Raw genomic sequence first — 144,179 nt, 5'->3', positions numbered from 1 at the left:
ATAAAAAATATCACAAAATTCTTCTAAGTCCCTCGGGAAGGGTGAAAGACGCGCACGTTCATTTTCAGAGCTCCTAGACCTTCCTATAAGAAGTTAGCCAAAAAGTAGCTTCGAAAAACGCTTAGGTTAAGTTTCAGAGTTGCTTCTAATGTACCAAAGCTGGACTTAGACATAATTTCACTCTCACAACATTATGGCTGGTTGGAGACAGTCCGAACCACAAGTACCGGGTCCATGGTTCTGGCCGTATACTGGGGGGACGGGGACGACTCCCATTAACCCCTGACTATACCGGGGATACGCTTATCACAATGCCTTTCTGGTCTGTGCTGAAGCAGGGCATTCTGGCAGCCAAGTGGCTTGACCTTTATTAGTGAGCCTGGTTACCCCCTCTCGGAACCACAGACTTAGAAATCGCCAGCTCATATACAGTGCATAAAATATATTTATATATATACCCTTATACACCATTTTAATAAAAAATATCACAAAATTCTTCTAAGTCCCTCGGGAAGAGTGAAAGACGCGCACGTTCATTTTCAGAGCTCCTAGACCTTCCTATAAGAAGTTAGCCAAAAAGTAGCTTCGAAAAACGCTTAGGTTTAGTTTCAGAGTTGCTTCTAATGTACCAAAGCTGGACTTAGACATAATTTCACTCTCACAACATTATGGCTGGTTGGAGAGAGTCCGAACCACAAGTACCGGGTCCATGGTTCTGGCCGTATACTGGGGGGACGGGGACGACTCCCATTAACCCCTGACTATACCGGGGATACGCTTATCACAATGCCTTTCTGGTCTGTGCTGAAGCAGGGCATTCTGGCAGCCAAGTGGCTTGACCTTTATTAGTGAGCCTGGTTACCCCCTCTCGGAACCACAGACTTAGAAATCGCCAGCTCATATACAGTGCATAAAATATATTTATATATATACCCTTATACACCATTTTAATAAAAAATATCACAAAATTCTTCTAAGTCCCTCGGGAAGAGTGAAAGACGCGCACGTTCATTTTCAGAGCTCCTAGACCTTCCTATAAGAAGTTAGCCAAAAAGTAGCTTCGAAAAACGCTTAGGTTAAGTTTCAGAGTTGCTTCTAATGTACCAAAGCTGGACTTAGACATAATTTCACTCTCACAACATTATAGCTGGTTGGAGAGAGTCCGAACCACAAGTACCGGGTCCATGGTTCTGGCCGTATACTGGGGGGACGGGGACGACTCCCATTAACCCCTGACTATACCGGGGATACGCTTATCACAATGCCTTTCTGGTCTGTGCTGAAGCAGGGCATTCTGGCAGCCAAGTGGCTTGACCTTTATTAGTGAGCCTGGTTACCCCCTCTCGGAACCACAGACTTAGAAATCGCCAGCTCATATACAGTGCATAAAATATATTTATATATATACCCTTATACACCATTTTAATAAAAAATATCACAAAATTCTTCTAAGTCCCTCGGGAAGAGTGAAAGACGCGCACGTTCATTTTCAGAGCTCCTAGACCTTCCTATAAGAAGTTAGCCAAAAAGTAGCTTCGAAAAACGCTTAGGTTAAGTTTCAGAGTTGCTTCTAATGTACCAAAGCTGGACTTAGACATAATTTCACTCTCACAACATTATGGCTGGTTGGAGACAGTCCGAACCACAAGTACCGGGTCCATGGTTCTGGCCGTATACTGGGGGGACGGGGACGACTCCCATTAACCCCTGACTATACCGGGGATACGCTTATCACAATGCCTTTCTGGTCTGTGCTGAAGCAGGGCATTCTGGCAGCCAAGTGGCTTGACCTTTATTAGTGAGCCTGGTTACCCCCTCTCGGAACCACAGACTTAGAAATCGCCAGCTCATATACAGTGCATAAAATATATTTATATATATACCCTTATACACCATTTAATAAAAAATATCACAAAATTCTTCTAAGTCCCTCGGGAAGAGTGAAAGACGCGCACGTTCATTTTCAGAGCTCCTAGACCTTCCTATAAGAAGTTAGCCAAAAAGTAGCTTCGAAAAACGCTTAGGTTAAGTTTCAGAGTTGCTTCTAATGTACCAAAGCTGGACTTAGACATAATTTCACTCTCACAACATTATGGCTGGTTGGAGAGAGTCCGAACCACAAGTACCGGGTCCATGGTTCTGGCCGTATACTGGGGGGACGGGGACGACTCCCATTAACCCCTGACTATACCGGGGATACGCTTATCACAATGCCTTTCTGGTCTGTGCTGAAGCAGGGCATTCTGGCAGCCAAGTGGCTTGACCTTTATTAGTGAGCCTGGTTACCCCCTCTCGGAACCACAGACTTAGAAATCGCCAGCTCATATACAGTGCATAAAATATATTTATATATATACCCTTATACACCATTTTAATAAAAAATATCACAAAATTCTTCTAAGTCCCTCGGGAAGAGTGAAAGACGCGCACGTACATTTTCAGAGCTCCTAGACCTTCCTATAAGAAGTTAGCCAAAAAGTAGCTTCGAAAAACGCTTAGGTTAAGTTTCAGAGTTGCTTCTAATGTACCAAAGCTGGACTTAGACATAATTTCACTCTCACAACATTATGGCTGGTTGGAGACAGTCCGAACCACAAGTACCGGGTCCATGGTTCTGGCCGTATACTGGGGGGACGGGGACGACTCCCATTAACCCCTGACTATACCGGGGATACACTTATCACAATGCCTTTCTGGTCTGTGCTGAAGCAGGGCATTCTGGCAGCCAAGTGGCTTGACCTTTATTAGTGAGCCTGGTTACCCCCTCTCGGAACCACAGACTTAGAAATCGCCAGCTCATATACAGTGCATAAAATATATTTATATATATACCCTTATACACCATTTAATAAAAAATATCACAAAATTCTTCTAAGTCCCTCGGGAAGGGTGAAAGACGCGCACGTTCATTTTCAGAGCTCCTAGACCTTCCTATAAGAAGTTAGCCAAAAAGTAGCTTCGAAAAACGCTTAGGTTAAGTTTCAGAGTTGCTTCTAATGTACCAAAGCTGGACTTAGACATAATTTCACTCTCACAACATTATGGCTGGTTGGAGACAGTCCGAACCACAAGTACCGGGTCCATGGTTCTGGCCGTATACTGGGGGGACGGGGACGACTCCCATTAACCCCTGACTATACCGGGGATACACTTATCACAATGCCTTTCTGGTCTGTGCTGAAGCAGGGCATTCTGGCAGCCAAGTGGCTTGACCTTTATTAGTGAGCCTGGTTACCCCCTCTCGGAACCACAGACTTAGAAATCGCCAGCTCATATACAGTGCATAAAATATATTTATATATATACCCTTATACACCATTTAATAAAAAATATCACAAAATTCTTCTAAGTCCCTCGGGAAGGGTGAAAGACGCGCACGTTCATTTTCAGAGCTCCTAGACCTTCCTATAAGAAGTTAGCCAAAAAGTAGCTTCGAAAAACGCTTAGGTTAAGTTTCAGAGTTGCTTCTAATGTACCAAAGCTGGACTTAGACATAATTTCACTCTCACAACATTATGGCTGGTTGGAGACAGTCCGAACCACAAGTACCGGGTCCATGGTTCTGGCCGTATACTGGGGGGACGGGGACGACTCCCATTAACCCCTGACTATACCGGGGATACGCTTATCACAATGCCTTTCTGGTCTGTGCTGAAGCAGGGCATTCTGGCAGCCAAGTGGCTTGACCTTTATTAGTGAGCCTGGTTACCCCCTCTCGGAACCACAGACTTAGAAATCGCCAGCTCATATACAGTGCATAAAATATATTTATATATATACCCTTATACACCATTTTAATAAAAAATATCACAAAATTCTTCTAAGTCCCTCGGGAAGAGTGAAAGACGCGCACGTTCATTTTCAGAGCTCCTAGACCTTCCTATAAGAAGTTAGCCAAAAAGTAGCTTCGAAAAACGCTTAGGTTTAGTTTCAGAGTTGCTTCTAATGTACCAAAGCTGGACTTAGACATAATTTCACTCTCACAACATTATGGCTGGTTGGAGAGAGTCCGAACCACAAGTACCGGGTCCATGGTTCTGGCCGTATACTGGGGGGACGGGGACGACTCCCATTAACCCCTGACTATACCGGGGATACGCTTATCACAATGCCTTTCTGGTCTGTGCTGAAGCAGGGCATTCTGGCAGCCAAGTGGCTTGACCTTTATTAGTGAGCCTGGTTACCCCCTCTCGGAACCACAGACTTAGAAATCGCCAGCTCATATACAGTGCATAAAATATATTTATATATATACCCTTATACACCATTTTAATAAAAAATATCACAAAATTCTTCTAAGTCCCTCGGGAAGAGTGAAAGACGCGCACGTTCATTTTCAGAGCTCCTAGACCTTCCTATAAGAAGTTAGCCAAAAAGTAGCTTCGAAAAACGCTTAGGTTAAGTTTCAGAGTTGCTTCTAATGTACCAAAGCTGGACTTAGACATAATTTCACTCTCACAACATTATAGCTGGTTGGAGAGAGTCCGAACCACAAGTACCGGGTCCATGGTTCTGGCCGTATACTGGGGGGACGGGGACGACTCCCATTAACCCCTGACTATACCGGGGATACGCTTATCACAATGCCTTTCTGGTCTGTGCTGAAGCAGGGCATTCTGGCAGCCAAGTGGCTTGACCTTTATTAGTGAGCCTGGTTACCCCCTCTCGGAACCACAGACTTAGAAATCGCCAGCTCATATACAGTGCATAAAATATATTTATATATATACCCTTATACACCATTTTAATAAAAAATATCACAAAATTCTTCTAAGTCCCTCGGGAAGAGTGAAAGACGCGCACGTTCATTTTCAGAGCTCCTAGACCTTCCTATAAGAAGTTAGCCAAAAAGTAGCTTCGAAAAACGCTTAGGTTAAGTTTCAGAGTTGCTTCTAATGTACCAAAGCTGGACTTAGACATAATTTCACTCTCACAACATTATGGCTGGTTGGAGACAGTCCGAACCACAAGTACCGGGTCCATGGTTCTGGCCGTATACTGGGGGGACGGGGACGACTCCCATTAACCCCTGACTATACCGGGGATACGCTTATCACAATGCCTTTCTGGTCTGTGCTGAAGCAGGGCATTCTGGCAGCCAAGTGGCTTGACCTTTATTAGTGAGCCTGGTTACCCCCTCTCGGAACCACAGACTTAGAAATCGCCAGCTCATATACAGTGCATAAAATATATTTATATATATACCCTTATACACCATTTAATAAAAAATATCACAAAATTCTTCTAAGTCCCTCGGGAAGAGTGAAAGACGCGCACGTTCATTTTCAGAGCTCCTAGACCTTCCTATAAGAAGTTAGCCAAAAAGTAGCTTCGAAAAACGCTTAGGTTAAGTTTCAGAGTTGCTTCTAATGTACCAAAGCTGGACTTAGACATAATTTCACTCTCACAACATTATGGCTGGTTGGAGACAGTCCGAACCACAAGTACCGGGTCCATGGTTCTGGCCGTATACTGGGGGGACGGGGACGACTCCCATTAACCCCTGACTATACCGGGGATACGCTTATCACAATGCCTTTCTGGTCTGTGCTGAAGCAGGGCATTCTGGCAGCCAAGTGGCTTGACCTTTATTAGTGAGCCTGGTTACCCCCTCTCGGAACCACAGACTTAGAAATCGCCAGCTCATATACAGTGCATAAAATATATTTATATATATACCCTTATACACCATTTAATAAAAAATATCACAAAATTCTTCTAAGTCCCTCGGGAAGAGTGAAAGACGCGCACGTTCATTTTCAGAGCTCCTAGACCTTCCTATAAGAAGTTAGCCAAAAAGTAGCTTCGAAAAACGCTTAGGTTAAGTTTCAGAGTTGCTTCTAATGTACCAAAGCTGGACTTAGACATAATTTCACTCTCACAACATTATGGCTTGTTGGAGACAGTCCGAACCACAAGTACCGGGTCCATGGTTCTGGCCGTATACTGGGGGGGACGGGGACGACTCCCATTAACCCCTGACTATACCGGGGATACGCTAATCACAATGCCTTTCTGGTCTGTGCTGAAGCACGGCATTCTGGCAGCCAAGTGGCTTGACCTTTATTAGTGAGCCTGGTTACCCCCTCTCGGAACCACAGACTTAGAAATCGCCAGCTCATATACAGTGCATAAAATATATTTATATATATACCCTTATACACCATTTAATAAAAAATATCACAAAATTCTTCTAAGTCACTCGGGAAGAGTGAAAGACACGCACGTTCATTTTCAGAGCTCCTAGACCTTCCTATAAGAAGTTAGCCAAAAAGTAGTTTCGAAAAACGCTTAGGTTAAGTTTCAGAGTTGCTTCTAATGTACCAAAGCTGGACTTAGACATAATTTCACTCTCACAACATTATGGCTGGTTGGAGACAGTCCGAACCACAAGTACCGGGTCCATGGTTCTGGCCGTATACTGGGGGGACGGGGACGACTCCCATTAACCCCTGACTATACCGGGGATACGCAAATCACAATGCCTTTCTGGTCTGTGCTGAAGCAGGGCATTCTGGCAGCCAAGTGGCTTGACCTTTATTAGTGAGCCTGGTTACCCCCTCTCGGAACCACAGACTTAGAAATCGCCAGCTCATATACAGTGCATAAAATATATTTATATATATACCCTTATACACCATTTTAATAAAAAATATCACAAATTTCTTCTAAGTCCCTCGGGAAGAGTGAAAGACGCGCACGTTCATTTTCAGAGCTCCTAGACCTTCCTATAAGAAGTTAGCCAAAAAGTAGTTTCGAAAAACGCTTAGGTTAAGTTTCAGAGTTGCTTCTAATGTACCAAAGCTGGACTTAGACATAATTTCACTCTCACAACATTATGGCTGGTTGGAGAGAGTCCGAACCACAAGTACCGGGTCCATGGTTCTGGCCGTATACTGGGGGGACGGGGACGACTCCCATTAACCCCTGACTATACCGGGGATACGCTTATCACAATGCCTTTCTGGTCTGTGCTGAAGCAGGGCATTCTGGCAGCCAAGTGGCTTGACCTTTATTAGTGAGCCTGGTCACCCCCTCTCGGAACCACAGACTTAGAAATCGCCAGCTCATATACAGTGCATAAAATATATTTATATATATACCCTTATACACCATTTTAATAAAAAATATCACAAATTTCTTCTAAGTCCCTCGGGAAGAGTGAAAGACGCGCACGTTCATTTTCAGAGCTCCTAGACCTTCCTATAAGAAGTTAGCCAAAAAGTAGCTTCGAAAAACGCTTAGGTTAAGTTTCAGAGTTGCTTCTAATGTACCAAAGCTGGACTTAGACATAATTTCACTCTCACAACATTATGGCTGGTTGGAGACAGTCCGAACCACAAGTACCGGGTCCATGGTTCTGGCCGTATACTGGGGGGACGGGGACGACTCCCATTAACCCCTGACTATACCGGGGATACGCTTATCACAATGCCTTTCTGGTCTGTGCTGAAGCAGGGCATTCTGGCAGCCAAGTGGCTTGACCTTTATTAGTGAGCCTGGTTACCCCCTCTCGGAACCACAGACTTAGAAATCGCCAGCTCATATACAGTGCATAAAATATATTTATATATATACCCTTATACACCATTTTAATAAAAAATATCACAAATTTCTTCTAAGTCCCTAGGGAAGAGTGAAAGACGCGCACGTTCATTTTCAGAGCTCCTAGACCTTCCTATAAGAAGTTAGCCAAAAAGTAGCTTCGAAAAACGCTTAGGTTAAGTTTCAGAGTTGCTTCTAATGTACCAAAGCTGGACTTAGACATAATTTCACTCTCACAACATTATGGCTGGTTGGAGAGAGTCCGAACCACAAGTACCGGGTCCATGGTTCTGGCCGTATACTGGGGGGACGGGGACGACTCCCATTAACCCCTGACTATACCGGGGATACGCTTATCACAATGCCTTTCTGGTCTGTGCTGAAGCAGGGCATTCTGGCAGCCAAGTGGCTTGACCTTTATTAGTGAGCCTGGTTACCCCCTCTCGGAACCACAGACTTAGAAATCGCCAGCTCATATACAGTGCATAAAATATATTTATATATATATACCCTTATACACCATTTAATAAAAAATATCACAAAATTCTTCTAAGTCCCTCGGGAAGAGTGAAAGACGCGCACGTTCATTTTCAGAGCTCCTAGAACTTCCTATAAGAAGTTAGCCAAAAAGTAGCTTCGAAAAACGCTTAGGTTAAGTTTCAGAGTTGCTTCTAATGTACCAAAGCTGGACTTAGACATAATTTCACTCTCACAACATTATGGCTGGTTGGAGACAGTCCAAAGCGTTTTCTATCTTCCCCGCTTCAGCCCATGAAATATTGAGCTTCAAATGTGTTGTTAACTTTGTGTAAAAAAGTTGCTCACAGCTGTTCTAGGAACACATTGTGAAATCGCGTATATCTTTGCTTCTACACATAGCAATGTATTGTGCTTTGCTTTACACACTATTCTGCAGTCAAGAGGAGAGAATCCATCAAGTTTAATAAGCAAAAACTCTGTATAAGTCGAATTTCAGCATTTTTGTGTGACCGGGAAAACCACAGTCACAAGCCGAGATTCAGTTCCATAGGAACTTGCCATTTTACCGCGGAACCTAAAAATGGGTAGAAAGTACTTTTTCTCCCTTCCTGTTAATGCCACAGACTTCGCCTTTACAGGGCACACGTTTTCTATCTTCCCCGCTTCAGCCCATGAAATATTGAGCTTCAAATGTGTTGTTAACGTGGTGTAAAAAAGTTGCTCACAGCTGTTCTAGGAACACATTGTGAAATCGCGTATATCTTTGCTTCTACACATAGCAATGTATTGTGCTTTGCTTTACACACTATTCTACAGTCAAGAGGAGAGAATTCATCAAGTTTAATAAGCAAAAACACTGTATAAGTCGAATTTCAGCATTTTTGTGTGACCGGGAAAACCACAGTCACAAGCCGAGATGCAGTTCCATAGAAACTTGCCATTTTACCGCTGAACCTAAAAATGGGTAGAAAGTACTTTTTCTCCCTTCCTGTTAATGCCACAGACTTCGCCTTTACAGGGCACACGTTTTCTATCTTCCCCGCTTCAGCCCATGAAATATTGAGCTTCAAATGTGTTGTTAACGTTGTGTAAAAAAGTTGCTCACAGCTGTTTTGGGAACACATTGTGAAATCGCGTATATCTTTGCTTCTACACATAGGAATGTATTGTGCTTTGCTTTACACACTATTCTACAGTCAAGAGGAGAGAATTCATCAAGTTTAATAAGCAAAAACACTGTATAAGTCGAATTTCAGCATTTTTGTGTGACCGGGAAAACCACAGTCACAAGCCGAGATGCAGTTCCATAGAAACTTGCCGTTTTACCGCTGAACCTAAAAATGGGTAGAAAGTACTTTTTCTCCCTTCCTGTTAATGCCACAGACTTCGCCTTTACAGGGCACACGTTTTCTATCTTCCCCGCTTCAGCCCATGAAATATTGAGCTTCAAATGTGTTGTTAACGTGGTGTAAAAAAGTTGCTCACAGCTGTTCTAGGAACACATTGTGAAATCGCGTATATTTTTGCTTCTGCACATAGGAATGTATTGTGCTTTGCTTTACACACTATTCTACAGTCAAGAGGAGAGAATTCATCAAGTTTAATAAGCAAAAACACTGTATAAGTCGAATTTCAGCATTTTTGTGTGACCGGGAAAACCACAGTCACAAGCCGAGATGCAGTTCCATAGAAACTTGCCATTTTACCGCTGAACCTAAAAATGGGTAGAAAGAACTTTTTCTCCCTTCCTGTTAATGCCACAGACTTCGCCTTTACAGGGCACACGTTTTCTATCTTCCCCGCTTCAGCCCATGAAATATTGAGCTTCAAATGTGTTGTTAACGTGGTGTAAAAAAGTTGCTCACAGCTGTTCTAGGAACACATTGTGAAATCGCGTATATTTTTGCTTCTGCACATAGCAATGTATTGTGCTTTGCTTTACACACCATTCTACAGTCAAGAGGAGAGAATTCATCAAGTTTAATTAGCAAAAACACTGTATAAGTCGAATTTCAGCATTTTTGTGTGACCGGGAAAACCACAGTCACAATCCGAGATGCAGTTCCATAGAAACTTGCCATTTTACCGCTGAACCTAAAAATGGGTAGAAAGTACTTTTTCTCCCTTCCTGTTAATGCCACAGACTTCGCCTTTACAGGGCACACGTTTTCTATCTTCCCCGCTTCAGCCCATGAAATATTGAGCTTCAAATGTGTTGTTAACATTGTGTAAAAAAGTTGCTCACAGCTGTTCTAGGAACACATTGTGAAATCGCGTATATCTTTGCTTCTACACATGACAATGTATTGTGCTTTGCTTTACACACTATTCTACAGTCAAGAGGAGAGAATTCATCAAGTTTAATAAGCAAAAACACTGTATAAGTCGATTTTCAGCATTATTGTGTGACCGGGAAAACCACAGTCACAAGCCGAGATGCAGTTCCATAGAAACTTGCCATTTTACCGCTGAACCTAAAAATGGGTAGAAAGTACTTTTTTACCCTTCCTGTTAATGCCACAGACTTCGCCTTTACAGGGCACACGTTTTCTATCTTCCTCGCTTCAGCCCATGAAATATTGAGCTTCAAATGTGTTGTTAACATTGTGTAAAAAAGTTGCTCACAGTTGTTCTAGGAACACATTGTGAAATCACGTATATCTTTGCTTCAACACATAGGAATGTATTGTGCTTTGCTTTACACACTATTCTACAGTCAAGAGGAGAGAATTCATCAAGTTTAATAAGCAAAAACACTGTATAAGTCGAATTTCAGCATTTTTGTGTGACCGGGAAAACCACAGTCACAAGCCGAGATGCAGTTCCATAGAAACTTGCCATTTTACCGCTGAACCTAAAAATGGGTAGAAAGTACTTTTTCTCCCTTCCTGTTAATGCCACAGACTTCGCCTTTACAGGGCACACGTTTTCTATCTTCCCCGCTTCAGCCCATGAAATATTGAGCTTCAAATGTGTTGTTAACTTTGTGTAAAAAAGTTGCTCACAGCTGTTCTAGGAACACATTGTGAAATCGCGTATATCTTTTCTTCTACACATAGGAATGTATTGTGCTTTGCTTTACACACTATTCTACAGTCAAGAGGAGAGAATTCATCAAGTTTAATAAGCAAAAACACTGTATAAGTCGAATTTCAGCATTTTTGTGTGACCGGGAAAACCACAGTCACAAGCCGAGATGCAGTTCCATAGAAACTTGCCATTTTACCGCTGAACCTAAAAATGGGTAGAAAGTACTTTTTCTCCCTTCCTGTTAATGCCACAGACTTCGCCTTTACAGGGCACACGTTTTCTATCTTCCCCGCTTCAGCCCATGAAATATTGAGCTTCAAATGTGTTGTTAACGTTGTGTAAAAAAGTTGCTCACAGCTGTTCTAGGAACACATTGTGAAATCGCGTATATCTTTGCTTCTACACATAGCAATGTATTGTGCTTTGCTTTACACACTATTCTACAGTCAAGAGGAGAGAATTCATCAAGTTTAATAAGCAAAAACACTGTATATTTCGAATTTCAGCATTTTTGTGTGACCGGGAAAACCACAGTCACAAGCCGAGATGCAGTTCCATAGAAACTTGCCATTTTACCGCTGAACCTAAAAATGGGTAGAAAGTACTTTTTCTCCCTTCCTGTTAATGCCACAGACTTCGCCTTTACAGGGCACACGTTTTCTATCTTCCCCGCTTCAGCCCATGAAATATTGAGCTTCAAATGTGTTGTTAACGTTGTGTAAAAAAGTTGCTCACAGCTGTTTTGGGAACACATTGTGAAATCGCGTATATCTTTGCTTCTACACATAGGAATGTATTGTGCTTTGCTTTACACACTATTCTACAGTCAAGAGGAGAGAATTCATCAAGTTTAATAAGCAAAAACACTGTATAAGTCGAATTTCAGCATTTTTGTGTGACCGGGAAAACCACAGTCACAAGCCGAGATGCAGTTCCATAGAAACTTGCCATTTTACCGCTGAACCTAAAAATGGGTAGAAAGTACTTTTTCTCCCTTCCTGTTAATGCCACAGACTTCGCCTTTACAGGGCACACGTTTTCTATCTTCCCCGCTTCAGCCCATGAAATATTGAGCTTCAAATGTGTTGTTAACATTGTGTAAAAAAGTTGCTCACAGCTGTTCTAGGAACACATTGTGAAATCGCGTATATCTTTGCTTCTACACATAGGAATGTATTGTGCTTTGCTTTACACACTATTCTACAGTCAAGAGGAGAGAATTCATCAAGTTTAATAAGCAAAAACACTGTATAAGTCGAATTTCAGCATTTTTGTGTGACCGGGAAAACCACAGTCACAAGCCGAGATGCAGTTCCATAGAAACTTGCCATTTTACCGCTGAACCTAAAAATGGGTAGAAAGTACTTTTTCTCCCTTCCTGTTAATGCCACAGACTTCGCCTTTACAGGGCACACGTTTTCTATCTTCCCCGCTTCAGCCCATGAAATATTGAGCTTCAAATGTGTTGTTAACATTGTGTAAAAAAGTTGCTCACAGCTGTTCTAGGAACACATTGTGAAATCGCGTATATCTTTGCTTCTACACATAGCAATGTATTGTGCTTTGCTTTACACACTATTCTACAGTCAAGAGGAGAGAATTCATCAAGTTTAATAAGCAAAAACACTGTATAAGTCGATTTTCAGCATTATTGTGTGACCGGGAAAACCACAGTCACAAGCCGAGATGCAGTTCCATAGAAACTTGCCATTTTACCGCTGAACCTAAAAATGGGTAGAAAGTACTTTTTTTCCCTTCCTGTTAATGCCACAGACTTCGCCTTTACAGGGCACACGTTTTCTATCTTCCTCGCTTCAGCCCATGAAATATTGAGCTTCAAATGTGTTGTTAACATTGTGTAAAAAAGTTGCTCACAGCTGTTCTAGGAACACATTGTGAAATCGCGTATATGTTTGCTTCTACACATAGCAATGTATTGTGCTTTGCTTTACACACTATTCTACAGTCAAGAGGAGAGAATTCATCAAGTTTAATAAGCAAAAACACTGTATAAGTCGAATTTCAGCATTTTTGTGTGACCGGGAAAACCACAGTCACAAGCCGAGATGCAGTTCCATAGAAACTTGCCGTTTTACCGCTGAACCTAAAAATGGGTAGAAAGTACTTTTTCTCCCTTCCTGTTAATGCCACAGACTTCGCCTTTACAGGGCACACGTTTTCTATCTTCCCCGCTTCAGCCCATGAAATATTGAGCTTCAAATGTGTTGTTAACGTGGTGTAAAAAAGTTGCTCACAGCTGTTCTAGGAACACATTGTGAAATCGCGTATATCTTTGCTTCTACACATAGGAATGTATTGTGCTTTGCTTTACACACTATTCTACAGTCAAGAGGAGAGAATTTATCAAGTTTAATAAGCAAAAACACTGTATAAGTCGAATTTCAGCATTTTTGTGTGACCGGGAAAACCACAGTCACAAGCCGAGATGCAGTTCCATAGAAACTTGCCATTTTACCGCTGAACCTAAAAATGGGTAGAAAGTACTTTTTCTCCCTTCCTGTTAATGCCACAGACTTCGCCTTTACAGGGCACACGTTTTCTATCTTCCCCGCTTCAGCCCATGAAATATTGAGCTTCAAATGTGTTGTTAACGTTGTGTAAAAAAGTTGCTCACAGCTGTTTTGGGAACACATTGTGAAATCGCGTATATCTTTGCTTCTACACATAGGAATGTATTGTGCTTTGCTTTACACACTATTCTACAGTCAAGAGGAGAGAATTCATCAAGTTTAATAAGCAAAAACACTGTATAAGTCGAATTTCAGCATTTTTGTGTGACCGGGAAAACCACAGTCACAAGCCGAGATGCAGTTCCATAGAAACTTGCCGTTTTACCGCTGAACCTAAAAATGGGTAGAAAGTACTTTTTCTCCCTTCCTGTTAATGCCACAGACTTCGCCTTTACAGGGCACACGTTTTCTATCTTCCCCGCTTCAGCCCATGAAATATTGAGCTTCAAATGTGTTGTTAACGTGGTGTAAAAAAGTTGCTCACAGCTGTTCTAGGAACACATTGTGAAATCGCGTATATTTTTGCTTCTGCACATAGGAATGTATTGTGCTTTGCTTTACACACTATTCTACAGTCAAGAGGAGAGAATTCATCAAGTTTAATAAGCAAAAACACTGTATAAGTCGAATTTCAGCATTTTTGTGTGACCGGGAAAACCACAGTCACAAGCCGAGATGCAGTTCCATAGAAACTTGCCATTTTACCGCTGAACCTAAAAATGGGTAGAAAGTACTTTTTCTCCCTTCCTGTTAATGCCACAGACTTCGCCTTTACAGGGCACACGTTTTCAATCTTCCCCGCTTCAGCCCATGAAATATTGAGCTTCAAATGTGTTGTTAACGTGGTGTAAAAAAGTTGCTCACAGCTGTTCTAGGAACACATTGTGAAATCGCGTATATTTTTGCTTCTGCACATAGCAATGTATTGTGCTTTGCTTTACACACTATTCTACAGTCAAGAGGAGAGAATTCATCAAGTTTAATAAGCAAAAACACTGTATAAGTCGAATTTCAGCATTTTTGTGTGACCAAGAAAACCACAGTCACAAGCCGAGATGCAGTTCCATAGAAACTTGCCATTTTACCGCTGAACCTAAAAATGGGTAGAAAGTACTTTTTCTCCCTTCCTGTTAATGCCACAGACTTCGCCTTTACAGGGCACACGTTTTCTATCTTCCCCGCTTCAGCCCATGAAATATTGAGCTTCAAATGTGTTGTTAACGTGGTGTAAAAAAGTTGCTCACAGCTGTTCTAGGAACACATTGTGAAATCGCGTATATCTTTGCTTCTACACATAGGAATGTATTGTGCTTTGCTTTACACACCATTCTACAGTCAAGAGGAGAGCATTTTTGTGTGACCGGGAAAACCACAGTCACAATCCGAGATGCAGTTCCATAGAAACTTGCCATTTTACCGCTGAACCTAAAAATGGGTAGAAAGTACTTTTTCTCCCTTCCTGTTAATGCCACAGACTTCGCCTTTACAGGGCACACGTTTTCTATCTTCCCCGCTTCAGCCCATGAAATATTGAGCTTCAAATGTGTTGTTAACATTGTGTAAAAAAGTTGCTCACAGCTGTTCTAGGAACACATTGTGAAATCGCGTATATCTTTGCTTCTACACATAACAATGTATTGTGCTTTGCTTTACACACTATTCTACAGTCAAGAGGAGAGAATTCATCAAGTTTAATAAGCAAAAACACTGTATAAGTCGATTTTCAGCATTATTGTGTGACCGGGAAAACCACAGTCACAAGCCGAGATGCAGTTCCATAGAAACTTGCCATTTTACCGCTGAACCTAAAAATGGGTAGAAAGTACTTTTTTACCCTTCCTGTTAATGCCACAGACTTCGCCTTTACAGGGCACACGTTTTCTATCTTCCTCGCTTCAGCCCATGAAATATTGAGCTTCAAATGTGTTGTTAACATTGTGTAAAAAAGTTGCTCACAGTTGTTCTAGGAACACATTGTGAAATCACGTATATCTTTGCTTCAACACATAGGAATGTATTGTGCTTTGCTTTACACACTATTCTACAGTCAAGAGGAGAGAATTCATCAAGTTTAATAAGCAAAAACACTGTATAAGTCGAATTTCAGCATTTTTGTGTGACCGGGAAAACCACAGTCACAAGCCGAGATGCAGTTCCATAGAAACTTGCCGTTTTACCGCTGAACCTAAAAATGGGTAGAAAGTACTTTTTCTCCCTTCCTGTTAATGCCACAGACTTCGCCTTTACAGGGCACACGTTTTCTATCTTCCCCGCTTCAGCCCATGAAATATTGAGCTTCAAATGTGTTGTTAACGTGGTGTAAAAAAGTTGCTCACAGCTGTTCAAGGAACACATTGTGAAATCGCGTATATCTTTGCTTCTACACATAGGAATGTATTGTGCTTTGCTTTACACACTATTCTACAGTCAAGAGGAGAGAATTTATCAAGTTTAATAAGCAAAAACACTGTATAAGTCGAATTTCAGCATTTTAGTGTGACCGGGAAAACCACAGTCACAAGCCGAGATGCAGTTCCATAGAAACTTGCCATTTTACCGCTGAACCTAAAAATGGGTAGAAAGTACTTTTTCTCCCTTCCTGTTAATGCCACAGACTTCGCCTTTACAGGGCACACGTTTTCTATCTTCCCCGCTTCAGCCCATGAAATATTGAGCTTCAAATGTGTTGTTAACGTTGTGTAAAAAAGTTGCTCACAGCTGTTTTGGGAACACATTGTGAAATCGCGTATATCTTTGCTTCTACACATAGGAATGTATTGTGCTTTGCTTTACACACTATTCTACAGTCAAGAGGAGAGAATTCATCAAGTTTAATAAGCAAAAACACTGTATAAGTCGAATTTCAGCATTTTTGTGTGACCGGGAAAACCACAGTCACAAGCCGAGATGCAGTTCCATAGAAACTTGCCGTTTTACCGCTGAACCTAAAAATGGGTAGAAAGTACTTTTTCTCCCTTCCTGTTAATGCCACAGACTTCGCCTTTACAGGGCACACGTTTTCTATCTTCCCCGCTTCAGCCCATGAAATATTGAGCTTCAAATGTGTTGTTAACGTGGTGTAAAAAAGTTGCTCACAGCTGTTCTAGGAACACATTGTGAAATCGCGTATATTTTTGCTTCTGCACATAGGAATGTATTGTGCTTTGCTTTACACACTATTCTACAGTCAAGAGGAGAGAATTCATCAAGTTTAATAAGCAAAAACACTGTATAAGTCGAATTTCAGCATTTTTGTGTGACCGGGAAAACCACAGTCACAAGCCGAGATGCAGTTCCATAGAAACTTGCCATTTTACCGCTGAAACTAAAAATGGGTAGAAAGTACTTTTTCTCCCTTCCTGTTAATGCCACAGACTTCGCCTTTACAGGGCACACGTTTTCAATCTTCCCCGCTTCAGCCCATGAAATATTGAGCTTCAAATGTGTTGTTAACGTGGTGTAAAAAAGTTGCTCACAGCTGTTCTAGGAACACATTGTGAAATCGCGTATATTTTTGCTTCTGCACATAGCAATGTATTGTGCTTTGCTTTACACACTATTCTACAGTCAAGAGGAGAGAATTCATCAAGTTTAATAAGCAAAAACACTGTATAAGTCGAATTTCAGCATTTTTGTGTGACCGGGAAAACCACAGTCACAAGCCGAGATGCAGTTCCATAGAAACTTGCCATTTTACCGCTGAACCTAAAAATGGGTAGAAAGTACTTTTTCTCCCTTCCTGTTAATGCCACAGACTTCGCCTTTACAGGGCACACGTTTTCTATCTTCCCCGCTTCAGCCCATGAAATATTGAGCTTCAAATGTGTTGTTAACGTGGTGTAAAAAAGTTGCTCACAGCTGTTCTAGGAACACATTGTGAAATCGCGTATATCTTTGCTTCTACACATAGGAATGTATTGTGCTTTGCTTTACACACCATTCTACAGTCAAGAGGAGAGCATTTTTGTGTGACCGGGAAAACCACAGTCACAATCCGAGATGCAGTTCCATAGAAACTTGCCATTTTACCGCTGAACCTAAAAATGGGTAGAAAGTACTTTTTCTCCCTTCCTGTTAATGCCACAGACTTCGCCTTTACAGGGCACACGTTTTCTATCTTCCCCGCTTCAGCCCATGAAATATTGAGCTTCAAATGTGTTGTTAACATTGTGTAAAAAAGTTGCTCACAGCTGTTCTAGGAACACATTGTGAAATCGCGTATATCTTTGCTTCTACACATAACAATGTATTGTGCTTTGCTTTACACACTATTCTACAGTCAAGAGGAGAGAATTCATCAAGTTTAATAAGCAAAAACACTGTATAAGTCGATTTTCAGCATTATTGTGTGACCGGGAAAACCACAGTCACAAGCCGAGATGTAGTTCCATAGAAACTTGCCATTTTACCGCTGAACCTAAAAATGGGTAGAAAGTACTTTTTTACCCTTCCTGTTATTGCCACAGACTTCGCCTTTACAGGGCACACGTTTTCTATCTTCCTCGCTTCAGCCCATGAAATATTGAGCTTCAAATGTGTTGTTAACATTGTGTAAAAAAGTTGCTCACAGTTGTTCTAGGAACACATTGTGAAATCACGTATATCTTTGCTTCAACACATAGGAATGTATTGTGCTTTGCTTTACACACTATTCTACAGTCAAGAGGAGAGAATTCATCAAGTTTAATAAGCAAAAACACTGTATAAGTCGAATTTCAGCATTTTTGTGTGACCGGGAAAACCACAGTCACAAGCCGAGATGCAGTTCCATAGAAACTTGCCATTTTACCGCTGAACCTAAAAATGGGTAGAAAGTACTTTTTCTCCCTTCCTGTTAATGCCACAGACTTCGCCTTTACAGGGCACACGTTTTCTATCTTCCCCGCTTCAGCCCATGAAATATTGAGCTTCAAATGTGTTGTTAACTTTGTGTAAAAAAGTTGCTCACAGCTGTTCTAGGAACACATTGTGAAATCGCGTATATCTTTTCTTCTACACATAGGAATGTATTGTGCTTTGCTTTACACACTATTCTACAGTCAAGAGGAGAGAATTCATCAAGTTTAATAAGCAAAAACACTGTACTGTATAAGTCGAATTTCAGCATTTTTGTGTGACCGGGAAAACCACAGTCACAAGCCGAGATGCAGTTCCATAGAAACTTGCCATTTTACCGCTGAACCTAAAAATGGGTAGAAAGTACTTTTTCTCCCTTCCTGTTAATGCCACAGACTTCGCCTTTACAGGGCACACGTTTTCTATCTTCCCCGCTTCAGCCCATGAAATATTGAGCTTCAAATGTGTTGTTAACGTTGTGTAAAAAAGTTGCTCACAGCTGTTCTAGGAACACATTGTGAAATCGCGTATATCTTTGCTTCTACACATAGAAATGTATTGTGCTTTGCTTTACACACTATTCTACAGTCAAGAGGAGAGAATCCATCAAGTTTAATAAGCAAAAACTCTGTATAAGTCGAATTTCAGCATTTTTGTGTGACCGGGAAAACCACAGTCACAAGCCGAGATGCAGTTCCATAGAAACTTGCCATTTTACCGCTGAACCTAAAAATGGGTAGAAAGTACTTTTTCTCCCTTCCTGTTAATGCCACAGACTTCGCCTTTACAGGGCACACGTTTTCAATCTTCCCCGCTTCAGCCCATGAAATATTGAGCTTCAAATGTGTTGTTAACGTGGTGTAAAAAAGTTGCTCACAGCTGTTCTAGGAACACATTGTGAAATCGCGTATATTTTTGCTTCTGCACATAGCAATGTATTGTGCTTTGCTTTACACACTATTCTACAGTCAAGAGGAGAGAATTCATCAAGTTTAATAAGCAAAAACACTGTATAAGTCGAATTTCAGCATTTTTGTGTGACCGGGAAAACCACAGTCACAAGCCGAGATGCAGTTCCATAGAAACTTGCCATTTTACCGCTGAACCTAAAAATGGGTAGAAAGTACTTTTTCTCCCTTCCTGTTAATGCCACAGACTTCGCCTTTACAGGGCACACGTTTTCTATCTTCCCCGCTTCAGCCCATGAAATATTGAGCTTCAAATGTGTTGTTAACGTGGTGTAAAAAAGTTGCTCACAGCTGTTCTAGGAACACATTGTGAAATCGCGTATATCTTTGCTTCTACACATAGGAATGTATTGTGCTTTGCTTTACACACCATTCTACAGTCAAGAGGAGAGCATTTTTGTGTGACCGGGAAAACCACAGTCACAATCCGAGATGCAGTTCCATAGAAACTTGCCATTTTACCGCTGAACCTAAAAATGGGTAGAAAGTACTTTTTCTCCCTTCCTGTTAATGCCACAGACTTCGCCTTTACAGGGCACACGTTTTCTATCTTCCCCGCTTCAGCCCATGAAATATTGAGCTTCAAATGTGTTGTTAACATTGTGTAAAAAAGTTGCTCACAGCTGTTCTAGGAACACATTGTGAAATCGCGTATATCTTTGCTTCTACACATAACAATGTATTGTGCTTTGCTTTACACACTATTCTACAGTCAAGAGGAGAGAATTCATCAAGTTTAATAAGCAAAAACACTGTATAAGTCGATTTTCAGCATTATTGTGTGACCGGGAAAACCACAGTCACAAGCCGAGATGCAGTTCCATAGAAACTTGCCATTTTACCGCTGAACCTAAAAATGGGTAGAAAGTACTTTTTTACCCTTCCTGTTAATGCCACAGACTTCGCCTTTACAGGGCACACGTTTTCTATCTTCCTCGCTTCAGCCCATGAAATATTGAGCTTCAAATGTGTTGTTAACATTGTGTAAAAAAGTTGCTCACAGTTGTTCTAGGAACACATTGTGAAATCACGTATATCTTTGCTTCAACACATAGGAATGTATTGTGCTTTGCTTTACACACTATTCTACAGTCAAGAGGAGAGAATTCATCAAGTTTAATAAGCAAAAACACTGTATAAGTCGAATTTCAGCATTTTTGTGTGACCGGGAAAACCACAGTCACAAGCCGAGATGCAGTTCCATAGAAACTTGCCGTTTTACCGCTGAACCTAAAAATGGGTAGAAAGTACTTTTTCTCCCTTCCTGTTAATGCCACAGACTTCGCCTTTACAGGGCACACGTTTTCTATCTTCCCCGCTTCAGCCCATGAAATATTGAGCTTCAAATGTGTTGTTAACGTGGTGTAAAAAAGTTGCTCACAGCTGTTCTAGGAACACATTGTGAAATCGCGTATATCTTTGCTTCTACACATAGGAATGTATTGTGCTTTGCTTTACACACTATTCTACAGTCAAGAGGAGAGAATTTATCAAGTTTAATAAGCAAAAACACTGTATAAGTCGAATTTCAGCATTTTTGTGTGACCGGGAAAACCACAGTCACAAGCCGAGATGCAGTTCCATAGAAACTTGCCATTTTACCGCTGAACCTAAAAATGGGTAGAAAGTACTTTTTCTCCCTTCCTGTTAATGCCACAGACTTCGCCTTTACAGGGCACACGTTTTCTATCTTCCCCGCTTCAGCCCATGAAATATTGAGCTTCAAATGTGTTGTTAACGTTGTGTAAAAAAGTTGCTCACAGCTGTTTTGGGAACACATTGTGAAATCGCGTATATCTTTGCTTCTACACATAGGAATGTATTGTGCTTTGCTTTACACACTATTCTACAGTCAAGAGGAGAGAATTCATCAAGTTTAATAAGCAAAAACACTGTATAAGTCGAATTTCAGCATTTTTGTGTGACCGGGAAAACCACAGTCACAAGCCGAGATGCAGTTCCATAGAAACTTGCCGTTTTACCGCTGAACCTAAAAATGGGTAGAAAGTACTTTTTCTCCCTTCCTGTTAATGCCACAGACTTCGCCTTTACAGGGCACACGTTTTCTATCTTCCCCGCTTCAGCCCATGAAATATTGAGCTTCAAATGTGTTGTTAACGTGGTGTAAAAAAGTTGCTCACAGCTGTTCTAGGAACACATTGTGAAATCGCGTATATTTTTGCTTCTGCACATAGGAATGTATTGTGCTTTGCTTTACACACTATTCTACAGTCAAGAGGAGAGAATTCATCAAGTTTAATAAGCAAAAACACTGTATAAGTCGAATTTCAGCATTTTTGTGTGACCGGGAAAACCACAGTCACAAGCCGAGATGCAGTTCCATAGAAACTTGCCATTTTACCGCTGAACCTAAAAATGGGTAGAAAGTACTTTTTCTCCCTTCCTGTTAATGCCACAGACTTCGCCTTTACAGGGCACACGTTTTCAATCTTCCCCGCTTCAGCCCATGAAATATTGAGCTTCAAATGTGTTGTTAACGTGGTGTAAAAAAGTTGCTCACAGCTGTTCTAGGAACACATTGTGAAATCGCGTATATTTTTGCTTCTGCACATAGCAATGTATTGTGCTTTGCTTTACACACTATTCTACAGTCAAGAGGAGAGAATTCATCAAGTTTAATAAGCAAAAACACTGTATAAGTCGATTTTCAGCATTATTGTGTGACCGGGAAAACCACAGTCACAAGCCGAGATGCAGTTCCATAGAAACTTGCCATTTTACCGCTGAACCTAAAAATGGGTAGAAAGTACTTTTTTACCCTTCCTGTTAATGCCACAGACTTCGCCTTTACAGGGCACACGTTTTCTATCTTCCTCGCTTCAGCCCATGAAATATTGAGCTTCAAATGTGTTGTTAACATTGTGTAAAAAAGTTGCTCACAGTTGTTCTAGGAACACATTGTGAAATCACGTATATCTTTGCTTCAACACATTGGAATGTATTGTGCTTTGCTTTACACACTATTCTACAGTCAAGAGGAGAGAATTCATCAAGTTTAATAAGCAAAAACACTGTATAAGTCGAATTTCAGCATTTTTGTGTGACCGGGAAAACCACAGTCACAAGCCGAGATGCAGTTCCATAGAAACTTGCCATTTTACCGCTGAACCTAAAAATGGGTAGAAAGTACTTTTTCTCCCTTCCTGTTAATGCCACAGACTTCGCCTTTACAGGGCACACGTTTTCTATCTTCCCCGCTTCAGCCCATGAAATATTGAGCTTCAAATGTGTTGTTAACTTTGTGTAAAAAAGTTGCTCACAGCTGTTCTAGGAACACATTGTGAAATCGCGTATATCTTTTCTTCTACACATAGGAATGTATTGTGCTTTGCTTTACACACTATTCTACAGTCAAGAGGAGAGAATTCATCAAGTTTAATAAGCAAAAACACTGTATAAGTCGAATTTCAGCATTTTTGTGTGACCGGGAAAACCACAGTCACAAGCCGAGATGCAGTTCCATAGAAACTTGCCATTTTACCGCTGAACCTAAAAATGGGTAGAAAGTACTTTTTCTCCCTTCCTGTTAATGCCACAGACTTCGCCTTTACAGGGCACACGTTTTCTATCTTCCCCGCTTCAGCCCATGAAATATTGAGCTTCAAATGTGTTGTTAACGTTGTGTAAAAAAGTTGCTCACAGCTGTTCTAGGAACACATTGTGAAATCGCGTATATCTTTGCTTCTACACATAGAAATGTATTGTGCTTTGCTTTACACACTATTCTACAGTCAAGAGGAGAGAATCCATCAAGTTTAATAAGCAAAAACTCTGTATAAGTCGAATTTCAGCATTTTTGTGTGACCGGGAAAACCACAGTCACAAGCCGAGATTCAGTTCCATAGGAACTTGCCATTTTACCGCGGAACCTAAAAATGGGTAGAAAGTACTTTTTCTACCTTCCTGTTAATGCCACAGACTTCGCCTTTACAGGGCACACGTTTTCTATCTTCCCCGCTTCAGCCCATGAAATATTGAGCTTCAAATGTGTTGTTAACATTGTGTAAAAAAGTTGCTCACAGCTGTTCTAGGAACACATTGTGAAATCGCGTATATGTTTGCTTCTACACATAGCAATGTATTGTGCTTTGCTTTACACACTATTCTACAGTCAAGAGGAGAGAATTCATCAAGTTTAATAAGCAAAAACACTGTATATGTCGAATTTCAGCATTTTTGTGTGACCGGGAAAACCACAGTCACAAGCCGAGATGCAGTTCCATAGAAACTTGCCATTTTACCGCTGAACCTAAAAATGGGTAGAAAGTACTTTTTCTCCCTTCCTGTTAATGCCACAGACTTCGCCTTTACAGGGCACACGTTTTCTATCTTCCCCGCTTCAGCCCATGAAATATTGAGCTTCAAATGTGTTGTTAACGTGGTGTAAAAAAGTTGCTCACAGCTGTTCTAGGAACACATTGTGAAATCGCGTATATCTTTGCTTCTACACATAGCAATGTATTGTGCTTTGCTTTACACACTATTCTACAGTCAAGAGGAGAGAATTCATCAAGTTTAATAAGCAAAAACACTGTATAAGTCGAATTTCAGCATTTTTGTGTGACCGGGAAAACCACAGTCACAAGACGAGATGCAGTTCCATAGAAACTTGCCATTTTACCGCTGAACCTAAAAATGGGTAGAAAGTACTTTTTCTCCCTTCCTGTTAATGCCACAGACTTCGCCTTTACAGGGCACACGTTTTCTATCTTCCCCGCTTCAGCCCATGAAATATTGAGCTTCAAATGTGTTGTTAACGTGGTGTAAAAAAGTTGCTCACAGCTGTTCTAGGAACACATTGTGAAATCGCATATATCTTTGCTTCTACAAATAGCAATGTATTGTGCTTTGCTTTACACACTATTCTACAGTCAAGAGATGAGAATTCATCAAGTTTAATAAGCAAAAACACTGTATAAGTCGAATTTCAGCATTTTTGTGTGACCGGGAAAACCACAGTCACAAGCCGAGATGCAGTTCCATAGAAACTTGCCATTTTACCGCTGAACCTAAAAATGGGTAGAAAGTACTTTTTCTCCCTTCCTGTTAATGCCACAGACTTCGCCTTTACAGGGCACACGTTTTCTATCTTCCCCGCTTCAGCCCATGAAATATTGAGCTTCAAATGTGTTGTTAACGTGGTGTAAAAAAGTTGCTCTAAGCTGTTCTAGGAACACATTGTGAAATCGCGTATATCTTTGCTTCTACACATAGCAATGTATTGTGCTTTGCTTTACACACTATTCTACAGTCAAGAGGAGAGAATTCATCAAGTTTAATAAGCAAAAACACTGTATAAGTCGAATTTCAGCATTTTTGTGTGACCGGGAAAACCACAGTCACAAGCCGAGATGCAGTTCCATAGAAACTTGCCATTTTACCGCTGAACCTAAAAATGGGTAGAAAGTACTTTTTCTCCCTTCCTGTTAATGCCACAGACTTCGCCTTTACAGGGCACACGTTTTCTATCTTCCCCGCTTCAGCCCATGAAATATTGAGCTTCAAATGTGTTGTTAACATTGTGTAAAAAAGTTGCTCACAGCTGTTCTAGGAACACATTGTGAAATCGCGTATATCTTTGCTTCTACACATAGCAATGTATTGTGCTTTGCTTTACACACTATTCTACAGTCAAGAGGAGAGAATTCATCAAGTTTAATAAGCAAAAACACTGTATAAGTCGAATTTCAGCATTTTTGTGTGACCGGGAAAACCACAGTCACAATCCGAGATGCAGTTCCATAGAAACTTGCCATTTTACCGCTGAACCTAAAAATGGGTAGAAAGTACTTTTTCTCCCTTCCTGTTAATGTCACAGACTTCGCCTTTACAGGGCACACGTTTTCTATCTTCCCCGCTTCAGCCCATGAAATATTGAGCTTCAAATGTGTTGTTAACGTGGTGTAAAAAAGTTGCTCACAGCTGTTCTAGGAACACATTGTGAAATCGCATATATCTTTGCTTCTACAAATAGCAATGTATTGTGCTTTGCTTTACACACTATTCTACAGTCAAGAGATGAGAATTCATCAAGTTTAATAAGCAAAAACACTGTATAAGTCGAATTTCAGCATTTTTGTGTGACCGGGAAAACCACAGTCACAAGACGAGATGCAGTTCCATAGAAACTTGCCATTTTACCGCTGAACCTAAAAATGGGTAGAAAGTACTTTTTCTCCCTTCCTGTTAATGCCACAGACTTCGCCTTTACAGGGCACACGTTTTCTATCTTCCCCGCTTCAGCCCATGAAATATTGAGCTTCAAATGTGTTGTTAACATTGTGTAAAAAAGTTGCTCACAGCTGTTCTAGGAACACATTGTGAAATCGCGTATATCTTTGCTTCTACACATAGCAATGTATTGTGCTTTTCTTTACACACTATTCTACAGTCAAGAGGAGAGAATTCATCAAGTTTAATAAGCAAAAACACTGTATAAGTCGAATTTCAGCATTTTTGTGTGACCGGGAAAACCACAGTCACAAGCCGAGATGCAGTTCCATAGAAACTTGCCATTTTACCGCTGAACCTAAAAATGGGTAGAAAGTACTTTTTCTCCCTTCCTGTTAATGCCACAGACTTCGCCTTTACAGGGCACACGTTTTCTATCTTCCCCGCTTCAGCCCATGAAATATTGAGCTTCAAATGTGTTGTTAACATTGTGTAAAAAAGTTGCTCACAGCTGTTCTAGGAACACATTGTGAAATCGCGTATATCTTTGCTTCTACACATAGCAATGTATTGTGCTTTGCTTTACACACTATTCTACAGTCAAGAGGAGAGAATTCATCAAGTTTAATAAGCAAAAACACTGTATAAGTCGAATTTCAGCATTTTTGTGTGACCGGGAAAACCACAGTCACAAGCCGAGATGCAGTTCCATAGAAACTTGCCATTTTACCGCTGAACCTAAAAATGGGTAGAAAGTACTTTTTCTCCCTTCCTGTTAATGCCACAGACTTCGCCTTTACAGGGCACACGTTTTCTATCTTCCCCGCTTCAGCCCATGAAATATTGAGCTTCAAATGTGTTGTTAACGTTGTGTAAAAAAGTTGCTCACAGCTGTTCTAGGAACACATTGTGAAATCGCGTATATCTTTGCTTCTACACATAGCAATGTATTGTGCTTTGCTTTACACACTATTCTACAGTCAAGAGGAGAGAATTCATCAAGTTTAATAAGCAAAAACACTGTATAGGTCGAATTTCAGCATTTTTGTGTGACCGGGAAAACCACAGTCACAAGAAGAGATGCAGTTCCATAGAAACTTGCCATTTTACCGCTGAACCTAAAAATGGGTAGAAAGTACTTTTTCTCCCTTCCTGTTAATGTCACAGACTTCGCCTTTACAGGGCACACGTTTTCTATCTTCCCCGCTTCAGCCCATGAAATATTGAGCTTCAAATGTGTTGTTAACGTGGTGTAAAAAAGTTGCTCACAGCTGTTCTAGGAACACATTGTGAAATCGCATATATCTTTGCTTCTACAAATAGCAATGTATTGTGCTTTGCTTTACACACTATTCTACAGTCAAGAGGAGAGAATTCATCAAGTTTAATAAGCAAAAACACTGTATAAGTCGAATTTCAGCATTTTTGTGTGACCGGGAAAACCACAGTCACAAGCCGAGATGCAGTTCCATAGAAACTTGCCATTTTACCGCTGAACCTAAAAATGGGTAGAAAGTACTTTTTCTCCCTTCCTGTTAATGCCACAGACTTCGCCTTTACAGGGCACACGTTTTCTATCTTCCCCGCTTCAGCCCATGAAATATTGAGCTTCAAATGTGTTGTTAACATTGTGTAAAAAAGTTGCTCACAGCTGTTCTAGGAACACATTGTGAAATCGCGTATATCTTTGCTTCTACACATAGCAATGTATTGTGCTTTGCTTTACACACTATTCTACAGTCAAGAGGAGAGAATTCATCAAGTTTAATAAGCAAAAACACTGTATAAGTCGAATTTCAGCATTTTTGTGTGACCGGGAAAACCACAGTCACAAGCCGAGATGCAGTTCCATAGAAACTTGCCATTTTACCGCTGAACCTAAAAATGGGTAGAAAGTACTTTTTCTCCCTTCCTGTTAATGCCACAGACTTCGCCTTTACAGGGCACACGTTTTCTATCTTCCCCGCTTCAGCCCATGAAATATTGAGCTTCAAATGTGTTGTTAACGTTGTGTAAAAAAGTTGCTCACAGCTGTTCTAGGAACACATTGTGAAATCGCGTATATCTTTGCTTCTACACATAGCAATGTATTGTGCTTTGCTTTACACACTATTCTACAGTCAAGAGGAGAGAATTCATCAAGTTTAATAAGCAAAAACACTGTATAAGTCGAATTTCAGCATTTTTGTGTGACCGGGAAAACCACAGTCACAAGCCGAGATGCAGTTCCATAGAAACTTGCCATTTTACCGCTGAACCTAAAAATGGGTAGAAAGTACTTTTTCTCCCTTCCTGTTAATGTCACAGACTTCGCCTTTACAGGGCACACGTTTTCTATCTTCCCCGCTTCAGCCCATGAAATATTGAGCTTCAAATGTGTTGTTAACGTGGTGTAAAAAAGTTGCTCACAGCTGTTCTAGGAACACATTGTGAAATCGCATATATCTTTGCTTCTACAAATAGCAATGTATTGTGCTTTGCTTTACACACTATTCTACAGTCAAGAGATGAGAATTCATCAAGTTTAATAAGCAAAAACACTGTATAAGTCGAATTTCAGCATTTTTGTGTGACCGGGAAAACCACAGTCACAAGACGAGATGCAGTTCCATAGAAACTTGCCATTTTACCGCTGAACCTAAAAATGGGTAGAAAGTACTTTTTCTCCCTTCCTGTTAATGCCACAGACTTCGCCTTTACAGGGCACACGTTTTCTATCTTCCCCGCTTCAGCCCATGAAATATTGAGCTTCAAATGTGTTGTTAACATTGTGTAAAAAAGTTGCTCACAGCTGTTCTAGGAACACATTGTGGAATCGCGTATATCTTTGCTTCTACACATAGCAATGTATTGTGCTTTGCTTTACACACTATTCTACAGTCAAGAGGAGAGAATTCATCAAGTTTAATAAGCAAAAACACTGTATAAGTCGAATTTCAGCATTTTTGTGTGACCGGGAAAACCACAGTCACAAGACGAGATGCAGTTCCATAGAAACTTGCCATTTTACCGCTGAACCTAAAAATGGGTAGAAAGTACTTTTTCTCCCTTCCTGTTAATGCCACAGACTTCGCCTTTACAGGGCACACGTTTTCTATCTTCCCCGCTTCAGCCCATGAAATATTGAGCTTCAAATGTGTTGTTAACGTTGTGTAAAAAAGTTGCTCACAGCTGTTCTAGGAACACATTGTGAAATCGCGTATATCTTTGCTTCTACACATAGCAATGTATTGTGCTTTGCTTTACACACTATTCTACAGTCAAGAGGAGAGAATTCATCAAGTTTAATAAGCAAAAACACTGTATAGGTCGAATTTCAGCATTTTTGTGTGACCGGGAAAACCACAGTCACAAGAAGAGATGCAGTTCCATAGAAACTTGCCATTTTACCGCTGAACCTAAAAATGGGTAGAAAGTACTTTTTCTCCCTTCCTGTTAATGTCACAGACTTCGCCTTTACAGGGCACACGTTTTCTATCTTCCCCGCTTCAGCCCATGAAATATTGAGCTTCAAATGTGTTGTTAACGTGGTGTAAAAAAGTTGCTCACAGCTGTTCTAGGAACACATTGTGAAATCGCATATATCTTTGCTTCTACAAATAGCAATGTATTGTGCTTTGCTTTACACACTATTCTACAGTCAAGAGATGAGAATTCATCAAGTTTAATAAGCAAAAACACTGTATAAGTCGAATTTCAGCATTTTTGTGTGACCGGGAAAACCACAGTCACAAGACGAGATGCAGTTCCATAGAAACTTGCCATTTTACCGCTGAACCTAAAAATGGGTAGAAAGTACTTTTTCTCCCTTCCTGTTAATGCCACAGACTTCGCCTTTACAGGGCACACGTTTTCTATCTTCCCCGCTTCAGCCCATGAAATATTGAGCTTCAAATGTGTTGTTAACATTGTGTAAAAAAGTTGCTCACAGCTGTTCTAGGAACACATTGTGAAATCGCGTATATCTTTGCTTCTACACATAGCAATGTATTGTGCTTTGCTTTACACACTATTCTACAGTCAAGAGGAGAGAATTCATCAAGTTTAATAAGCAAAAACACTGTATAAGTCGAATTTCAGCATTTTTGTGTGACCGGGAAAACCACAGTCACAAGCCGAGATGCAGTTCCATAGAAACTTGCCATTTTACCGCTGAACCTAAAAATGGGTAGAAAGTACTTTTTCTCCCTTCCTGTTAATGCCACAGACTTCGCCTTTACAGGGCACACGTTTTCTATCTTCCCCGCTTCAGCCCATGAAATATTGAGCTTCAAATGTGTTGTTAACATTGTGTAAAAAAGTTGCTCACAGCTGTTCTAGGAACACATTGTGAAATCGCGTATATCTTTGCTTCTACACATAGCAATGTATTGTGCTTTGCTTTACACACTATTCTACAGTCAAGAGGAGAGAATTCATCAAGTTTAATAAGCAAAAACACTGTATAAGTCGAATTTCAGCATTTTTGTGTGACCGGGAAAACCACAGTCACAAGCCGAGATGCAGTTCCATAGAAACTTGCCATTTTACCGCTGAACCTAAAAATGGGTAGAAAGTACTTTTTCTCCCTTCCTGTTAATGTCACAGACTTCGCCTTTACAGGGCACACGTTTTCTATCTTCCCCGCTTCAGCCCATGAAATATTGAGCTTCAAATGTGTTGTTAACGTGGTGTAAAAAAGTTGCTCACAGCTGTTCTAGGAACACATTGTGAAATCGCATATATCTTTGCTTCTACAAATAGCAATGTATTGTGCTTTGCTTTACACACTATTCTACAGTCAAGAGATGAGAATTCATCAAGTTTAATAAGCAAAAACACTGTATAAGTCGAATTTCAGCATTTTTGTGTGACCGGGAAAACCACAGTCACAAGACGAGATGCAGTTCCATAGAAACTTGCCATTTTACCGCTGAACCTAAAAATGGGTAGAAAGTACTTTTTCTCCCTTCCTGTTAATGCCACAGACTTCGCCTTTACAGGGCACACGTTTTCTATCTTCCCCGCTTCAGCCCATGAAATATTGAGCTTCAAATGTGTTGTTAACATTGTGTAAAAAAGTTGCTCACAGCTGTTCTAGGAACACATTGTGAAATCGCGTATATCTTTGCTTCTACACATAGCAATGTATTGTGCTTTTCTTTACACACTATTCTACAGTCAAGAGGAGAGAATTCATCAAGTTTAATAAGCAAAAACACTGTATAAGTCGAATTTCAGCATTTTTGTGTGACCGGGAAAACCACAGTCACAAGCCGAGATGCAGTTCCATAGAAACTTGCCATTTTACCGCTGAACCTAAAAATGGGTAGAAAGTACTTTTTCTCCCTTCCTGTTAATGCCACAGACTTCGCCTTTACAGGGCACACGTTTTCTATCTTCCCCGCTTCAGCCCATGAAATATTGAGCTTCAAATGTGTTGTTAACATTGTGTAAAAAAGTTGCTCACAGCTGTTCTAGGAACACATTGTGAAATCGCGTATATCTTTGCTTCTACACATAGCAATGTATTGTGCTTTGCTTTTCACACTATTCTACAGTCAAGAGGAGAGAATTCATCAAGTTTAATAAGCAAAAACACTGTATAAGTCGAATTTCAGCATTTTTGTGTGACCGGGAAAACCACAGTCACAAGCCGAGATGCAGTTCCATAGAAACTTGCCATTTTACCGCTGAACCTAAAAATGGGTAGAAAGTACTTTTTCTCCCTTCCTGTTAATGCCACAGACTTCGCCTTTACAGGGCACACGTTTTCTATCTTCCCCGCTTCAGCCCATGAAATATTGAGCTTCAAATGTGTTGTTAACGTGGTGTAAAAAAGTTGCTCACAGCTGTTCTAGGAACACATTGTGAAATCGCATATATCTTTGCTTCTACAAATAGCAATGTATTGTGCTTTGCTTTACACACTATTCTACAGTCAAGAGGAGAGAATTCATCAAGTTTAATAAGCAAAAACACTGTATAAGTCGAATTTCAGCATTTTTGTGTGACCGGGAAAACCACAGTCACAAGCCGAGATGCAGTTCCATAGAAACTTGCCATTTTACCGCTGAACCTAAAAATGGGTAGAAAGTACTTTTTCTCCCTTCCTGTTAATGCCACAGACTTCGCCTTTACAGGGCACACGTTTTCTATCTTCCCCGCTTCAGCCCATGAAATATTGAGCTTCAAATGTGTTGTTAACATTGTGTAAAAAAGTTGCTCACAGCTGTTCTAGGAACACATTGTGAAATCGCGTATATCTTTGCTTCTACACATAGCAATGTATTGTGCTTTGCTTTACACACTATTCTACAGTCAAGAGGAGAGAATTCATCAAGTTTAATAAGCAAAAACACTGTATAAGTCGAATTTCAGCATTTTTGTGTGACCGGGAAAACCACAGTCACAAGCCGAGATGCAGTTCCATAGAAACTTGCCATTTTACCGCTGAACCTAAAAATGGGTAGAAAGTACTTTTTCTCCCTTCCTGTTAATGCCACAGACTTCGCCTTTACAGGGCACACGTTTTCTATCTTCCCCGCTTCAGCCCATGAAATATTGAGCTTCAAATGTGTTGTTAACATTGTGTAAAAAAGTTGCTCACAGCTGTTCTAGGAACACATTGTGAAATCGCGTATATCTTTGCTTCTACACATAGCAATGTATTGTGCTTTGCTTTTCACACTATTCTACAGTCAAGAGGAGAGAATTCATCAAGTTTAATAAGCAAAAACACTGTATAAGTCGAATTTCAGCATTTTTGTGTGACCGGGAAAACCACAGTCACAAGCCGAGATGCAGTTCCATAGAAACTTGCCATTTTACCGCTGAACCTAAAAATGGGTAGAAAGTACTTTTTCTCCCTTCCTGTTAATGCCACAGACTTCGCCTTTACAGGGCACACGTTTTCTATCTTCCCCGCTTCAGCCCATGAAATATTGAGCTTCAAATGTGTTGTTAACGTGGTGTAAAAAAGTTGCTCACAGCTGTTCTAGGAACACATTGTGAAATCGCATATATCTTTGCTTCTACAAATAGCAATGTATTGTGCTTTGCTTTACACACTATTCTACAGTCAAGAGGAGAGAATTCATCAAGTTTAATAAGCAAAAACACTGTATAAGTCGAATTTCAGCATTTTTGTGTGACCGGGAAAACCACAGTCACAAGCCGAGATGCAGTTCCATAGAAACTTGCCATTTTACCGCTGAACCTAAAAATGGGTAGAAAGTACTTTTTCTCCCTTCCTGTTAATGCCACAGACTTCGCCTTTACAGGGCACACGTTTTCTATCTTCCCCGCTTCAGCCCATGAAATATTGAGCTTCAAATGTGTTGTTAACATTGTGTAAAAAAGTTGCTCACAGCTGTTCTAGGAACACATTGTGAAATCGCGTATATCTTTGCTTCTACACATAGCAATGTATTGTGCTTTGCTTTACACACTATTCTACAGTCAAGAGGAGAGAATTCATCAAGTTTAATAAGCAAAAACACTGTATAAGTCGAATTTCAGCATTTTTGTGTGACCGGGAAAACCACAGTCACAAGCCGAGATGCAGTTCCATAGAAACTTGCCATTTTACCGCTGAACCTAAAAATGGGTAGAAAGTACTTTTTCTCCCTTCCTGTTAATGCCACAGACTTCGCCTTTACAGGGCACACGTTTTCTATCTTCCCCGCTTCAGCCCATGAAATATTGAGCTTCAAATGTGTTGTTAACATTGTGTAAAAAAGTTGCTCACAGCTGTTTTGGGAACACATTTTGAAATCGCGTATATCTTTGCTTCTACACATAGCAATGTATTGTGCTTTGCTTTACACACTATTCTACAGTCAAGAGGAGAGAATTCATCAAGTTTAATAAGCAAAAACACTGTATAAGTCGAATTTCAGCATTTTTGTGTGACCGGGAAAACCACAGTCACAAGCCGAGATGCAGTTCCATAGAAACTTGCCATTTTACCGCTGAACCTAAAAATGGGTAGAAAGTACTTTTTCTCCCTTCCTGTTATTGCCACAGACTTCGCCTTTACAGGGCACACGTTTTCTATCTTCCCCGCTTCAGCCCATGAAATATTGAGCTTTAAATGTGTTGTTAACGTGGTGTAAAAAAGTTGCTCACAGCTGTTCTAGGAACACATTGTGAAATCGCGTATATCTTTGCTTCTACACATAGCAATGTATTGTGCTTTGCTTTACACACTATTCTACAGTCAAGAGATGAGAATTCATCAAGTTTAATAAGCAAAAACACTGTATAAGTCGAATTTCAGCATTTTTGTGTGACCGGGAAAACCACAGTCACAAGACGAGATGCAGTTCCATAGAAACTTGCCATTTTACCGCTGAACCTAAAAATGGGTAGAAAGTACTTTTTCTCCCTTCCTGTTAATGCCACAGACTTCGCCTTTACAGGGCACACGTTTTCTATCTTCCCCGCTTCAGCCCATGAAATATTGAGCTTCAAATGTGTTGTTAACATTGTGTAAAAAAGTTGCTCACAGCTGTTCTAGGAACACATTGTGAAATCGCGTATATCTTTGCTTCTACACATAGGAATGTATTGTGCTTTGCTTTACACACTATTCTACAGTCAAGAGGAGAGAATTCATCAAGTTTAATAAGCAAAAACACTGTATAAGTCGAATTTCAGCATTTTTGTGTGACCGGGAAAACCACAGTCACAAGCCGAGATGCAGTTCCATAGAAACTTGCCATTTTACCGCTGAACCTAAAAATGGGTAGAAAGTACTTTTTCTCCCTTCCTGTTAATGCCACACACTTCGCCTTTACAGGGCACACGTTTTCTATCTTCCCCGCTTCAGCCCATGAAATATTGAGCTTCAAATGTGTTGTTAACATTGTGTAAAAAAGTTGCTCACAGCTGTTCTAGGAACACATTGTGAAATCGCGTATATCTTTGCTTCTACACATAGGAATGTATTGTGCTTTGCTTTACACACTATTCTACAGTCAAGAGGAGAGAATTCATCAAGTTTAATAAGCAAAAACACTGTATAAGTCGAATTTCAGCATTTTTGTGTGACCGGGAAAACCACAGTCACAAGCCGAGATGCAGTTCCATAGAAACTTGCCATTTTACCGCTGAACCTAAAAATGGGTAGAAAGTACTTTTTCTCCCTTCCTGTTAATGCCACACACTTCGCCTTTACAGGGCACACGTTTTCTATCTTCCCCGCTTCAGCCCATGAAATATTGAGCTTCAAATGTGTTGTTAACGTTGTGTAAAAAAGTTGCTCACAGCTGTTCTAGGAACACATTGTGAAATCGCGTATATCTTTGCTTCTACACATAGCAATGTATTGTGCTTTGCTTTACACACTATTCTACAGTCAAGAGGAGAGAATTCATCAAGTTTAATAAGCAAAAACACTGTATAAGTCGAATTTCAGCATTTTTGTGTGACCGGGAAAACCACAGTCACAAGCCGAGATGCAGTTCCATAGAAACTTGCCATTTTACCGCTGAACCTAAAAATGGGTAGAAAGTACTTTTTCTCCCTTCCTGTTAATGCCACAGACTTCGCCTTTACAGGGCACACGTTTTCTATCTTCCCCGCTTCAGCCCATGAAATATTGAGCTTCAAATGTGTTGTTAACATTGTGTAAAAAAGTTGCTCACAGCTGTTCTAGGAACACATTGTGAAATCGCGTATATCTTTGCTTCTACACATAGCAATGTATTGTGCTTTGCTTTACACACTATTCTACAGTCAAGAGGAGAGAATTCATCAAGTTTAATAAGCAAAAACACTGTATAAGTCGAATTTCAGCATTTTTGTGTGACCGGGAAAACCACAGTCACAAGCCGAGATGCAGTTCCATAGAAACTTGCCATTTTACCGCTGAACCTAAAAATGGGTAGAAAGTACTTTTTCTCCCTTCCTGTTAATGCCACACACTTCGCCTTTACAGGGCACACGTTTTCTATCTTCCCCGCTTCAGCCCATGAAATATTGAGCTTCAAATGTGTTGTTAACGTTGTGTAAAAAAGTTGCTCACAGCTGTTCTAGGAACACATTGTGAAATCGCGTATATCTTTGCTTCTACACATAGCAATGTATTGTGCTTTGCTTTACACACTATTCTACAGTCAAGAGGAGAGAATTCATCAAGTTTAATAAGCAAAAACACTGTATAAGTCGAATTTCAGCATTTTTGTGTGACCGGGAAAACCACAGTCACAAGCCGAGATGCAGTTCCATAGAAACTTGCCATTTTACCGCTGAACCTAAAAATGGGTAGAAAGTACTTTTTCTCCCTTCCTGTTAATGCCACAGACTTCGCCTTTACAGGGCACACGTTTTCTATCTTCCCCGCTTCAGCCCATGAAATATTGAGCTTCAAATGTGTTGTTAACATTGTGTAAAAAAGTTGCTCACAGCTGTTCTAGGAACACATTGTGAAATCGCGTATATCTTTGCTTCTACACATAGCAATGTATTGTGCTTTGCTGTACACACTATTCTACAGTCAAGAGGAGAGAATTCATCAAGTTTAATAAGCAAAAACACTGTATAAGTCGAATTTCAGCATTTTTGTGTGACCGGGAAAACCACAGTCACAAGCCGAGATGCAGTTCCATAGAAACTTGCCATTTTACCGCTGAACCTAAAAATGGGTAGAAAGTACTTTTTCTCCCTTCCTGTTAATGCCACAGACTTCGCCTTTACAGGGCACACGTTTTCTATCTTCCCCGCTTCAGCCCATGAAATATTGAGCTTCAAATGTGTTGTTAACGTTGTGTAAAAAAGTTGCTCACAGCTGTTCTAGGAACACATTGTGAAATCGCGTATATCTTTGCTTCTACACATAGCAATGTATTGTGCTTTGCTTTACACACTATTCTACAGTCAAGAGGAGAGAATTCATCAAGTTTAATAAGCAAAAACACTGTATAAGTCGAATTTCAGCATTTTTGTGTGACCGGGAAAACCACAGTCACAAGCCGAGATGCAGTTCCATAGAAACTTGCCATTTTACCGCTGAACCTAAAAATGGGTAGAAAGTACTTTTTCTCCCTTCCTGTTAATGCCACAGACTTCGCCTTTACAGGGCACACGTTTTCTATCTTCCCCGCTTCAGCCCATGAAATATTGAGCTTCAAATGTGTTGTTCACATTGTGTAAAAAAGTTGCTCACAGCTGTACTAGGAACACATTGTGAAATCGCGTATATCTTTGCTTCTACACATAGCAATGTATTGTGCTTTGCTTTACACACTATTCTACAGTCAAGAGGAGAGAATTCATCAAGTTTAATAAGCAAAAACACTGTATAAGTCGAATTTCAGCATTTTTGTGTGACCGGGAAAACCACAGTCACAAGCCGAGATGCAGTTCCATAGAAACTTGCCATTTTACCGCTGAACCTAAAAATGGGTAGAAAGTACTTTTTCTCCCTTCCTGTTAATGTCACAGACTTCGCCTTTACAGGGCACACGTTTTCTATCTTCCCCGCTTCAGCCCATGAAATATTGAGCTTCAAATGTGTTGTTAACGTGGTGTAAAAAAGTTGCTCACAGCTGTTCTAGGAACACATTGTGAAATCGCGTATATCTTTGCTTCTACACATAGGAATGTATTGTGCTTTGCTTTACACACTATTCTACAGTCAAGAGGAGAGAATTCATCAAGTTTAATAAGCAAAAACACTGTATAAGTCGAATTTCAGCATTTTTGTGTGACCGGGAAAACCACAGTCACAAGCCGAGATGCAGTTCCATAGAAACTTGCCATTTTACCGCTGAACCTAAAAATGGGTAGAAAGTACTTTTTCTCCCTTCCTGTTAATGCCACACACTTCGCCTTTACAGGGCACACGTTTTCTATCTTCCCAGCTTCAGCCCATGAAATATTGAGCTTCAAATGTGTTGTTAACGTTGTGTAAAAAAGTTGCTCACAGCTGTTCTAGGAACACATTGTGAAATCGCGTATATCTTTGCTTCTACACATAGCAATGTATTGTGCTTTGCTTTACACACTATTCTACAGTCAAGAGGAGAGAATTCATCAAGTTTAATAAGCAAAAACACTGTATAAGTCGAATTTCAGCATTTTTGTGTGACCGGGAAAACCACAGTCACAAGCCGAGATGCAGTTCCATAGAAACTTGCCATTTTACCGCTGAACCTAAAAATGGGTAGAAAGTACTTTTTCTCCCTTCCTGTTAATGCCACAGACTTCGCCTTTACAGGGCACACGTTTTCTATCTTCCCCGCTTCAGCCCATGAAATATTGAGCTTCAAATGTGTTGTTAACATTGTGTAAAAAAGTTGCTCACAGCTGTTCTAGGAACACATTGTGAAATCGCGTATATCTTTGCTTCTACACATAGCAATGTATTGTGCTTTGCTTTACACACTATTCTACAGTCAAGAGGAGAGAATTCATCAAGTTTAATAAGCAAAAACACTGTATAAGTCGAATTTCAGCATTTTTGTGTGACCGGGAAAACCACAGTCACAAGCCGAGATGCAGTTCCATAGAAACTTGCCATTTTACCGCTGAACCTAAAAATGGGTAGAAAGTACTTTTTCTCCCTTCCTGTTAATGCCACACACTTCGCCTTTACAGGGCACACGTTTCTATCTTCCCCGCTTCAGCCCATGAAATATTGAGCTTCAAATGTGTTGTTAACGTTGTGTAAAAAAGTTGCTCACAGCTGTTCTAGGAACACATTGTGAAATCGCGTATATCTTTGCTTCTACACATAGCAATGTATTGTGCTTTGCTTTACACACTATTCTACAGTCAAGAGGAGAGAATTCATCAAGTTTAATAAGCAAAAACACTGTATAAGTCGAATTTCAGCATTTTTGTGTGACCGGGAAAACCACAGTCACAAGCCGAGATGCAGTTCCATAGAAACTTGCCATTTTACCGCTGAACCTAAAAATGGGTAGAAAGTACTTTTTCTCCCTTCCTGTTAATGCCACAGACTTCGCCTTTACAGGGCACACGTTTTCTATCTTCCCCGCTTCAGCCCATGAAATATTGAGCTTCAAATGTGTTGTTAACATTGTGTAAAAAAGTTGCTCACAGCTGTACTAGGAACACATTGTGAAATCGCGTATATCTTTGCTTCTACACATAGCAATGTATTGTGCTTTGCTTTACACACTATTCTACAGTCAAGAGGAGAGAATTCATCAAGTTTAATAAGCAAAAACACTGTATAAGTCGAATTTCAGCATTTTTGTGTGACCGGGAAAACCACAGTCACAAGCCGAGATGCAGTTCCATAGAAACTTGCCATTTTACCGCTGAACCTAAAAATGGGTAGAAAGTACTTTTTCTCCCTTCCTGTTAATGTCACAGACTTCGCCTTTACAGGGCACACGTTTTCTATCTTCCCCGCTTCAGCCCATGAAATATTGAGCTTCAAATGTGTTGTTAACGTGGTGTAAAAAAGTTGCTCACAGCTGTTCTAGGAACACATTGTGAAATCGCATATATCTTTGCTTCTTCAAATAGCAATGTATTGTGCTTTGCTTTACACACTATTCTACAGTCAAGAGATGAGAATTCATCAAGTTTAATCAGCAAAAACACTGTATAAGTCGAATTTCAGCATTTTTGTGTGACCGGGAAAACCACAGTCACAAGCCGAGATGCAGTTCCATAGAAACTTGCCATTTTACCGCTGAACCTAAAAATGGGTAGAAAGTACTTTTTCTCCCTTCCTGTTAATGCCACAGACTTCGCCTTTACAGGGCACACGTTTTCTATCTTCCCCGCTTCAGCCCATGAAATATTGAGCTTTAAATGTGTTGTTAACGTGGTGTAAAAAAGTTGCTCACAGCTGTTCTAGGAACACATTGTGAAATCGCGTATATCTTTGCTTCTACACATAGCAATGTATTGTGCTTTGCTTTACACACTATTCTACAGTCAAGAGATGAGAATTCATCAAGTTTAATAAGCAAAAACACTGTATAAGTCGAATTTCAGCATTTTTGTGTGACCGGGAAAACCACAGTCACAAGACGAGATGCAATTCCATAGAAACTTGCCATTTTACCGCTGAACCTAAAAATGGGTAGAAAGTACTTTTTCTCCCTTCCTGTTAATGCCACAGACTTCGCCTTTACAGGGCACACGTTTTCTATCTTCCCCGCTTCAGCCCATGAAATATTGAGCTTCAAATGTGTTGTTAACATTGTGTAAAAAAGTTGCTCACAGCTGTTCTAGGAACACATTGTGAAATCGCGTATATCTTTGCTTCTACACATAGGAATGTATTGTGCTTTGCTTTACACACTATTCTACAGTCAAGAGGAGAGAATTCATCAAGTTTAATAAGCAAAAACACTGTATAAGTCGAATTTCAGCATTTTTGTGTGACCGGGAAAACCACAGTCACAAGCCGAGATGCAGTTCCATAGAAACTTGCCATTTTACCGCTGAACCTAAAAATGGGTAGAAAGTACTTTTTCTCCCTTCCTGTTAATGCCACACACTTCGCCTTTACAGGGCACACGTTTTCTATCTTCCCCGCTTCAGCCCATGAAATATTGAGCTTCAAATGTGTTGTTAACGTTGTGTAAAAAAGTTGCTCACAGTTGTTCTAGGAACACATTGTGAAATCGCGTATATCTTTGCTTCTACACATAGCAATGTATTGTGCTTTGCTTTACACACTATTCTACAGTCAAGAGGAGAGAATTCATCAAGTTTAATAAGCAAAAACACTGTATAAGTCGAATTTCAGCATTTTTGTGTGACCGGGAAAACCACAGTCACAAGCCGAGATGCAGTTCCATAGAAACTTGCCATTTTACCGCTGAACCTAAAAATGGGTAGAAAGTACTTTTTCTCCCTTCCTGTTAATGCCACAGACTTCGCCTTTACAGGGCACACGTTTTCTATCTTCCCCGCTTCAGCCCATGAAATATTGAGCTTCAAATGTGTTGTTAACGTGGTGTAAAAAAGTTGCTCACAGCTGTTCTAGGAACACATTGTGAAATCGCGTATATCTTTGCTTCTACACATAGGAATGTATTGTGCTTTGCTTTACACACCATTCTACAGTCAAGAGGAGAGAATTCATCAAGTTTAATTAGCAAAAACACTGTATAAGTCGAATTTCAGCATTTTTGTGTGACCGGGAAAACCACAGTCACAATCCGAGATGCAGTTCCATAGAAACTTGCCATTTTACCGCTGAACCTAAAAATGGGTAGAAAGTACTTTTTCTCCCTTCCTGTTAATGCCACAGACTTCGCCTTTACAGGGCACACGTTTTCTATCTTCCCCGCTTCAGCCCATGAAATATTGAGCTTCAAATGTGTTGTTAACATTGTGTAAAAAAGTTGCTCACAGCTGTTCTAGGAACACATTGTGAAATCGCGTATATCTTTGCTTCTACACATAGCAATGTATTGTGCTTTGCTTTACACACTATTCTACAGTCAAGAGGAGAGAATTCATCAAGTTTAATAAGCAAAAACACTGTATAAGTCGATTTTCAGCATTATTGTGTGACCGGGAAAACCACAGTCACAAGACGAGATGCAGTTCCATAGAAACTTGCCATTTTACCGCTGAACCTAAAAATGGGTAGAAAGTACTTTTTCTCCCTTCCTGTTAATGCCACAGACTTCGCCTTTACAGGGCACACGTTTTCTATCTTCCCCGCTTCAGCCCATGAAATATTGAGCTTCAAATGTGTTGTTAACGTTGTGTAAAAAAGTTGCTCACAGCTGTTTTGGGAACACATTGTGAAATCGCGTATATCTTTGCTTCTACACATAGGAATGTATTGTGCTTTGCTTTACACACTATTCTACAGTCAAGAGGAGAGAATTCATCAAGTTTAATAAGCAAAAACACTGTATAAGTCGAATTTCAGCATTTTTGTGTGACCGGGAAAACCACAGTCACAAGCCGAGATGCAGTTCCATAGAAACTTGCCGTTTTACCGCTGAACCTAAAAATGGGTAGAAAGTACTTTTTCTCCCTTCCTGTTAATGCCACAGACTTCGCCTTTACAGGGCACACGTTTTCTATCTTCCCCGCTTCAGCCCATGAAATATTGAGCTTCAAATGTGTTGTTAACGTGGTGTAAAAAAGTTGCTCACAGCTGTTCTAGGAAAACATTGTGAAATCGCGTATATTTTTGCTTCTGCACATAGCAATGTATTGTGCTTTGCTTTACACACTATTCTACAGTCAAGAGGAGAGAATTCATCAAGTTTAATAAGCAAAAACACTGTATAAGTCGAATTTCAGCATTTTTGTGTGACCGGGAAAACCACAGTCACAAGCCGAGATGCAGTTCCATAGAAACTTGCCATTTTACCGCTGAACCTAAAAATGGGTAGAAAGTACTTTTTCTCCCTTCCTGTTAATGCCACAGACTTCGCCTTTACAGGGCACACGTTTTCTATCTTCCCCGCTTCAGCCCATGAAATATTGAGCTTCAAATGTGTTGTTAACGTTGTGTAAAAAAGTTGCTCACAGCTGTTCTAGGAACACATTGTGAAATCGCGTATATCTTTGCTTCTACACATAGCAATGTATTGTGCTTTGCTTTACACACTATTCTACAGTCAAGAGGAGAGAATTCATCAAGTTTAATAAGCAAAAACACTGTATAAGTCGAATTTCAGCATTTTTGTGTGACCGGGAAAACCACAGTCACAAGCCGAGATGCAGTTCCATAGAAACTTGCCATTTTACCGCTGAACCTAAAAATGGGTAGAAAGTACTTTTTCTCCCTTCCTGTTAATGCCACAGACTTCGCCTTTACAGGGCACACGTTTTCTATCTTCCCCGCTTCAGCCCATGAAATATTGAGCTTCAAATGTGTTGTTCACATTGTGTAAAAAAGTTGCTCACAGCTGTACTAGGAACACATTGTGAAATCGCGTATATCTTTGCTTCTACACATAGCAATGTATTGTGCTTTGCTTTACACACTATTCTACAGTCAAGAGGAGAGAATTCATCAAGTTTAATAAGCAAAAACACTGTATAAGTCGAATTTCAGCATTTTTGTGTGACCGGGAAAACCACAGTCACAAGCCGAGATGCAGTTCCATAGAAACTTGCCATTTTACCGCTGAACCTAAAAATGGGTAGAAAGTACTTTTTCTCCCTTCCTGTTAATGTCACAGACTTCGCCTTTACAGGGCACACGTTTTCTATCTTCCCCGCTTCAGCCCATGAAATATTGAGCTTCAAATGTGTTGTTAACGTGGTGTAAAAAAGTTGCTCACAGCTGTTCTAGGAACACATTGTGAAATCGCGTATATCTTTGCTTCTACACATAGGAATGTATTGTGCTTTGCTTTACACACTATTCTACAGTCAAGAGGAGAGAATTCATCAAGTTTAATAAGCAAAAACACTGTATAAGTCGAATTTCAGCATTTTTGTGTGACCGGGAAAACCACAGTCACAAGCCGAGATGCAGTTCCATAGAAACTTGCCATTTTACCGCTGAACCTAAAAATGGGTAGAAAGTACTTTTTCTCCCTTCCTGTTAATGCCACACACTTCGCCTTTACAGGGCACACGTTTTCTATCTTCCCAGCTTCAGCCCATGAAATATTGAGCTTCAAATGTGTTGTTAACGTTGTGTAAAAAAGTTGCTCACAGCTGTTCTAGGAACACATTGTGAAATCGCGTATATCTTTGCTTCTACACATAGCAATGTATTGTGCTTTGCTTTACACACTATTCTACAGTCAAGAGGAGAGAATTCATCAAGTTTAATAAGCAAAAACACTGTATAAGTCGAATTTCAGCATTTTTGTGTGACCGGGAAAACCACAGTCACAAGCCGAGATGCAGTTCCATAGAAACTTGCCATTTTACCGCTGAACCTAAAAATGGGTAGAAAGTACTTTTTCTCCCTTCCTGTTAATGCCACAGACTTCGCCTTTACAGGGCACACGTTTTCTATCTTCCCCGCTTCAGCCCATGAAATATTGAGCTTCAAATGTGTTGTTAACATTGTGTAAAAAAGTTGCTCACAGCTGTTCTAGGAACACATTGTGAAATCGCGTATATCTTTGCTTCTACACATAGCAATGTATTGTGCTTTGCTTTACACACTATTCTACAGTCAAGAGGAGAGAATTCATCAAGTTTAATAAGCAAAAACACTGTATAAGTCGAATTTCAGCATTTTTGTGTGACCGGGAAAACCACAGTCACAAGCCGAGATGCAGTTCCATAGAAACTTGCCATTTTACCGCTGAACCTAAAAATGGGTAGAAAGTACTTTTTCTCCCTTCCTGTTAATGCCACACACTTCGCCTTTACAGGGCACACGTTTCTATCTTCCCCGCTTCAGCCCATGAAATATTGAGCTTCAAATGTGTTGTTAACGTTGTGTAAAAAAGTTGCTCACAGCTGTTCTAGGAACACATTGTGAAATCGCGTATATCTTTGCTTCTACACATAGCAATGTATTGTGCTTTGCTTTACACACTATTCTACAGTCAAGAGGAGAGAATTCATCAAGTTTAATAAGCAAAAACACTGTATAAGTCGAATTTCAGCATTTTTGTGTGACCGGGAAAACCACAGTCACAAGCCGAGATGCAGTTCCATAGAAACTTGCCATTTTACCGCTGAACCTAAAAATGGGTAGAAAGTACTTTTTCTCCCTTCCTGTTAATGCCACACACTTCGCCTTTACAGGGCACACGTTTTCTATCTTCCCCGCTTCAGCCCATGAAATATTGAGCTTCAAATGTGTTGTTAACGTTGTGTAAAAAAGTTGCTCACAGCTGTTCTAGGAACACATTGTGAAATCGCGTATATCTTTGCTTCTACACATAGCAATGTATTGTGCTTTGCTTTACACACTATTCTACAGTCAAGAGGAGAGAATTCATCAAGTTTAATAAGCAAAAACACTGTATAAGTCGAATTTCAGCATTTTTGTGTGACCGGGAAAACCACAGTCACAAGCCGAGATGCAGTTCCATAGAAACTTGCCATTTTACCGCTGAACCTAAAAATGGGTAGAAAGTACTTTTTCTCCCTTCCTGTTAATGCCACAGACTTCGCCTTTACAGGGCACACGTTTTCTATCTTCCCCGCTTCAGCCCATGAAATATTGAGCTTCAAATGTGTTGTTAACATTGTGTAAAAAAGTTGCTCACAGCTGTACTAGGAACACATTGTGAAATCGCGTATATCTTTGCTTCTACACATAGCAATGTATTGTGCTTTGCTTTACACACTATTCTACAGTCAAGAGGAGAGAATTCATCAAGTTTAATAAGCAAAAACACTGTATAAGTCGAATTTCAGCATTTTTGTGTGACCGGGAAAACCACAGTCACAAGCCGAGATGCAGTTCCATAGAAACTTGCCATTTTACCGCTGAACCTAAAAATGGGTAGAAAGTACTTTTTCTCCCTTCCTGTTAATGTCACAGACTTCGCCTTTACAGGGCACACGTTTTCTATCTTCCCCGCTTCAGCCCATGAAATATTGAGCTTCAAATGTGTTGTTAACGTGGTGTAAAAAAGTTGCTCACAGCTGTTCTAGGAACACATTGTGAAATCGCATATATCTTTGCTTCTTCAAATAGCAATGTATTGTGCTTTGCTTTACACACTATTCTACAGTCAAGAGATGAGAATTCATCAAGTTTAATCAGCAAAAACACTGTATAAGTCGAATTTCAGCATTTTTGTGTGACCGGGAAAACCACAGTCACAAGCCGAGATGCAGTTCCATAGAAACTTGCCATTTTACCGCTGAACCTAAAAATGGGTAGAAAGTACTTTTTCTCCCTTCCTGTTAATGCCACAGACTTCGCCTTTACAGGGCACACGTTTTCTATCTTCCCCGCTTCAGCCCATGAAATATTGAGCTTTAAATGTGTTGTTAACGTGGTGTAAAAAAGTTGCTCACAGCTGTTCTAGGAACACATTGTGAAATCGCGTATATCTTTGCTTCTACACATAGCAATGTATTGTGCTTTGCTTTACACACTATTCTACAGTCAAGAGATGAGAATTCATCAAGTTTAATAAGCAAAAACACTGTATAAGTCGAATTTCAGCATTTTTGTGTGACCGGGAAAACCACAGTCACAAGACGAGATGCAATTCCATAGAAACTTGCCATTTTACCGCTGAACCTAAAAATGGGTAGAAAGTACTTTTTCTCCCTTCCTGTTAATGCCACAGACTTCGCCTTTACAGGGCACACGTTTTCTATCTTCCCCGCTTCAGCCCATGAAATATTGAGCTTCAAATGTGTTGTTAACATTGTGTAAAAAAGTTGCTCACAGCTGTTCTAGGAACACATTGTGAAATCGCGTATATCTTTGCTTCTACACATAGGAATGTATTGTGCTTTGCTTTACACACTATTCTACAGTCAAGAGGAGAGAATTCATCAAGTTTAATAAGCAAAAACACTGTATAAGTCGAATTTCAGCATTTTTGTGTGACCGGGAAAACCACAGTCACAAGCCGAGATGCAGTTCCATAGAAACTTGCCATTTTACCGCTGAACCTAAAAATGGGTAGAAAGTACTTTTTCTCCCTTCCTGTTAATGCCACACACTTCGCCTTTACAGGGCACACGTTTTCTATCTTCCCCGCTTCAGCCCATGAAATATTGAGCTTCAAATGTGTTGTTAACGTTGTGTAAAAAAGTTGCTCACAGTTGTTCTAGGAACACATTGTGAAATCGCGTATATCTTTGCTTCTACACATAGCAATGTATTGTGCTTTGCTTTACACACTATTCTACAGTCAAGAGGAGAGAATTCATCAAGTTTAATAAGCAAAAACACTGTATAAGTCGAATTTCAGCATTTTTGTGTGACCGGGAAAACCACAGTCACAAGCCGAGATGCAGTTCCATAGAAACTTGCCATTTTACCGCTGAACCTAAAAATGGGTAGAAAGTACTTTTTCTCCCTTCCTGTTAATGCCACAGACTTCGCCTTTACAGGGCACACGTTTTCTATCTTCCCCGCTTCAGCCCATGAAATATTGAGCTTCAAATGTGTTGTTAACGTGGTGTAAAAAAGTTGCTCACAGCTGTTCTAGGAACACATTGTGAAATCGCGTATATCTTTGCTTCTACACATAGGAATGTATTGTGCTTTGCTTTACACACCATTCTACAGTCAAGAGGAGAGAATTCATCAAGTTTAATTAGCAAAAACACTGTATAAGTCGAATTTCAGCATTTTTGTGTGACCGGGAAAACCACAGTCACAATCCGAGATGCAGTTCCATAGAAACTTGCCATTTTACCGCTGAACCTAAAAATGGGTAGAAAGTACTTTTTCTCCCTTCCTGTTAATGCCACAGACTTCGCCTTTACAGGGCACACGTTTTCTATCTTCCCCGCTTCAGCCCATGAAATATTGAGCTTCAAATGTGTTGTTAACATTGTGTAAAAAAGTTGCTCACAGCTGTTCTAGGAACACATTGTGAAATCGCGTATATCTTTGCTTCTACACATAGCAATGTATTGTGCTTTGCTTTACACACTATTCTACAGTCAAGAGGAGAGAATTCATCAAGTTTAATAAGCAAAAACACTGTATAAGTCGATTTTCAGCATTATTGTGTGACCGGGAAAACCACAGTCACAAGACGAGATGCAGTTCCATAGAAACTTGCCATTTTACCGCTGAACCTAAAAATGGGTAGAAAGTACTTTTTCTCCCTTCCTGTTAATGCCACAGACTTCGCCTTTACAGGGCACACGTTTTCTATCTTCCCCGCTTCAGCCCATGAAATATTGAGCTTCAAATGTGTTGTTAACGTTGTGTAAAAAAGTTGCTCACAGCTGTTTTGGGAACACATTGTGAAATCGCGTATATCTTTGCTTCTACACATAGGAATGTATTGTGCTTTGCTTTACACACTATTCTACAGTCAAGAGGAGAGAATTCATCAAGTTTAATAAGCAAAAACACTGTATAAGTCGAATTTCAGCATTTTTGTGTGACCGGGAAAACCACAGTCACAAGCCGAGATGCAGTTCCATAGAAACTTGCCGTTTTACCGCTGAACCTAAAAATGGGTAGAAAGTACTTTTTCTCCCTTCCTGTTAATGCCACAGACTTCGCCTTTACAGGGCACACGTTTTCTATCTTCCCCGCTTCAGCCCATGAAATATTGAGCTTCAAATGTGTTGTTAACGTGGTGTAAAAAAGTTGCTCACAGCTGTTCTAGGAAAACATTGTGAAATCGCGTATATTTTTGCTTCTGCACATAGCAATGTATTGTGCTTTGCTTTACACACTATTCTACAGTCAAGAGGAGAGAATTCATCAAGTTTAATAAGCAAAAACACTGTATAAGTCGAATTTCAGCATTTTTGTGTGACCGGGAAAACCACAGTCACAAGCCGAGATGCAGTTCCATAGAAACTTGCCATTTTACCGCTGAACCTAAAAATGGGTAGAAAGTACTTTTTCTCCCTTCCTGTTAATGCCACAGACTTCGCCTTTACAGGGCACACGTTTTCTATCTTCCCCGCTTCAGCCCATGAAATATTGAGCTTCAAATGTGTTGTTAACGTGGTGTAAAAAAGTTGCTCACAGCTGTTCTAGGAACACATTGTGAAATCGCGTTTATCTTTGCTTCTACACATAGGAATGTATTGTGCTTTGCTTTACACACCATTCTACAGTCAAGAGGAGAGAATTCATCAAGTTTAATTAGCAAAAACACTGTATAAGTCGAATTTCAGCATTTTTGTGTGACCGGGAAAACCACAGTCACAATACGAGATGCAGTTCCATAGAAACTTGCCATTTTACCGCTGAACCTAAAAATGGGTAGAAAGTACTTTTTCTCCCTTCCTGTTAATGCCACAGACTTCGCCTTTACAGGGCACACGTTTTCTATCTTCCCCGCTTCAGCCCATGAAATATTGAGCTTCAAATGTGTTGTTAACATTCTGTAAAAAAGTTGCTCACAGCTGTTCTAGGAACACATTGTGAAATCGCGTATATCTTTGCTTCTACACATAGCAATGTATTGTGCTTTGCTTTACACACTATTCTACAGTCAAGAGGAGAGAATTCATCAAGTTTAATAAGCAAAAACACTGTATAAGTCGAATTTCAGCATTTTTGTGTGACCGGGAAAACCACAGTCACAAGACGAGATGCAGTTCCATAGAAACTTGCCATTTTACCGCTGAACCTAAAAATGGGTAGAAAGTACTTTTTCTCCCTTCCTGTTAATGCCACAGACTTCGCCTTTATAGGGCACACGTTTTCTATCTTCCCCGCTTCAGCCCATGAAATATTGAGCTTCAAATGTGTTGTTAACATTGTGTAAAAAAGTTGCTCACAGCTGTTCTAGGAACACATTGTGAAATCGCGTATATCTTTGCTTCAACACATAGGAATGTATTGTGCTTTGCTTTACACACTATTCTACAGTCAAGAGGAGAGAATTCATCAAGTTTAATAAGCAAAAACACTGTATAAGTCGAATTTCAGCATTTTTGTGTGACCGGGAAAACCACAGTCACAAGCCGAGATGCAGTTCCATAGAAACTTGCCATTTTACCGCTGAACCTAAAAATGGGTAGAAAGTACTTTTTCTCCCTTCCTGTTAATGCCACAGACTTCGCCTTTACAGGGCACACGTTTTCTATCTTCCCCGCTTCAGCCCATGAAATATTGAGCTTCAAATGTGTTGTTAACTTTGTGTAAAAAAGTTGCTCACAGCTGTTCTAGGAACACATTGTGAAATCGCGTATATCTTTTCTTCTACACATAGGAATGTATTGTGCTTTGCTTTACACACTATTCTACAGTCAAGAGGAGAGAATTCATCAAGTTTAATAAGCAAAAACACTGTATAAGTCGAATTTCAGCATTTTTGTGTGACCGGGAAAACCACAGTCACAATCCGAGATGCAGTTCCATAGAAACTTGCCATTTTACCGCTGAACCTAAAAATGGGTAGAAAGTACTTTTTCTCCCTTCCTGTTAATGCCACAGACTTCGCCTTTACAGGGCACACGTTTTCTATCTTCCCCGCTTCAGCCCATGAAATATTGAGCTTCAAATGTGTTGTTAACGTTGTGTAAAAAAGTTGCTCACAGCTGTTCTAGGAACACATTGTGAAATCGCGTATATCTTTGCTTCTACACATAGCAATGTATTGTGCTTTGCTTTACACACTATTCTACAGTCAAGAGGAGAGAATCCATCAAGTTTAATAAGCAAAAACTCTGTATAAGTCGAATTTCAGCATTTTTGTGTGACCGGGAAAACCACAGTCACAAGCCGAGATGCAGTTCCATAGAAACTTGCCGTTTTACCGCTGAACCTAAAAATGGGTAGAAAGTACTTTTTCTCCCTTCCTGTTAATGCCACAGACTTCGCCTTTACAGGGCACACGTTTTCTATCTTCCCCGCTTCAGCCCATGAAATATTGAGCTTCAAATGTGTTGTTAACGTTGTGTAAAAAAGTTGCTCAAAGCTGTTCTAGAAACACATTGTGAAATCGCGTATATCTTTGCTTCTACACATAGGAATATAATTTCACTCTCACAACATTATGGCTGGTTGGAGAGAGTCCGAACCACAAGTACCGGGTCCATGGTTCTGGCCGTATACTGGGGGGACGGGGACGACTCCCATTAACACCTGACTATACCGGGGATACGCTTATCACAATGCCTTTCTGGTCTGTGCTGAAGCAGGGCATTCTGGCAGCCAAGTGGCTTGACCTTTATTAGTGAGCCTGGTTACCCCCTCTCGGAACCACAGACTTAGAAATCGCCAGCTCATATACAGTGCATAAAATATATTTATATATATACCCTTATACACCATTTTAATAAAAAATATCACAAAATTCTTCTAAGTCCCTCGGGAAGAGTGAAAGACGCGCACGTTCATTTTCAGAGCTCCTAGACCTTCCTATAAGAAGTTAGCCAAAAAGTAGCTTCGAAAAACGCTTAGGTTAAGTTTCAGAGTTGCTTCTAATGTACCAAAGCTGGACTTAGACATAATTTCACTTTCACAACATTATGGCTGGTTGGAGACAGTCCGAACCACAAGTACCGGGTCCATGGTTCTGGCCGTATACTGGGGGGACGGGGACGACTCCCATTAACCCCTGACTATACCGGGGATACGCTTATCACAATGCCTTTCTGGTCTGTGCTGAAGCAGGGCATTCTGGCAGCCAAGTGGCTTGACCTTTATTAGTGAGCCTGGTTACCCCCTCTCGGAACCACAGACTTAGAAATCGCCAGTTCATATACAGTGCATAAAATATATTTATATATATACCTTTATACACCATTTAATAAAAAATATCACAAAATTCTTCTAAGTCCCTCGGGAAGAGTGAAAGACGCGCACGTTCATTTTCAGAGCTCCTAGACCTTCCTATAAGAAGTTAGCCAAAAAGTAGCTTCGAAAAACGCTTAGGTTAAGTTTCAGAGTTGCTTCTAATGTACCAAAGCTGGACTTAGACATAATTTCACTCTCACAACATTATGGCTGGTTGGAGACAGTCCGAACCACAAGTACCGGGTCCATGGTTCTGGCCGTATACTGGGGGGACGGGGACGACTCCCATTAACCCCTGACTATACCGGTGATACGCTTATCACAATGCCTTTCTGGTCTGTGCTGAAGCAGGGCATTCTGGCAGCCAAGTGGCTTGACCTTTATTAGTGAGCCTGGTTACCCCCTCTCGGAACCACAGACTTAGAAATCGCCAGCTCATATACAGTGCATAAAATATATTTATATATATACCCTTATACACCATTTTAATAAAAAATATCACAAAATTCTTCTAAGTCCCTCGGGAAGAGTGAAAGACGCGCACGTTCATTTTCAGAGCTCCTAGACCTTCCTATAAGAAGTTAGCCAAAAAGTAGCTTCGAAAAACGCTTAGGTTAAGTTTCAGAGTTGCTTCTAATGTACCAAAGCTGGACTTAGACATAATTTCACTCTCACAACATTATGGCTGGTTGGAGAGAGTCCGAACCACAAGTACCGGGTCCATGGTTCTGGCCGTATACTGGGGGGACGGGGACGACTCCCATTAACCCCTGACTATACCGGGGATACGCTTATCACAATGCCTTTCTGGTCTGTGCTGAAGCAGGGCATTCTGGCAGCCAAGTGGCTTGACCTTTATTAGTGAGCCTGGTTACCCCCTCTCGGAACCACAGACTTAGAAATCGCCAGTTCATATACAGTGCATAAAATATATTTATATATATACCTTTATACACCATTTAATAAAAAATATCACAAAATTCTTCTAAGTCCCTCGGGAAGAGTGAAAGACGCGCACGTTCATTTTCAGAGCTCCTAGACCTTCCTATAAGAAGTTAGCCAAAAAGTAGCTTCGAAAAACGCTTAGGTTAAGTTTCAGAGTTGCTTCTAATGTACCAAAGCTGGACTTAGACATAATTTCACTCTCACAACATTATGGCTGGTTGGAGACAGTCCGAACCACAAGTACCGGGTCCATGGTTCTGGCCGTATACTGGGGGGACGGGGACGACTCCCATTAACCCCTGACTATACCGGTGATACGCTTATCACAATGCCTTTCTGGTCTGTGCTGAAGCAGGGCATTCTGGCAGCCAAGTGGCTTGACCTTTATTAGTGAGCCTGGTTACCCCCTCTCGGAACCACAGACTTAGAAATCGCCAGCTCATATACAGTGCATAAAATATATTTATATATATACCCTTATACACCATTTTAATAAAAAATATCACAAAATTCTTCTAAGTCCCTCGGGAAGAGTGAAAGACGCGCACGTTCATTTTCAGAGCTCCTAGACCTTCCTATAAGAAGTTAGCCAAAAAGTAGCTTCGAAAAACGCTTAGGTTAAGTTTCAGAGTTGCTTCTAATGTACCAAAGCTGGACTTAGACATAATTTCACTCTCACAACATTATGGCTGGTTGGAGACAGTCCGAACCACAAGTACCGGGTCCATGGTTCTGGCCGTATACTGGGGGGACGGGGACGACTCCCATTAACCCCTGACTATACCGGGGATACGCTTATCACAATGCCTTTCTGGTCTGTGCTGAAGCAGGGCATTCTGGCAGCCAAGTGGCTTGACCTTTATTAGTGAGCCTGGTCACCCCCTCTCGGAACCACAGACTTAGAAATCGCCAGCTCATATACAGTGCATAAAATATATTTATATATATACCCTTATACACCATTTTAATAAAAAATATCACAAAATTCTTCTAAGTCCCTCGGGAAGAGTGAAAGACGCGCACGTTCATTTTCAGAGCTCCTAGACCTTCCTATAAGAAGTTAGCCAAAAAGTAGCTTCGAAAAACGCTTAGGTTAAGTTTCAGAGTTGCTTCTAATGTACCAAAGCTGGACTTAGACATAATTTCACTCTCACAACATTATGGCTGGTTGGAGAGAGTCCGAACCACAAGTACCGGGTCCATGGTTCTGGCCGTATACTGGGGGGACGGGGACGACTCCCATTAACCCCTGACTATACCGGGGATACGCTTATCACAATGCCTTTCTGGTCTGTGCTGAAGCAGGGCATTCTGGCAGCCAAGTGGCTTGACCTTTATTAGTGAGCCTGGTTACCCCCTCTCGGAACCACAGACTTAGAAATCGCCAGCTCATATACAGTGCATAAAATATATTTATATATATACCCTTATACACCATTTTAATAAAAAATATCACAAAATTCTTCTAAGTCCCTCGGGAAGAGAGAAAGACGCGCACGTTCATTTTCAGAGCTCCTAGACCTTCCTATAAGAAGTTAGCCAAAAAGTAGCTTCGAAAAACGCTTAGGTTAAGTTTCAGAGTTGCTTCTAATGTACCAAAGCTGGACTTAGACATAATTTCACTCTCACAACATTATGGCTGGTTGGAGAGAGTCCGAACCACAAGTACCGGGTCCATGGTTCTGGCCGTATACTGGGGGGACGGGGACGACTCCCATTAACCCCTGACTATACCGGGGATACGCTTATCACAATGCCTTTCTGGTCTGTGCTGAAGCAGGGCATTCTGGCAGCCAAGTGGCTTGACCTTTATTAGTGAGCCTGGTCACCCCCTCTCGGAACCACAGACTTAGAAATCGCCAGCTCATATACAGTGCATAAAATATATTTATATATATACCCTTATACACCATTTAATAAAAAATATCACAAAATTCTTCTAAGTCCCTCGGGAAGAGTGAAAGACGCGCACGTTCATTTTCAGAGCTCCTAGACCTTCCTATAAGAAGTTAGCCAAAAAGTAGCTTCGAAAAACGCTTAGGTTAAGTTTCAGAGTTGCTTCTAATGTACCAAAGCTGGACTTAGACATAATTTCACTCTCACAACATTATGGCTGGTTGGAGACAGTCCGAACCACAAGTACCGGGTCCATGGTTCTGGCCGTATACTGGGGGGACGGGGACGACTCCCATTAACCCCTGACTATACCGGGGATACGCTTATCACAATGCCTTTCTGGTCTGTGCTGAAGCAGGGCATTCTGGCAGCCAAGTGGCTTGACCTTTATTAGTGAGCCTGGTTACCCCCTCTCGGAACCACAGACTTAGAAATCGCCAGCTCATATACAGTGCATAAAATATATTTATATATATACCCTTATACACCATTTTAATAAAAAATATCACAAAATTCTTCTAAGTCCCTCGGGAAGAGAGAAAGACGCGCACGTTCATTTTCAGAGCTCCTAGACCTTCCTATAAGAAGTTATCCAAAAAGTAGCTTCGAAAAACGCTTAGGTTAAGTTTCAGAGTTGCTTCTAATGTACCAAAGCTGGACTTAGACATAATTTCACTCTCACAACATTATGGCTGGTTGGAGAGAGTCCGAACCACAAGTACCGGGTCCATGGTTCTGGCCGTATACTGGGGGGACGGGGACGACTCCCATTAACCCCTGACTATACCGGGGATACGCTTATCACAATGCCTTTCTGGTCTGTGCTGAAGCAGGGCATTCTGGCAGCCAAGTGGCTTGACCTTTATTAGTGAGCCTGGTCACCCCCTCTCGGAACCACAGACTTAGAAATCGCCAGCTCATATACAGTGCATAAAATATATTTATATATATACCCTTATACACCATTTTAATAAAAAATATCACAAAATTCTTCTAAGTCCCTCGGGAAGAGTGAAAGACGCGCACGTTCATTTTCAGAGCTCCTAGACCTTCCTATAAGAAGTTAGCCAAAAAGTAGCTTCGAAAAACGCTTAGGTTAAGTTTCAGAGTTGCTTCTAATGTACCAAAGCTGGACTTAGACATAATTTCACTCTCACAACATTATGGCTGGTTGGAGAGAGTCCGAACCACAAGTACCGGGTCCATGGTTCTGGCCGTATACTGGGGGGACGGGGACGACTCCCATTAACCCCTGACTATACCGGGGATACGCTTATCACAATGCCTTTCTGGTCTGTGCTGAAGCAGGGCATTCTGGCAGCCAAGTGGCTTGACCTTTATTAGTGAGCCTGGTTACCCCCTCTCGGAACCACAGACTTAGAAATCGCCAGCTCATATACAGTGCATAAAATATATTTATATATATACCCTTATACACCATTTTAATAAAAAATATCACAAAATTCTTCTAAGTCCCTCGGGAAGAGAGAAAGACGCGCACGTTCATTTTCAGAGCTCCTAGACCTTCCTATAAGAAGTTAGCCAAAAAGTAGCTTCGAAAAACGCTTAGGTTAAGTTTCAGAGTTGCTTCTAATGTACCAAAGCTGGACTTAGACATAATTTCACTCTCACAACATTATGGCTGGTTGGAGAGAGTCCGAACCACAAGTACCGGGTCCATGGTTCTGGCCGTATACTGGGGGGACGGGGACGACTCCCATTAACCCCTGACTATACCGGGGATACGCTTATCACAATGCCTTTCTGGTCTGTGCTGAAGCAGGGCATTCTGGCAGCCAAGTGGCTTGACCTTTATTAGTGAGCCTGGTCACCCCCTCTCGGAACCACAGACTTAGAAATCGCCAGCTCATATACAGTGCATAAAATATATTTATATATATACCCTTATACACCATTTAATAAAAAATATCACAAAATTCTTCTAAGTCCCTCGGGAAGAGTGAAAGACGCGCACGTTCATTTTCAGAGCTCCTAGACCTTCCTATAAGAAGTTAGCCAAAAAGTAGCTTCGAAAAACGCTTAGGTTAAGTTTCAGAGTTGCTTCTAATGTACCAAAGCTGGACTTAGACATAATTTCACTCTCACAACATTATGGCTGGTTGGAGACAGTCCGAACCACAAGTACCGGGTCCATGGTTCTGGCCGTATACTGGGGGGACGGGGACGACTCCCATTAACCCCTGACTATACCGGGGATACGCTTATCACAATGCCTTTCTGGTCTGTGCTGAAGCAGGGCATTCTGGCAGCCAAGTGGCTTGACCTTTATTAGTGAGCCTGGTTACCCCCTCTCGGAACCACAGACTTAGAAATCGCCAGCTCATATACAGTGCATAAAATATATTTATATATATACCCTTATACACCATTTTAATAAAAAATATCACAAAATTCTTCTAAGTCCCTCGGGAAGAGAGAAAGACGCGCACGTTCATTTTCAGAGCTCCTAGACCTTCCTATAAGAAGTTAGCCAAAAAGTAGCTTCGAAAAACGCTTAGGTTAAGTTTCAGAGTTGCTTCTAATGTACCAAAGCTGGACTTAGACATAATTTCACTCTCACAACATTATGGCTGGTTGGAGAGAGTCCGAACCACAAGTACCGGGTCGATGGTTCTGGCCGTATACTGGGGGGACGGGGACGACTCCCATTAACCCCTGACTATACCGGGGATACGCTTATCACAATGCCTTTCTGGTCTGTGCTGAAGCAGGGCATTCTGGCAGCCAAGTGGCTTGACCTTTATTAGTGAGCCTGGTCACCCCCTCTCGGAACCACAGACTTAGAAATCGCCAGCTCATATACAGTGCATAAAATATATTTATATATATACCCTTATACACCATTTAATAAAAAATATCACAAAATTCTTCTAAGTCCCTCGGGAAGAGTGAAAGACGCGCACGTTCATTTTCAGAGCTCCTAGACCTTCCTATAAGAAGTTAGCCAAAAAGTAGCTTCGAAAAACGCTTAGGTTAAGTTTCAGAGTTGCTTCTAATGTACCAAAGCTGGACTTAGACATAATTTCACTCTCACAACATTATGGCTGGTTGGAGACAGTCCGAACCACAAGTACCGGGTCCATGGTTCTGGCCGTATACTGGGGGGACGGGGACGACTCCCATTAACCCCTGACTATACCGGGGATACGCTTATCACAATGCCTTTCTGGTCTGTGCTGAAGCAGGGCATTCTGGCAGCCAAGTGGCTTGACCTTTATTAGTGAGCCTGGTTACCCCCTCTCGGAACCACAGACTTAGAAATCGCCAGCTCATATACAGTGCATAAAATATATTTATATATATACCCTTATACACCATTTTAATAAAAAATATCACAAAATTCTTCTAAGTCCCTTGGGAAGAGTGAAAGACGCGCACGTTCATTTTCAGAGCTCCTAGACCTTCCTATAAGAAGTTAGCCAAAAAGTAGCTTCGAAAAACGCTTAGGTTAAGTTTCAGAGTTGCTTCTAATGTACCAAAGCTGGACTTAGACATAATTTCACTCTCACAACATTATGGCTGGTTGGAGAGAGTCCGAACCACAAGTACCGGGTCCATGGTTCTGGCCGTATACTGGGGGGACGGGGACGACTCCCATTAACCCCTGACTATACCGGGGATACGCTTATCACAATGCCTTTCTGGTCTGTGCTGAAGCAGGGCATTCTGGCAGCCAAGTGGCTTGACCTTTATTAGTGAGCCTGGTTACCCCCTCTCGGAACCACAGACTTAGAAATCGCCAGCTTATATACAGTGCATAAAATATATTTATATATATACCCTTATACACCATTTTAATAAAAAATATCACAAAATTCTTCTAAGTCCCTCGGGAAGAGAGAAAGACGCGCACGTTCATTTTCAGAGCTCCTAGACCTTCCTATAAGAAGTTAGCCAAAAAGTAGCTTCGAAAAACGCTTAGGTTAAGTTTCAGAGTTGCTTCTAATGTACCAAAGCTGGACTTAGACATAATTTCACTCTCACAACATTATGGCTGGTTGGAGAGAGTCCGAACCACAAGTACCGGGTCCATGGTTCTGGCCGTTTACTGGGGGGACGGGGACGACTCCCATTAACCCCTGACTATACCGGGGATACGCTTATCACAATGCCTTTCTGGTCTGTGCTGAAGCAGGGCATTCTGGCAGCCAAGTGGCTTGACCTTTATTAGTGAGCCTGGTCACCCGCTCTCGGAACCACAGACTTAGAAATCGCCAGCTCATATACAGTGCATAAAATATATTTATATATATACCCTTATACACCATTTAATAAAAAATATCACAAAATTCTTCTAAGTCCCTCGGGAAGAGTGAAAGACGCGCACGTTCATTTTCAGAGCTCCTAGACCTTCCTATAAGAAGTTAGCCAAAAAGTAGCTTCGAAAAACGCTTAGGTTAAGTTTCAGAGTTGCTTCTAATGTACCAAAGCTGGACTTAGACATAATTTCACTCTCACAACATTATGGCTGGTTGGAGACAGTCCGAACCACAAGTACCGGGTCCATGGTTCTGGCCGTATACTGGGGGGACGGGGACGACTCCCATTAACCCCTGACTATACCGGGGATACGCTTATCACAATGCCTTTCTGGTCTGTGCTGAAGCAGGGCATTCTGGCAGCCAAGTGGCTTGACCTTTATTAGTGAGCCTGGTTACCCCCTCTCGGAACCACAGACTTAGAAATCGCCAGCTCATATACAGTGCATAAAATATATTTATATATATACCCTTATACACCATTTTAATAAAAAATATCACAAAATTCTTCTAAGTCCCTCGGGAAGAGAGAAAGACGCGCACGTTCATTTTCAGAGCTCCTAGACCTTCCTATAAGAAGTTAGCCAAAAAGTAGCTTCGAAAAACGCTTAGGTTAAGTTTCAGAGTTGCTTCTAATGTACCAAAGCTGGACTTAGACATAATTTCACTCTCACAACATTATGGCTGGTTGGAGAGAGTCCGAACCACAAGTACCGGGTCCATGGTTCTGGCCGTATACTGGGGGGACGGGGACGACTCCCATTAACCCCTGACTATACCGGGGATACGCTTATCACAATGCCTTTCTGGTCTGTGCTGAAGCACGGCATTCTGGCAGCCAAGTGGCTTGACCTTTATTAGTGAGCCTGGTCACCCCCTCTCGGAACCACAGACTTAGAAATCGCCAGCTCATATACAGTGCATAAAATATATTTATATATATACCCTTATACACCATTTAATAAAAAATATCACAAAATTCTTCTAAGTCCCTCGGGAAGAGTGAAAGACGCGCACGTTCATTTTCAGAGCTCCTAGACCTTCCTATAAGAAGTTAGCCAAAAAGTAGCTTCGAAAAACGCTTAGGTTAAGTTTCAGAGTTGCTTCTAATGTACCAAAGCTGGACTTAGACATAATTTCACTCTCACAACATTATGGCTGGTTGGAGACAGTCCGAACCACAAGTACCGGGTCCATGGTTCTGGCCGTATACTGGGGGGACGGGGACGACTCCCATTAACCCCTGACTATACCGGGGATACGCTTATCACAATGCCTTTCTGGTCTGTGCTGAAGCAGGGCATTCTGGCAGCCAAGTGGCTTGACCTTTATTAGTGAGCCTGGTTACCCCCTCTCGGAACCACAGACTTAGAAATCGCCAGCTCATATACAGTGCATAAAATATATTTATATATATACCCTTATACACCATTTTAATAAAAAATATCACAAAATTCTTCTAAGTCCCTCGGGAAGAGAGAAAGACGCGCACGTTCATTTTCAGAGCTCCTAGACCTTCCTATAAGAAGTTAGCCAAAAAGTAGCTTCGAAAAACGCTTAGGTTAAGTTTCAGAGTTGCTTCTAATGTACCAAAGCTGGACTTAGACATAATTTCACTCTCACAACATTATGGCTGGTTGGAGAGAGTCCGAACCACAAGTACCGGGTCGATGGTTCTGGCCGTATACTGGGGGGACGGGGACGACTCCCATTAACCCCTGACTATACCGGGGATACGCTTATCACAATGCCTTTCTGGTCTGTGCTGAAGCAGGGCATTCTGGCAGCCAAGTGGCTTGACCTTTATTAGTGAGCCTGGTCACCCCCTCTCGGAACCACAGACTTAGAAATCGCCAGCTCATATACAGTGCATAAAATATATTTCTATATATACCCTTATACACCATTTAATAAAAAATATCACAAAATTCTTCTAAGTCCCTCGGGAAGAGTGAAAGACGCGCACGTTCATTTTCAGAGCTCCTAGACCTTCCTATAAGAAGTTAGCCAAAAAGTAGCTTCGAAAAACGCTTAGGTTAAGTTTCAGAGTTGCTTCTAATGTACCAAAGCTGGACTTAGACATAATTTCACTCTCACAACATTATGGCTGGTTGGAGACAGTCCGAACCACAAGTACCGGGTCCATGGTTCTGGCCGTATACTGGGGGGACGGGGACGACTCCCATTAACCCCTGACTATACCGGGGATACGCTTATCACAATGCCTTTCTGGTCTGTGCTGAAGCAGGGCATTCTGGCAGCCAAGTGGCTTGACCTTTATTAGTGAGCCTGGTTACCCCCTCTCGGAACCACAGACTTAGAAATCGCCAGCTCATATACAGTGCATAAAATATATTTATATATATACCCTTATACACCATTTTAATAAAAAATATCACAAAATTCTTCTAAGTCCCTTGGGAAGAGTGAAAGACGCGCACGTTCATTTTCAGAGCTCCTAGACCTTCCTATAAGAAGTTAGCCAAAAAGTAGCTTCGAAAAACGCTTAGGTTAAGTTTCAGAGTTGCTTCTAATGTACCAAAGCTGGACTTAGACATAATTTCACTCTCACAACATTATGGCTGGTTGGAGAGAGTCCGAACCACAAGTACCGGGTCCATGGTTCTGGCCGTATACTGGGGGGACGGGGACGACTCCCATTAACCCCTGACTATACCGGGGATACGCTTATCACAATGCCTTTCTGGTCTGTGCTGAAGCAGGGCATTCTGGCAGCCAAGTGGCTTGACCTTTATTAGTGAGCCTGGTTACCCCCTCTCGGAACCACAGACTTAGAAATCGCCAGCTTATATACAGTGCATAAAATATATTTATATATATACCCTTATACACCATTTTAATAAAAAATATCACAAAATTCTTCTAAGTCCCTCGGGAAGAGAGAAAGACGCGCACGTTCATTTTCAGAGCTCCTAGACCTTCCTATAAGAAGTTAGCCAAAAAGTAGCTTCGAAAAACGCTTAGGTTAAGTTTCAGAGTTGCTTCTAATGTACCAAAGCTGGACTTAGACATAATTTCACTCTCACAACATTATGGCTGGTTGGAGAGAGTCCGAACCACAAGTACCGGGTCCATGGTTCTGGCCGTTTACTGGGGGGACGGGGACGACTCCCATTAACCCCTGACTATACCGGGGATACGCTTATCACAATGCCTTTCTGGTCTGTGCTGAAGCAGGGCATTCTGGCAGCCAAGTGGCTTGACCTTTATTAGTGAGCCTGGTCACCCGCTCTCGGAACCACAGACTTAGAAATCGCCAGCTCATATACAGTGCATAAAATATATTTATATATATACCCTTATACACCATTTAATAAAAAATATCACAAAATTCTTCTAAGTCCCTCGGGAAGAGTGAAAGACGCGCACGTTCATTTTCAGAGCTCCTAGACCTTCCTATAAGAAGTTAGCCAAAAAGTAGCTTCGAAAAACGCTTAGGTTAAGTTTCAGAGTTGCTTCTAATGTACCAAAGCTGGACTTAGACATAATTTCACTCTCACAACATTATGGCTGGTTGGAGACAGTCCGAACCACAAGTACCGGGTCCATGGTTCTGGCCGTATACTGGGGGGACGGGGACGACTCCCATTAACCCCTGACTATACCGGGGATACGCTTATCACAATGCCTTTCTGGTCTGTGCTGAAGCAGGGCATTCTGGCAGCCAAGTGGCTTGACCTTTATTAGTGAGCCTGGTTACCCCCTCTCGGAACCACAGACTTAGAAATCGCCAGCTCATATACAGTGCATAAAATATATTTATATATATACCCTTATACACCATTTTAATAAAAAATATCACAAAATTCTTCTAAGTCCCTCGGGAAGAGAGAAAGACGCGCACGTTCATTTTCAGAGCTCCTAGACCTTCCTATAAGAAGTTAGCCAAAAAGTAGCTTCGAAAAACGCTTAGGTTAAGTTTCAGAGTTGCTTCTAATGTACCAAAGCTGGACTTAGACATAATTTCACTCTCACAACATTATGGCTGGTTGGAGAGAGTCCGAACCACAAGTACCGGGTCCATGGTTCTGGCCGTATACTGGGGGGACGGGGACGACTCCCATTAACCCCTGACTATACCGGGGATACGCTTATCACAATGCCTTTCTGGTCTGTGCTGAAGCACGGCATTCTGGCAGCCAAGTGGCTTGACCTTTATTAGTGAGCCTGGTCACCCCCTCTCGGAACCACAGACTTAGAAATCGCCAGCTCATATACAGTGCATAAAATATATTTATATATATACCCTTATACACCATTTAATAAAAAATATCACAAAATTCTTCTAAGTCCCTCGGGAAGAGTGAAAGACGCGCACGTTCATTTTCAGAGCTCCTAGACCTTCCTATAAGAAGTTAGCCAAAAAGTAGCTTCGAAAAACGCTTAGGTTAAGTTTCAGAGTTGCTTCTAATGTACCAAAGCTGGACTTAGACATAATTTCACTCTCACAACATTATGGCTGGTTGGAGACAGTCCGAACCACAAGTACCGGGTCCATGGTTCTGGCCGTATACTGGGGGGACGGGGACGACTCCCATTAACCCCTGACTATACCGGGGATACGCTTATCACAATGCCTTTCTGGTCTGTGCTGAAGCAGGGCATTCTGGCAGCCAAGTGGCTTGACCTTTATTAGTGAGCCTGGTTACCCCCTCTCGGAACCACAGACTTAGAAATCGCCAGCTCATATACAGTGCATAAAATATATTTATATATATATATACCCTTATACACCATTTTAATAAAAAATATCACAAATTTCTTCTAAGTCCCTCGGGAAGAGTGGAAGACGCGCACGTTCATTTTCAGAGCTCCTAGACCTTCCTATAAGAAGTTAGCCAAAAAGTAGCTTCGAAAAACGCTTAGGTTAAGTTTCAGAGTTGCTTCTAATGTACCAAAGCTGGACTTAGACATAATTTCACTCTCACAACATTATGGCTGGTTGGAGAGAGTCCGAACCACAAGTACCGGGTCCATGGTTCTGGCCGTATACTGGGGGGACGGGAACGACTCCCATTAACCCCTGACTATACCGGTGATACGCTTATCACAATGCCTTTCTGGTCTGTGCTGAAGCAGGGCATTCTGGCAGCCAAGTGGCTTGACCTTTATTAGTGAGCCTGGTTACCCCCTCTCGGAACCACAGACTTAGAAATCGCCAGCTCATATACAGTGCATAAAAAATATTTATATATATACCCTTATACACCATTTTAATAAAAAATATCACAAAATTCTTCTAAGTCCCTCGGGAAGAGTGAAAGACGCGCACGTTCATTTTCAGATCTCCTAGACCTTCCTATAAGAAGTTAGCCAAAAAGTAGTTTCGAAAAACGCTTAGGTTAAGTTTCAGAGTTGCTTCTAATGTACCAAAGCTGGACTTAGACATAATTTCACTCTCACAACATTATGGCTGGTTGGAGAGAGTCCGAACCACAAGTACCGGGTCCATGGTTCTGGCCGTATACTGGGGGGACGGGGACGACTCCCATTAACCCCTGACTATACCGGGGATACGCTTATCACAATGCCTTTCTGGTCTGTGCTGAAGCAGGGCATTCTGGCAGCCAAGTGGCTTGACCTTTATTAGTGAGCCTGGTTACCCCCTCTCGGAACCACAGACTTAGAAATCGCCAGCTCATATACAGTGCATAAAATATATTTATATATATACCCTTATACACCATTTTAATAAAAAATATCACAAATTTCTTCTAAGTCCCTCGGGAAGAGTGAAAGACGCGCACGTTCATTTTCAGAGCTCCTAGAACTTCCTATAAGAAGTTAGCCAAAAAGTAGCTTCGAAAAACGCTTAGGTTAAGTTTCAGAGTTGCTTCTAATGTACCAAAGCTGGACTTAGACATAATTTCACTCTCACAACATTATGGCTGGTTGGAGAGAGTCCGAACCACAAGTACCGGGTCCATGGTTCTGGCCGTATACTGGGGGGACGGGGACGACTCCCATTAACCCCTGACTATACCGGGGATACGCTTATCACAATGCCTTTCTGGTCTGTGCTGAAGCACGGCATTCTGGCAGCCAAGTGGCTTGACCTTTATTAGTGAGCTTGGTTACCCCCTCTCGGAACCACAGACTTAGAAATCGCCAGCTCATATACAGTGCATAAAATATATTTATATATATATACCCTTATACACCATTTAATAAAAAATATCACAAAATTCTTCTAAGTCCCTCGGGAAGAGTGAAAGACGCGCACGTTCATTTTCAGAGCTCCTAGAACTTCCTATAAGAAGTTAGCCAAAAAGTAGCTTCGAAAAACGCTTAGGTTAAGTTTCAGAGTTGCTTCTAATGTACCAAAGCTGGACTTAGACATAATTTCACTCTCACAACATTATGGCTGGTTGGAGAGAGTCCGAACCACAAGTACCGGGTCCATGGTTCTGGCCGTATACTGGGGGGACGGGGACGACTCCCATTAACCCCTGACTATACCGGGGATACGCTTATCACAATGCCTTTCTGGTCTGTGCTGAAGCAGGGCATTCTGGCAGCCAAGTGGCTTGACCTTTATTAGTGAGCCTGGTCACCCCCTCTCAGAACCACAGACTTAGAAATCGCCAGCTCATATACAGTGCATAAAATATATTTATATATATACCCTTATACACCATTTAATAAAAAATATCACAAAATTCTTCTAAGTCCCTCGGGAAGAGTGAAAGACGCGCACGTTCATTTTCAGAGCTCCTAGACCTTCCTATAAGAAGTTAGCCAAAAAGTAGCTTCGAAAAACGCTTAGGTTAAGTTTCAGAGTTGCTTCTAATGTACCAAAGCTGGACTTAGACATAATTTCACTCTCACAACATTATGGCTGGTTGGAGAGAGTCCGAACCACAAGTACCGGGTCCATGGTTCTGGCCGTATACTGGGGGGACGGGGACGACTCCCATTAACCCCTGACTATACCGGGGATACGCTTATCACAATGCCTTTCTGGTCTGTGCTGAAGCAGGGCATTCTGGCAGCCAAGTGGCTTGACCTTTATTAGTGAGCCTGGTTACCCCCTCTCGGAACCACAGACTTAGAAATCGCCAGCTCATATACAGTGCATAAAATATATTTATATATATATACCCTTATACACCATTTTAATAAAAAATATCACAAATTTCTTCTAAGTCCCTCGGGAAGAGTGGAAGACGCGCACGTTCATTTTCAGAGCTCCTAGACCTTCCTATAAGAAGTTAGCCAAAAAGTAGCTTCGAAAAACGCTTAGGTTAAGTTTCAGAGTTGCTTCTAATGTACCAAAGCTGGACTTAGACATAATTTCACTCTCACAACATTATGGCTGGTTGGAGAGAGTCCGAACCACAAGTACCGGGTCCATGGTTCTGGCCGTATACTGGGGGGACGGGAACGACTCCCATTAACCCCTGACTATACCGGTGATACGCTTATCACAATGCCTTTCTGGTCTGTGCTGAAGCAGGGCATTCTGGCAGCCAAGTGGCTTGACCTTTATTAGTGAGCCTGGTTACCCCCTCTCGGAACCACAGACTTAGAAATCGCCAGCTCATATACAGTGCATAAAAAATATTTATATATATACCCTTATACACCATTTTAATAAAAAATATCACAAAATTCTTCTAAGTCCCTCGGGAAGAGTGAAAGACGCGCACGTTCATTTTCAGATCTCCTAGACCTTCCTATAAGAAGTTAGCCAAAAAGTAGTTTCGAAAAACGCTTAGGTTAAGTTTCAGAGTTGCTTCTAATGTACCAAAGCTGGACTTAGACATAATTTCACTCTCACAACATTATGGCTGGTTGGAGAGAGTCCGAACCACAAGTACCGGGTCCATGGTTCTGGCCGTATACTGGGGGGACGGGGACGACTCCCATTAACCCCTGACTATACCGGGGATACGCTTATCACAATGCCTTTCTGGTCTGTGCTGAAGCAGGGCATTCTGGCAGCCAAGTGGCTTGACCTTTATTAGTGAGCCTGGTTACCCCCTCTCGGAACCACAGACTTAGAAATCGCCAGCTCATATACAGTGCATAAAATATATTTATATATATACCCTTATACACCATTTAATAAAAAATATCACAAAATTCTTCTAAGTCCCTCGGGAAGAGTGAAAGACGCGCACGTTCATTTTCAGAGCTCCTAGACCTTCCTATAAGAAGTTAGCCAAAAAGTAGCTTCGAAAAACGCTTAGGTTAAGTTTCAGAGTTGCTTCTAATGTACCAAAGCTGGACTTAGACATAATTTCACTCTCACAACATTATGGCTGGTTGGAGAGAGTCCGAACCACAAGTACCGGGTCCATGGTTCTGGCCGTATACTGGGGGGACGGGGACGACTCCCATTAACCCCTGACTATACCGGGGATACGCTTATCACAATGCCTTTCTGGTCTGTGCTGAAGCAGGGCATTCTGGCAGCCAAGTGGCTTGACCTTTATTAGTGAGCCTGGTTACCCCCTCTCGGAACCACAGACTTAGAAATCGCCAGCTCATATACAGTGCATAAAATATATTTATATATATACCCTTATACACCATTTTAATAAAAAATATCACAAAATTCTTCTAAGTCCCTCGGGAAGAGTGAAAGACGCGCACGTTCATTTTCAGAGCTCCTAGACCTTCCTATAAGAAGTTAGCCAAAAAGTAGCTTCGAAAAACGCTTAGGTTAAGTTTCAGAGTTGCTTCTAATGTACCAAAGCTGGACTTAGACATAATTTCACTCTCACAACATTATGGCTGGTTGGAGACAGTCCGAACCACAAGTACCGGGTCCATGGTTCTGGCCGTATACTGGGGGGACGGGGACGACTCCCATTAACCCCTGACTATACCGGGGATACGCTTATCACAATGCCTTTCTGGTCTGTGCTGAAGCACGGCATTCTGGCAGCCAAGTGGCTTGACCTTTATTAGTGAGCCTGGTTACCCCCTCTCGGAACCACAGACTTAGAAATCGCCAGCTCATATACAGTGCATAAAATATATTTATATATATATACCCTTATACACCATTTAATAAAAAATATCACAAAATTCTTCTAAGTCCCTCGGGAAGAGTGAAAGACGCGCACGTTCATTTTCAGATCTCCTAGACCTTCCTATAAGAAGTTAGCCAAAAAGTAGTTTCGAAAAACGCTTAGGTTAAGTTTCAGAGTTGCTTCTAATGTACCAAAGCTGGACTTAGACATAATTTCACTCTCACAACATTATGGCTGGTTGGAGAGAGTCCGAACCACAAGTACCGGGTCCATGGTTCTGGCCGTATACTGGGGGGACGGGGACGACTCCCATTAACCCCTGACTATACCGGGGATACGCTTATCACAATGCCTTTCTGGTCTGTGCTGAAGCAGGGCATTCTGGCAGCCAAGTGGCTTGACCTTTATTAGTGAGCCTGGTTACCCCCTCTCGGAACCACAGACTTAGAAATCGCCAGCTCATATACAGTGCATAAAATATATTTATATATATACCCTTATACACCATTTTAATAAAAAATATCACAAATTTCTTCTAAGTCCCTCGGGAAGAGTGAAAGACGCGCACGTTCATTTTCAGAGCTCCTAGACCTTCCTATAAGAAGTTAGCCAAAAAGTAGCTTCGAAAAACGCTTAGGTTAAGTTTCAGAGTTGCTTCTAATGTACCAAAGCTGGACTTAGACATAATTTCACTCTCACAACATTATGGCTGGTTGGAGAGAGTCCGAACCACAAGTACCGGGTCCATGGTTCTGGCCGTATACTGGGGGGACGGGGACGACTCCCATTAACCCCTGACTATACCGGGGATACGCTTATCACAATGCCTTTCTGGTCTGTGCTGAAGCAGGGCATTCTGGCAGCCAAGTGGCTTGACCTTTATTAGTGAGCCTGGTTACCCCCTCTCGGAACCACAGACTTAGAAATCGCCAGCTCATATACAGTGCATAAAATATATTTATATATATATACCCTTATACACCATTTTAATAAAAAATAACACAAATTTCTTCTAAGTCCCTCGGGAAGAGTGGAAGACGCGCACGTTCATTTTCAGAGCTCCTAGACCTTCCTATAAGAAGTTAGCCAAAAAGTAGCTTCGAAAAACGCTTAGGTTAAGTTTCAGAGTTGCTTCTAATGTACCAAAGCTGGACTTAGACATAATTTCACTCTCACAACATTATGGCTGGTTGGAGAGAGTCCGAACCACAAGTACCGGGTCCATGGTTCTGGCCGTATACTGGGGGGACGGGAACGACTCCCATTAACCCCTGACTATACCGGTGATACGCTTATCACAATGCCTTTCTGGTCTGTGCTGAAGCAGGGCATTCTGGCAGCCAAGTGGCTTGACCTTTATTAGTGAGCCTGGTTACCCCCTCTCGGAACCACAGACTTAGAAATCGCCAGCTCATATACAGTGCATAAAAAATATTTATATATATACCCTTATACACCATTTTAATAAAAAATATCACAAAATTCTTCTAAGTCCCTCGGGAAGAGTGAAAGACGCGCACGTTCATTTTCAGATCTCCTAGACCTTCCTATAAGAAGTTAGCCAAAAAGTAGTTTCGAAAAACGCTTAGGTTAAGTTTCAGAGTTGCTTCTAATGTACCAAAGCTGGACTTAGACATAATTTCACTCTCACAACATTATGGCTGGTTGGAGAGAGTCCGAACCACAAGTACCGGGTCCATGGTTCTGGCCGTATACTGGGGGGACGGGGACGACTCCCATTAACCCCTGACTATACCGGGGATACGCTTATCACAATGCCTTTCTGGTCTGTGCTGAAGCAGGGCATTCTGGCAGCCAAGTGGCTTGACCTTTATTAGTGAGCCTGGTTACCCCCTCTCGGAACCACAGACTTAGAAATCGCCAGCTCATATACAGTGCATAAAATATATTTATATATATACCCTTATACACCATTTAATAAAAAATATCACAAAATTCTTCTAAGTCCCTCGGGAAGAGTGAAAGACGCGCACGTTCATTTTCAGAGCTCCTAGACCTTCCTATAAGAAGTTAGCCAAAAAGTAGCTTCGAAAAACGCTTAGGTTAAGTTTCAGAGTTGCTTCTAATGTACCAAAGCTGGACTTAGACATAATTTCACTCTCACAACATTATGGCTGGTTGGAGAGAGTCCGAACCACAAGTACCGGGTCCATGGTTCTGGCCGTATACTGGGGGGACGGGGACGACTCCCATTAACCCCTGACTATACCGGGGATACGCTTATCACAATGCCTTTCTGGTCTGTGCTGAAGCAGGGCATTCTGGCAGCCAAGTGGCTTGACCTTTATTAGTGAGCCTGGTTACCCCCTCTCGGAACCACAGACTTAGAAATCGCCAGCTCATATACAGTGCATAAAATATATTTATATATATACCCTTATACACCATTTTAATAAAAAATATCACAAAATTCTTCTAAGTCCCTCGGGAAGAGTGAAAGACGCGCACGTTCATTTTCAGAGCTCCTAGACCTTCCTATAAGAAGTTAGCCAAAAAGTAGCTTCGAAAAACGCTTAGGTTAAGTTTCAGAGTTGCTTCTAATGTACCAAAGCTGGACTTAGACATAATTTCACTCTCACAACATTATGGCTGGTTGGAGACAGTCCGAACCACAAGTACCGGGTCCATGGTTCTGGCCGTATACTGGGGGGACGGGGACGACTCCCATTAACCCCTGACTATACCGGGGATACGCTTATCACAATGCCTTTCTGGTCTGTGCTGAAGCACGGCATTCTGGCAGCCAAGTGGCTTGACCTTTATTAGTGAGCCTGGTTACCCCCTCTCGGAACCACAGACTTAGAAATCGCCAGCTCATATACAGTGCATAAAATATATTTATATATATATACCCTTATACACCATTTAATAAAAAATATCACAAAATTCTTCTAAGTCCCTCGGGAAGAGTGAAAGACGCGCACGTTCATTTTCAGAGCTCCTAGAACTTCCTATAAGAAGTTAGCCAAAAAGTAGCTTCGAAAAACGCTTAGGTTAAGTTTCAGAGTTGCTTCTAATGTACCAAAGCTGGACTTAGACATAATTTCACTCTCACAACATTATGGCTGGTTGGAGAGAGTCCGAACCACAAGTACCGGGTCCATGGTTCTGGCCGTATACTGGGGGGACGGGAACGACTCCCATTAACCCCTGACTATACCGGTGATACGCTTATCACAATGCCTTTCTGGTCTGTGCTGAAGCAGGGCATTCTGGCAGCCAAGTGGCTTGACCTTTATTAGTGAGCCTGGTTACCCCCTCTCGGAACCACAGACTTAGAAATCGCCAGCTCATATACAGTGCATAAAAAATATTTATATATATACCCTTATACACCATTTTAATAAAAAATATCACAAAATTCTTCTAAGTCCCTCGGGAAGAGTGAAAGACGCGCACGTTCATTTTCAGATCTCCTAGACCTTCCTATAAGAAGTTAGCCAAAAAGTAGTTTCGAAAAACGCTTAGGTTAAGTTTCAGAGTTGCTTCTAATGTACCAAAGCTGGACTTAGACATAATTTCACTCTCACAACATTATGGCTGGTTGGAGAGAGTCCGAACCACAAGTACCGGGTCCATGGTTCTGGCCGTATACTGGGGGGACGGGGACGACTCCCATTAACCCCTGACTATACCGGGGATACGCTTATCACAATGCCTTTCTGGTCTGTGCTGAAGCAGGGCATTCTGGCAGCCAAGTGGCTTGACCTTTATTAGTGAGCCTGGTTACCCCCTCTCGGAACCACAGACTTAGAAATCGCCAGCTCATATACAGTGCATAAAATATATTTATATATATACCCTTATACACCATTTTAATAAAAAATATCACAAATTTCTTCTAAGTCCCTCGGGAAGAGTGAAAGACGCGCACGTTCATTTTCAGAGCTCCTAGACCTTCCTATAAGAAGTTAGCCAAAAAGTAGCTTCGAAAAACGCTTAGGTTAAGTTTCAGAGTTCCTTCTAATGTACCAAAGCTGGACTTAGACATAATTTCACTCTCACAACATTATGGCTGGTTGGAGACAGTCCGAACCACAAGTACCGGGTCCATGGTTCTGGCCGTATACTGGGGGGACGGGGACGACTCCCATTAACCCCTGACTATACCGGGGATACGCTTATCACAATGCCTTTCTGGTCTGTGCTGAAGCACGGCATTCTGACAGCCAAGTGGCTTGACCTTTATTAGTGAGCCTGGTTACCCCCTCTCGGAACCACAGACTTAGAAATCGCCAGCTCATATACAGTGCATAAAATATATTTATATATATATACCCTTATACACCATTTAATAAAAAATATCACAAAATTCTTCTAAGTCCCTCGGGAAGAGTGAAAGACGCGCACGTTCATTTTCAGAGCTCCTAGACCTTCCTATAAGAAGTTAGCCAAAAAGTAGCTTCGAAAAACGCTTAGGTTAAGTTTCAGAGTTGCTTCTAATGTACCAAAGCTGGACTTAGACATAATTTCACTCTCACAACATTATGGCTGGTTGGAGAGAGTCCGAACCACAAGTACCGGGTCCATGGTTCTGGCCGTATACTGGGGGGACGGGGACGACTCCCATTAACCCCTGACTATACCGGGGATACGCTTATCACAATGCCTTTCTGGTCTGTGCTGAAGCAGGGCACTCTGGCAGCCAAGTGGCTTGACCTTTATTAGTGAGCCTGGTTACCCCCTCTCGGAACCACAGACTTAGAAATCGCCAGCTCATATACAGTGCATAAAATATATTTATATATATACCCTTATACACCATTTAATAAAAAATATCACAAATTTCTTCTAAGTCCCTCGGGAAGAGTGAAAGACGCGCACGTTCATTTTCAGAGCTCCTAGACCTTCCTATAAGAAGTTAGCCAAAAAGTAGCTTCGAAAAACGCTTAGGTTAAGTTTCAGAGTTGCTTCTAATGTACCAAAGCTGGACTTAGACATAATTTCACTCTCACAACATTATGGCTGGTTGGAGAGAGTCCGAACCACAAGTACCGGGTCCATGGTTCTGGCCGTATACTGGGGGGACGGGGACGACTCCCATTAACCCCTGACTATACCGGGGATACGCTTATCACAATGCCTTTCTGGTCTGTGCTGAAGCAGGGCATTCTGGCAGCCAAGTGGCTTGACCTTTATTAGTGAGCCTGGTCACCCCCTCTCGGAACCACAGACTTAGAAATCGCCAGCTCATATACAGTGCATAAAATATATTTATATATATACCCTTATACACCATTTTAATAAAAAATATCACAAATTTCTTCTAAGTCCCTCGGGAAGAGTGAAAGACGCGCACGTTCATTTTCAGAGCTCCTAGACCTTCCTATAAGAAGTTAGCCAAAAAGTAGCTTCGAAAAACGCTTAGGTTAAGTTTCAGAGTTCCTTCTAATGTACCAAAGCTGGACTTAGACATAATTTCACTCTCACAACATTATGGCTGGTTGGAGACAGTCCGAACCACAAGTACCGGGTCCATGGTTCTGGCCGTATACTGGGGGGACGGGGACGACTCCCATTAACCCCTGACTATACCGGGGATACGCTTATCACAATGCCTTTCTGGTCTGTGCTGAAGCACGGCATTCTGACAGCCAAGTGGCTTGACCTTTATTAGTGAGCCTGGTTACCCCCTCTCGGAACCACAGACTTAGAAATCGCCAGCTCATATACAGTGCATAAAATATATTTATATATATATACCCTTATACACCATTTAATAAAAAATATCACAAAATTCTTCTAAGTCCCTCGGGAAGAGTGAAAGACGCGCACGTTCATTTTCAGAGCTCCTAGACCTTCCTATAAGAAGTTAGCCAAAAAGTAGCTTCGAAAAACGCTTAGGTTAAGTTTCAGAGTTGCTTCTAATGTACCAAAGCTGGACTTAGACATAATTTCACTCTCACAACATTATGGCTGGTTGGAGAGAGTCCGAACCACAAGTACCGGGTCCATGGTTCTGGCCGTATACTGGGGGGACGGGGACGACTCCCATTAACCCCTGACTATACCGGGGATACGCTTATCACAATGCCTTTCTGGTCTGTGCTGAAGCAGGGCACTCTGGCAGCCAAGTGGCTTGACCTTTATTAGTGAGCCTGGTTACCCCCTCTCGGAACCACAGACTTAGAAATCGCCAGCTCATATACAGTGCATAAAATATATTTATATATATACCCTTATACACCATTTAATAAAAAATATCACAAAATTCTTCTAAGTCCCTCGGGAAGAGTGAAAGACGCGCACGTTCATTTTCAGAGCTCCTAGACCTTCCTATAAGAAGTTAGCCAAAAAGTAGCTTCGAAAAACGCTTAGGTTAAGTTTCAGAGTTGCTTCTAATGTACCAAAGCTGGACTTAGACATAATTTCACTCTCACAACATTATGGCTGGTTGGAGAGAGTCCGAACCACAAGTACCGGGTCCATGGTTCTGGGCGTATACTGGGGGGACGGGGACGACTCCCATTAACCCCTGACTATACCGGGGATACGCTTATCACAATGCCTTTCTGGTCTGTGCTGAAGCAGGGCATTCTGGCAGCCAAGTGGCTTGACCTTTATTAGTGAGCCTGGTTACCCCCTCTCGGAACCACAGACTTAGAAATCGCCAGCTCATATACAGTGCATAAAATATATTTATATATATACCCTTATACACCATTTTAATAAAAAATATCACAAAATTCTTCTAAGTCCCTCGGGAAGAGTGAAAGACGCGCACGTTCATTTTCAGAGCTCCTAGACCTTCCTATAAGAAGTTAGCCAAAAAGTAGCTTCGAAAAACGCTTAGGTTAAGTTTCAGAGTTGCTTCTAATGTACCAAAGCTGGACTTAGACATAATTTCACTCTCACAACATTATGGCTGGTTGGAGACAGTCCGAACCACAAGTACTGGGTCCATGGTTCTGGCCGTATACTGGGGGGACGGGGACGACTCCCATTAACCCCTGACTATACCGGGGATACGCTTATCACAATGCCTTTCTGGTCTGTGCTGAAGCAGGGCATTCTGGCAGCCAAGTGGCTTGACCTTTATTAGTGAGCCTGGTCACCCCCTCTCGGAACCACAGACTTAGAAATCGCCAGCTCATATACAGTGCATAAAATATATTTATATATATACCCTTATACACCATTTTAATAAAAAATATCACAAATTTCTTCTAAGTCCCTCGGGAAGAGTGAAAGACGCGCACGTTCATTTTCAGAGCTCCTAGACCTTCCTATAAGAAGTTAGCCAAAAAGTAGCTTCGAAAAACGCTTAGGTTAAGTTTCAGAGTTGCTTCTAATGTACCAAAGCTGGACTTAGACATAATTTCACTCTCACAACATTATGGCTGGTTGGAGACAGTCCGAACCACAAGTACCGGGTCCATGGTTCTGGCCGTATACTGGGGGGACGGGGACGACTCCCATTAACCCCTGACTATACCGGGGATACGCTTATCACAATGCCTTTCTGGTCTGTGCTGAAGCAGGGCATTCTGGCAGCCAAGTGGCTTGACCTTTATTAGTGAGCCTGGTTACCCCCTCTCGGAACCACAGACTTAGAAATCGCCAGCTCATATACAGTGCATAAAATATATTTATATATATATACCCTTATACACCATTTTAATAAAAAATATCACAAATTTCTTCTAAGTCCCTCGGGAAGAGTGGAAGACGCGCACGTTCATTTTCAGAGCTCCTAGACCTTCCTATAAGAAGTTAGCCAAAAAGTAGCTTCGAAAAACGCTTAGGTTAAGTTTCAGAGTTGCTTCTAATGTACCAAAGCTGGACTTAGACATAATTTCACTCACAACATTATGGCTGGTTGGAGAGAGTCCGAACCACAAGTACCGGGTCCATGGTTCTGGCCGTATACTGGGGGGACGGGAACGACTCCCATTAACCCCTGACTATACCGGTGATACGCTTATCACAATGCCTTTCTGGTCTGTGCTGAAGCAGGGCATTCTGGCAGCCAAGTGGCTTGACCTTTATTAGTGAGCCTGGTTACCCCCTCTCGGAACCACAGACTTAGAAATCGCCAGCTCATATACAGTGCATAAAAAATATTTATATATATACCCTTATACACCATTTTAATAAAAAATATCACAAAATTCTTCTAAGTCCCTCGGGAAGAGTGAAAGACGCGCACGTTCATTTTCAGATCTCCTAGACCTTCCTATAAGAAGTTAGCCAAAAAGTAGTTTCGAAAAACGCTTAGGTTAAGTTTCAGAGTTGCTTCTAATGTACCAAAGCTGGACTTAGACATAATTTCACTCTCACAACATTATGGCTGGTTGGAGAGAGTCCGAACCACAAGTACCGGGTCCATGGTTCTGGCCGTATACTGGGGGGACGGGGACGACTCCCATTAACCCCTGACTATACCGGGGATACGCTTATCACAATGCCTTTCTGGTCTGTGCTGAAGCAGGGCATTCTGGCAGCCAAGTGGCTTGACCTTTATTAGTGAGCCTGGTTACCCCCTCTCGGAACCACAGACTTAGAAATCGCCAGCTCATATACAGTGCATAAAATATATTTATATATATACCCTTATACACCATTTAATAAAAAATATCACAAAATTCTTCTAAGTCCCTCGGGAAGAGTGAAAGACGCGCACGTTCATTTTCAGAGCTCCTAGACCTTCCTATAAGAAGTTAGCCAAAAAGTAGCTTCGAAAAACGCTTAGGTTAAGTTTCAGAGTTGCTTCTAATGTACCAAAGCTGGACTTAGACATAATTTCACTCTCACAACATTATGGCTGGTTGGAGAGAGTCCGAACCACAAGTACCGGGTCCATGGTTCTGGCCGTATACTGGGGGGACGGGGACGACTCCCATTAACCCCTGACTATACCGGGGATACGCTTATCACAATGCCTTTCTGGTCTGTGCTGAAGCAGGGCATTCTGGCAGCCAAGTGGCTTGACCTTTATTAGTGAGCCTGGTTACCCCCTCTCGGAACCACAGACTTAGAAATCGCCAGCTCATATACAGTGCATAAAATATATTTATATATATACCCTTATACACCATTTTAATAAAAAATATCACAAAATTCTTCTAAGTCCCTCGGGAAGAGTGAAAGACGCGCACGTTCATTTTCAGAGCTCCTAGACCTTCCTATAAGAAGTTAGCCAAAAAGTAGCTTCGAAAAACGCTTAGGTTAAGTTTCAGAGTTGCTTCTAATGTACCAAAGCTGGACTTAGACATAATTTCACTCTCACAACATTATGGCTGGTTGGAGAGAGTCCGAACCACAAGTACCGGGTCCATGGTTCTGGCCGTATACTGGGGGGACGGGGACGACTCCCATTAACCCCTGACTATACCGGGGATACGCTTATCACAATGCCTTTCTGGTCTGTGCTGAAGCAGGGCATTCTGGCAGCCAAGTGGCTTGACCTTTATTAGTGAGCCTGGTTACCCCCTCTCGGAACCACAGACTTAGAAATCGCCAGCTCATATACAGTGCATAAAATATATTTATATATATACCCTTATACACCATTTTAATAAAAAATATCACAAATTTCTTCTAAGTCCCTCGGGAAGAGTGAAAGACGCGCACGTTCATTTTCAGAGCTCCTAGACCTTCCTATAAGAAGTTAGCCAAAAAGTAGCTTCGAAAAACGCTTAGGTTAAGTTTCAGAGTTGCTTCTAATGTACCAAAGCTGGACTTAGACATAATTTCACTCTCACAACATTATGGCTGGTTGGAGAGAGTCCGAACCACAAGTACCGGGTCCATGGTTCTGGCCGTATACTGGGGGGACGGGGACGACTCCCATTAACCCCTGACTATACCGGGGATACGCTTATCACAATGCCTTTCTGGTCTGTGCTGAAGCAGGGCATTCTGGCAGCCAAGTGGCTTGACCTTTATTAGTGAGCCTGGTTACCCCCTCTCGGAACCACAGACTTAGAAATCGCCAGCTCATATACAGTGCATAAAATATATTTATATATATATACCCTTATACACCATTTTAATAAAAAATAACACAAATTTCTTCTAAGTCCCTCGGGAAGAGTGGAAGACGCGCACGTTCATTTTCAGAGCTCCTAGACCTTCCTATAAGAAGTTAGCCAAAAAGTAGCTTCGAAAAACGCTTAGGTTAAGTTTCAGAGTTGCTTCTAATGTACCAAAGCTGGACTTAGACATAATTTCACTCTCACAACATTATGGCTGGTTGGAGAGAGTCCGAACCACAAGTACCGGGTCCATGGTTCTGGCCGTATACTGGGGGGACGGGAACGACTCCCATTAACCCCTGACTATACCGGTGATACGCTTATCACAATGCCTTTCTGGTCTGTGCTGAAGCAGGGCATTCTGGCAGCCAAGTGGCTTGACCTTTATTAGTGAGCCTGGTTACCCCCTCTCGGAACCACAGACTTAGAAATCGCCAGCTCATATACAGTGCATAAAAAATATTTATATATATACCCTTATACACCATTTTAATAAAAAATATCACAAAATTCTTCTAAGTCCCTCGGGAAGAGTGAAAGACGCGCACGTTCATTTTCAGATCTCCTAGACCTTCCTATAAGAAGTTAGCCAAAAAGTAGTTTCGAAAAACGCTTAGGTTAAGTTTCAGAGTTGCTTCTAATGTACCAAAGCTGGACTTAGACATAATTTCACTCTCACAACATTATGGCTGGTTGGAGAGAGTCCGAACCACAAGTACCGGGTCCATGGTTCTGGCCGTATACTGGGGGGACGGGGACGACTCCCATTAACCCCTGACTATACCGGGGATACGCTTATCACAATGCCTTTCTGGTCTGTGCTGAAGCAGGGCATTCTGGCAGCCAAGTGGCTTGACCTTTATTAGTGAGCCTGGTTACCCCCTCTCGGAACCACAGACTTAGAAATCGCCAGCTCATATACAGTGCATAAAATATATTTATATATATACCCTTATACACCATTTAATAAAAAATATCACAAAATTCTTCTAAGTCCCTCGGGAAGAGTGAAAGACGCGCACGTTCATTTTCAGAGCTCCTAGAACTTCCTATAAGAAGTTAGCCAAAAAGTAGCTTCGAAAAACGCTTAGGTTAAGTTTCAGAGTTGCTTCTAATGTACCAAAGCTGGACTTAGACATAATTTCACTCTCACAACATTATGGCTGGTTGGAGAGAGTCCGAACCACAAGTACCGGGTCCATGGTTCTGGCCGTATACTGGGGGGACGGGAACGACTCCCATTAACCCCTGACTATACCGGTGATACGCTTATCACAATGCCTTTCTGGTCTGTGCTGAAGCAGGGCATTCTGGCAGCCAAGTGGCTTGACCTTTATTAGTGAGCCTGGTTACCCCCTCTCGGAACCACAGACTTAGAAATCGCCAGCTCATATACAGTGCATAAAAAATATTTATATATATACCCTTATACACCATTTTAATAAAAAATATCACAAAATTCTTCTAAGTCCCTCGGGAAGAGTGAAAGACGCGCACGTTCATTTTCAGATCTCCTAGACCTTCCTATAAGAAGTTAGCCAAAAAGTAGTTTCGAAAAACGCTTAGGTTAAGTTTCAGAGTTGCTTCTAATGTACCAAAGCTGGACTTAGACATAATTTCACTCTCACAACATTATGGCTGGTTGGAGAGAGTCCGAACCACAAGTACCGGGTCCATGGTTCTGGCCGTATACTGGGGGGACGGGGACGACTCCCATTAACCCCTGACTATACCGGGGATACGCTTATCACAATGCCTTTCTGGTCTGTGCTGAAGCAGGGCATTCTGGCAGCCAAGTGGCTTGACCTTTATTAGTGAGCCTGGTTACCCCCTCTCGGAACCACAGACTTAGAAATCGCCAGCTCATATACAGTGCATAAAATATATTTATATATATACCCTTATACACCATTTTAATAAAAAATATCACAAATTTCTTCTAAGTCCCTCGGGAAGAGTGAAAGACGCGCACGTTCATTTTCAGAGCTCCTAGACCTTCCTATAAGAAGTTAGCCAAAAAGTAGCTTCGAAAAACGCTTAGGTTAAGTTTCAGAGTTGCTTCTAATGTACCAAAGCTGGACTTAGACATAATTTCACTCTCACAACATTATGGCTGGTTAGAGAGAGTCCGAACCACAAGTACCGGGTCCATGGTTCTGGCCGTATACTGGGGGGAGGGGGACGACTCCCATTAACCCCTGACTATACCGGGGATACGCTTATCACAATGCCTTTCTGGTCTGTGCTGAAGCAGGGCATTCTGGCAGCCAAGTGGCTTGACCTTTATTAGTGAGCCTGGTCACCCCCTCTCGGAACCACAGACTTAGAAATCGCCAGCTCATATACAGTGCATAAAATATATTTATATATATACCCTTATACACCATTTTAATAAAAAATATCACAAATTTCTTCTAAGTCCCTCGGGAAGAGTGAAAGACGCGCACGTTCATTTTCAGAGCTCCTAGACCTTCCTATAAGAAGTTAGCCAAAAAGTAGCTTCGAAAAACGCTTAGGTTAAGTTTCAGAGTTCCTTCTAATGTACCAAAGCTGGACTTAGACATAATTTCACTCTCACAACATTATGGCTGGTTGGAGACAGTCCGAACCACAAGTACCGGGTCCATGGTTCTGGCCGTATACTGGGGGGACGGGGACGACTCCCATTAACCCCTGACTATACCGGGGATACGCTTATCACAATGCCTTTCTGGTCTGTGCTGAAGCACGGCATTCTGACAGCCAAGTGGCTTGACCTTTATTAGTGAGCCTGGTTACCCCCTCTCGGAACCACAGACTTAGAAATCGCCAGCTCATATACAGTGCATAAAATATATTTATATATATATACCCTTATACACCATTTAATAAAAAATATCACAAAATTCTTCTAAGTCCCTCGGGAAGAGTGAAAGACGCGCACGTTCATTTTCAGAGCTCCTAGACCTTCCTATAAGAAGTTAGCCAAAAAGTAGCTTCGAAAAACGCTTAGGTTAAGTTTCAGAGTTGCTTCTAATGTACCAAAGCTGGACTTAGACATAATTTCACTCTCACAACATTATGGCTGGTTGGAGAGAGTCCGAACCACAAGTACCGGGTCCATGGTTCTGGCCGTATACTGGGGGGACGGGGACGACTCCCATTAACCCCTGACTATACCGGGGATACGCTTATCACAATGCCTTTCTGGTCTGTGCTGAAGCAGGGCACTCTGGCAGCCAAGTGGCTTGACCTTTATTAGTGAGCCTGGTTACCCCCTCTCGGAACCACAGACTTAGAAATCGCCAGCTCATATACAGTGCATAAAATATATTTATATATATACCCTTATACACCATTTAATAAAAAATATCACAAATTTCTTCTAAGTCCCTCGGGAAGAGTGAAAGACGCGCACGTTCATTTTCAGAGCTCCTAGACCTTCCTATAAGAAGTTAGCCAAAAAGTAGCTTCGAAAAACGCTTAGGTTAAGTTTCAGAGTTGCTTCTAATGTACCAAAGCTGGACTTAGACATAATTTCACTCTCACAACATTATGGCTGGTTGGAGAGAGTCCGAACCACAAGTACCGGGTCCATGGTTCTGGCCGTATACTGGGGGGACGGGGACGACTCCCATTAACCCCTGACTATACCGGGGATACGCTTATCACAATGCCTTTCTGGTCTGTGCTGAAGCAGGGCATTCTGGCAGCCAAGTGGCTTGACCTTTATTAGTGAGCCTGGTCACCCCCTCTCGGAACCACAGACTTAGAAATCGCCAGCTCATATACAGTGCATAAAATATATTTATATATATACCCTTATACACCATTTTAATAAAAAATATCACAAATTTCTTCTAAGTCCCTCGGGAAGAGTGAAAGACGCGCACGTTCATTTTCAGAGCTCCTAGACCTTCCTATAAGAAGTTAGCCAAAAAGTAGCTTCGAAAAACGCTTAGGTTAAGTTTCAGAGTTCCTTCTAATGTACCAAAGCTGGACTTAGACATAATTTCACTCTCACAACATTATGGCTGGTTGGAGACAGTCCGAACCACAAGTACCGGGTCCATGGTTCTGGCCGTATACTGGGGGGACGGGGACGACTCCCATTAACCCCTGACTATACCGGGGATACGCTTATCACAATGCCTTTCTGGTCTGTGCTGAAGCACGGCATTCTGACAGCCAAGTGGCTTGACCTTTATTAGTGAGCCTGGTTACCCCCTCTCGGAACCACAGACTTAGAAATCGCCAGCTCATATACAGTGCATAAAATATATTTATATATATATACCCTTATACACCATTTAATAAAAAATATCACAAAATTCTTCTAAGTCCCTCGGGAAGAGTGAAAGACGCGCACGTTCATTTTCAGAGCTCCTAGACCTTCCTATAAGAAGTTAGCCAAAAAGTAGCTTCGAAAAACGCTTAGGTTAAGTTTCAGAGTTGCTTCTAATGTACCAAAGCTGGACTTAGACATAATTTCACTCTCACAACATTATGGCTGGTTGGAGAGAGTCCGAACCACAAGTACCGGGTCCATGGTTCTGGCCGTATACTGGGGGGACGGGGACGACTCCCATTAACCCCTGACTATACCGGGGATACGCTTATCACAATGCCTTTCTGGTCTGTGCTGAAGCAGGGCACTCTGGCAGCCAAGTGGCTTGACCTTTATTAGTGAGCCTGGTTACCCCCTCTCGGAACCACAGACTTAGAAATCGCCAGCTCATATACAGTGCATAAAATATATTTATATATATACCCTTATACACCATTTAATAAAAAATATCACAAAATTCTTCTAAGTCCCTCGGGAAGAGTGAAAGACGCGCACGTTCATTTTCAGAGCTCCTAGACCTTCCTATAAGAAGTTAGCCAAAAAGTAGCTTCGAAAAACGCTTAGGTTAAGTTTCAGAGTTGCTTCTAATGTACCAAAGCTGGACTTAGACATAATTTCACTCTCACAACATTATGGCTGGTTGGAGAGAGTCCGAACCACAAGTACCGGGTCCATGGTTCTGGGCGTATACTGGGGGGACGGGGACGACTCCCATTAACCCCTGACTATACCGGGGATACGCTTATCACAATGCCTTTCTGGTCTGTGCTGAAGCAGGGCATTCTGGCAGCCAAGTGGCTTGACCTTTATTAGTGAGCCTGGTTACCCCCTCTCGGAACCACAGACTTAGAAATCGCCAGCTCATATACAGTGCATAAAATATATTTATATATATACCCTTATACACCATTTTAATAAAAAATATCACAAAATTCTTCTAAGTCCCTCGGGAAGAGTGAAAGACGCGCACGTTCATTTTCAGAGCTCCTAGACCTTCCTATAAGAAGTTAGCCAAAAAGTAGCTTCGAAAAACGCTTAGGTTAAGTTTCAGAGTTGCTTCTAATGTACCAAAGCTGGACTTAGACATAATTTCACTCTCACAACATTATGGCTGGTTGGAGACAGTCCGAACCACAAGTACTGGGTCCATGGTTCTGGCCGTATACTGGGGGGACGGGGACGACTCCCATTAACCCCTGACTATACCGGGGATACGCTTATCACAATGCCTTTCTGGTCTGTGCTGAAGCAGGGCATTCTGGCAGCCAAGTGGCTTGACCTTTATTAGTGAGCCTGGTCACCCCCTCTCGGAACCACAGACTTAGAAATCGCCAGCTCATATACAGTGCATAAAATATATTTATATATATACCCTTATACACCATTTTAATAAAAAATATCACAAATTTCTTCTAAGTCCCTCGGGAAGAGTGAAAGACGCGCACGTTCATTTTCAGAGCTCCTAGACCTTCCTATAAGAAGTTAGCCAAAAAGTAGCTTCGAAAAACGCTTAGGTTAAGTTTCAGAGTTGCTTCTAATGTACCAAAGCTGGACTTAGACATAATTTCACTCTCACAACATTATGGCTGGTTGGAGACAGTCCGAACCACAAGTACCGGGTCCATGGTTCTGGCCGTATACTGGGGGGACGGGGACGACTCCCATTAACCCCTGACTATACCGGGGATACGCTTATCACAATGCCTTTCTGGTCTGTGCTGAAGCAGGGCATTCTGGCAGCCAAGTGGCTTGACCTTTATTAGTGAGCCTGGTTACCCCCTCTCGGAACCACAGACTTAGAAATCGCCAGCTCATATACAGTGCATAAAATATATTTATATATATATACCCTTATACACCATTTTAATAAAAAATATCACAAATTTCTTCTAAGTCCCTCGGGAAGAGTGGAAGACGCGCACGTTCATTTTCAGAGCTCCTAGACCTTCCTATAAGAAGTTAGCCAAAAAGTAGCTTCGAAAAACGCTTAGGTTAAGTTTCAGAGTTGCTTCTAATGTACCAAAGCTGGACTTAGACATAATTTCACTCACAACATTATGGCTGGTTGGAGAGAGTCCGAACCACAAGTACCGGGTCCATGGTTCTGGCCGTATACTGGGGGGACGGGAACGACTCCCATTAACCCCTGACTATACCGGTGATACGCTTATCACAATGCCTTTCTGGTCTGTGCTGAAGCAGGGCATTCTGGCAGCCAAGTGGCTTGACCTTTATTAGTGAGCCTGGTTACCCCCTCTCGGAACCACAGACTTAGAAATCGCCAGCTCATATACAGTGCATAAAAAATATTTATATATATACCCTTATACACCATTTTAATAAAAAATATCACAAAATTCTTCTAAGTCCCTCGGGAAGAGTGAAAGACGCGCACGTTCATTTTCAGATCTCCTAGACCTTCCTATAAGAAGTTAGCCAAAAAGTAGTTTCGAAAAACGCTTAGGTTAAGTTTCAGAGTTGCTTCTAATGTACCAAAGCTGGACTTAGACATAATTTCACTCTCACAACATTATGGCTGGTTGGAGAGAGTCCGAACCACAAGTACCGGGTCCATGGTTCTGGCCGTATACTGGGGGGACGGGGACGACTCCCATTAACCCCTGACTATACCGGGGATACGCTTATCACAATGCCTTTCTGGTCTGTGCTGAAGCAGGGCATTCTGGCAGCCAAGTGGCTTGACCTTTATTAGTGAGCCTGGTTACCCCCTCTCGGAACCACAGACTTAGAAATCGCCAGCTCATATACAGTGCATAAAATATATTTATATATATACCCTTATACACCATTTAATAAAAAATATCACAAAATTCTTCTAAGTCCCTCGGGAAGAGTGAAAGACGCGCACGTTCATTTTCAGAGCTCCTAGACCTTCCTATAAGAAGTTAGCCAAAAAGTAGCTTCGAAAAACGCTTAGGTTAAGTTTCAGAGTTGCTTCTAATGTACCAAAGCTGGACTTAGACATAATTTCACTCTCACAACATTATGGCTGGTTGGAGAGAGTCCGAACCACAAGTACCGGGTCCATGGTTCTGGCCGTATACTGGGGGGACGGGGACGACTCCCATTAACCCCTGACTATACCGGGGATACGCTTATCACAATGCCTTTCTGGTCTGTGCTGAAGCAGGGCATTCTGGCAGCCAAGTGGCTTGACCTTTATTAGTGAGCCTGGTTACCCCCTCTCGGAACCACAGACTTAGAAATCGCCAGCTCATATACAGTGCATAAAATATATTTATATATATACCCTTATACACCATTTTAATAAAAAATATCACAAAATTCTTCTAAGTCCCTCGGGAAGAGTGAAAGACGCGCACGTTCATTTTCAGAGCTCCTAGACCTTCCTATAAGAAGTTAGCCAAAAAGTAGCTTCGAAAAACGCTTAGGTTAAGTTTCAGAGTTGCTTCTAATGTACCAAAGCTGGACTTAGACATAATTTCACTCTCACAACATTATGGCTGGTTGGAGACAGTCCGAACCACAAGTACCGGGTCCATGGTTCTGGCCGTATACTGGGGGGACGGGGACGACTCCCATTAACCCCTGACTATACCGGGGATACGCTTATCACAATGCCTTTCTGGTCTGTGCTGAAGCACGGCATTCTGGCAGCCAAGTGGCTTGACCTTTATTAGTGAGCCTGGTTACCCCCTCTCGGAACCACAGACTTAGAAATCGCCAGCTCATATACAGTGCATAAAATATATTTATATATATATACCCTTATACACCATTTAATAAAAAATATCACAAAATTCTTCTAAGTCCCTCGGGAAGAGTGAAAGACGCGCACGTTCATTTTCAGAGCTCCTAGAACTTCCTATAAGAAGTTAGCCAAAAAGTAGCTTCGAAAAACGCTTAGGTTAAGTTTCAGAGTTGCTTCTAATGTACCAAAGCTGGACTTAGACATAATTTCACTCTCACAACATTATGGCTGGTTGGAGAGAGTCCGAACCACAAGTACCGGGTCCATGGTTCTGGCCGTATACTGGGGGGACGGGAACGACTCCCATTAACCCCTGACTATACCGGTGATACGCTTATCACAATGCCTTTCTGGTCTGTGCTGAAGCAGGGCATTCTGGCAGCCAAGTGGCTTGACCTTTATTAGTGAGCCTGGTTACCCCCTCTCGGAACCACAGACTTAGAAATCGCCAGCTCATATACAGTGCATAAAAAATATTTATATATATACCCTTATACACCATTTTAATAAAAAATATCACAAAATTCTACTAAGTCCCTCGGGAAGAGTGAAAGACGCGCACGTTCATTTTCAGAGCTCCTAGACCTTCCTATAAGAAGTTAGCCAAAAAGTAGCTTCGAAAAACGCTTAGGTTTAGTTTCAGAGTTGCTTCTAATGTACCAAAGCTGGACTTAGACATAATTTCACTCTCACAACATTATGGCTGGTTGGAGACAGTCCGAACCACAAGTACCGGGTCCATGGTTCTGGCCGTATACTGGGGGGACGGGGACGACTCCCATTAACCCCTGACTATACCCGGGATACGCTTATCACAATGCCTTTCTGGTCTGTGCTGAAGCAGGGCATTCTGGCAGCCAAGTGGCTTGACCTTTATTAGTGAGCCTGGTTACCCCCTCTCGGAACCACAGACTTAGAAATCGCCAGCTCATATACAGTGCATAAAATATATTTATATATATACCCTTATACACCATTTAATAAAAAATATCACAAAATTCTTCTAAGTCCCTCGGGAAGAGTGAAAGACGCGCACGTTCATTTTCAGAGCTCCTAGACCTTCCTATAAGAAGTTAGCCAAAAAGTAGCTTCGAAAAACGCTTAGGTTAAGTTTCAGAGTTGCTTCTAATGTACCAAAGCTGGACTTAGACATAATTTCACTCTCACAACATTATGGCTTGTTGGAGACAGTCCGAACCACAAGTACCGGGTCCATGGTTCTGGCCGTATACTGGGGGGGACGGGGACGACTCCCATTAACCCCTGACTATACCGAGGATACGCTAATCACAATGCCTTTCTGGTCTGTGCTGAAGCACGGCATTCTGGCAGCCAAGTGGCTTGACCTTTATTAGTGAGCCTGGTTACCCCCTCTCGGAACCACAGACTTAGAAATCGCCAGCTCATATACAGTGCATAAAATATATTTATATATATACCCTTATACACCATTTAATAAAAAATATCACAAAATTCTTCTAAGTCACTCGGGAAGAGTGAAAGACACGCACGTTCATTTTCAGAGCTCCTAGACCTTCCTATAAGAAGTTAGCCAAAAAGTAGTTTCGAAAAACGCTTAGGTTAAGTTTCAGAGTTGCTTCTAATGTACCAAAGCTGGACTTAGACATAATTTCACTCTCACAACATTATGGCTGGTTGGAGACAGTCCGAACCACAAGTACCGGGTCCATGGTTCTGGCCGTATACTGGGGGGACGGGGACGACTCCCATTAACCCCTGACTATACCGGGGATACGCTTATCACAATGCCTTTCTGGTCTGTGCTGAAGCAGGGCATTCTGGCAGCCAAGTGGCTTGACCTTTATTAGTGAGCCTGGTTACCCCCTCTCGGAACCACAGACTTAGAAATCGCCAGCTCATATACAGTGCATAAAATATATTTATATATATACCCTTATACACCATTTTAATAAAAAATATCACAAATTTCTTCTAAGTCCCTCGGGAAGAGTGAAAGACGCGCACGTTCATTTTCAGAGCTCCTTGACCTTCCTATAAGAAGTTAGCCAAAAAGTAGTTTCGAAAAACGCTTAGGTTAAGTTTCAGAGTTGCTTCTAATGTACCAAAGCTGGACTTAGACATAATTTCACTCTCACAACATTATGGCTGGTTGGAGAGAGTCCGAACCACAAGTACCGGGTCCATGGTTCTGGCCGTATACTGGGGGGACGGGGACGACTCCCATTAACCCCTGACTATACCGGGGATACGCTTATCACAATGCCTTTCTGGTCTGTGCTGAAGCAGGGCATTCTGGCAGCCAAGTGGCTTGACCTTTATTAGTGAGCCTGGTCACCCCCTCTCGGAACCACAGACTTAGAAATCGCCAGCTCATATACAGTGCATAAAATATATTTATATATATACCCTTATACACCATTTTAATAAAAAATATCACAAATTTCTTCTAAGTCCCTCGGGAAGAGTGAAAGACGCGCACGTTCATTTTCAGAGCTCCTAGACCTTCCTATAAGAAGTTAGCCAAAAAGTAGCTTCGAAAAACGCTTAGGTTAAGTTTCAGAGTTGCTTCTAATGTACCAAAGCTGGACTTAGACATAATTTCACTCTCACAACATTATGGCTGGTTGGAGACAGTCCGAACCACAAGTACCGGGTCCATGGTTCTGGCCGTATACTGGGGGGACGGGGACGACTCCCATTAACCCCTGACTATACCGGGGATACGCTTATCACAATGCCTTTCTGGTCTGTGCTGAAGCACGGCATTCTGGCAGCCAAGTGGCTTGACCTTTATTAGTGAGCCTGGTTACCCCCTCTCGGAACCACAGACTTAGAAATCGCCAGCTCATATACAGTGCATAAAATATATTTATATATATATACCCTTATACACCATTTAATAAAAAATATCACAAAATTCTTCTAAGTCCCTCGGGAAGAGTGAAAGACGCGCACGTTCATTTTCAGAGCTCCTAGAACTTCCTATAAGAAGTTAGCCAAAAAGTAGCTTCGAAAAACGCTTAGGTTAAGTTTCAGAGTTGCTTCTAATGTACCAAAGCTGGACTTAGACATAATTTCACTCTCACAACATTATGGCTGGTTGGAGACAGTCCGAACCACAAGTACCGGGTCCATGGTTCTGGCCGTATACTGGGGGGACGGGGACGACTCCCATTAACCCCTGACTATACCGGGGATACGCTTATCACAATGCCTTTCTGGTCTGTGCTGAAGCAGGGCATTCTGGCAGCCAAGTGGCTTGACCTTTATTAGTGAGCCTGGTTACCCCCTCTCGGAACCACAGACTTAGAAATCGCCAGCTCATATACAGTGCATAAAATATATTTATATATATATACCCTTATACACCATTTTAATAAAAAATATCACAAATTTCTTCTAAGTCCCTAGGGAAGAGTGAAAGACGCGCACGTTCATTTTCAGAGCTCCTAGACCTTCCTATAAGAAGTTAGCCAAAAAGTAGCTTCGAAAAACGCTTAGGTTAAGTTTCAGAGTTGCTTCTAATGTACCAAAGCTGGACTTAGACATAATTTCACTCTCACAACATTATGGCTGGTTGGAGAGAGTCCGAACCACAAGTACCGGGTCCATGGTTCTGGCCGTATACTGGGGGGACGGGGACGACTCCCATTAACCCCTGACTATACCGGGGATACGCTTATCACAATGCCTTTCTGGTCTGTGCTGAAGCAGGGCATTCTGGCAGCCAAGTGGCTTGACCTTTATTAGTGAGCCTGGTTACCCCCTCTCGGAACCACAGACTTAGAAATCGCCAGCTCATATACAGTGCATAAAATATATTTATATATATATACCCTTATACACCATTTAATAAAAAATATCACAAAATTCTTCTAAGTCCCTCGGGAAGAGTGAAAGACGCGCACGTTCATTTTCAGAGCTCCTAGAACTTCCTATAAGAAGTTAGCCAAAAAGTAGCTTCGAAAAACGCTTAGGTTAAGTTTCAGAGTTGCTTCTAATGTACCAAAGCTGGACTTAGACATAATTTCACTCTCACAACATTATGGCTGGTTGGAGACAGTCCAAAGCGTTTTCTATCTTCCCCGCTTCAGCCCATGAAATATTGAGCTTCAAATGTGTTGTTAACTTTGTGTAAAAAAGTTGCTCACAGCTGTTCTAGGAACACATTGTGAAATCGCGTATATCTTTTCTTCTACACATAGGAATGTATTGTGCTTTGCTTTACACACTATTCTACAGTCAAGAGGAGAGAATTCATCAAGTTTAATAAGCAAAAACACTGTATATGTCGAATTTCAGCATTTTTGTGTGACCGGGAAAACCACAGTCACAAGCCGAGATGCAGTTCCATAGAAACTTGCCATTTTACCGCTGAACCTAAAAATGGGTAGAAAGTACTTTTTCTCCCTTCCTGTTAATGCCACAGACTTCGCCTTTACAGGGCACACGTTTTCTATCTTCCCCGCTTCAGCCCATGAAATATTGAGCTTCAAATGTGTTGTTAACGTTGTGTAAAAAAGTTGCTCACAGCTGTTCTAGGAACACATTGTGAAATCGCGTATATCTTTGCTTCTACACATAGCAATGTATTGTGCTTTGCTTTACACACTATTCTGCAGTCAAGAGGAGAGAATCCATCAAGTTTAATAAGCAAAAACTCTGTATAAGTCGAATTTCAGCATTTTTGTGTGACCGGGAAAACCACAGTCACAAGCCGAGATTCAGTTCCATAGGAACTTGCCATTTTACCGCTGAACCTAAAAATGGGTAGAAAGTACTTTTTCTCCCTTCCTGTTAATGCCACAGACTTCGCCTTTACAGGGCACACGTTTTCTATCTTCCCCGCTTCAGCCCATGAAATATTGAGCTTCAAATGTGTTGTTAACGTGGTGTAAAAAAGTTGCTCACAGCTGTTCTAGGAACACATTGTGAAATCGCGTATATCTTTGCTTCTACACATAGCAATGTATTGTGCTTTGCTTTACACACTATTCTACAGTCAAGAGGAGAGAATTCATCAAGTTTAATAAGCAAAAACACTGTATAAGTCGAATTTCAGCATTTTTGTGTGACCGGGAAAACCACAGTCACAAGCCGAGATGCAGTTCCATAGAAACTTGCCATTTTACCGCTGAACCTAAAAATGGGTAGAAAGTACTTTTTCTCCCTTCCTGTTAATGCCACAGACTTCGCCTTTACAGGGCACACGTTTTCTATCTTCCCCGCTTCAGCCCATGAAATATTGAGCTTCAAATGTGTTGTTAACGTTGTGTAAAAAAGTTGCTCACAGATGTTTTGGGAACACATTGTGAAATCGCGTATATCTTTGCTTCTACACATAGAAATGTATTGTGCTTTGCTTTACACACTATTCTACAGTCAAGAGGAGAGAATTCATCAAGTTTAATAAGCAAAAACACTGTATAAGTCGAATTTCAGCATTTTTGTGTGACCGGGAAAACCACAGTCACAAGCCGAGATGCAGTTCCATAGAAACTTGCCATTTTACCGCTGAACCTAAAAATGGGTAGAAAGTACTTTTTCTCCCTTCCTGTTAATGCCACAGACTTCGCCTTTACAGGGCACACGTTTTCTATCTTCCCCGCTTCAGCCCATGAAATATTGAGCTTCAAATGTGTTGTTAACGTTGTGTAAAAAAGTTGCTCACAGCTGTTTTGGGAACACATTGTGAAATCGCGTATATCTTTGCTTCTACACATAGGAATGTATTGTGCTTTGCTTTACACACTATTCTACAGTCAAGAGGAGAGAATTCATCAAGTTTAATAAGCAAAAACACTGTATAAGTCGAATTTCAGCATTTTTGTGTGACCGGGAAAACCACAGTCACAAGCCGAGATGCAGTTCCATAGAAACTTGCCATTTTACCGCTGAACCTAAAAATGGGTAGAAAGTACTTTTTCTCCCTTCCTGTTAATGCCACAGACTTCGCCTTTACAGGGCACACGTTTTCTATCTTCCCCGCTTCAGCCCATGAAATATTGAGCTTCAAATGTGTTGTTAACGTTGTGTAAAAAAGTTGCTCACAGCTGTTTTGGGAACACATTGTGAAATCGCGAATATCTTTGCTTCTACACATAGGAATGTATTGTGCTTTGCTTTACACACTATTCTACAGTCAAGAGGAGAGAATTCATCAAGTTTAATAAGCAAAAACACTGTATAAGTCGAATTTCAGCATTTTTGTGTGACCGGGAAAACCACAGTCACAAGACGAGATGCAGTTCCATAGAAACTTGCCATTTTACCGCTGATGCTAAAAATGGGTAGAAAGTACTTTTTCTCCCTTCCTGTTAATGCCACAGACTTCGCCTTTACAGGGCACACGTTTTCTATCTTCCCCGCTTCAGCCCATGAAATATTGAGCTTCAAATGTGTTGTTAACGTGGTGTAAAAAAGTTGCTCACAGCTGTTCTAGGAACACATTGTGAAATCGCGTATATCTTTGCTTCTACACATAGGAATGTATTGTGCTTTGCTTTACACACTATTCTACAGTCAAGAGGAGAGAATTTATCAAGTTTAATAAGCAAAAACACTGTATAAGTCGAATTTCAGCATTTTTGTGTGACCGGGAAAACCACAGTCACAAGCCGAGATGCAGTTCCATAGAAACTTGCCATTTTACCGCTGAACCTAAAAATGGGTAGAAAGTACTTTTTCTCCCTTCCTGTTAATGCCACAGACTTCGCCTTTACAGGGCACACGTTTTCTATCTTCCCCGCTTCAGCCCATGAAATATTGAGCTTCAAATGTGTTGTTAACGTTGTGTAAAAAAGTTGCTCACAGCTGTTTTGGGAACACATTGTGAAATCGCGTATATCTTTGCTTCTACACATAGGAATGTATTGTGCTTTGCTTTACACACTATTCTACAGTCAAGAGGAGAGAATTCATCAAGTTTAATAAGCAAAAACACTGTATAAGTCGAATTTCAGCATTTTTGTGTGACCGGGAAAACCACAGTCACAAGCCGAGATGCAGTTCCATAGAAACTTGCCGTTTTACCGCTGAACCTAAAAATGGGTAGAAAGTACTTTTTCTCCCTTCCTGTTAATGCCACAGACTTCGCCTTTACAGGGCACACGTTTTCTATCTTCCCCGCTTCAGCCCATGAAATATTGAGCTTCAAATGTGTTGTTAACGTGGTGTAAAAAAGTTGCTCACAGCTGTTCTAGGAACACATTGTGAAATCGCGTATATTTTTGCTTCTGCACATAGCAATGTATTGTGCTTTGCTTTACACACTATTCTACAGTCAAGAGGAGAGAATTCATCAAGTTTAATAAGCAAAAACACTGTATAAGTCGAATTTCAGCATTTTTGTGTGACCGGGAAAACCACAGTCACAAGCCGAGATGCAGTTCCATAGAAACTTGCCATTTTACCGCTGAACCTAAAAATGGGTAGAAAGTACTTTTTCTCCCTTCCTGTTAATGCCACAGACTTCGCCTTTACAGGGCACACGTTTTCTATCTTCCCCGCTTCAGCCCATGAAATATTGAGCTTCAAATGTGTTGTTAACGTGGTGTAAAAAAGTTGCTCACAGCTGTTCTAGGAACACATTGTGAAATCGCGTATATCTTTGCTTCTACACATAGGAATGTATTGTGCTTTGCTTTACACACCATTCTACAGTCAAGAGGAGAGAATTCATCAAGTTTAATTAGCAAAAACACTGTATAAGTCGAATTTCAGCATTTTTGTGTGACCGGGAAAACCACAGTCACAATCCGAGATGCAGTTCCATAGAAACTTGCCATTTTACCGCTGAACCTAAAAATGGGTAGAAAGTACTTTTTCTCCCTTCCTGTTAATGCCACAGACTTCGCCTTTACAGGGCACACGTTTTCTATCTTCCCCGCTTCAGCCCATGAAATATTGAGCTTCAAATGTGTTGTTAACGTGGTGTAAAAAAGTTGCTCACAGCTGTTCTAGGAACACATTGTGAAATCGCGTATATCTTTGCTTCTACACATAGCAATGTATTGTGCTTTGCTTTACACACTATTCTACAGTCAAGAGGAGAGAATTCATCAAGTTTAATAAGCAAAAACACTGTATAAGTCGAATTTCAGCATTTTTGTGTGACCGGGAAAACCACAGTCACAAGCCGAGATGCAGTTCCATAGAAACTTGCCATTTTACCGCTGAACCTAAAAATGGGTAGAAAGTACTTTTTCTCCCTTCCTGTTAATGCCACAGACTTCGCCTTTACAGGGCACACGTTTTCTATCTTCCCCGCTTCAGCCCATGAAATATTGAGCTTCAAATGTGTTGTTAACGTTGTGTAAAAAAGTTGCTCACAGATGTTTTGGGAACACATTGTGAAATCGCGTATATCTTTGCTTCTACACATAGAAATGTATTGTGCTTTGCTTTACACACTATTCTACAGTCAAGAGGAGAGAATTCATCAAGTTTAATAAGCAAAAACACTGTATAAGTCGAATTTCAGCATTTTTGTGTGACCGGGAAAACCACAGTCACAAGCCGAGATGCAGTTCCATAGAAACTTGCCATTTTACCGCTGAACCTAAAAATGGGTAGAAAGTACTTTTTCTCCCTTCCTGTTAATGCCACAGACTTCGCCTTTACAGGGCACGCGTTTTCTATCTTCCCCGCTTCAGCCCATGAAATATTGAGCTTCAAATGTGTTGTTAACGTGGTGTAAAAAAGTTGCTCACAGCTGTTCTAGGAACACATTGTGAAATCGCGTATATCTTTGCTTCTACACATAGCAATGTATTGTGCTTTGCTTTACACACTATTCTACAGTCAAGAGGAGAGAATTCATCAAGTTTAATAAGCAAAAACACTGTATAAGTCGAATTTCAGCATTTTTGTGTGACCGGGAAAACCACAGTCACAAGCCGAGATGCAGTTCCATAGAAACTTGCCGTTTTACCGCTGAACCTAAAAATGGGTAGAAAGTACTTTTTCTCCCTTCCTGTTAATGCCACAGACTTCGCCTTTACAGGGCACACGTTTTCTATCTTCCCCGCTTCAGCCCATGAAATATTGAGCTTCAAATGTGTTGTTAACGTGGTGTAAAAAAGTTGCTCACAGCTGTTCTAGGAACACATTGTGAAATCGCGTATATCTTTTCTTCTACACATAGGAATGTATTGTGCTTTGCTTTACACACTATTCTACAGTCAAGAGGAGAGAATTCATCAAGTTTAATAAGCAAAAACACTGTATAAGTCGAATTTCAGCATTTTTGTGTGACCGGGAAAACCACAGTCACAAGCCGAGATGCAGTTCCATAGAAACTTGCCATTTTACCGCTGAACCTAAAAATGGGTAGAAAGTACTTTTTCTCCCTTCCTGTTAATGCCACAGACTTCGCCTTTACAGGGCACACGTTTTCTATCTTCCCCGCTTCAGCCCATGAAATATTGAGCTTCAAATGTGTTGTTAACGTGGTGTAAAAAAGTTGCTCACAGCTGTTCTAGGAACACATTGTGAAATCGCGTATATCTTTGCTTCTACACATAGGAATGTATTGTGCTTTGCTTTACACACCATTCTGCAGTCAAGAGGAGAGAATTCATCAAGTTTAATTAGCAAAAACACTGTATAAGTCGAATTTCAGCATTTTTGTGTGACCGGGAAAACCACAGTCACAAGCCGAGATGCAGTTCCATAGAAACTTGCCATTTTACCGCTGAACCTAAAAATGGGTAGAAAGTACTTTTTCTCCCTTCCTGTTAATGCCACAGACTTCGCCTTTACAGGGCACACGTTTTCTATCTTCCCCGCTTCAGCCCATGAAATATTGAGCTTCAAATGTGTTGTTAACGTTGTGTAAAAAAGTTGCTCACAGCTGTTTTGGGAACACATTGTGAAATCGCGTATATCTTTGCTTCTACACATAGGAATGTATTGTGCTTTGCTTTACACACTATTCTACAGTCAAGAGGAGAGAATTCATCAAGTTTAATAAGCAAAAACACTGTATAAGTCGAATTTCAGCATTTTTGTGTGACCGGGAAAACCACAGTCACAAGACGAGATGCAGTTCCATAGAAACTTGCCATTTTACCGCTGATGCTAAAAATGGGTAGAAAGTACTTTTTCTCCCTTCCTGTTAATGCCACAGACTTCGCCTTTACAGGGCACACGTTTTCTATCTTCCCCGCTTCAGCCCATGAAATATTGAGCTTCAAATGTGTTGTTAACGTGGTGTAAAAAAAGTTGCTCACAGCTGTTCTAGGAACACATTGTGAAATCGCGTATATCTTTGCTTCTACACATAGGAATGTATTGTGCTTTGCTTTACACACTATTCTACAGTCAAGAGGAGAGAATTTATCAAGTTTAATAAGCAAAAACACTGTATAAGTCGAATTTCAGCATTTTTGTGTGACCGGGAAAACCACAGTCACAAGCCGAGATGCAGTTCCATAGAAACTTGCCATTTTACCGCTGAACCTAAAAATGGGTAGAAAGTACTTTTTCTCCCTTCCTGTTAATGCCACAGACTTCGCCTTTACAGGGCACACGTTTTCTATCTTCCCCGCTTCAGCCCATGAAATATTGAGCTTCAAATGTGTTGTTAACGTTGTGTAAAAAAGTTGCTCACAGCTGTTTTGGGAACACATTGTGAAATCGCGTATATCTTTGCTTCTACACATAGGAATGTATTGTGCTTTGCTTTACACACTATTCTACAGTCAAGAGGAGAGAATTCATCAAGTTTAATAAGCAAAAACACTGTATAAGTCGAATTTCAGCATTTTTGTGTGACCGGGAAAACCACAGTCACAAGCCGAGATGCAGTTCCATAGAAACTTGCCGTTTTACCGCTGAACCTAAAAATGGGTAGAAAGTACTTTTTCTCCCTTCCTGTTAATGCCACAGACTTCGCCTTTACAGGGCACACGTTTTCTATCTTCCCCGCTTCAGCCCATGAAATATTGAGCTTCAAATGTGTTGTTAACGTGGTGTAAAAAAGTTGCTCACAGCTGTTCTAGGAACACATTGTGAAATCGCGTATATTTTTGCTTCTGCACATAGCAATGTATTGTGCTTTGCTTTACACACTATTCTACAGTCAAGAGGAGAGAATTCATCAAGTTTAATAAGCAAAAACACTGTATAAGTCGAATTTCAGCATTTTTGTGTGACCGGGAAAACCACAGTCACAAGCCGAGATGCAGTTCCATAGAAACTTGCCGTTTTACCGCTGAACCTAAAAATGGGTAGAAAGTACTTTTTCTCCCTTCCTGTTAATGCCACAGACTTCGCCTTTACAGGGCACACGTTTTCTATCTTCCCCGCTTCAGCCCATGAAATATTGAGCTTCAAATGTGTTGTTAACGTTGTGTAAAAAAGTTGCTCACAGCTGTTTTGGGAACACATTGTGAAATCGCGTATATCTTTGCTTCTACACATAGGAATGTATTGTGCTTTGCTTTACACACTATTCTACAGTCAAGAGGAGAGAATTCATCAAGTTTAATAAGCAAAAACACTGTATAAGTCGAATTTCAGCATTTTTGTGTGACCGGGAAAACCACAGTCACAAGACGAGATGCAGTTCCATAGAAACTTGCCATTTTACCGCTGATGCTAAAAATGGGTAGAAAGTACTTTTTCTCCCTTCCTGTTAATGCCACAGACTTCGCCTTTACAGGGCACACGTTTTCTATCTTCCCCGCTTCAGCCCATGAAATATTGAGCTTCAAATGTGTTGTTAACGTGGTGTAAAAAAGTTGCTCACAGCTGTTCTAGGAACACATTGTGAAATCGCGTATATCTTTGCTTCTACACATAGGAATGTATTGTGCTTTGCTTTACACACTATTCTACAGTCAAGAGGAGAGAATTTATCAAGTTTAATAAGCAAAAACACTGTATAAGTCGAATTTCAGCATTTTTGTGTGACCGGGAAAACCACAGTCACAAGCCGAGATGCAGTTCCATAGAAACTTGCCATTTTACCGCTGAACCTAAAAATGGGTAGAAAGTACTTTTTCTCCCTTCCTGTTAATGCCACAGACTTCGCCTTTACAGGGCACACGTTTTCTATCTTCCCCGCTTCAGCCCATGAAATATTGAGCTTCAAATGTGTTGTTAACGTTGTGTAAAAAAGTTGCTCACAGCTGTTTTGGGAACACATTGTGAAATCGCGTATATCTTTGCTTCTACACATAGGAATGTATTGTGCTTTGCTTTACACACTATTCTACAGTCAAGAGGAGAGAATTCATCAAGTTTAATAAGCAAAAACACTGTATAAGTCGAATTTCAGCATTTTTGTGTGACCGGGAAAACCACAGTCACAAGCCGAGATGCAGTTCCATAGAAACTTGCCGTTTTACCGCTGAACCTAAAAATGGGTAGAAAGTACTTTTTCTCCCTTCCTGTTAATGCCACAGACTTCGCCTTTACAGGGCACACGTTTTCTATCTTCCCCGCTTCAGCCCATGAAATATTGAGCTTCAAATGTGTTGTTAACGTGGTGTAAAAAAGTTGCTCACAGCTGTTCTAGGAACACATTGTGAAATCGCGTATATTTTTGCTTCTGCACATAGCAATGTATTGTGCTTTGCTTTACACACTATTCTACAGTCAAGAGGAGAGAATTCATCAAGTTTAATAAGCAAAAACACTGTATAAGTCGAATTTCAGCATTTTTGTGTGACCGGGAAAACCACAGTCACAAGCCGAGATGCAGTTCCATAGAAACTTGCCGTTTTACCGCTGAACCTAAAAATGGGTAGAAAGTACTTTTTCTCCCTTCCTGTTAATGCCACAGACTTCGCCTTTACAGGGCACACGTTTTCTATCTTCCCCGCTTCAGCCCATGAAATATTGAGCTTCAAATGTGTTGTTAACGTGGTGTAAAAAAGTTGCTCACAGCTGTTCTAGGAACACATTGTGAAATCGCGTATATCTTTGCTTCTACACATAGGAATGTATTGTGCTTTGCTTTACACACTATTCTACAGTCAAGAGGAGAGAATTTATCAAGTTTAATAAGCAAAAACACTGTATAAGTCGAATTTCAGCATTTTTGTGTGACCGGGAAAACCACAGTCACAAGCCGAGATGCAGTTCCATAGAAACTTGCCATTTTACCGCTGAACCTAAAAATGGGTAGAAAGTACTTTTTCTCCCTTCCTGTTAATGCCACAGACTTCGCCTTTACAGGGCACACGTTTTCTATCTTCCCCGCTTCAGCCCATGAAATATTGAGCTTCAAATGTGTTGTTAACGTGGTGTAAAAAAGTTGCTCACAGCTGTTCTAGGAACACATTGTGAAATCGCGTATATCTTTGCTTCTACACATAGGAATGTATTGTGCTTTGCTTTACACACTATTCTACAGTCAAGAGGAGAGAATTTATCAAGTTTAATAAGCAAAAACACTGTATAAGTCGAATTTCAGCATTTTTGTGTGACCGGGAAAACCACAGTCACAAGCCGAGATGCAGTTCCATAGAAACTTGCCGTTTTACCGCTGAACCTAAAAATGGGTAGAAAGTACTTTTTCTCCCTTCCTGTTAATGCCACAGACTTCGCCTTTACAGGGCACACGTTTTCTATCTTCCCCGCTTCAGCCCATGAAATATTGAGCTTCAAATGTGTTGTTAACGTGGTGTAAAAAAGTTGCTCACAGCTGTTCTAGGAACACATTGTGAAATCGCGTATATTTTTGCTTCTGCACATAGCAATGTATTGTGCTTTGCTTTACACACTATTCTACAGTCAAGAGGAGAGAATTCATCAAGTTTAATAAGCAAAAACACTGTATAAGTCGAATTTCAGCATTTTTGTGTGACCGGGAAAACCACAGTCACAAGCCGAGATGCAGTTCCATAGAAACTTGCCGTTTTACCGCTGAACCTAAAAATGGGTAGAAAGTACTTTTTCTCCCTTCCTGTTAATGCCACAGACTTCGCCTTTACAGGGCACACGTTTTCTATCTTCCCCGCTTCAGCCCATGAAATATTGAGCTTCAAATGTGTTGTTAACGTGGTGTAAAAAAGTTGCTCACAGCTGTTCTAGGAACACATTGTGAAATCGCGTATATCTTTGCTTCTACACATAGGAATGTATTGTGCTTTGCTTTACACACTATTCTACAGTCAAGAGGAGAGAATTTATCAAGTTTAATAAGCAAAAACACTGTATAAGTCGAATTTCAGCATTTTTGTGTGACCGGGAAAACCACAGTCACAAGCCGAGATGCAGTTCCATAGAAACTTGCCATTTTACCGCTGAACCTAAAAATGGGTAGAAAGTACTTTTTCTCCCTTCCTGTTAATGCCACAGACTTCGCCTTTACAGGGCACACGTTTTCTATCTTCCCCGCTTCAGCCCATGAAATATTGAGCTTCAAATGTGTTGTTAACGTGGTGTAAAAAAGTTGCTCACAGCTGTTCTAGGAACACATTGTGAAATCGCGTATATCTTTGCTTCTACACATAGGAATGTATTGTGCTTTGCTTTACACACTATTCTACAGTCAAGAGGAGAGAATTTATCAAGTTTAATAAGCAAAAACACTGTATAAGTCGAATTTCAGCATTTTTGTGTGACCGGGAAAACCACAGTCACAAGCCGAGATGCAGTTCCATAGAAACTTGCCATTTTACCGCTGAACCTAAAAATGGGTAGAAAGTACTTTTTCTCCCTTCCTGTTAATGCCACAGACTTCGCCTTTACAGGGCACACGTTTTCTATCTTCCCCGCTTCAGCCCATGAAATATTGAGCTTCAAATGTGTTGTTAACGTTGTGTAAAAAAGTTGCTCACAGCTGTTTTGGGAACACATTGTGAAATCGCGTATATCTTTGCTTCTACACATAGGAATGTATTGTGCTTTGCTTTACACACTATTCTACAGTCAAGAGGAGAGAATTCATCAAGTTTAATAAGCAAAAACACTGTATAAGTCGAATTTCAGCATTTTTGTGTGACCGGGAAAACCACAGTCACAAGCCGAGATGCAGTTCCATAGAAACTTGCCATTTTACCGCTGAACCTAAAAATGGGTAGAAAGTACTTTTTCTCCCTTCCTGTTAATGCCACAGACTTCGCCTTTACAGGGCACACGTTTTCTATCTTCCCCGCTTCAGCCCATGAAATATTGAGCTTCAAATGTGTTGTTAACGTGGTGTAAAAAAGTTGCTCACAGCTGTTCTAGGAACACATTGTGAAATCGCGTATATCTTTGCTTCTACACATAGGAATGTATTGTGCTTTGCTTTACACACCATTCTACAGTCAAGAGGAGAGAATTCATCAAGTTTAATTAGCAAAAACACTGTATAAGTCGAATTTCAGCATTTTTGTGTGACCGGGAAAACCACAGTCACAATCCGAGATGCAGTTCCATAGAAACTTGCCATTTTACCGCTGAACCTAAAAATGGGTAGAAAGTACTTTTTCTCCCTTCCTGTTAATGCCACAGACTTCGCCTTTACAGGGCACACGTTTTCTATCTTCCCCGCTTCAGCCCATGAAATATTGAGCTTCAAATGTGTTGTTAACATTGTGTAAAAAAGTTGCTCACAGCTGTTCTAGGAACACATTGTGAAATCGCGTATATCTTTGCTTCTACACATAGCAATGTATTGTGCTTTGCTTTACACACTATTCTACAGTCAAGAGGAGAGAATTCATCAAGTTTAATAAGCAAAAACACTGTATAAGTCGATTTTCAGCATTATTGTGTGACCGGGAAAACCACAGTCACAAGCCGAGATGCAGTTCCATAGAAACTTGCCATTTTACCGCTGAACCTAAAAATGGGTAGAAAGTACTTTTTCTCCCTTCCTGTTAATGCCACAGACTTCGCCTTTACAGGGCACACGTTTTCTATCTTCCCCGCTTCAGCCCATGAAATATTGAGCTTCAAATGTGTTGTTAACGTTGTGTAAAAAAGTTGCTCACAGATGTTTTGGGAACACATTGTGAAATCGCGTATATCTTTGCTTCTACACATAGAAATGTATTGTGCTTTGCTTTACACACTATTCTACAGTCAAGAGGAGAGAATTCATCAAGTTTAATAAGCAAAAAAACTGTATAAGTCGAATTTCAGCATTTTTGTGTGACCGGGAAAACCACAGTCACAAGCCGAGATGCAGTTCCATAGAAACTTGCCGTTTTACCGCTGAACCTAAAAATGGGTAGAAAGTACTTTTTCTCCCTTCCTGTTAATGCCACAGACTTCGCCTTTACAGGGCACACGTTTTCTATCTTCCCCGCTTCAGCCCATGAAATATTGAGCTTCAAATGTGTTGTTAACGTGGTGTAAAAAAGTTGCTCACAGCTGTTCTAGGAACACATTGTGAAATCGCGTATATCTTTGCTTCTACACATAGGAATGTATTGTGCTTTGCTTTACACACTATTCTACAGTCAAGAGGAGAGAATTTATCAAGTTTAATAAGCAAAAACACTGTATAAGTCGAATTTCAGCATTTTTGTGTGACCGGGAAAACCACAGTCACAAGCCGAGATGCAGTTCCATAGAAACTTGCCATTTTACCGCTGAACCTAAAAATGGGTAGAAAGTACTTTTTCTCCCTTCCTGTTAATGCCACAGACTTCGCCTTTACAGGGCACACGTTTTCTATCTTCCCCGCTTCAGCCCATGAAATATTGAGCTTCAAATGTGTTGTTAACGTTGTGTAAAAAAGTTGCTCACAGCTGTTTTGGGAACACATTGTGAAATCGCGTATATCTTTGCTTCTACACATAGGAATGTATTGTGCTTTGCTTTACACACTATTCTACAGTCAAGAGGAGAGAATTCATCAAGTTTAATAAGCAAAAACACTGTATAAGTCGAATTTCAGCATTTTTGTGTGACCGGGAAAACCACAGTCACAAGCCGAGATGCAGTTCCATAGAAACTTGCCGTTTTACCGCTGAACCTAAAAATGGGTAGAAAGTACTTTTTCTCCCTTCCTGTTAATGCCACAGACTTCGCCTTTACAGGGCACACGTTTTCTATCTTCCCCGCTTCAGCCCATGAAATATTGAGCTTCAAATGTGTTGTTAACGTGGTGTAAAAAAGTTGCTCACAGCTGTTCTAGGAACACATTGTGAAATCGCGTATATCTTTGCTTCTACACATAGGAATGTATTGTGCTTTGCTTTACACACTATTCTACAGTCAAGAGGAGAGAATTTATCAAGTTTAATAAGCAAAAACACTGTATAAGTCGAATTTCAGCATTTTTGTGTGACCGGGAAAACCACAGTCACAAGCCGAGATGCAGTTCCATAGAAACTTGCCATTTTACCGCTGAACCTAAAAATGGGTAGAAAGTACTTTTTCTCCCTTCCTGTTAATGCCACAGACTTCGCCTTTACAGGGCACACGTTTTCTATCTTCCCCGCTTCAGCCCATGAAATATTGAGCTTCAAATGTGTTGTTAACGTGGTGTAAAAAAGTTGCTCACAGCTGTTCTAGGAACACATTGTGAAATCGCGTATATCTTTGCTTCTACACATAGGAATGTATTGTGCTTTGCTTTACACACTATTCTACAGTCAAGAGGAGAGAATTTATCAAGTTTAATAAGCAAAAACACTGTATAAGTCGAATTTCAGCATTTTTGTGTGACCGGGAAAACCACAGTCACAAGCCGAGATGCAGTTCCATAGAAACTTGCCATTTTACCGCTGAAAATAAAAATGGGTAGAAAGTACTTTTTCTCCCTTCCTGTTAATGCCACAGACTTCGCCTTTACAGGGCACACGTTTTCTATCTTCCCCGCTTCAGCCCATGAAATATTGAGCTTCAAATGTGTTGTTAACGTTGTGTAAAAAAGTTGCTCACAGCTGTTTTGGGAACACATTGTGAAATCGCGTATATCTTTGCTTCTACACATAGGAATGTATTGTGCTTTGCTTTACACACTATTCTACAGTCAAGAGGAGAGAATTCATCAAGTTTAATAAGCAAAAACACTGTATAAGTCGAATTTCAGCATTTTTGTGTGACCGGGAAAACCACAGTCACAAGCCGAGATGCAGTTCCATAGAAACTTGCCATTTTACCGCTGAACCTAAAAATGGGTAGAAAGTACTTTTTCTCCCTTCCTGTTAATGCCACAGACTTCGCCTTTACAGGGCACACGTTTTCTATCTTCCCCGCTTCAGCCCATGAAATATTGAGCTTCAAATGTGTTGTTAACGTGGTGTAAAAAAGTTGCTCACAGCTGTTCTAGGAACACATTGTGAAATCGCGTATATCTTTGCTTCTACACATAGGAATGTATTGTGCTTTGCTTTACACACCATTCTACAGTCAAGAGGAGAGAATTCATCAAGTTTAATTAGCAAAAACACTGTATAAGTCGAATTTCAGCATTTTTGTGTGACCGGGAAAACCACAGTCACAATCCGAGATGCAGTTCCATAGAAACTTGCCATTTTACCGCTGAACCTAAAAATGGGTAGAAAGTACTTTTTCTCCCTTCCTGTTAATGCCACAGACTTCGCCTTTACAGGGCACACGTTTTCTATCTTCCCCGCTTCAGCCCATGAAATATTGAGCTTCAAATGTGTTGTTAACATTGTGTAAAAAAGTTGCTCACAGCTGTTCTAGGAACACATTGTGAAATCGCGTATATCTTTGCTTCTACACATAGCAATGTATTGTGCTTTGCTTTACACACTATTCTACAGTCAAGAGGAGAGAATTCATCAAGTTTAATAAGCAAAAACACTGTATAAGTCGATTTTCAGCATTATTGTGTGACCGGGAAAACCACAGTCACAAGCCGAGATGCAGTTCCATAGAAACTTGCCATTTTACCGCTGAACCTAAAAATGGGTAGAAAGTACTTTTTCTCCCTTCCTGTTAATGCCACAGACTTCGCCTTTACAGGGCACACGTTTTCTATCTTCCCCGCTTCAGCCCATGAAATATTGAGCTTCAAATGTGTTGTTAACGTTGTGTAAAAAAGTTGCTCACAGATGTTTTGGGAACACATTGTGAAATCGCGTATATCTTTGCTTCTACACATAGAAATGTATTGTGCTTTGCTTTACACACTATTCTACAGTCAAGAGGAGAGAATTCATCAAGTTTAATAAGCAAAAAAACTGTATAAGTCGAATTTCAGCATTTTTGTGTGACCGGGAAAACCACAGTCACAAGCCGAGATGCAGTTCCATAGAAACTTGCCGTTTTACCGCTGAACCTAAAAATGGGTAGAAAGTACTTTTTCTCCCTTCCTGTTAATGCCACAGACTTCGCCTTTACAGGGCACACGTTTTCTATCTTCCCCGCTTCAGCCCATGAAATATTGAGCTTCAAATGTGTTGTTAACGTGGTGTAAAAAAGTTGCTCACAGCTGTTCTAGGAACACATTGTGAAATCGCGTATATCTTTGCTTCTACACATAGGAATGTATTGTGCTTTGCTTTACACACTATTCTACAGTCAAGAGGAGAGAATTTATCAAGTTTAATAAGCAAAAACACTGTATAAGTCGAATTTCAGCATTTTTGTGTGACCGGGAAAACCACAGTCACAAGCCGAGATGCAGTTCCATAGAAACTTGCCATTTTACCGCTGAACCTAAAAATGGGTAGAAAGTACTTTTTCTCCCTTCCTGTTAATGCCACAGACTTCGCCTTTACAGGGCACACGTTTTCTATCTTCCCCGCTTCAGCCCATGAAATATTGAGCTTCAAATGTGTTGTTAACATTGTGTAAAAAAGTTGCTCACAGCTGTTCTAGGAACACATTGTGAAATCGCGTATATCTTTGCTTCTACACATAGCAATGTATTGTGCTTTGCTTTACACACTATTCTACAGTCAAGAGGAGAGAATTCATCAAGTTTAATAAGCAAAAACACTGTATTAGTCGATTTTCAGCATTATTGTGTGACCGGGAAAACCACAGTCACAAGCCGAGATGCAGTTCCATAGAAACTTGCCATTTTACCGCTGAACCTAAAAATGGGTAGAAAGTACTTTTTCTCCCTTCCTGTTAATGCCACAGACTTCGCCTTTACAGGGCACACGTTTTCTATCTTCCCCGCTTCAGCCCATGAAATATTGAGCTTCAAATGTGTTGTTAACGTTGTGTAAAAAAGTTGCTCACAGATGTTTTGGGAACACATTGTGAAATCGCGTATATCTTTGCTTCTACACATAGAAATGTATTGTGCTTTGCTTTACACACTATTCTACAGTCAAGAGGAGAGAATTCATCAAGTTTAATAAGCAAAAAAACTGTATAAGTCGAATTTCAGCATTTTTGTGTGACCGGGAAAACCACAGTCACAAGCCGAGATGCAGTTCCATAGAAACTTGCCGTTTTACCGCTGAACCTAAAAATGGGTAGAAAGTACTTTTTCTCCCTTCCTGTTAATGCCACAGACTTCGCCTTTACAGGGCACACGTTTTCTATCTTCCCCGCTTCAGCCCATGAAATATTGAGCTTCAAATGTGTTGTTAACGTGGTGTAAAAAAGTTGCTCACAGCTGTTCTAGGAACACATTGTGAAATCGCGTATATCTTTGCTTCTACACATAGGAATGTATTGTGCTTTGCTTTACACACTATTCTACAGTCAAGAGGAGAGAATTTATCAAGTTTAATAAGCAAAAACACTGTATAAGTCGAATTTCAGCATTTTTGTGTGACCGGGAAAACCACAGTCACAAGCCGAGATGCAGTTCCATAGAAACTTGCCATTTTACCGCTGAACCTAAAAATGGGTAGAAAGTACTTTTTCTCCCTTCCTGTTAATGCCACAGACTTCGCCTTTACAGGGCACACGTTTTCTATCTTCCCCGCTTCAGCCCATGAAATATTGAGCTTCAAATGTGTTGTTAACGTTGTGTAAAAAAGTTGCTCACAGCTGTTTTGGGAACACATTGTGAAATCGCGTATATCTTTGCTTCTACACATAGGAATGTATTGTGCTTTGCTTTACACACTATTCTACAGTCAAGAGGAGAGAATTCATCAAGTTTAATAAGCAAAAACACTGTATAAGTCGAATTTCAGCATTTTTGTGTGACCGGGAAAACCACAGTCACAAGCCGAGATGCAGTTCCATAGAAACTTGCCGTTTTACCGCTGAACCTAAAAATGGGTAGAAAGTACTTTTTCTCCCTTCCTGTTAATGCCACAGACTTCGCCTTTACAGGGCACATGTTTTCTATCTTCCCCGCTTCAGCCCATGAAATATTGAGCTTCAAATGTGTTGTTAACGTGGTGTAAAAAAGTTGCTCACAGCTGTTCTAGGAACACATTGTGAAATCGCGTATATTTTTGCTTCTGCACATAGCAATGTATTGTGCTTTGCTTTACACACTATTCTACAGTCAAGAGGAGAGAATTCATCAAGTTTAATAAGCAAAAACACTGTATAAGTCGAATTTCAGCATTTTTGTGTGACCGGGAAAACCACAGTCACAAGCCGAGATGCAGTTCCATAGAAACTTGCCATTTTACCGCTGAACCTAAAAATGGGTAGAAAGTACTTTTTCTCCCTTCCTGTTAATGCCACAGACTTCGCCTTTACAGGGCACACGTTTTCTATCTTCCCCGCTTCAGCCCATGAAATATTGAGCTTCAAATGTGTTGTTAACGTGGTGTAAAAAAGTTGCTCACAGCTGTTCTAGGAACACATGTGAAATCGCGTATATTTTTGCTTCTGCACATAGCAATGTATTGTGCTTTGCTTTACACACTATTCTACAGTCAAGAGGAGAGAATTCATCAAGTTTAATAAGCAAAAACACTGTATAAGTCGAATTTCAGCATTTTTGTGTGACCGGGAAAACCACAGTCACAAGCCGAGATGCAGTTCCATAGAAACTTGCCATTTTACCGCTGAACCTAAAAATGGGTAGAAAGTACTTTTTTACCCTTCCTGTTAATGCCACAGACTTCGCCTTTACAGGGCACACGTTTTCTATCTTCCTCGCTTCAGCCCATGAAATATTGAGCTTCAAATGCGTTGTTAACATTGTGTAAAAAAGTTGCTCACAGTTGTTCTAGGAACACATTGTGAAATCGCGTATATCTTTGCTTCAACACATAGGAATGTATTGTGCTTTGCTTTACACACTATTCTACAGTCAAGAGGAGAGAATTCATCAAGTTTAATAAGCAAAAACACTGTATAAGTCGAATTTCAGCATTTTTGTGTGACCGGGAAAACCACAGTCACAAGCCGAGATGCAGTTCCATAGAAACTTGCCATTTTACCGCTGAACCTAAAAATGGGTAGAAAGTACTTTTTCTCCCTTCCTGTTAATGCCACAGACTTCGCCTTTACAGGGCACACGTTTTCTATCTTCCCCGCTTCAGCCCATGAAATATTGAGCTTCAAATGTGTTGTTAACTTTGTGTAAAAAAGTTGCTCACAGCTGTTCTAGGAACACATTGTGAAATCGCGTATATCTTTTCTTCTACACATAGGAATGTATTGTGCTTTGCTTTACACACTATTCTACAGTCAAGAGGAGAGAATTCATCAAGTTTAATAAGCAAAAACACTGTATAAGTCGAATTTCAGCATTTTTGTGTGACCGGGAAAACCACAGTCACAAGCCGAGATGCAGTTCCATAGAAACTTGCCATTTTACCGCTGAACCTAAAAATGGGTAGAAAGTACTTTTTCTCCCTTCCTGTTAATGCCACAGACTTCGCCTTTACAGGGCACACGTTTTCTATCTTCCCCGCTTCAGCCCATGAAATATTGAGCTTCAAATGTGTTGTTAACGTGGTGTAAAAAAGTTGCTCACAGCTGTTCTAGGAACACATGTGAAATCGCGTATATTTTTGCTTCTGCACATAGCAATGTATTGTGCTTTGCTTTACACACTATTCTACAGTCAAGAGGAGAGAATTCATCAAGTTTAATAAGCAAAAACACTGTATAAGTCGAATTTCAGCATTTTTGTGTGACCGGGAAAACCACAGTCACAAGCCGAGATGCAGTTCCATAGAAACTTGCCATTTTACCGCTGAACCTAAAAATGGGTAGAAAGTACTTTTTTACCCTTCCTGTTAATGCCACAGACTTCGCCTTTACAGGGCACACGTTTTCTATCTTCCTCGCTTCAGCCCATGAAATATTGAGCTTCAAATGCGTTGTTAACATTGTGTAAAAAAGTTGCTCACAGTTGTTCTAGGAACACATTGTGAAATCGCGTATATCTTTGCTTCAACACATAGGAATGTATTGTGCTTTGCTTTACACACTATTCTACAGTCAAGAGGAGAGAATTCATCAAGTTTAATAAGCAAAAACACTGTATAAGTCGAATTTCAGCATTTTTGTGTGACCGGGAAAACCACAGTCACAAGCCGAGATGCAGTTCCATAGAAACTTGCCATTTTACCGCTGAACCTAAAAATGGGTAGAAAGTACTTTTTCTCCCTTCCTGTTAATGCCACAGACTTCGCCTTTACAGGGCACACGTTTTCTATCTTCCCCGCTTCAGCCCATGAAATATTGAGCTTCAAATGTGTTGTTAACTTTGTGTAAAAAAGTTGCTCACAGCTGTTCTAGGAACACATTGTGAAATCGCGTATATCTTTTCTTCTACACATAGGAATGTATTGTGCTTTGCTTTACACACTATTCTACAGTCAAGAGGAGAGAATTCATCAAGTTTAATAAGCAAAAACACTGTATAAGTCGAATTTCAGCATTTTTGTGTGACCGGGAAAACCACAGTCACAAGCCGAGATGCAGTTCCATAGAAACTTGCCATTTTACCGCTGAACCTAAAAATGGGTAGAAAGTACTTTTTCTCCCTTCCTGTTAATGCCACAGACTTCGCCTTTACAGGGCACACGTTTTCTATCTTCCCCGCTTCAGCCCATGAAATATTGAGCTTCAAATGTGTTGTTAACATTGTGTAAAAAAGTTGCTCACAGCTGTTCTAGGAACACATTGTGAAATCGCGTATATGTTTGCTTCTACACATAGCAATGTATTGTGCTTTGCTTTACACACTATTCTACAGTCAAGAGGAGAGAATTCATCAAGTTTAATAAGCAAAAACACTGTATATGTCGAATTTCAGCATTTTTGTGTGACCGGGAAAACCACAGTCACAAGCCGAGATGCAGTTCCATAGAAACTTGCCATTTTACCGCTGAACCTAAAAATGGGTAGAAAGTACTTTTTCTCCCTTCCTGTTAATGCCACAGACTTCGCCTTTACAGGGCACACGTTTTCTATCTTCCCCGCTTCAGCCCATGAAATATTGAGCTTCAAATGTGTTGTTAACGTTGTGTAAAAAAGTTGCTCACAGCTGTTTTGGGAACACATTGTGAAATCGCGTATATCTTTGCTTCTACACATAGGAATGTATTGTGCTTTGCTTTACACACTATTCTACAGTCAAGAGGAGAGAATTCATCAAGTTTAATAAGCAAAAACACTGTATAAGTCGATTTTCAGCATTATTGTGTGACCGGGAAAACCACAGTCACAAGCCGAGATGCAGTTCCATAGAAACTTGCCATTTTACCGCTGAACCTAAAAATGGGTAGAAAGTACTTTTTCTCCCTTCCTGTTAATGCCACAGACTTCGCCTTTACAGGGCACACGTTTTCTATCTTCCCCGCTTCAGCCCATGAAATATTGAGCTTCAAATGTGTTGTTAACGTTGTGTAAAAAAGTTGCTCACAGATGTTTTGGGAACACATTGTGAAATCGCGTATATCTTTGCTTCTACACATAGAAATGTATTGTGCTTTGCTTTACACACTATTCTACAGTCAAGAGGAGAGAATTCATCAAGTTTAATAAGCAAAAACACTGTATAAGTCGAATTTCAGCATTTTTGTGTGACCGGGAAAACCACAGTCACAAGCCGAGATGCAGTTCCATAGAAACTTGCCGTTTTACCGCTGAACCTAAAAATGGGTAGAAAGTACTTTTTCTCCCTTCCTGTTAATGCCACAGACTTCGCCTTTACAGGGCACACGTTTTCTATCTTCCCCGCTTCAGCCCATGAAATATTGAGCTTCAAATGTGTTGTTAACGTGGTGTAAAAAAGTTGCTCACAGCTGTTCTAGGAACACATTGTGAAATCGCGTATATCTTTGCTTCTACACATAGGAATGTATTGTGCTTTGCTTTACACACTATTCTACAGTCAAGAGGAGAGAATTTATCAAGTTTAATAAGCAAAAACACTGTATAAGTCGAATTTCAGCATTTTTGTGTGACCGGGAAAACCACAGTCACAAGCCGAGATGCAGTTCCATAGAAACTTGCCATTTTACCGCTGAACCTAAAAATGGGTAGAAAGTACTTTTTCTCCCTTCCTGTTAATGCCACAGACTTCGCCTTTACAGGGCACACGTTTTCTATCTTCCCCGCTTCAGCCCATGAAATATTGAGCTTCAAATGTGTTGTTAACGTTGTGTAAAAAAGTTGCTCACAGCTGTTTTGGGAACACATTGTGAAATCGCGTATATCTTTGCTTCTACACATAGGAATGTATTGTGCTTTGCTTTACACACTATTCTACAGTCAAGAGGAGAGAATTCATCAAGTTTAATAAGCAAAAACACTGTATAAGTCGAATTTCAGCATTTTTGTGTGACCGGGAAAACCACAGTCACAAGCCGAGATGCAGTTCCATAGAAACTTGCCGTTTTACCGCTGAACCTAAAAATGGGTAGAAAGTACTTTTTCTCCCTTCCTGTTAATGCCACAGACTTCGCCTTTACAGGGCACACGTTTTCTATCTTCCCCGCTTCAGCCCATGAAATATTGAGCTTCAAATGTGTTGTTAACGTGGTGTAAAAAAGTTGCTCACAGCTGTTCTAGGAACACATTGTGAAATCGCGTATATTTTTGCTTCTGCACATAGCAATGTATTGTGCTTTGCTTTACACACTATTCTACAGTCAAGAGGAGAGAATTCATCAAGTTTAATAAGCAAAAACACTGTATAAGTCGAATTTCAGCATTTTTGTGTGACCGGGAAAACCACAGTCACAAGCCGAGATGCAGTTCCATAGAAACTTGCCATTTTACCGCTGAACCTAAAAATGGGTAGAAAGTACTTTTTCTCCCTTCCTGTTAATGCCACAGACTTCGCCTTTACAGGGCACACGTTTTCTATCTTCCCCGCTTCAGCCCATGAAATATTGAGCTTCAAATGTGTTGTTAACGTGGTGTAAAAAAGTTGCTCACAGCTGTTCTAGGAACACATTGTGAAATCGCGTATATTTTTGCTTCTACACATAGCAATGTATTGTGCTTTGCTTTACACACTATTCTACAGTCAAGAGGAGAGAATTCATCAAGTTTAATAAGCAAAAACACTGTATAAGTCGAATTTCAGCATTTTTGTGTGACCGGGAAAACCACAGTCACAAGCCGAGATGCAGTTCCATAGAAACTTGCCATTTTACCGCTGAACCTAAAAATGGGTAGAAAGTACTTTTTTACCCTTCCTGTTAATGCCACAGACTTCGCCTTTACAGGGCACACGTTTTCTATCTTCCTCGCTTCAGCCCATGAAATATTGAGCTTCAAATGTGTTGTTAACATTGTGTAAAAAAGTTGCTCACAGTTGTTCTAGGAACACATTGTGAAATCGCGTATATCTTTGCTTCAACACATAGGAATGTATTGTGCTTTGCTTTACACACTATTCTACAGTCAAGAGGAGAGAATTCATCAAGTTTAATAAGCAAAAACACTGTATAAGTCGAATTTCAGCATTTTTGTGTGACCGGGAAAACCACAGTCACAAGCCGAGATGCAGTTCCATAGAAACTTGCCATTTTACCGCTGAACCTAAAAATGGGTAGAAAGTACTTTTTCTCCCTTCCTGTTAATGCCACAGACTTCGCCTTTACAGGGCACACGTTTTCTATCTTCCCCGCTTCAGCCCATGAAATATTGAGCTTCAAATGTGTTGTTAACTTTGTGTAAAAAAGTTGCTCACAGCTGTTCTAGGAACACATTGTGAAATCGCGTATATCTTTTCTTCTACACATAGGAATGTATTGTGCTTTGCTTTACACACTATTCTACAGTCAAGAGGAGAGAATTCATCAAGTTTAATAAGCAAAAACACTGTATAAGTCGAATTTCAGCATTTTTGTGTGACCGGGAAAACCACAGTCACAAGCCGAGATGCAGTTCCATAGAAACTTGCCATTTTACCGCTGAACCTAAAAATGGGTAGAAAGTACTTTTTCTCCCTTCCTGTTAATGCCACAGACTTCGCCTTTACAGGGCACACGTTTTCTATCTTCCCCGCTTCAGCCCATGAAATATTGAGCTTCAAATGTGTTGTTAACGTTGTGTAAAAAAGTTGCTCACAGCTGTTCTAGGAACACATTGTGAAATCGCGTATATCTTTGCTTCTACACATAGCAATGTATTGTGCTTTGCTTTACACACTATTCTACAGTCAAGAGGAGAGAATCCATCAAGTTTAATAAGCAAAAACTCTGTATAAGTCGAATTTCAGCATTTTTGTGTGACCGGGAAAACCACAGTCACAAGCCGAGATTCAGTTCCATAGGAACTTGCCATTTTACCGCGGAACCTAAAAATGGGTAGAAAGTACTTTTTCTCCCTTCCTGTTAATGCCACAGACTTCGCCTTTACAGGGCACACGTTTTCTATCTTCCCCGCTTCAGCCCATGAAATATTGAGCTTCAAATGTGTTGTTAACGTGGTGTAAAAAAGTTGCTCACAGCTGTTCTAGGAACACATTGTGAAATCGCGTATATCTTTGCTTCTACACATAGCAATGTATTGTGCTTTGCTTTACACACTATTCTACAGTCAAGAGGAGAGAATTCATCAAGTTTAATAAGCAAAAACACTGTATAAGTCGAATTTCAGCATTTTTGTGTGACCGGGAAAACCACAGTCACAAGCCGAGATGCAGTTCCATAGAAACTTGCCATTTTACCGCTGAACCTAAAAATGGGTAGAAAGTACTTTTTCTCCCTTCCTGTTAATGCCACAGACTTCGCCTTTACAGGGCACACGTTTTCTATCTTCCCCGCTTCAGCCCATGAAATATTGAGCTTCAAATGTGTTGTTAACGTTGTGTAAAAAAGTTGCTCACAGCTGTTTTGGGAACACATTGTGAAATCGCGTATATCTTTGCTTCTACACATAGGAATGTATTGTGCTTTGCTTTACACACTATTCTACAGTCAAGAGGAGAGAATTCATCAAGTTTAATAAGCAAAAACACTGTATAAGTCGAATTTCAGCATTTTTGTGTGACCGGGAAAACCACAGTCACAAGCCGAGATGCAGTTCCATAGAAACTTGCCGTTTTACCGCTGAACCTAAAAATGGGTAGAAAGTACTTTTTCTCCCTTCCTGTTAATGCCACAGACTTCGCCTTTACAGGGCACACGTTTTCTATCTTCCCCGCTTCAGCCCATGAAATATTGAGCTTCAAATGTGTTGTTAACGTGGTGTAAAAAAGTTGCTCACAGCTGTTCTAGGAACACATTGTGAAATCGCGTATATTTTTGCTTCTGCACATAGCAATGTATTGTGCTTTGCTTTACACACTATTCTACAGTCAAGAGGAGAGAATTCATCAAGTTTAATAAGCAAAAACACTGTATAAGTCGAATTTCAGCATTTTTGTGTGACCGGGAAAACCACAGTCACAAGCCGAGATGCAGTTCCATAGAAACTTGCCATTTTACCGCTGAACCTAAAAATGGGTAGAAAGTACTTTTTCTCCCTTCCTGTTAATGCCACAGACTTCGCCTTTACAGGGCACACGTTTTCTATCTTCCCCGCTTCAGCCCATGAAATATTGAGCTTCAAATGTGTTGTTAACGTGGTGTAAAAAAGTTGCTCACAGCTGTTCTAGGAACACATTGTGAAATCGCGTATATTTTTGCTTCTACACATAGCAATGTATTGTGCTTTGCTTTACACACTATTCTACAGTCAAGAGGAGAGAATTCATCAAGTTTAATAAGCAAAAACACTGTATAAGTCGAATTTCAGCATTTTTGTGTGACCGGGAAAACCACAGTCACAAGCCGAGATGCAGTTCCATAGAAACTTGCCATTTTACCGCTGAACCTAAAAATGGGTAGAAAGTACTTTTTTACCCTTCCTGTTAATGCCACAGACTTCGCCTTTACAGGGCACACGTTTTCTATCTTCCTCGCTTCAGCCCATGAAATATTGAGCTTCAAATGTGTTGTTAACATTGTGTAAAAAAGTTGCTCACAGTTGTTCTAGGAACACATTGTGAAATCGCGTATATCTTTGCTTCAACACATAGGAATGTATTGTGCTTTGCTTTACACACTATTCTACAGTCAAGAGGAGAGAATTCATCAAGTTTAATAAGCAAAAACACTGTATAAGTCGAATTTCAGCATTTTTGTGTGACCGGGAAAACCACAGTCACAAGCCGAGATGCAGTTCCATAGAAACTTGCCATTTTACAGCTGAACCTAAAAATGGGTAGAAAGTACTTTTTCTCCCTTCCTGTTAATGCCACAGACTTCGCCTTTACAGGGCACACGTTTTCTATCTTCCCCGCTTCAGCCCATGAAATATTGAGCTTCAAATGTGTTGTTAACTTTGTGTAAAAAAGTTGCTCACAGCTGTTCTAGGAACACATTGTGAAATCGCGTATATCTTTTCTTCTACACATAGGAATGTATTGTGCTTTGCTTTACACACTATTCTACAGTCAAGAGGAGAGAATTCATCAAGTTTAATAAGCAAAAACACTGTATAAGTCGAATTTCAGCATTTTTGTGTGACCGGGAAAACCACAGTCACAAGCCGAGATGCAGTTCCATAGAAACTTGCCATTTTACCGCTGAACCTAAAAATGGGTAGAAAGTACTTTTTCTCCCTTCCTGTTAATGCCACAGACTTCGCCTTTACAGGGCACACGTTTTCTATCTTCCCCGCTTCAGCCCATGAAATATTGAGCTTCAAATGTGTTGTTAACGTTGTGTAAAAAAGTTGCTCACAGCTGTTCTAGGAACACATTGTGAAATCGCGTATATCTTTGCTTCTACACATAGCAATGTATTGTGCTTTGCTTTACACACTATTCTACAGTCAAGAGGAGAGAATCCATCAAGTTTAATAAGCAAAAACTCTGTATAAGTCGAATTTCAGCATTTTTGTGTGACCGGGAAAACCACAGTCACAAGCCGAGATTCAGTTCCATAGGAACTTGCCATTTTACCGCGGAACCTAAAAATGGGTAGAAAGTACTTTTTCTCCCTTCCTGTTAATGCCACAGACTTCGCCTTTACAGGGCACACGTTTTCTATCTTCCCCGCTTCAGCCCATGAAATATTGAGCTTCAAATGTGTTGTTAACGTGGTGTAAAAAAGTTGCTCACAGCTGTTCTAGGAACACATTGTGAAATCGCGTATATCTTTGCTTCTACACATAGCAATGTATTGTGCTTTGCTTTACACACTATTCTACAGTCAAGAGGAGAGAATTAATCAAGTTTAATAAGCAAAAACACTGTATAAGTCGAATTTCAGCATTTTTGTGTGACCGGGAAAACCACAGTCACAAGCCGAGATGCAGTTCCATAGAAACTTGCCATTTTACCGCTGAACCTAAAAATGGGTAGAAAGTACTTTTTCTCCCTTCCTGTTAATGCCACAGACTTCGCCTTTACAGGGCACACGTTTTCTATCTTCCCCGCTTCAGCCCATGAAATATTGAGCTTCAAATGTGTTGTTAACGTTGTGTAAAAAAGTTGCTCACAGCTGTTTTGGGAACACATTGTGAAATCGCGTATATCTTTGCTTCTACACATAGGAATGTATTGTGCTTTGCTTTACACACTATTCTACAGTCAAGAGGAGAGAATTCATCAAGTTTAATAAGCAAAAACACTGTATAAGTCGAATTTCAGCATTTTTGTGTGACCGGGAAAACCACAGTCACAAGACGAGATGCAGTTCCATAGGAACTTGCCATTTTACCGCGGAACCTAAAAATGGGTAGAAAGTACTTTTTCTCCCTTCCTGTTAATGCCACAGACTTCGCCTTTACAGGGCACACGTTTTCTATCTTCCCCGCTTCAGCCCATGAAATATTGAGCTTCAAATGTGTTGTTAACGTGGTGTAAAAAAGTTGCTCACAGCTATTCTAGGAACACATTGTGAAATCGCGTATATCTTTGCTTCTACACATAGCAATGTATTGTGCTTTGCTTTACACACTATTCTACAGTCAAGAGGAGAGAATTCATCAAGTTTAATTAGCAAAAACACTGTATAAGTCGAATTTCAGCATTTTTGTGTGACCGGGAAAACCACAGTCACAAGCCGAGATGCAGTTCCATAGAAACTTGCCGTTTTACCGCTGAACCTAAAAATGGGTAGAAAGTACTTTTTCTCCCTTCCTGTTGACCTGTTGAAGTGGCTTGACCTTTATTAGTGAGCCTGGTTACCCCCTCTCGAAACCACAGACTTAGAAATCGCCAGCTCATATACAGTGCATAAAATATATTTATATATATACCCTTATACAGTACACCATTTTAATAAAAAATATCACAAAATTCTTCTAAGTCCCTCGGGAAGAGTGAAAGACGCACACGTTCATTTTCAGAGCTCCTAGACCTTCCTATAAGAAGTTAGCCAAAAAGTAGCTCCGAAAAACGCTTAGGTTAAATTTCAGAGTTGCTTCTAATGTACCAAAGCTGGACTTAGACATAATTTCACTCTCACAACATTATGGCTGGTTGGAGACAGTCCGAACCACAAGTACCGGGTCCATGGTTCTGGCCGTATACTGGGGGGACGGGGACGACTCCCATTAACCCCTGACTATACCGGGGATACGCTTATCACAATGCCTTTCTGGTCTGTGCTGAAGCAGGGCATTCTGGCAGCCAAGTGGCTTGACCTTTATTAGTGAGCCTGGTTACCCCCTCTCGGAACCACAGACTTAGAAATCGCCAGCTCATATACAGTGCATAAAATATATTTATATATATACCCTTATACACCATTTAATAAAAAATATCACAAAATTCTTCTAAGTCCCTCGGGAAGAGTGAAAGACGCGCACGTTCATTTTCAGAGCTCCTAGACCTTCCTATAAGAAGTTAGCCAAAAAGTAGCTTCGAAAAACGCTTAGGTTAAGTTTCAGAGTTGCTTCTAATTTACCAAAGCTGGACTTAGACATAATTTCACTCTCACAACATTATGGCTGGTTGGAGACAGTCCGAACCACAAGTACCGGGTCCATGGTTCTGGCCGTATACTGGGGGGGCGGGGACGACTCCCATTAACCCCTGACTATACCGGGGATACGCTTATCACAATGCCTTTCTGGTCTGTGCTGAAGCACGGCATTCTGGCAGCCAAGTGGCTTGACCTTTATTAGTGAGCCTGGTTACCCCCTCTCGGAACCACAGACTTAGAAATTGCCAGCTCATATACAGTGCATAAAATATATTTATATATATACCCTTATACACCATTTTAATAAAAAATATCACAAAATTCTTCTAAGTCCCTCGGGAAGAGTGAAAGACGCGCACGTACATTTTCAGAGCTCCTAGACCTTCCTATAAGAAGTTAGCCAAAAAGTAGCTTCGAAAAACGCTTAGGTTAAGTTTCAGAGTTGCTTCTAATGTACCAAAGCTGGACTTAGACATAATTTCACTCTCACAACATTATGGCTGGTTGGAGACAGTCCGAACCACAAGTACCGGGTCCATGGTTCTGGCCGTATACTGGGGGGACGGGGACGACTCCCATTAACCCCTGACTATACCGGGGATACGCTTATCACAATGCCTTTCTGGTCTGTGCTGAAGCAGGGCATTCTGGCAGCCAAGTGTCTTGACCTTTATTAGTGAGCCTGGTTACCCCCTCTCGGAACCACAGACTTAGAAATCGCCAGCTCATATACAGTGCATAAAATATATTTATATATATACCCTTATACACCATTTAATAAAAAATATCACAAAATTCTTCTAAGTCCCTCGGGAAGAGTGAAAGACGCGCACGTTCATTTTCAGAGCTCCTAGACCTTCCTATAAGAAGTTAGCCAAAAAGTAGCTTCGAAAAACGCTTAGGTTAAGTTTCAGAGTTGCTTCTAATGTACCAAAGCTGGACTTAGACATAATTTCACTCTCACAACATTATGGCTGGTTGGAGAGAGTCCGAACCACAAGTACCGGGTCCATGGTTCTGGCCGTATACTGGGGGGACGGGGACGACTCCCATTAACCCCTGACTATACCGGGGATACGCTTATCACAATGCCTTTCTGGTCTGTGCTGAAGCAGGGCATTCTGGCAGCCAAGTGGCTTGACCTTTATTAGTGAGCCTGGTTACCCCCTCTCGGAACCACAGACTTAGAAATCGCCAGCTCATATACAGTGCATAAAATATATTTATATATATACCCTTATACACCATTTTAATAAAAAATATCACAAAATTCTTCTAAGTCCCTCGGGAAGAGTGAAAGACGCGCACGTTCATTTTCAGAGCTCCTAGACCTTCCTATAAGAAGTTAGCCAAAAAGTAGCTTCGAAAAACGCTTAGGTTAAGTTTCAGAGTTGCTTCTAATGTACCAAAGCTGGACTTAGACATAATTTCACTCTCACAACATTATGGCTGGTTGGAGACAATCCGAACCACAAGTACCGGGTCCATGGTTCTGGCCGTATACTGGGGGGACGGGGACGACTCCCATTAACCCCTGACTATACCGGGGATACGCTTATCACAATGCCTTTCTGGTCTGTGCTGAAGCAGGGCATTCTGGCAGCCAAGTGGCTTGACCTTTATTAGTGAGCCTGGTTACCCCCTCTCGGAACCACAGACTTAGAAATCGCCAGCTCATATACAGTGCATAAAATATATTTATATATATACCCTTATACACCATTTTAATAAAAAATATCACAAAATTCTTCTAAGTCCCTCGGGAAGAGTGAAAGACGCGCACGTTCATTTTCAGAGCTCCTAGACCTTCCTATAAGAAGTTAGCCAAAAAGTAGCTTCGAAAAACGCTTAGGTTAAGTTTCAGAGTTGCTTCTAATGTACCAAAGCTGGACTTAGACATAATTTCACTCTCACAACATTATGGCTGGTTGGAGACAGTCCGAACCACAAGTACCGGGTCCATGGTTCTGGCCGTATACTGGGGGGGCGGGGACGACTCCCATTAACCCCTGACTATACCGGGGATACGCTTATCACAATGCCTTTCTGGTCTGTGCTGAAGCACGGCATTCTGGCAGCCAAGTGGCTTGACCTTTATTAGTGAGCCTGGTTACCCCCTCTCGGAACCACAGACTTAGAAATTGCCAGCTCATATACAGTGCATAAAATATATTTATATATATACCCTTATACACCATTTTAATAAAAAATATCACAAAATTCTTCTAAGTCCCTCGGGAAGAGTGAAAGACGCGCACGTACATTTTCAGAGCTCCTAGACCTTCCTATAAGAAGTTAGCCAAAAAGTAGCTTCGAAAAACGCTTAGGTTAAGTTTCAGAGTTGCTTCTAATGTACCAAAGCTGGACTTAGACATAATTTCACTCTCACAACATTATGGCTGGTTGGAGACAGTCCGAACCACAAGTACCGGGTCCATGGTTCTGGCCGTATACTGGGGGGACGGGGACGACTCCCATTAACCCCTGACTATACCGGGGATACGCTTATCACAATGCCTTTCTGGTCTGTGCTGAAGCAGGGCATTCTGGCAGCCAAGTGTCTTGACCTTTATTAGTGAGCCTGGTTACCCCCTCTCTGAACCACAGACTTAGAAATCGCCAGCTCATATACAGTGCATAAAATATATTTATATATATACCCTTATACACCATTTAATAAAAAATATCACAAAATTCTTCTAAGTCCCTCGGGAAGAGTGAAAGACGCGCACGTTCATTTTCAGAGCTCCTAGACCTTCCTATAAGAAGTTAGCCAAAAAGTAGCTTCGAAAAACGCTTAGGTTAAGTTTCAGAGTTGCTTCTAATGTACCAAAGCTGGACTTAGACATAATTTCACTCTCACAACATTATGGCTGGTTGGAGACAGTCCGAACCACAAGTACCGGGTCCATGGTTCTGGCCGTATACTGGGGGGACGGGGACGACTCCCATTAACCCCTGACTATACCGGGGATACGCTTATCACAATGCCTTTCTGGTCTGTGCTGAAGCAGGGCATTCTGGCAGCCAAGTGGCTTGACCTTTATTAGTGAGCCTGGTTACCCCCTCTCGGAACCACAGACTTAGAAATCGCCAGCTCATATACAGTGCATAAAATATATTTATATATATACCCTTATACACCATTTAATAAAAAATATCACAAAATTCTTCTAAGTCCCTCGGGAAGAGTGAAAGACGCGCACGTTGATTTTCAGAGCTCCTAGACCTTCCTATAAGAAGTTAGCCAAAAAGTAGCTTCGAAAAACGCTTAGGTTTAGTTTCAGAGTTGCTTCTAATGTACCAAAGCTGGACTTAGACATAATTTCACTCTCACAACATTATGGCTGGTTGGAGACAGTCCGAACCACAAGTACCGGGTCCATGGTTCTGGCCGTATACTGGGGGGACGGGGACGACTCCCATTAACCCCTGACTATACCGGGGATACGCTTATCACAATGCCTTTCTGGTCTGTGCTGAAGCAGGGCATTCTGGCAGCCAAGTGGCTTGACCTTTATTAGTGAGCCTGGTTACCCCCTCTCGGAACCACAGACTTAGAAATCGCCAGCTCATATACAGTGCATAAAATATATTTATATATATACCCTTATACACCATTTTAATAAAAAATATCACAAAATTCTTCTAAGTCCCTCGGGAAGAGTGAAAGATGCGCACGTTCATTTTCAGAGCTCCTAGACCTTCCTATAAGAAGTTAGCCAAAAAGTAGCTTCGAAAAACGCTTAGGTTAAGTTTCAGAGTTGCTTCTAATGTACCAAAGCTGGACTTAGACATAATTTCACTCTCACAACATTATAGCTGGTTGGAGAGAGTCCGAACCACAAGTACCGGGTCCATGGTTCTGGCCGTATACTGGGGGGACGGGGACGACTCCCATTAACCCCTGACTATACCGGGGATACGCTTATCACAATGCCTTTCTGGTCTGTGCTGAAGCAGGGCATTCTGGCAGCCAAGTGGCTTGACCTTTATTAGTGAGCCTGGTTACCCCCTCTCGGAACCACAGACTTAGAAATCGCCAGCTCATATACAGTGCATAAAATATATTTATATATATACCCTTATACACCATTTTAATAAAAAATATCACAAAATTCTTCTAAGTCCCTCGGGAAGAGTGAAAGACGCGCACGTTCATTTTCAGAGCTCCTAGACCTTCCTATAAGAAGTTAGCCAAAAAGTAGCTTCGAAAAACGCTTAGGTTAAGTTTCAGAGTTGCTTCTAATGTACCAAAGCTGGACTTAGACATAATTTCACTCTCACAACATTATGGCTGGTTGGAGAGAGTCCGAACCACAAGTACCGGGTCCATGGTTCTGGCCGTATACTGGGGGGACGGGGACGACTCCCATTAACCCCTGACTATACCGGGGATACGCTTATCACAATGCCTTTCTGGTCTGTGCTGAAGCAGGGCATTCTGGCAGCCAAGTGGCTTGACCTTTATTAGTGAGCCTGGTTACCCCCTCTCGGAACCACAGACTTAGAAATCGCCAGCTCATATACAGTGCATAAAATATATTTATATATATACCCTTATACACCATTTAATAAAAAATATCACAAAATTCTTCTAAGTCCCTCGGGAAGAGTGAAAGACGCGCACGTTCATTTTCAGAGCTCCTAGACCTTCCTATAAGAAGTTAGCCAAAAAGTAGCTTCGAAAAACGCTTAGGTTAAGTTTCAGAGTTGTTTCTAATGTACCAAAGCTGGACTTAGACATAATTTCACTCTCACAACATTATGGCTGGTTGGAGACAGTCCGAACCACAAGTACCGGGTCCATGGTTCTGGCCGTATACTGGGGGGACGGGGACGACTCCCATTAACCCCTGACTATACCGGGGATACGCTTATCACAATGCCTTTCTGGTCTGTGCTGAAGCAGGGCATTCTGGCAGCCAAGTGGCTTGACCTTTATTAGTGAGCCTGGTTACCCCCTCTCGGAACCACAGACTTAGAAATCGCCAGCTCATATACAGTGCATAAAATATATTTATATATATACCCTTATACACCATTTTAATAAAAAATATCACAAAATTCTTCTAAGTCCCTCGGGAAGAGTGAAAGACGCGCACGTTCATTTTCAGAGCTCCTAGACCTTCCTATAAGAAGTTAGCCAAAAAGTAGCTTCGAAAAACGCTTAGGTTAAGTTTCAGAGTTGCTTCTAATGTACCAAAGCTGGACTTAGACATAATTTCACTCTCACAACATTATGGCTTGTTGGAGACAGTCCGAACCACAAGTACCGGGTCCATGGTTCTGGCCGTATACTGGGGGGGACGGGGACGACTCCCATTAACCCCTGACTATACCGGGGATACGCTAATCACAATGCCTTTCTGGTCTGTGCTGAAGCACGGCATTCTGGCAGCCAAGTGGCTTGACCTTTATTAGTGAGCCTGGTTACCCCCTCTCGGAACCACAGACTTAGAAATCGCCAGCTCATATACAGTGCATAAAATATATTTATATATATACCCTTATACACCATTTAATAAAAAATATCACAAAATTCTTCTAAGTCACTCGGGAAGAGTGAAAGACGCGCACGTTCATTTTCAGAGCTCCTAGACCTTCCTATAAGAAGTTAGCCAAAAAGTCGTTTCGAAAAACGCTTAGGTTAAGTTTCAGAGTTGCTTCTAATGTACCAAAGCTGGACTTAGACATAATTTCACTCTCACAACATTATGGCTGGTTGGAGACAGTCCGAACCACAAGTACCGGGTCCATGGTTCTGGCCGTATACTGGGGCGACGGGGACGACTCCCATTAACCCCTGACTATACCGGGGATACGCTTATCACAATGCCTTTCTGGTCTGTGCTGAAGCAGGGCATTCTGGCAGCCAAGTGGCTTGACCTTTATTAGTGAGCCTGGTTACCCCCTCTCGGAACCACAGACTTAGAAATCGCCAGCTCATATACAGTGCATAAAATATATTTATATATATACCCTTATACACCATTTTAATAAAAAATATCACAAAATTCTTCTAAGTCCCTCGGGAAGAGTGAAAGACGCGCACGTTCATTTTCAGAGCTCCTAGACCTTCCTATAAGAAGTTAGCCAAAAAGTAGCTTCGAAAAACGCTTAGGTTAAGTTTCAGAGTTGCTTCTAATGTACCAAAGCTGGACTTAGACATAATTTCACTCTCACAACATTATGGCTGGTTGGAGACAGTCCGAACCACAAGTACCGGGTCCATGGTTCTGGCCGTATACTGGGGGGACGGGGACGACTCCCATTAACCCCTGACTATACCGGGGATACGCTTATCACAATGCCTTTCTGGTCTGTGCTGAAGCAGGGCATTCTGGCAGCCAAGTGGCTTGACCTTTATTAGTGAGCCTGGTTACCCCCTCTCGGAACCACAGACTTAGAAATCGCCAGCTCATATACAGTGCATAAAATATATTTATATATATACCCTTATACACCATTTTAATAAAAAATATCACAAAATTCTTCTAAGTCCCTCGGGAAGAGTGAAAGACGCGCACGTTCATTTTCAGAGCTCCTAGACCTTCCTATAAGAAGTTAGCCAAAAAGTAGCTTCGAAAAAGCTTAGGTTAAGTTTCAGAGTTGCTTCTAATGTACCAAAGCTGGACTTAGACATAATTTCACTCTCACAACATTATGGCTGGTTGGAGACAGTCCGAACCACAAGTACCGGGTCCATGGTTCTGGCCGTATACTGGGGGGGCGGGGACGACTCCCATTAACCCCTGACTATACCGGGGATACGCTTATCACAATGCCTTTCTGGTCTGTGCTGAAGCACGGCATTCTGGCAGCCAAGTGGCTTGACCTTTATTAGTGAGCCTGGTTACCCCCTCTCTGAACCACAGACTTAGAAATCGCCAGCTCATATACAGTGCATAAAATATATTTATATATATACCCTTATACACCATTTAATAAAAAATATCACAAAATTCTTCTAAGTCCCTCGGGAAGAGTGAAAGACGCGCACGTTCATTTTCAGAGCTCCTAGACCTTCCTATAAGAAGTTAGCCAAAAAGTAGCTTCGAAAAACGCTTAGGTTAAGTTTCAGAGTTGCTTCTAATGTACCAAAGCTGGACTTAGACATAATTTCACTCTCACAACATTATGGCTGGTTGGAGACAGTCCGAACCACAAGTACCGGGTCCATGGTTCTGGCCGTATACTGGGGGGACGGGGACGACTCCCATTAACCCCTGACTATACCGGGGATACGCTTATCACAATGCCTTTCTGGTCTGTGCTGAAGCAGGGCATTCTGGCAGCCAAGTGGCTTGACCTTTATTAGTGAGCCTGGTTACCCCCTCTCGGAACCACAGACTTAGAAATCGCCAGCTCATATACAGTGCATAAAATATATTTATATATATACCCTTATACACCATTTAATAAAAAATATCACAAAATTCTTCTAAGTCCCTCGGGAAGAGTGAAAGACGCGCACGTTGATTTTCAGAGCTCCTAGACCTTCCTATAAGAAGTTAGCCAAAAAGTAGCTTCGAAAAACGCTTAGGTTTAGTTTCAGAGTTGCTTCTAATGTACCAAAGCTGGACTTAGACATAATTTCACTCTCACAACATTATGGCTGGTTGGAGACAGTCCGAACCACAAGTACCGGGTCCATGGTTCTGGCCGTATACTGGGGGGACGGGGACGACTCCCATTAACCCCTGACTATACCGGGGATACGCTTATCACAATGCCTTTCTGGTCTGTGCTGAAGCAGGGCATTCTGGCAGCCAAGTGGCTTGACCTTTATTAGTGAGCCTGGTTACCCCCTCTCGGAACCACAGACTTAGAAATCGCCAGCTCATATACAGTGCATAAAATATATTTATATATATACCCTTATACACCATTTTAATAAAAAATATCACAAAATTCTTCTAAGTCCCTCGGGAAGAGTGAAAGATGCGCACGTTCATTTTCAGAGCTCCTAGACCTTCCTATAAGAAGTTAGCCAAAAAGTAGCTTCGAAAAACGCTTAGGTTAAGTTTCAGAGTTGCTTCTAATGTACCAAAGCTGGACTTAGACATAATTTCACTCTCACAACATTATAGCTGGTTGGAGAGAGTCCGAACCACAAGTACCGGGTCCATGGTTCTGGCCGTATACTGGGGGGACGGGGACGACTCCCATTAACCCCTGACTATACCGGGGATACGCTTATCACAATGCCTTTCTGGTCTGTGCTGAAGCAGGGCATTCTGGCAGCCAAGTGGCTTGACCTTTATTAGTGAGCCTGGTTACCCCCTCTCGGAACCACAGACTTAGAAATCGCCAGCTCATATACAGTGCATAAAATATATTTATATATATACCCTTATACACCATTTTAATAAAAAATATCACAAAATTCTTCTAAGTCCCTCGGGAAGAGTGAAAGACGCGCACGTTCATTTTCAGAGCTCCTAGACCTTCCTATAAGAAGTTAGCCAAAAAGTAGCTTCGAAAAACGCTTAGGTTAAGTTTCAGAGTTGCTTCTAATGTACCAAAGCTGGACTTAGACATAATTTCACTCTCACAACATTATGGCTGGTTGGAGAGAGTCCGAACCACAAGTACCGGGTCCATGGTTCTGGCCGTATACTGGGGGGACGGGGACGACTCCCATTAACCCCTGACTATACCGGGGATACGCTTATCACAATGCCTTTCTGGTCTGTGCTGAAGCAGGGCATTCTGGCAGCCAAGTGGCTTGACCTTTATTAGTGAGCCTGGTTACCCCCTCTCGGAACCACAGACTTAGAAATCGCCAGCTCATATACAGTGCATAAAATATATTTATATATATACCCTTATACACCATTTAATAAAAAATATCACAAAATTCTTCTAAGTCCCTCGGGAAGAGTGAAAGACGCGCACGTTCATTTTCAGAGCTCCTAGACCTTCCTATAAGAAGTTAGCCAAAAAGTAGCTTCGAAAAACGCTTAGGTTTAGTTTCAGAGTTGCTTCTAATGTACCAAAGCTGGACTTAGACATAATTTCACTCTCACAACATTATGGCTGGTTGGAGACAGTCCGAACCACAAGTACCGGGTCCATGGTTCTGGCCGTATACTGGGGGGACGGGGACGACTCCCATTAACCCCTGACTATACCGGGGATACGCTTATCACAATGCCTTTCTGGTCTGTGCTGAAGCAGGGCATTCTGGCAGCCAAGTGGCTTGACCTTTATTAGTGAGCCTGGTTACCCCCTCTCGGAACCACAGACTTAGAAATCGCCAGCTCATATACAGTGCATAAAATATATTTATATATATACCCTTATACACCATTTTAATAAAAAATATCACAAAATTCTTCTAAGTCCCTCGGGAAGAGTGAAAGATGCGCACGTTCATTTTCAGAGCTCCTAGACCTTCCTATAAGAAGTTAGCCAAAAAGTAGCTTCGAAAAACGCTTAGGTTAAGTTTCAGAGTTGCTTCTAATGTACCAAAGCTGGACTTAGACATAATTTCACTCTCACAACATTATAGCTGGTTGGAGAGAGTCCGAACCACAAGTACCGGGTCCATGGTTCTGGCCGTATACTGGGGGGACGGGGACGACTCCCATTAACCCCTGACTATACCGGGGATACGCTTATCACAATGCCTTTCTGGTCTGTGCTGAAGCAGGGCATTCTGGCAGCCAAGTGGCTTGACCTTTATTAGTGAGCCTGGTTACCCCCTCTCGGAACCACAGACTTAGAAATCGCCAGCTCATATACAGTGCATAAAATATATTTATATATATACCCTTATACACCATTTTAATAAAAAATATCACAAAATTCTTCTAAGTCCCTCGGGAAGAGTGAAAGACGCGCACGTTCATTTTCAGAGCTCCTAGACCTTCCTATAAGAAGTTAGCCAAAAAGTAGCTTCGAAAAACGCTTAGGTTAAGTTTCAGAGTTGCTTCTAATGTACCAAAGCTGGACTTAGACATAATTTCACTCTCACAACATTATGGCTGGTTGGAGAGAGTCCGAACCACAAGTACCGGGTCCATGGTTCTGGCCGTATACTGGGGGGACGGGGACGACTCCCATTAACCCCTGACTATACCGGGGATACGCTTATCACAATGCCTTTCTGGTCTGTGCTGAAGCAGGGCATTCTGGCAGCCAAGTGGCTTGACCTTTATTAGTGAGCCTGGTTACCCCCTCTCGGAACCACAGACTTAGAAATCGCCAGCTCATATACAGTGCATAAAATATATTTATATATATACCCTTATACACCATTTAATAAAAAATATCACAAAATTCTTCTAAGTCCCTCGGGAAGAGTGAAAGACGCGCACGTTCATTTTCAGAGCTCCTAGACCTTCCTATAAGAAGTTAGCCAAAAAGTAGCTTCGAAAAACGCTTAGGTTAAGTTTCAGAGTTGCTTCTAATGTACCAAAGCTGGACTTAGACATAATTTCACTCTCACAACATTATGGCTTGTTGGAGACAGTCCGAACCACAAGTACCGGGTCCATGGTTCTGGCCGTATACTGGGGGGGACGGGGACGACTCCCATTAACCCCTGACTATACCGGGGATACGCTAATCACAATGCCTTTCTGGTCTGTGCTGAAGCACGGCATTCTGGCAGCCAAGTGGCTTGACCTTTATTAGTGAGCCTGGTTACCCCCTCTCGGAACCACAGACTTAGAAATCGCCAGCTCATATACAGTGCATAAAATATATTTATATATATACCCTTATACACCATTTAATAAAAAATATCACAAAATTCTTCTAAGTCACTCGGGAAGAGTGAAAGACGCGCACGTTCATTTTCAGAGCTCCTAGACCTTCCTATAAGAAGTTAGCCAAAAAGTAGTTTCGAAAAACGCTTAGGTTAAGTTTCAGAGTTGCTTCTAATGTACCAAAGCTGGACTTAGACATAATTTCACTCTCACAACATTATGGCTGGTTGGAGACAGTCCGAACCACAAGTACCGGGTCCATGGTTCTGGCCGTATACTGGGGGGACGGGGACGACTCCCATTAACCCCTGACTATACCGGGGATACGCTTATCACAATGCCTTTCTGGTCTGTGCTGAAGCAGGGCATTCTGGCAGCCAAGTGGCTTGACCTTTATTAGTGAGCCTGGTTACCCCCTCTCGGAACCACAGACTTAGAAATCGCCAGCTCATATACAGTGCATAAAATATATTTATATATATACCCTTATACACCATTTTAATAAAAAATATCACAAAATTCTTCTAAGTCCCTCGGGAAGAGTGAAAGACGCGCACGTTCATTTTCAGAGCTCCTAGACCTTCCTATAAGAAGTTAGCCAAAAAGTAGCTTCGAAAAACGCTTAGGTTAAGTTTCAGAGTTGCTTCTAATGTACCAAAGCTGGACTTAGACATAATTTCACTCTCACAACATTATGGCTTGTTGGAGACAGTCCGAACCACAAGTACCGGGTCCATGGTTCTGGCCGTATACTGGGGGGGACGGGGACGACTCCCATTAACCCCTGACTATACCGGGGATACGCTAATCACAATGCCTTTCTGGTCTGTGCTGAAGCACGGCATTCTGGCAGCCAAGTGGCTTGACCTTTATTAGTGAGCCTGGTTACCCCCTCTCGGAACCACAGACTTAGAAATCGCCAGCTCATATACAGTGCATAAAATATATTTATATATATACCCTTATACACCATTTAATAAAAAATATCACAAAATTCTTCTAAGTCACTCGGGAAGAGTGAAAGACGCGCACGTTCATTTTCAGAGCTCCTAGACCTTCCTATAAGAAGTTAGCCAAAAAGTCGTTTCGAAAAACGCTTAGGTTAAGTTTCAGAGTTGCTTCTAATGTACCAAAGCTGGACTTAGACATAATTTCACTCTCACAACATTATGGCTGGTTGGAGACAGTCCGAACCACAAGTACCGGGTCCATGGTTCTGGCCGTATACTGGGGCGACGGGGACGACTCCCATTAACCCCTGACTATACCGGGGATACGCTTATCACAATGCCTTTCTGGTCTGTGCTGAAGCAGGGCATTCTGGCAGCCAAGTGGCTTGACCTTTATTAGTGAGCCTGGTTACCCCCTCTCGGAACCACAGACTTAGAAATCGCCAGCTCATATACAGTGCATAAAATATATTTATATATATACCCTTATACACCATTTTAATAAAAAATATCACAAATTTCTTCTAAGTCCCTCGGGAAGAGTGAAAGACGCGCACGTTCATTTTCAGAGCTCCTAGACCTTCCTATAAGAAGTTAGCCAAAAAGTAGTTTCGAAAAACGCTTAGGTTAAGTTTCAGAGTTGCTTCTAATGTACCAAAGCTGGACTTAGACATAATTTCACTCTCACAACATTATGGCTGGTTGGAGAGAGTCCGAACCACAAGTACCGGGTCCATGGTTCTGGCCGTATACTGGGGGGACGGGGACGACTCCCATTAACCCCTGACTATACCGGGGATACGCTTATCACAATGCCTTTCTGGTCTGTGCTGAAGCAGGGCATTCTGGCAGCCAAGTGGCTTGACCTTTATTAGTGAGCCTGGTTACCCCCTCTCGGAACCACAGACTTAGAAATCGCCAGCTCATATACAGTGCATAAAATATATTTATATATATACCCTTATACACCATTTTAATAAAAAATATCACAAAATTCTTCTAAGTCCCTCGGGAAGAGTGAAAGACGCGCACGTTCATTTTCAGAGCTCCTAGACCTTCCTATATGAAGTTAGCCAAAAAGTAGCTTCGAAAAACGCTTAGGTTAAGTTTCAGAGTTGCTTCTAATGTACCAAAGCTGGACTTAGACATAATTTCACTCTCACAACATTATGGCTGGTTGGAGAGAATCCGAACCACAAGTACCGGGTCCATGGTTCTGGCCGTATACTGGGGGGACGGGGACGACTCCCATTAACCCCTGACTATACCGGGGATACGCTTATCACAATGCCTTTCTGGTCTGTGCTGAAGCAGGGCATTCTGGCAGCCAAGTGGCTTGACCTTTATTAGTGAGCCTGGTTACCCCCTCTCGGAACCACAGACTTAGAGTCTCCCTTTCAGGCGATAAGTTCAAGACTTCTACCGCCGCTTTCATTGACTCAGGAGCTGGAGGAAACTTCGTGGATCTTGAATTCGCCAGGTTAAACCGCATACCACTCGTGAGAAAGAAGGTTCCCATCGCACTCGTCTGTATCGATGGACGTCCTCTTACCCCGGCCCACATCTCCTTAGAGACGGCTCCCTTGCTTCTGTCCTCACATCTGCACAAGGAGATCTTAGTTCTCGATGCCACTCACGCTCCTGGGATACCCATCACCCTTGGTCTTCCTTGGCTACAGCTTAACAATCCTCTCATTGACTGGACTTCCTCTGCTCCCATTTCCTGGAGGCCGAGGTCAGACGAGACTCATCAACTGCTGGCCAATACCTCTGTTCCCGAAGTTATTCTACCTTCCATTTACCATCAATTCCGGGACGTTTTCAATAAGGTACAGTCAGACCTCTTGCCGCCACACAGGACTTACGATTGTCCGATCGATCTAGTTCCCGGTTACTCCCTACCCAATATGTATAAACGTAGAGATTGACGCTCATACAAGTGTATGGACTCACAAGCTGTATTACAGCATATAGGTAGATAGGAACTTCTATAAATAATTCCAGCATGTATATAATACTAGGTCAAGGGGGGACATGAACATGGGACCTAGCGGTCAGTCAGCGCGACTACCGCAGATATGGTTTACCCTGCTTACCCCCCTTAACATATACACTTCCCTAAATACACTTATCTACTTAGATTAGAATATAGTCTTCTAAAATGATTGAAGTCTAAATGTAGCTTTGTGACTGCTTAAAACATCTTCTTTCTCTTTATTTATCAAAGGTTATTCAATGTGATTAGTGTTTGTTTTTAATGTAATCCTAAACTAAAGTAGCACTGTGTCTGTTTGCAAAGTTTAGCTATGGGCAAAATATGTTTGTCTCTTTTTTTAACATTAATAAAGTTGTTGAGTGTAAAAAAATGTAGCTTTCATCCCTCTTCCGCCTTCGCCCAATAGGAGCACAGCTGGCATGCGTTCCAGGGTGGAAACGGACGCATCCCAGTGACGTGGTCTCTGACTCTAGGACTAGTGCCAGAGGGGAGGCGATGTCACAGAGATGCGACGCTTCGCCGGCGCGCATGCGCAGTGTACTCGGTTGGGCGATTTTGGCGCAAAACGGGTGTATTAAAGGTAAGGAGGTATAGTGATGTGGTACACCTTGATAAAGTCCCGTGGGACGAAACATGTCGGTTGTGGGCTGTGTTTCTGTCCCTGTGCATTTATCCAATAAATCACCCTCAGTTTTAGCACGGAGTTGTGCCCTTTATTCATTTTTTCTACAGGATTCTCCCTGCAGACTTCTACTTCAGCTGTGCTCCTTGCTTCCCAAAACTCTACTCCCTACCCAAGTCCAAGACCTACCCCTTGTCGTTACCAGAATCTCACGCTATGGATGAATATATCCAGGAGAATCTCAAGAAAGGCTTTATTCGTCACTCCAATTCCCCAGCAGGGGCTGGGTTTTTCTTCGTCAAGAAAAAGGACGGATCGTTGAGGCCTTGCATCGACTACAGGGGTTTAAACCACATCACTATTAAAAATCGTTACCCCTTCCCCTTATTACCGAACTGTTCGATAAATTACAGGGGGCCAAGATTTTTTCCAAGTTAGATCTACATGGTGCCTATAACCTGGTGCGCATCAGGAAGGGGGATGAATGGAAGATGGCCTTCAACACGCGTCGCGGAATCACTCCCCTCGGCGATTCCTCTGCACAGCGCCGGGCGCGCCCACGCCCTCCTGCACGCACACCTGCACCATCCACTGGCTCTGTTCACACGCGTACACGAGTTACGGAGCAAGCTCAGTCTGCACACTCTTATTCCCGTCCCCCGGACCTCAGGCTCCGCCCCCGCACACTGCACGGGCATACTCAGGTTACTAACAAGACTCACCTGGCCTGTTATGCCTGCACCAATCTGCAGTGTCTCCCTGTAGCTCTTCCTGTCCCGCCTCCGTTCCTAATTAGACCTTCCTGCTTTATCTAGCTCCTCTCTGCTCAGTCTTTGCTCGACATAGTCTCTGTATGGAAGTACTTCTGGATTCTCTCAGTGTTTTCACAGGTTCTGACGCAGCTCGTACGACTACGCCTCTGGCTCTCGATCTCGGCACTCCTTGGACAACGCTCACTCTGGTAACCCCTTGAACTCGGCTTGGACTACGACCTATCTCCACTCTCCACTCCCTGACTTCGGAAAGGCATCATTCACTCTATCTCTACAACCGGTACCGGCAAGTATTGTCTACCTTACTACACCTGGCCTGGCAACGCTTCATACCACACTACGGACACGCTCCCTTTGCTGCGGGTGCGTGTATTACCACTTCCCCCTTCAGCTCAGGGGACGGGTCTGGTCTGCGGGCAGCACCGGCGTAACAAGCGCCTCCATCTATAGTAAGCCCCAGGAATGCGGGGAGGAATCCTTACCACAGAGATTCCCCACAGGGATGAGAGATTCCAGTCTCACACACGGATTATCTTTAAAAGCAGCAGTCTCTTTATTCTCTTGGGCAGCAGCAGCAGCAGCCGACAGGTACAGTTGATGCACAGTCCACTAACTGTTCTCCCTTATGATGTTCCCTGCCGTCACTCTGGACCCAAAGGGCATCCAGAGTGGGGCTAGCTCTTCCCTCACCCCCTAAGCAGGGTGAGAGGTATTTGGTCCACCTCACTAACTACAGCTATTTCAGCTCTACTCATGAGCTGATCACTCCTCTCCTCACTAACTCACTCACTCACTACTCTCAGACTGACAGAACAGAACACACTAAATAGGAAATGCACTGCTCTTTTATGATCTCAGCAGGCACCGCCCCTGTGTCTCTTGCTTTGACACAGGGTCAGGTGACCTACCTCCACCACTCAGGGCAAGTGCTTGAAGTGGGGGGAACCCATTATAACTCCAGGCAACCTGCCCTTACCAGGGATTATACCAGGAGAAGGATAGAACTATAGCACCATTTCTTACCAGGGCTACATATAATAGGATTGCAGCAATAAAAGTACAGTACTACATTAAGACGTATATTCAAAATAGGAGGTAAATGAATAGAAGATTATTTACAGGGAAAAATCAGAGTGTAGACAAAGAGAATAATAATCTACTGAGGATGTAACGGACAAGCACACATTCTCAATCACAGACAGGTTATTGCCCCACAACCAGTGTATGTATGTATATATATACAGTATTTCAATATCCCTTTTAATTGCTAATAGTAAAGCTTCTCTCTGCATTGATCTAAATCATTTTCAGATGAGGTTTTAGAGGACAGATCCAAACCGCCCCCCCCCCCCTTCATTTCTTTAATACAAGAATGAAGCAGACGGTCTCGGGAGCAGAACCCCGTTAATTTCAGCTCTGGGGTCCCCCTGCTTCCGAAGATACTGTCCTCCGAAGGGGGTGCCTGTATCTCCTGCAGTTTTCTGCAGTTTAAAGCCCCCGATCACATGGGCCAATAGGAAGTTGCACCTGATGACATTACGGCTTCCTATTGGCTCGCGAGCTTTGAAAAGCAGTCGTAATGTGAACCCTGGAGTGGCTTCCGGCACCCACCACGGAGGTAAGTACCTCTGGAAGCAGGGGGTCCCCAGATGTGAAATTAATGGGGTTCCACTCCGGAGACCCCCTGCTTGAATTCTGTATTTAAAAAAATTAAAGAAAACAACAAAACAAACGGCTTGGATTTCCTCTGCAGGGGGGACATTATTGCTAAGAGGGTAATGATCAGTAATTAATCTTGTAACAAAGCTCCCATCAGGCGTCCAAGGATCGGCAATTTTCAGATTCAGTCCATTTTCTTGGTACCATTTTTACACAGACAGTACTTAGAGATAACATTTGTAAATGTACCCACCCCTTATTTATTTTTTTATATATAAACCAATAACTTTGACATATAGCCATTTCTAATTATGTCAGCTGCAGCAGATCACAGGGACCCTGTGTGTGCACGTACAAAAGAACCTAATACAAATGTTGACTGATGTCATCAACATTGAGGTTACATCACCAGATAATGCCAATTCTATGCCGTTCTTATTAACACAAGTTAAAACTGCAGTAGATTACTATTCTGTGATTTAAAGAGATTTATGGTGGTATCAGCTTAAATCTGCTTTCTTCTTTATTAAAGTTATTAGGTCTTTAGCCTTTAAAAAAAAAAAAAAAAAAGCATTTAATCATTTTTTTTTCTTTTTATGGGCGCATAGATGAATGTTGTTATGAACAGATGGCAACACCCCAAGAGAGAAACAGAAGAATTCCAGGTGCTGTCTTCTATTTTATATTTCCAAGCAAGACACAAACATACACGAATACTCTGATCACAGTAGAGAACTCTGAACAGCTTCACATTTTCAATGTGTAATCATTACTATACGCTTGACACAGCCTGGATGAGGTAAAGGAAGATGTATACATTGGTGAGGCTGATGTGGTAGAAAGTCTTGACTGGTGAGATTAAGGAATAAAAGCGTTTTAAAAGCAATATCTATTCTCTCTCTTCTCTCTCTTCTCTCTCTCTCTCTCTCTCTCTCTCTCTCTCTCTCTCTCTCTCTCTCTCTCTCTCTCTCTCTCTCTCTCTCTCTCTCTCATTATGCACGCCAAACTATAAGACCTAGGGCAACCAAACTTGGAAGGTTTACTTTATGTATAAAAACCATAGTCATGGTTTGGATCCTCTCGAACATTCCAAAGAGGGTGCTGCTAGGAACGTTATGTTCCATGTGCTGTAACTGGTAGGCTTTGTATCTGGCACGTGCCATCATAATGCACATAGCCTGGTTGGTAACAGATAAGGAGAGTCAGATAGCTATAAAGTTTACCCAGAAAGCAGACGAAGAAAGAAAGAGGAAGTCAGGTGGCACGTGAGGAGAAAAATCGGGTTATAACGGAAGGTCTGCTGCAGCTATATCAAATCGAATTGTACTGGAGAACAGGAGGAGACATAATGTATAAGGGAGATGTTTTATAGAGCTATAAGCAAAAATCCCTGAGTCCTCGGTTAAGCCGGTGTGAGTAGCCTCTACTCACTATTAAGCACCGCCCTGTGACTCCTTTGGATTGAAGCTGCTAGCATGGCTGCTGCTAAACTGTGTGCGTCCTCCGGTTTGCCCCCGGTGGCGTTTCCTCGATCAAAAAAGTAGACAGAACAAAAAAGGATCAAAGTAACAGCTGCTCCAAGGTAGAAAAAAATGGGGAAACCCACCAGCCATAGAAAATTAAAAACAATTTATTAGGCTACATAAAAAACATAAAGACAGTGAAAAAACTCCACCCACGCATTTCACGCCACCTATGGTGCTTTTTCAAGGAAAAAGATTCCCCATTTTTTCTACCTTGGAAGAGATGTTACTTTGATTTTTTTTTGTTCTACAGACATAAATTGGCATATTTTATTATTATTTTATTACAAACTTTGAAAGAAAGACTGTTGATCACATTTTCCTTTTATTTTATTTGTTTACTATATTCTTCAGGTGGAATTTGATGAACAAGTGTGTTATGCAGCACTGGACCTCAGCCCTAAAAAGCCCAGGAAAAATAAAAAAAAGAAAGCCTGCCATATAGATGCTCAAGATTGTGTGGAGGACAGAAAACCCCTGAAGCCTGGCAATATCGTATCTAGATCCAGCATATACCTCAACAGTGAGCAGTTAAAAGCTGAAAGCAATGCCGCAGAGGATATGATCCATGACGACCCAATCAGGCTCTACCACCTAATACATATGTAACCCTTCTATGGTACCCCACCTGACATGAGATTGGGGGTACACTCCTTCTGGTCACTGAGTGGTCTGGGTGCTGTGACCTGCTGGTAAACAGGAGGGCTGAGTGCTCCGCGGTGTTGTGGGGAGAACCCAGGACAGGGACAGGAGGTGTGGTGTGGGACAGGTTACCTTGTTCTCTCAGGGTGCACAGTGCCTCCAGCCAGCAGGGATCCCCTGGGTCTACAGAGGAGAGACCCCCACTGACACTCCATTCTCCATACACAGGGACACACACAGCAGCTTCTTTTCTGTGGATCTTTATTCAGAGCAGCATAGATGTGCAGACAGCATACAGCATGATATCACAGGCTTGGAGTAATCTCTGCCCCTCTGCTCATGGGAGCTTAAATTCCCCTCCCTCCTCACCCAGGTGGGGAAGGAGGGAGAGAACTCTTCTTGGCTTGCTATCTCTCTCAGCTCTCTCTGAAGACTAACTCCTGATCACTAACTAACATACTATATTTTTGGAGACATGTCTCAATTTGAATATCCTCAGGGAGTGTCTCTAACTTTGAATCATTACAACTCAAAGCTGGATAACGATTGTCTCACACACACATCCGGGGGTGTTCCAACCCATATCCACCCTTTGGATTAACATGCTCAAAGGTTGCTTAGGCCCGCCTCTGAATATTGCTACAATACTTCAGAGCTGAAACTCACAAACAGGCTAACTGAAGGAATGAACCTTTCCACTGCCCGTTCTAACAGGACTGACAGAGGAAAGGCCCAGAATTAGCAATAGCTGCCGAAGGCCAGGCTATACATAAAACAAGAAACATATCTACAGAGGACCAAAATCAAACTGATTGACCCACCCGAAGCAGAATTTGTGATCTGCTGACTGGGATTTTTTTGTGCTTAATATGATCTGGGGTACTTGCATCATCTGTACTTGGCATATACCACGAACGGAAAAAGTGTAATTGCGAAAATAATATACTGAGCAATAAACAAGAAGAATATAAAGGAAGCATGTTGAAAGAAAACATGATAGGGAGCTCACTTTAACAGGTCAACGGCCTCTAGATTCTTTTAGTACTGAGATGAGAAAAGGTACAAGCACAGATCCCTCATGACCAATTGTTAGTAGCCTTATTTACTGACTGTGGGACCTTCCTTAGGTCTTACAGTAGTAGTAGAAAATGAGTGTGCTGAAAGCTCTTTCATCTCACTGGTAAAGATGTTTGCAGTAGTGTGAAACATGAATACAACTGCACAAAAGAGCGTTCAATAATGCCAGCCTTGATTACACATCCAAAGCGAAGTAAATATATTGCAATAAGACTGTTTTGTATCGGTCTTCGTTTGGAAGGACTGTAATACTTACTAAAAATGAACAGTGCAGTATACGGAAAAATGGTTGTAGATAACTTTGTATAAAATGATTTCATATATAAACAAGTACATATACATGTGCTGGATTATATGAATATATTAAGATGCTGGAAGAACCACTGTGTGAATTTACAAATAACCTATATATGTTTTTTTATATTTAAGGACCTGAAGAATCCAGTTCTCCATGTTAATTTGTTGGTAAAATCTGTGTTTATTTATTTTGTTTTTCCAGTGCTCTCCTTTGTATATATTAAAAAAAAAAATTAAGGGACACATCTGAATTAGGTGCCTGTCTGTGCACTTTTTTTTGTGGTTCCCATTGTGTCTTTTTTCTTTATCTCATAGCTTAGTGATGAAAGTTATAGGAAGGGGTGCTTAACAGTCAGTACAATTCTTCTTTTTTTTTTTTTTTACGGTGATTAGTTTATAATTTTTCACTTACAACAAAAATTCTTATGTATAGTTTATTAATCTATTTCAAGTTTTCATTGCTGCAACAGATAATAATGGGGTCCATATGCAGTAAAGCGCAGAGATTCTCAAATGTCCCCATCTTGTGGGCAACTGCATTGTTAGTAAACATTTGGAAGATACACACACACACACACACACACACACACACACACACACACACACACACACACACACACACACACACACACACACACACACACACACACACACACACACACACACACACACACACACACACACAGTATATAGCAAATGAAAATATAAATTGTGAGCACATTCACATGTCTTAGACAGGTCTGCAACCCCGCCTTTCAACCATTATCACCTAACATACAGTGCTTCCACTGCAGCAAGGGATTCTGGGAAATTACATGCAAATGAGCACACAATGTGTCACCTTTTGCCTGAAATCCATTTACATGGACCCCATATAAGCAAATGCTCTGCTGTTCACACAGCTTTTACGCACAGCATGGGATTAGATGCAAAGCCAGTCAAACCACGCACAGACATGCTTCAACCTTAATGGGTCTCATCAATGTGAGGTTTGTTGTACTGGCTTTGCAATTTTCAAGGCTGGGTGGATTTACCTAACACATTTTAAGTCATGGTGGGTGAAAAAGGCAACAAAAAATCTCCAGCGTTAGCATATAGCCAATAAAGAATATCACTTGTGAGCACATTCATATCCCAGAATCCCTTGCTGCAGTGGAAGCACTGTATGCTAGATGATAATGGTGAAAGGCAGGTTTGTAGACCTGTCTAAGACATGTGATTGTGCTCACAAGTGATATTCTTTATTGGCTATATGCTAACGATGGAGGTTTTTTGTTGCCTTTTTCACCCACCAAAACTTAAAATGTGCACACACACCACTACAAAGGAAAAGGGGGGAGAAGCTGGTACAAATTAACAGGGTCTGAAAGGGGGCCCGGGACCCGACTATATTGCATGTTTTCGCTTTCTCGGTAGTATCATTATTTGTCACTCCTTGCTGCCGCCCTCCTTCTCCTTCTGAACCGCAGTATTAAATGACATCAGAACGTCGTGTTATCATGGCAACGCGACACCGTCACGGTGACGTCAGCGGCGTCATTTTACGCTGTGGTTCAGATGGAGAAGGAGGCCGTAAGCAAAGAGGCGGCCACACATCTAAGTGCGGGAGAGAAAAGAGCTGCTAAGTGTCCCGGAAAAAAACATTTCACCGGGGCCCGAACTCACTCTTGGCAGCCCAGCATGTATCTACGATTAACCATATATACCGTACAATACCCAGGCAGGAACTTGGATAAAGGACACAGCACACTGAGTGAATCAAAAAAGTTTGTATTGTGGTCAAGAAATGATACCAATGTTTTGGTCAGCTATGGGGCCTTCATCAGCAGACGGAGACGTTGGTACCATAAATAAGTAAGATAAAAGTGACAGACCTCAGCAGAAAGTTGTGTGGAGAGAATATGAAAGGCTTCAGGGATAATCACTGTTGAGTCAAGGTCTGATGCATCTGAACTTCATAAAGAAACATAGAAACCTTAGAACCTTAGAACAACACTCCATTCCATTACTCATTGTACTATGACCTGCACGGTATTGTGATGTCATTTCACCCATTCAATATGTTCTCAGAGGATACCAGTAACTCAGACTAATCCACGGAGGAAACTTGGATTCACTTTACTATTTGGGATTACACATGGACTACCTGATTCCCACTCAGATTTTGTGATTGATACTACTGTAACCCCCTGTATCTGCTATCAGCACAGGACATGGCCCCTTTAAGAATTACATTCCACTGGACCATGTGACTGTGCTTAGCCAGTGGAGTGACAGTTGGAAAGGGAGCCGAGGGAGTGAGGCTACTACAGAGAGAGATTAGGGAGCCCGGCTGTGCATGAATTACACCAGGTTGGAGTGGGTGAGCTAACCCACAAAGGATTTAAACTGCAGTTATATTGCCATCAGTTTGATCTTTATGAAGCACCAGGCCTGCAACACACACACAGTTTATGAGCTGCAACGATTGTGCTAGCGCACCAGGATCTACAGGCCAGTACCCCATGATTGGGAGGCCAGACAGAAATAAAAGTTATTATTTGTTTGCACAGCGTTCGCACTGTTGGTATAGTTTGCTTAAATATGTGTATGGAGTGATTCTGAGATTAAGTCACCGTACTAATTCATATGAGATATGCAACACCACAAATTATAGCTATGAGAATATAAAAATTGTTATAATTCATTACCACTGTGTTGTATCTTGTCACTACAGTCTCACACAACATGTAGCTCACACTATAAGAATTAAACAATAACCCATAGGACTCAGGCTCCCACCTCAGTGATAGGCCATATAATCTGAGGTAAAATAAAGAGGGGTTATATGTATATAATATATATATATATTTTTTTTAATTCTCAATATATTTTAATACATAACACAAAAAAAAGCACACGCTTCATAGCGCGTAACTGTGTACAAAAATGGGTAAATTTATTAAGGAGAGTGTCCTTAGGAGATACACTTACAAAAGGTTAAAATAACATGTACATTGGAGAGAAACTGTATGGGGCGTCATCTACAGGAGCAGGGGGGGGGGGTGGGGGGCATAGTGATACTGTGCATCTGGTGTAGCTGCATCTGACTCCTGCCACGAGCCCTGCAGCGTTTCAAGTGCTCAAAAGAGCTTCCTTCTGTAATGCACCGTTGGAAATACAGGCAGAGCAGCTGAAAGGTAACGAGAACACAGTACCTCCTCCCACACGCCCGCCTGAGATGACGTCACCGCGTCTCTACGCGTTTCGTCACGTTGCGTGACTTCCTCAGGAGTTGATTGGTTGATGTGTCATAGCCAGTTTTATAGGGCAAAGTCCACGTAAACACGGCGAAAAAAGCTCAAAGAAGACTGGAATCAGCTCTGCTGATTCAACACACAATCGAAAACGGCTAATAGTATGATATTATTGTTAGAAAAATGATATAATCAATACTAAAATCGTATAAAATGCACTGTGTGCTATACAAAACTAACAAAAACAAACCAGTATAAATATTAAAGGTGGATACATTAGTGATAAATATAAAAATAAACACTAGCAATAAAAATCGGTGTATATATAATACCCGTAAATATAGCATAAACTAATCTAATCATTAGATCTTCAGTGGTGATAGAAAATAAATGCACTGTGGTATACAGCTACTTGAAGTAAAATTTATAATATTTGCAGTCCACCTACAATCAATGAGAAGCATTGATTTAATTATTTTGTCGAGGGAGTTTATGATTTTTCGATTAACTGGGTCAAAGTTACAAGATTATACAAAAATTGTGACAAGTTTTAGAAGTAGATAAAAAGGAATCTGTACGTTGCTTTGTATAGGGTTCCTGAAAGATTACGGGTAGATTTGGAACAGATATTAGCACGCATTAAAGAACTGCATCCGTTATAATAAAAAACAAAGAGAATATCCACCCAAGTTAAACTTCGTATCTCTGACCAACATTGTGTATATTTGTCAAGAGTTGGAAAACTTCAGAAGAATGTCAAATATTGAAAAGACCCAGAGCTAGATATTTATCCTGATCCCCTTCACCCATGATGTGATCAATGAAAAGTGTATGACCTAGATCTATATACAGATGAGGCGCGATACAAGTTCCCCGTGCATCACGTGGTGGACCGCGGCTCAAGTGCGGCCAAGCACGATCACAGCCCAGCGCAGAGGTAATTTCCCTAGAATTTTTAACGTTGCTGCCTATATCTATACTGTATATATTTGTTTATTCTCTAATTAAGTTTACGTCAAACCACTTATTTTGCTTAGGGAGTGTACAAAATACATATTGGGTGTTATTCATTCAATTGAGATGGAGCCGATAGAGGCACTATGGCACACAAACTCCCATGGATGTCAATGGCAATTTCCACTCGATGGTGCCATTACAGATGAATTAATAACCCCCATTGTCCCATCTGTAACCCCAGGGGATGCTATGTACAATAATGGTTGTGTTACCACTTATATAGTAATATTCTTTGCAAGTACCTAAGCAACTGAAGGTTCACATATCAACAAAATAACACTGCTGTACTAAAACCATGACGACACAGCACTGGTTGTTCCAAGAACAGTCTGACATTGATTGACCTGCTAAATCTGAAAGGAATTTCAAGATTAACTAAACCCTAGTATCTCTGCCTATGAAAAGAATATGAAAACCAGAAACAGGCACTCAAAACATTAATATTTGACATTTCAGTTACTGTACCAAAGTAATCTTTATCAAGCCTTAATGAATAAGCACAAGCAAAGCTCCCTTCATTACACCTTCTTCAATGTTATGGTTAGAGGTCCAAGAAAAATCAAGGTCTTGGCAATTAAAGATTGAATGCGTAATTGAGAAGACTCCCACCCCCTCATTAAGAGGTCCTTGATGAAAATAAAATTTTACTTAAAAGAAGTTAAAGCAGACATGTTTTAAAGTCTGATTACATTTGTTTAAACAAAGACCATTTCATTGCTACATTTTCATTATACCGCTCAACCCCCTTATAACGCTTTTCTTGGGGTCCAAAGAATCACATCGCGCTATAAGCAGATCGCGTTAGAAATAATGTATAATTGTATGCATTGTACAAGAAAGTATTTAAGATATCAATAATCGTGTTAAGTATTCATAAATAAGAAAAGTGGGAGCCACGCTTGCATCGCGGTATAAGCAGATTCGCGTTGTAACGGATCGCCTTATAATGGGGTTGAGCTGTATATATGTTTTGGTAAACTAGGATTGTGCATGTAAAGGCAGGCTACAGATTAAAAAAACAATACATTATGAGGCAAAGTAATACATTTTACACCTACGGAAGGGAATGCCAAACCAGTTTACATTCTTGCACCCAATACAAAATCCTTAGAATAATTCAAGGAGAACAAGTTATTGTAAAAAGTATGCCCTCTAACAGCCAGGTATATTTTATGCATCATTCAGTGTTGAATGAACGTGACTTGTTGCTAAATGCTGGCCTTATATATGGTGAGAACGTATAGTAGAGGACTTGCTATACAGGTGTAGTGTGTTAGGATCGTGCAGTAAACTTCAATTTCAGGAAATATAACTTTCTTGCTTTTTTTTGAGAACATGAATATTTTCACAAAATCTGGACATACAAAAACAATAACTATACAAGACGAAGTATTTTATATAGTAAACCACAAAGTTTAATGACAGTTCCACAATATTAACTCACAAAAACATTACATTGAACAAATACTGTATAAAAGTAACCATATACAGGTTTAGTGAACACAACCATACTGTTGAAAATATTTACATCTTTCAGCATAAATGTTGAGGTTTCCATAGTATTTGTATAACTGGGCAATCGGTGTTTTAAAATAATAATAAAAAATTTTTAAAAAAAGAAAAGAATCGCCACAATATTTAAAATAAGTATTACATTTGGATAAAACGGATCTAAATAGAAATGTTTTTACAATTAAGAAACAGTTGAACTAGACACACTAAGTGGCAGTTAAAATAAAAAAAAAACATGTACATTACAGGAATATCCCGTTATCAGTTACACAATTGCCTCGATTAAAAATGTATCCTAACATTAAAACCATGCTTTTCAACTCAACTGAATTTACTTGCTAATTGGAAGTAAAAAAAGGATAAAATGCGGCGAATTCAGATTTCCCCAAATCTGCATTTCAAATCCACTTAACACGTTAGTAATATAGCTGAGACTTCCTATCCACACAAAAGGTTTACAGGTTTATTCTCAGTCGGCACACGAAATACGCGTCAAGAATGGAAATGTTGGATTCCGTGATGTTACGGCGCATCTCATGACATGACCAACTGAGTTCTATGACAACATTTTCACGTGCGTATTATAGCTCCTGGGAGATAGGCGATGGAGAGCAATATCCACCTTCACCTACATAAGGGACAATGCAGAAACTGGAGACGTACAGCTGTGGACTCCCGTTGTAAAATGTGCAGATGCTTAATACAGGTGTAGCTAAACTAAATTTACCTATAAGCTAGGAAAGCCACAGGCTTGTGACCACAGCGTTCCCCGGCAGCAGGCATCGATAGTGCCTAGGGACAGATACAAGGAATGAACCCTCTCCCACAGGAAGCCGTGGCTTTTACCTTCCCTGGAGCCTAGGGATGTTTGTTTTTTTTCTGCCGTGGCTCCAGGAATGCTAGATTTGCCTACATTTGTAGGCAACCTAAAAGGACTTTAATGATTTACTCTTAGGATAAAA

This window comes from Ascaphus truei, unplaced genomic scaffold (genome assembly GCF_040206685.1).
Source record: "Ascaphus truei isolate aAscTru1 unplaced genomic scaffold, aAscTru1.hap1 HAP1_SCAFFOLD_554, whole genome shotgun sequence".
NCBI classification, from domain to species: Eukaryota; Metazoa; Chordata; class Amphibia; order Anura; family Ascaphidae; genus Ascaphus; species Ascaphus truei.
Note: the sequence above shows the minus strand (reverse complement) of the source record.